The 121,045-nt window shown below is 46.3% G+C and overlaps 1 protein-coding gene and 1 non-coding gene across 3 annotated transcripts; both read left to right on the top strand.

The window, feature by feature from the left end:
• The first annotated feature begins 215 nt into the window (after positions 1 to 215).
• TNFRSF11A (TNF receptor superfamily member 11a) lies at positions 216 to 58,637 on the top strand. Of its 2 annotated transcripts, none has more exons than XM_066352947.1 (10): positions 216 to 375; positions 23,580 to 23,661; positions 25,906 to 26,031; positions 29,827 to 29,970; positions 34,052 to 34,145; positions 35,745 to 35,836; positions 37,312 to 37,425; positions 40,944 to 40,996; positions 42,309 to 43,077; positions 55,724 to 58,637. In XM_066352947.1, exons 1-10 carry the CDS (start codon positions 295 to 297, stop codon positions 56,029 to 56,031), a joined length of 1,863 nt encoding a protein of 620 aa, XP_066209044.1. In that variant the 5' UTR covers positions 216 to 294; the 3' UTR covers positions 56,032 to 58,637. The 2 variants fall into 2 exon arrangements, with proteins under 2 accessions (XP_066209044.1, XP_066209043.1); XM_066352946.1 differs by having other exon boundaries at positions 42,306 to 43,077.
• Positions 58,638 to 111,880: 53,243 nt separating this feature from the next.
• On the top strand, positions 111,881 to 111,956 carry TRNAA-CGC (transfer RNA alanine (anticodon CGC)). Its single transcript has one exon. It is a non-coding gene; the product is annotated as a tRNA-Ala (tRNA).
• The last annotated feature ends 9,089 nt before the right edge of the window (positions 111,957 to 121,045 follow it).

Raw genomic sequence — 121,045 nt, 5'->3', positions numbered from 1 at the left:
AGGGAGGGTGCGCCCGGGCTAAGCGCCGCGCCCACGGCCCTCACCCCCGGCCCCGGGTCTCCGCTCGCCCCGGCAGCAGATGTCGCGCGGGCGGCCCCCCGCGCTCCGCGCTCGGGCACCACCTGGCGGGCGCAGCGGGCCCCGCCGAGCGGGGCGGGCGGGGACAGGTGCCGGGGGCGGGGCGGGGCGCCGGGGGCGGAGCCGGGCGGGCAGACCCGGGTCCCCAGACGGCCGGCCACGCCACCCGGTCCGCAGAGGCCGCAGAGCGCGGCGCCCAGCCCGCCCGTCCGCGCCATGGCCCCGCGCGCCCGGCGGCGCCGCCCGCTGCCCTCGCTGCTCGCGCTCTGCGCGCTGCTCGGCCTCGGCCCGCTGCAGGTAGGGGGGCCGCCCGCGCTCCGCGCCTTCTCGGGAGCTGGGGGGCGCGCGGGCACGCGGGCGCGGGTGCTGGGGGACGTCGCGACCGCTGGACCGACAAGCAAGAGCAGAGGATTTGGGGGCAGAGACGTGGGATCGTGGGGAGGCGGTTATGCGAGTCGGACGGTGACGAGAGGGCAAGGGCAAGTGGGCGGGTATTGGGGGGCCGCGGGTCCCCGGCACCTGAGTACACGAGGCAGAACTCCGAGGCGCAGACATGCGCGCGTTCGGGAGCCATCCCTAAATACCAGTTCTCAGGTCACGTGGCGTCCCCCGGGAGCTCTAGGTCGATCCCTCTACTTGGGCGTCGCACCGGCTCCTAACCTCTGTGTCCCCGGTCATCAGAAGGCTGAAGCACCGCTCGCCTCGCGGGGATTCCTGGAGCATGCGGTGAAACCGAATTGGGCAGTTTCTGCAGCAATGCTGACCCCCCTTTCCATCTGTCCCTTGTCTCCCTCCTACCCCCAACTTCTCCCACAGGCAGTTTAAGGCCCACTAGTTCAGGTTCTGGCCCTGGATGACCGTAGAATCACTTGTGCCGAGAAAACCTTTGATGGTGTTAGGACATGCTGTTTGCAAAGGGAGAAACCGAGGTTCTCGCGGCGCTTCAAGCCCGAGGGGAACCAGAAACAGCTCTGCTGCCCTCGAGCTCCGCCGGCTGGGGCGGGACGGCAAGCGCTGCCCTTCCGTCCCCACCCCCACCCCACACAGACACAGTATCCCGTGGCTGGTGAGGGGCTTCAGCGTGAAAAGTGCTAGGGGTGCCCTCAGTGAGCGTCCTCGGAGATCCCAGTCCTCGGCGAGGAGTTGTCTCTGTCCGATCACTCAGCTCAGTTGCAGTTACACAAAGCCAGTTACCGCTTTCCTGTCCTCTGGGAGGGAATCTAAGGGCAACTCTAGCGCCGCAAATACTGTGAAAACCTTGTCGGCTTGGAAGTTCCTCGGAAGGAAGGGTAAGTGGGGGTGGTTTCCTCGGTTTCAGCAGTTTCATATTTCCCTTCTCTGATACAATTGGCTAGGCTGTCGTTCCCCGCGTGCGCGATTATGGCCCAGAGCCCCCGTGCAGACCGGGAGAGGCATTTGCAGAACTGCCTGCGTTTGAGTGAGAAGAGGGGAAGAGCTACCCTGGGAGAGACGCCTTGACAAAAATATCAATCTGCCAGAGGCTGGCGCAGAAAATGCTGGTGGAGATGCCTTCCCTGTCCTTCCTCTTTGTGCGGGTCCCTTTGCGCGCTGGAGGGACAAGAAAGCCAGACACCTAATGGAATTTTTCATTTTAAGCACTTGAGGTGTTGCTTAATTAGACGTTCAACAGGTTTGGCAGGGCACTAGCTACCTTATTTGAACCAAAGGACAGGGGATCCCATGAACAGCTAGCCATAAGAGAAAAAGCTTCCAGCTGAACAGTTTGAAGAAGCCTCTCGCATGTTGTTGGGAAAACTATCCGTATGTGTGTAAAACGAAGTAGGTTGTCATATTAACAGCAAATGTCTTCAAAATCAATTTGTTTTTCAGCGAGACCTTTCAACTGGTGCTATTTCCCCTCTCTTTTCCCTTTGGCCACTTGAATTATGTGTATTTTGAAATCATATCTAGACAAAACAATCAAATGATGCTGATGTTCTAATCAAATGATATAGTTTAAGCCCAGTCCTGCCAGTGGAAATCCACTAACTGTGAAAGTGGAAATGCAGCATTATTCCCTACAAACACTGTGGTGACAGGCTTCACCATGACTGCTTCCTTAGCAAACGGATTCGCTTTTTAAAAAGGAATTCCTTTCGCTACAGGTTCAAGGTAGTAATCACATGCTGGGCGAGTCTTGGCAAGCTCATTTGTATGGTTGGGGGTAGTGGTTTTGTAAAATCATTGGCAAAACAGCTTCTAGAAAGTGCTTTATCTGCAAGTATTGTACTTTGTTTCATTTACATTAATTAAATAGATTGGCACTTACCTGGAAGGCTGTAGGTTTTGCCTTTTAAAACATTTCTGTGTTTATATCTCTGTCTGCCTGTCTTTGGGAGGGAATTTGTTTTCAGACATAAGGGCATTTGCCTACCGATGAAAACAGTTTCATGTCGCTAGTTCTGCTGTTTACTCCAAGTGAGGAACTATAGAAGCATGCCGTTTTCATTAAGGTAACTGGTGATGCACAGATTCATTCCTACTCAAGACCATCAAACATTTATGGGGATGTAAAACACTGCGTTTGTGAGAAACAAAGCGGAGATAGCTGGGTCTCCATGGGTCACAGTCCAGAGGAGAGGACAAGACGGGCGGGCAAAGGTGCATTGAGAATAGAGCAGCTGTGACAGGGGACATGTGGCGTGTGGTGGAGAGTAGTGGGAGTGAGTATAGCTGGAGGAATCAGGGAGGGCTTTGGGAGGAAGGGGTTTCTGAAGCGGCTTTAGAGGGTGGGTAGGAAAGCAAGAGAAGGAGTAGGTTCCAAGAAACAGTTGAGGAAGAACATTTTTTAGTTGAGAGGATGGCGTGAGTAGTTTAGGCTCAAAGGAATATTGCCCAAAAAAAACAACCCCTCATATTTTTATGACTTTATAGATAGTACAAAGCTCTTAATTCAGGAAACCTCACCAACAGACAGGGTGGTGAACATTTACAGTTTTTGAGATAACTCTTGTATGGCCCTTATTGAGGTGATGAGGACACTAATCAGAAACAGATTGGCCTCAGGGCCCTGGAAGACCTGTGGGGAGACCCTGTAGAGGAAATTCCCCAGGGTGGAGTTCTATCTGGGCTATAGGATCGGCGGGTGCTGGGCACCTCCATGGGCTGTCTCCCTGCCTCCCATCTCATTGTGAAGGGGAAGCTTGGTGCATGTTCATGTCTCGTTTAAAGAGCCACAGACACACAGATTGGTGGCCTTCTAGTTCATTTTGTCAGTAAAAATTATTTCAAATGCCTCTCCCATTATTTCCTTCCAACTGGTTACCCTTTTCCCCCAAAATGGCAAATCTGTAATATGAAAGCATTCTCAGCGTTGATAAGGAAATATGAGCTTGCTTTTTGCAGTTATCTACCAGAAATTCTCACACCAGGAAGACTGAAACAATAAAGGTGAATCTTTGAAGGTCGTCAGTAAATCAGTGTTTTATGAGGCCGTGAAAAGGGGAGTTCCGAGCCAGGGCCTCCTTTGCAGAGAGTGTTGTTTTAAGAAGGTGCTGCAGGAACTTTATCTGCCGTGTCAGTATCACATTTTCCCCACTGTATTTTTCTATTTTTGAAGTGCATGGAAAAAAGTATTAGTGTTTTTCCCACATGCCGTGTCCAGTGGACTAGGAATGCTGTCTGGCCCATTCTTTTTGCCAAAGTGAGCTTGCGTCCGTGTGATGGCCATCAGCTCTACAAGTGACCCACTCCCTGGGGCATCAACCCTCTGGCCAGGTGGCACCCAGGAGAGCCACTGGCTTGTCTCCCTGCAGGGTCCTGACCCCGCCCACAAGGGCAGCATGCCTACTGCCCAGAGCACAGCTCCTGACCCTGCTTCATGCGTCCAGGGCTGGCCTGGGTGGGGTTCAGCCTGCAGGTGACTTTCTCTAAGCACCTTTAGGTTTTCCACCCACGCTCCCCTTGTCTGTGTCTCCTGTGGTTGCCAAGTGTGGGCTTCCTATAGGGTCCACTGCTAGGAAGACAGTTTAAGCTCACTTCATCCTTTCTGCCCCAAAGAACTGAGCCTGAAGAAACCAAGGGCGAAACAGGGGGCTTCCGCGAAACAGACGGCTCGCCCTTCTGAAGTTCTTAGTGCGCTTTTGAGGTTGAAGGCTGAGTGGGCGGAGAGCGAGATTACACAGCGTCCCATATCTCTGTCCCCATTCTGAGATCCGCTGTCAGTCCGCTTCCTGCCGGTGCGCCCCGCCCGCCCAGCAGGCTTCCCCTCTGTCCGGCTCGGTGGGTCGGCCGGTCGTTGTCCAGGGCTGGCTGGCGCTGCTGTTCTCACGGCAGCACCCCCGAGGGGCGAAGCCCTTGCTTTCCGGCCTTGCGCTGGTCACTTGATATCTGTCTGTTTCAGTCGCTGGTTTCTGGGGGCTACCCCATTCAGGGCATGGCGCCCATAGTGAGAAATAAGTTGGAATTTGTGTTCAGTATATTTGTTTATTTCAGCAAAGTGAGCGCCTGCTGCATGTGGGACAGTCTGCACCGGGCCTAGGGCGGGCGGGGGCGGGGGCGGGGGTCCGTCTAGACTCGTGCAGACACTTGAACGCAGTGTGACCAGGTGTGTTTGCAAAGTGGTGGACGCCCAGGCCAAGAAGTGCTTTAACCTGCCTTGAAAGTGGCTGGAGAAATACCGCGTTCTGCCTTACCATGTGGTCTTGCGTGCCTGCAGCACACAAAGAGAGGAGAGAGCAGCATGTGGGTCGGGGCTCCACGTGTGCTCTGTCCCGTGGGGAAACCAGCAGGGGCCTGGCGGTGTCTTCAGGAATCAACAAGAACAGCGTTCTGGACCCTGAGGGCCTGTGTGCAAGTAAAGGAGTTTCAGATTTTTATCTGGACGGGTTGTGGGCTGGGGAGAAACGTGATCAGATTTGTGCGCTACGGGGAATTGTCCGGGGTGGGGCCAGGGGGCAGAAAGGAGGCCGCTGCCCCTCCCAGAGCCTACTAAAGCCTTGAGTGAGGTCAGCGCTGCGGTGAAAGGGAAAGGCAAGTGCAGGAGCCATTCGGAGCCAGAGCGGCCGCGCCGGCTGACAATACAAGGCCGGGATGTGGGCTGGTTGGACGTACTGTTTTAAAAAAAGAAAGAAGATGTGGTTGATGTCAGAACAAATAGCTGACTATTTGGATTGTCTTTTTCACAGTTTATTGAGGAAATTTCTGTCTTTGTCCCAATCAAAATATTGTTCCGGTTCAAGTAAAGAGTCCTTTTTTTTTTTCTTCTAACCAAGTAATAATGAAAGATGAAGTTTAGACTATTGAACTCCAGTTGCTTGGGATTATATTATTGTGGGGCAGACCAAGGTCCTTAAATTTTATAGAGGTAAACAAGCTAAAAAGCGGTGAGATCTTCAGGAAGTTGGTGTGCATTGGAATTTAGAGCCATTTCCTGACCTAAAGGTGTCTGGACTCAGAAGTTCAGGATGTAGGCAGAGCCCTGAAACTCAGGACTACAGAGAGATAAGCAGCCAGTGACCCCCAGGGGGTCCAGCATTAGAGCAGGTGTGATCTGACCTATGGTCCTTCCATGTGGGCCTCAGATAGGTCACCTGCCCACAGCAGAAGCAGTATTTACCTTGGACCCATAGCTTGGCAAAAAGTTTCACTTGCACAAACCATATTTTTTCCTGGTGGATTGCGAGGGCCTAAGATGAGTGTTTCCCTTCCTCTCAGCCTGGCACCCTCATGCTGGCCCAACTCCAAAAATCCTAGCCTTGCCGATGACACAGAGGCCCATCTGGCTCGAATGTAGTCACAGCTGCCCAGTTCCAAGGGGCAGGAAGAGCCCGACTGCAAAAAGGAGCCTTTCAGCTCATCGGAGTAATAATAACATTACATTTCCTGTTCAGTGTTGAAAAGACAAGAGCCACTTCCTCCAGCTACCAGAAATTTGAAGACTTCCCATTAAAAATGAGGAAGAAAAACTTGAACGTTTTTGCAGATATGACGGTTAACCCTGGCTAATGGGAAGAGAGGATGGGTGGTGTTGCATAAATCTCATCAGCACCGCAGTGCTGGCTGGTCTGGGTTCTCCTTATATCCCCCAAGCGGGAAAGGAAGGCTTCCCTAAAGTGTCAATTGTTTAAAAACATTTGTTACTCTTTGTAATATAGTTGGCAGCTAACTTAAATATGTATCCTTAAGTATCGCAAACAGCTGCCAATTGCATCTCCAGTTAAAAGAAACCTGCAAAGGGCCCTTCCCTCCTCTCAGCTTTGTACCCAAGGTATAAAAGCAGTGTACAAAAAAAAAAAAAGAGCAAGGCGCCCTGGCTGGTTGGTTCAGTGGATAGAGCATCGGCCCCGTGTATGGACATCCCAGGTTCTATCCCCGGTCAGGGCACACATGAGAAGTGACCCTCTGCCTCTCTTTCCTTCCCTTTCCCGCTTCTCTCTCTCATCCCCTCCCACAGCCAGTGGCTCAGTTGGTGACTGGTTCAAGCGTCCGCCCTGGGCACTGAGGATAGCTCTGTTGGTCCCAGTGCGTTGGGCTCAGGTGCTGAGGATAGCTCTGTTGATTTGATTATTGGCACCAGAGGGGGTTGCCAAGTGGTTCCTGGTCAGGGCGCATGCCAGAGTCAGTCTCACTGCCCCCCCCCCCAAAAAAAAAAAAGCACGATGTAAAACCTCTGAAACTTTCATGGTAATTGAGATCATCTGTCCATTTTTCTGGAATGGGGCAGGGAGAGAGAGGAACATCAAGCTGCTCCTGTATGTGCCCTGACCGGGGAATTGCCAGCAGCCGCCACGCTCCGGGACTACGTTCTAACCAACTGAGCTATCTGGCCAGGGCTTAATTTTTTAGTTTTTTATTTTTATTTTTTAGATACAGAGATAGAGACAAGGGAGGTGGAAGGGAAGCATTCATTTGTGTTCTGTTCGTTCACGCATGGTTTCTTCTCTGTGTGCCCTGACCGGCGATCAAACTCACAACCTTGTCATTTCAGAATGACGCTCTTAACCAACTGAGCTAACTGGCCAGGGCCCTTTGTTAAAGTTTAGTCAAGATTCCTCTCATGTGCCCTGCTACCCCTGAGAGATCACTCAATACTCCTCAGTTTCAGGAATTTCCCCAGAGCAGACTTAAACCTTGTCACAATTTGACCTTGTTTCCTCAAATCCGTTCTTTCATAGGGTGAAGATCACTTGGTCGATGTCATCTTGATTTTAATGGTTCTACTATTGAAGATTGTTAGCCCACAACTTCCGCTTGCCCAGGGTTATTCATTCTAGTTCCTAACCCTCTCTGGCAGCTTTTGTTCCTTTCCATTCAATGGATTCTTATTTGCATTTACTAGTAAAAAACAAAAACAAACAAAAGCCCCTAAGAGGTGATGGAACACCTTGGACTTGAGCTGCCCAGCCTCTGACCCTGGGAGGCTCCCTGTCCGCAAGGGACGACCAGATATTGCAGCCTTCATTTCCTGCAGTTCCCTGGGTCTGACCCCCACTGCAGAAGAACAAACAAGATGCCCTGGAGAAGCAGCAGGACAGGGTTGATGTGGAGGACGGGGCAGGGGGTGCTTGCTCTGGTACTGGACAGACGGGACAGGGCCAAGGTGGGACATGCAGAGCATGCAAGACAAAATTGTGTCCCATTTGGACGTCTGGAGCCCAGGGCCTGCGAGGGGGACCAGGGAAGGATCAGGCCAGCTGGGGGCACTGGGTCTGAGTCATGCGGGGCTGTGTGAACAAACCTCAGGAGCGAGGACCCTGTCCGGTGGAGAGTGTGGTCCCTGGACCCAGCATCTAAAGCACCAGGGAACTTGTTAGAAATGCAGATTCTTGGGCTTCACCCTGTGCCCACTGAATCAGAAACTCTAGGACGAGGCCCTGAGGTCTGGTTTAACAACCAGGTGTTTTTGACACACACTTCAGTTTGAGAATTTCTGTTATTGACCACTATGGGATTCCATCAGAAGGTTCTGAACGCTGCTCTCGGTTATTTGTGTGTGGTTAGCATAGATTGAAAGTACCTGCCGTTTGTTGAATCCCCCCTGCATGCCAGTCACGTGCTGGATGCTTTACAGAGACGGTCTCTAATCCTCACCCCACCTTAGCCAGAAGACGTGAAAACTGAGGCACAGAGAGGCTAAGGAACTTAACCATGTTTGCACAGCTCCTAAGTAGCAGACCTGGAATTCCTCCCAGCTGTCTGCTCCAGTGGCATGGTCTTGACCCCCTCCGGGAATCTTCTTATAATAGTGTGGGGAGCAGAGAGAGAGAGAGAGAGAGAGAGAGAGAGAGATCTCCAGGCATGATGGGACAGAGTGAGTTTCTGAGCATTTGGGGCATACTGTGACCAGTCTGTCTTGGCGGAGGTCTGCCTGAGGATGTCCACTCACCGAGGGCTCTCACTGTTATCAGGCAGAAAGGAAAATGCTGTGACTTTTAGACTAATTGAGTTTGAAGAGGCTCCCTGGGCACTGTCCGTACAGGGTCCGTGTGCCAGTGAGCTGATCCCTGACTCAGGGGGAAGCAGTGTGACACGCTGAGTCATCTCTGCCGTTTCTCCAGTCCTCTGTGCGCCCCACACTCACCGGCCCTGCGGCCCTGCCGCTGCTCCAGTCCAGACAGCAGACGGTCCTGTGCTTATGTCACTGTTGTCAGCAGGCTCTGTGCTGGGTGGTTAGGAAGTAGGGGTGGCGGGGACACAGGGAGAAAGGAGGAGAGACAAGGCCTGCAGCCCCGGAGCTCTGTCCAGTGAGCAGGAAAGTGTAGTTCTATGATGCGTTTACAGGTCTTGTCTTGGTATTACTGTAATTACAGTGAACTTGGGGACTCCTCTCTTGGCCCAAATGACTGGGGCTCCTATTTTGATGTGTTTACCATGGCACAAATCTAAATCATTTCTACTAGGACATATTTTCAGAACCTTCAAAGGAACTGCCCTACGTAGCAGGAGAAGACTAAGAGGGTCAGAACACAGTTAGCTTCTGGGTCACTGCCAGGTCTCAAGCTTTTCTCTGGAGCTAGGAAGCCCCCAGAGGAGTTTGGAAGGAGGATAAGAATGTGTCACTAATGCTCAACAGCAGGAAATGTAGACACAGGCCCCAGCCCCATGACAATGGGCTGTACCATATAGGGGCGACTAACTTCAGTGGGAACACAACTGGAATCTTGCTCCTAAACTTTAACTGTTAATATCTGATGGTCACAAAGTTTCAAAATTTGAACAATAAAACCATAAATAATTGTTCCCTTCTGATGGGCTAGGGTTTTCCTTGTCTCACTTGGGGCCCCGTAACCAGGTCATTGAGGTCTGATTGGTATATAATATTACAAGTGACCAAAGCACTGTCGTGCACAACCCGCTGGTTGTCATCCCAGCTGTGCAGAGCAGTCCTCACAGGTGAGGGGATGCAGAGGTGATGGGCACCAGAGCGTGAGTCTAAAGTAGCCTCATGAAAGGGCCCGCACCCAGTGGAACAGGCACCCTGTTCCCGGGTGGGAATGACAGGCAGAAGAGGATGGAGCAATTGTGTTGCATGTTAGGGAGGCAGACCCGTATTCTGCCTGGTTAGAAAACAGACTTGGAGCCTAGGAAGAGAGCTCTCATCTGGGTTTTGCAGCCCCTGCCCCCTGGGTAGCTCTAATTTTACACAAAATTGGTGGAGTCTTTCCAAGTCCGTGCTTGAGAGTGTGGATCTGATTCAGGACTAGTCGGAAACTATTACAGTTTTCGGTAAAAGGAAGTTCTGCGATCAACATCGTCCTTCAGGAAAAATGATTCATTGATTGAACAAGAGTTTCAGCGTTCGCTGCATGCCCAGCACTGTGCAGTCTGCTCCTCACTAAGCATCTGAGCATTGGTGAGGGTGCCGGGCATCAGGGAAGGCGGGTCTGCAGCCTAGGTCCTGGGGGCACACAGTAGGCATTTTGTAAGGCCCGTCCTCTCTTCACTCTTGCCCAAGACCAATGGCATCTGTGTCCAGTGGGCGGAGTGCTGAGTCCCTCTGTGTAGTGTTCGCAGATGTGAGGAAGTTCTGGCTCCGGTCTTCAATGTCATCTCTGACCCTGCCATTCAAGACCATCAACATCCCCTGGTGGCTTGTTAAAAAATGCAGGATCTCGGACCCCGCCCCAGACCTCCGGAACCAGAACCTGCCTTTGCATGGGGCTTCCAGGCGATGCTGCACATGCCTGTGAACATGGGCGTGGAGGAGGAGCCTTGGCTTCCCACACCTGGCTCAGTGATTACTTACAGGTACCAGGTGCCAAACAAACACCGGTGGATTTTAGTCAGCCATGCCTAAGACAAAAGAAGATAAAGAACCAATGTGTTGATCAAAGAAAAAAAAAAAGCAGTATGAGGAGACTAGTTCAAAGGGGTCAAGGGCAGCACTGGATGTGGGGTGTAAGGCCCCGAAAAGCACGATGGCTAGAGAGTGCCCAGTGTGGTAATGACCACGGCAGAGGAGAGGGCTGTGGCATACTGTCCCCGCTCCGACCCCAGCCTGGCAACTGTGAGGCTCCTGTCCCATTCTCTGCCCAGGTCCAGTGACTCAGTTCATCAGGGAATCTGGAAGGTAGGCAGCATTCTCTTACAGAAGCTTCTCGTCTGGTAGAAGTTCCTGGAGGTGGCCCCATGAGGACATTGGGAGATACTAAGATATGGAACAGATGACATGCCTCATAAGAAGTCAGGAAGTATAGAAGGCTTTGTGGGCCATGGTCCCCAGGCAAGGTTCCTCGGGGGAGAGCGGACTATGCCACACCGGGAAGGAGGGCTGGCATCGGGTTGGTGATGAAGACAGCGTACAGAGCTCAAGGCCAGTGGAGTGGGTGTGGGTGCATGAGCAGTGGGTGATCAGCGGGCATGGGTAACCCAGAACCGGGCTATGGGGCTTCGTGAGCAGGTAACTGAGGATTCGGGCGGGGGGGACCCTGAGAACATGGTAGGGACATCTGATGACAAGTTTGGGGGACAGGTGACTTGGGGAAGTGTGCTGAAGGCCTCATTGCAAGCGTTATAACAGTCTATCAGAGAGAACAAACAAGCGAAAAAGAATCAGAGAGGATCGAAGGGTCAGGGACAGGAGAAAGTCCAGGTGGTCTGGGACTGGCCAGCCTGAGGTCCCCACTGGTCTTTGTAAGAGGGGGAGGTCAGGTGAAAGCCAAGTGGCTAATGTCACCGGTTCCACTGGTAGCCTAAGAGTTTCACAGCCTTCGGGTCGAGTAGGACCACGCGAGGTGGCTGGCAGAAGTGGGGGCCCGTGCGGGTTCTAGGCCAAGGGCCAGGGCTTCCAAGGAAAGGGCAAGAGACGTGGGTGGAGGCGGCTGTGAGCAGGCAGTGTCCGGGAGCCTCGCTGCGAAGAAGGCGCGTCTCAGTCTGTCGGGGACGTGGCCTCTGTCCTTGCTGCTCCCAGACCAGCCGTCGCTGGGAGCTTGTTAGGAAGGCCGCATCTCAGGCCGCATCCCAGACCTGAACCAGAGTGTGCATTTTAACAGGACTTCTGAGTGACTCCATGCATGTTCCAGAAGCCCTGGACTTGACTCTGAGGGACAGGGATAGTCTTTCCCTGGACACTTTGCGGGGGCACTCATGGCCATATTAGTTTGGTGCCACCCCAGAATGAAGGGTCCTTGGCCTGCAGTAGACCGGGGTGCTCTTGGGACACAGCATTCATTGCCATTTACTACAGGAAGGAAGAGGAAGCAGGTCTTCTCTCGATTGAATACAAGTTTAAAAAAAGAAATCTAAGGATGGAGGGGGAAAGTCTCACACGCTGGGAGAACAAAGGGGCACTCACTGCATGCTAGAGAGAGATGGTGTTGAGTCCCAGTACGGGACAAGTCACAGCCATCCCAATTGCTGTGTTTAGGAAACAACCTACCTTCACCTTCGTTTCAGATCGCCCACAGCTGCAAACTTTAAAAAGTTGCAGCTCTTTAACTCTGTGGAAGACAAATAAACTTGCAATGAAAGTTTTGAAATGCAAAGTTGTTTCTTCATTTCACCGAGGGCCATACGTTTTCTTTTCATGGAGCAGAGATAATAAGTGCATTGTGAGGAGAGTGAGAAAGGGTTGAGTGCAGAGAGACCTGTGAGGTGAGCACCCCGTCTGAGATCAGCCTCTTCTCCTTTAAGGAGCATGTTCAGAATCACGGTGACCAGGGAAAAAATGCTGACGTTTCCAGAAAAAATCCACTTTCAAGACAGGCAATCATTTCATGTTTGCTAAAGCAAAAGCAGTGACCCTATCTGGACGTCTGAGTGGCCACGGTTACTCCATATTTTTAAGGGTTATTTTTGTTTTTAATCAACCCTGACCTAAGTCCCATTTTTTTTCCTGTGCATAATATCTATTCTAAATATACCTGTGGCAAAATAGTAGCAATAGTCAATTTCATATTATGCATATTCTTATCATGATTAAAAATTTAAAAATAATCTATGGTAAATGTAATTCCTGCCTGGTAATGGAAATAGCATGAAGGGGCTTATTGTTTAAACTTGTATGGAGTAACAGGAATGCCCGTGTGAACCTGAGTCAGTGCCAAACAACCCTGGTGCCGCAGGGGGTGTGTTCACTGAGGATTTGGATAAATTTTGTAATTAGTTTGTCACCCTCCCCTCACTGCTCCAGCCTCACGGGCCTTCCCGCTGTTCCTGATCACGTCACGCACGCTTCCTCCCAGGTCCTTTGCACGTGCTTCTTCCGTCCACTTGCAATGCTCCTCATCCGACCTTGCTATACATTTGAGTTGTTCCCTCACTTCATGCAGACCTCCACTGACTGTTGTCTTTTCAGGACCCTCCTCATCGTAATCCCACCACCTTACTTACCCTGTTTTATTTTTCCCACAACAATTATTACACCCAGATTTCATGGTCTGTTTGTTTATTGTCCCTCTTTTCCTGTGGATTATACACAAGGACCCTCTCTGTCTAGTGTCCATCTCCTGTACCCACGGAACCTAACATTGTCTCTGGCACATAGTGTGTGTTCAGCTAGTATTTGAGGAATAAAGACTGTAGGTTCAGCCTGTCCCATGTGTAGGCTGTAATCTCGCTGACCATGTTTTACCTCAGTGCTGAACCTCCCAGATTACTTTCTGGAGGACCGTGCAGTGATGCTGCTCAGAGTGAGAACATTTTTCTAAAATGGGAAAACCAAGGATGTCTTTCAAAAGGGTGAAAAGGAACCAAAGAGTCCTACAGCCCTCTGATACCATTCCTGTCCCATATATTCAGTTCTGTTAGCAGCTAAATTGAGTTGTGTGAACAGATGCAGACAAAATTAAATTACCCCATAAAAATTTGGCGAAGGACTTGAGTAGACATTTCTCCAGAGAAGATACCCAACTAGCCAACATCATGAATCATTCAGGAAATGCAATCAGACCCACATTGAGAGACCACTTCACACCCATTAAGATGGCTATTACCCAAAACCCAGAAAATAACAAGTGTTGACAGGGACATGGAGAAACTGGAACTCTCTTGCATTGCGGGTGGGATTGTATTAACCAGGTGTAGGCACTACAGAACACAGTTTGGTGGTTCCTCAAAAAGCTAAACATAGAATCACCCTATAACTCAGGCACAGACTCCACAGAATTGAAAACGGGAACTCACACATGCATACGTGCATGCTGATGTTTATGGCAGGACTACTCACAATATCTCAATGTAGAAACAAGCCAAGTGCCCGGTAGGAGATGAATAGATAAACAGAATGTGGTAAATGCCCACCCTGGAATATCATTCTTCCATCAAAAGGAATGGAGTCTGACACATGCTACAACATAATGAACCCTAAAGATATCATGCCAAGTGAAATGAACCAGACACACAGGACACATACTGTATGATCCCCCGTATAAGGGGGACCCAGAGTAGTCAAATTCATGGAGACAGAAAGTAGCGTAGAGGTTGCCGGGGGCTAGATGCAGGGGATAATTGGGAGTTATGGATTAATGGTTAAAGGTTTCTGTTTGGGGTGATGAAAATATTCTGGAAGAGACTGGTGATGGTCATTCACACTGTGAATATAATTAATACCACTGAATTGTACACTAAAAAATGGTTAAAAGGGCAAAATTTGATATGTATATTTTATCACAATAAAAAGGTTTGTAAAGTACCCCAAAGTTAAAGATGGGGCAGTCAAAGGACAGATGAAAGAGCCAAATCCAGTCCTGGCCAAGTAGCTCAGTTGGTTAGAGCGTCATCCCGATAGGCCAAGGTTGCAGGTTCGATCCCTGGTCAGGGTACATACACATCAGCCAACGAATGCAGAAGTAAGTGGAACAACAGATTGATGTTTTTCTCTTTCATTCTCTCCCTTCCTCTCTCTAAATCTATTTTAAAAATTAAACAGAAAAAAAAGATAGGAAAAGCCAAATCCGATTTTTCATCCCTGAGATCAGCTTTCTTTCCCTCCTGCACATGTAGCTCAACATCCAGACTCACTGCTTTGTTGTAATAATCTATTTTATCTATCATTCCTCTCTCTCTCTGTGTGTCTGTGATCCTATGCTAAGGGCTTTGAGAGGTCTGGGACTGGCTAATTTCTTTAGCCCTGCAATAAGGTAGTCCATTGTACAACTCTGTATTAGAGCCCAGTAAAGATGTCACCAAAGGTCCAAAGGTATGAACATAGCAGAAGTTTGTTTGTTTGTTGTTTTTAGTTAGAAGGGAGATAGTGAGACAGACTCCAGCATGCATCCTGCTGGGATCTACCAGGCAACCCTGTCTTGGGCTGATCCTTGAGTACCAAGCTACTTTTAGTGCCTGAGGCTTATGCACTCCAACAGAGCTATCCTCAGTGCCCAGGGCCATACTCAAACCAATCAAGCCATGGCTTCAAGAGAAGTAGAAGGAAAATAGGGGGAAAAGAGGGGGGGAAGCAGATGGTCTTTTCTCCTGTTTGCCCTGACCAGGAATTGAGCCCAGAACATCCATACACCAGGCCAAAGCTCTATCCACTGAGCAACTGGCCAGGGCCAATAGTTTTTAAGAGATTGATGTTTTCTATTGTTAAACCCTAGACAAGATAAAATTCTATCTTTGTTCGTAATTAAGTGAAAGGTCATTTTACAAGATGAAGGTGAATGACTCAGGCAAAGAAATGACCAACCTCCCTCGATTATTCTATCAATTCACACCCCCGTATAGGGGAAGAAGTTGGTTCTTATTTGTGATTTTCGATGAGGCCAGTAAGACTTGACCAGCTATGATGAATACCTTTGAGCTGGAGTTTTGAATACTCATTTTCCAGTGGAAACACATTCATAAAATGCATGGCAGAATGCCCCAAACCCTTTAGTAGCAAGTCAATTATAATACTGTTTGTGACAGTCATTATTCTCTTCACAGTCTTCTCAAAACTAGTCACATTTTTTTTATATTGTACCAAGTCACAGAATACTTGAACCTCACTTTCTGGTAACAGAATATATATTTTTTTCAAGAGCTGTATGTAAAATATATTTCTGTGAAGTGAATTATATTTTAAACAGAGCATTTTCTGTTTAAACCCTTCTGATTCTCTGTATCCATTTTTGTTATGACTTAAACCAAGGACCTGGCTGGTATAACTTGGGCTCTTCCAATTTTTAATGTGTTCCATAGGTCAGTGCATCCCCAGGTGGGGTGAACACACCCCAGCGAGGGTACCAGTGATCTGCTGGGGTGCCCTGGAGATCCCCAAAGCTACCCCTTATTTATAAGATACTATCTTTCATTCTAAGATGCTATCTTTTATACATGTCCATGTACTATTCTAAAGCATGAAATGCGAAGCTTTGGTTTGTAGAAAAGAAAATTGAGTCTGATTATTTTCTCTGTAAGTCTGGAAGCTTAAAGCTCTGTCTACCAAGTTATGTAAAGTGAAAATGTCTAGAAGGGCATTCACTCATAACTCAGTTATGTCCCAGTTAACAGGTCCCTGACAGATAGGATCTCGCAGCTGCTTTTATCAGCAGACACCCTGAGTAAGCTGTCTCTGTCCCCACCCAAGGACAGTTTATGTCACTGACTGAAACTGCAGACAGAAAGCCACTGAAATGACTCGGCCCGCTTGTCATGACTGCAGTCCCATGAGAAAGCACTTCTTGATGTGAAACCAACCATGCTTTTCCAAACATAAGCCTCTCTGATGAAAACATACCCCCCACCTCCAGCTGACAGCTGAGGAGTCAGAGAAGGCAGAGGGTGTGGCAGGAGAATTGTCAGGCCTTTGGGATTTTTCTGCGGGTCCCCTTCCTGTTTTTTCTGCCCTCTTTCTCTTTCCTCCTGACACTCCTTTCTGTTCACGCCCTCAGGAAGTGATGGATGCTTCCTACCTCTGCTCAGGTGTGCTCATTCGCATCCCTCCTTCTCTGACTGCCCGCCAGGTGTGCGCCTCTGTGCTGAGCGATTAATGCGATTATTTCATTCCTCAGACAGCCTCCTAGGAAGGTCTTTGGCTTCCAAGGAAGAAAGAAGCAAGCCTAATATTTTATTGAGTGTTGCTGCTTGCCAATGCTATGTCGTTGGTGCAAATTACCGTGTCTGATCTTCAGCGCCGTGGGGTGGGCATAGTTTATGAGGCCCATCTTACAGGTGAGAAGACTGAGGCTTAGAATTGGCTTTTTTTTTTTCTTGCCCTCTAATTGTAGAAATATAGACAGTTTTGGTAAAAAAAAAAAAAAAATGTCAAACAACAAAAGAAAGGAGAGGAAGAAACAATGTCGGGCATTCTTCTGTCCATGCCAAACTGGAAGCTCTATTCTGAGAGTTGCCCTGGGTAGAAAAGATCTCCTTGCTGTGCCACCCTGGCGGGTGGGGGGCACCGGGCCCCTCCCCGCCTGCTCCCCAGCACGCTGCCTGCCCGCCCCCCTCACCCGCTCTCCCAGCCCCTAGGGCTGCCCGGCTAAATCCCCACATTCCGGCCCGTCAGACTTGACTTGAGTTAGCATTTTTCTCTTTTTCTGTGAAAATCGGCCTTATCTGACTTCCGAGCACACGACCCCTAGCTGGTTATGAACTTTTCACCGAGAAGCCTGGTGGCGCGATGCGGTTCTCCCCGTTGCCGGGCACGTGACAGTGCCAGGGCCAAGACTAGAAGCGAGATGAAAGAGCGAGGGGCGCTCTGGAGGCGTTTGGAGAAAAGGCGCCACGAAAGGGCAAAACCGAAAAGCCCCCCGCCCCACAGCACATCAGTCTTTAAAGGGTCGGCGTTCTGATTCAGACCTGAAACGTTTGTGAGGTCGAGAAACTCATTCATACCTCTCCCCCTGCCCTGTCCGCCCAGCGAGCTGGGAGCCGACATTCAGAGCAAGGGACAAGAAGTGACCACGTTTCTTTGTGGGTTACTCTGGTCTATTGATTTACATTGTATCTGTTTCTAAAAATAAAAAGGCTGCAAAGAGAAACAACTTTCTGGGTGAGACCAGCAGAGTGAAGAGGCTGTTGGCATTCCTGAGACTTACCGGGAGTTTAATTCAACTCTCTTCTGAGTAGGAGTGGTTTCCGCGTGACTTTCATTCAGGATATTTTTCCCTCAAGGGCAACGGGGCTCACAAGGGACGTGTTATTTTCACATTTGATAGTTTTTCTCTTAACAAAAAACCCACGTTTCAGTTCCACTGTAACATTCAAACAATTGATACCATCTTTTACTAAAATGATAGCCGAATTCTCAAATACAGTCACAGATGATATTTTACAAAAGAAAAACCTATGGAAAATCCTGCATTTATTGTCCCCTGTCGGGTCCTTTCCCCCTCCCTTGGGCGCCTCTTTCTGCTCTGTCCCACGTCAGCATGAGGGTTCGGTAGAACCAGGAAGTAATGGTGGCGTCCAGGATTACATTTGCCGCACTTGGGTTGATGAACAGCCCCCTAAAAAGAAGTATTTCAGTCTGCCTTCCCTCCAGGGTCCTGAGCACAGACCTCCTCTCGCCTCCCAGAAATGGGAGGTTTCTTCAGCGTGGGGCTTTTCAGAGTGAGACCCGCCCTGGCTCTGTGTCAGGAAATAAATCCACATCACTTTGTAAAGAGAATTTTCAATTATGATCTATATATTATCTCCCTTTTCCCCCCACCCCAGCCCCAAAGCCTTGCATAGGCTGCGGATATGCTTTATTCTAGGAGAGCTTGTCAGCCGTTACCATAAACACCAGCCTATATGCCCCGAAACTAATATACACAGAACCCACAGGACAGCAAGGCCGCAGGAGGAATTAAAGATGTCTCGCACCTTTAACTCTTTTAGTTTAATTTTAATTTTTTTTATTTATTGATTTTAGCGAGAGAAGAAAAGAGAGGGAGAGACTGGAACAGAGATTTGTTTCTGTGTGTGCCCAGACCTGGGATCAAATCGACAACTTCTGCGCTTTGGGACGATGCTCTACCGAGCTATCTGGCCAGGGCCACTTTAACTCCTTAAAAAAAAAAAGAAGAAGAAGACTTTCTGGCCCTGGCCGGATGGCTCAGTGGTAGAGCGTTGGCCTGGCATGCAGGAGTCCCGGGTTCGATTCCTGGCCAGGGCACACAGGAGAAGCGCCCATCTGCTTCCCCACCCCTATCCCTCTCCTTCCTCTCTGTCTCTCTCTTCCCCTCCCGCAGCCAAGGCTCCACTGGAGCAAAGTTGGCCCGGGCGCTGAGGATGGCTCTATGGCCTCTGCCCCAGGTGCTAGAGTGGCTCTGGTTGTAGCAGAGCGACGCCCCAGATGGGCGGGCAGAGCATCTTCCCCTGGTGGGCATGCCGGGTGGATCCTGGTCAGGCGCATGCGGGAGTCTGTCTGACTGCCTCCCCATTTCCAACTTCAGAAAAATACCAAAAAAAAAAAAAAAAGAAGGCTTTCTGAGGAATTCATATGGAAAGAGGGGGAGTAAAGGGTATTTGCTATAAACAGAAGCTAGTGTTCCTTATTCATTCAAGGTCGGTCTATTAGAAAACAAGGGTTACTTAACATAAACCCCGTGGGCCAAACATTTTTGTAGTTTATTGATTACAAACCATAGAAGGGCCATGCCAATCCATGGCTGTTTTTTACATGACTTCCAAGTACCATAAATCAAACTGTATTCCCCAACACAAACATGCTGCAAACAAACCTATCCCAGCTGACCTCCAAGGGGGACATAATAGTCCCCCAGATGGGTCACAGAGAAGTTCTTCTTTCTACCTGCAGATGGGTGCTCAAGAAATGCTGACACTGGTTGCCTGTGTGGAAGGCTGCCTGGGAGGGAGACTCCTTGAGAGCCTGTTGTACCTTCTACAGGCTGCATCATGCAACTGTATACTCTCTTCAATAAATAAAAAAATGTTCAGTGATTCTGCCTTATTTGCTGAATAAAAACAATGGTTTGAAAGCTCTATTGTTGACATTATCTGCTTCTCCATCCCTCTCCCTTCTCTCTCTCTCTCTCTCTTTTTCTCTCTTCACCTCCCACAGCTATGGCTCAATTGGTTTGAGCAAACTGGCCTCGGGTGCTGAGGATGGCTCCATGGCCACCATGTCAGACACTAAAAAATGGCACTGTTGCTGAGCAATGGAGCAATGGCCCCAGATGGGCAGAGCATTGCCCCCTAGTGGGCTTGCCAGGTGGATCCTGGTTGGGCCACATGCAGGAGTCTGTCTCTCTACCTCCTTTCTTCTCACTAAAAAACAAACAAAAAAGCTCTATTGTTTTAGAAGGAAACAAATCAGTCATAAAGGCAAACTAGAAAAAAATCTAGATAACTAAACATCAGACATCTCAACATACCAAAGGCCTTCCATAGCTGCATTCTGGGCAAAGAGAAGAGGGTGGCTGACAAAATCACCCCATTAACTGAAAGTCTGCAGATGTGTGCTGATGTCCCTTGTTGCCTGGAAGATTACTTCCATCCCTCTTACGCAGGAACATGCTTTCATCAAATTATGGCCTTCCTGGGATTGCTATCAATAACAAGAGTCACCACCTCGCAACCATTGGGAGCTTGGTCTTGGAGAATGGAGCCAGGTCCAAATTCTGAGCCATTAGAAGGGAAGGACCAGAGGATTAGGAGAAGGCTTGAATGGCTTGGGGACTCTCCCTAGTGGCTGGTGAGATGGTAGATATTGAACAGGAATTTCTGAGGGGAAATGAGGGGACAAGCTGTCAGGCACTGAAAGGCATTTGTTCATTCATGCACAAAAAAGTGCCATTCAGAGAGTACCCGTAGCAGGCCAGCCAGGGAGACTGGCGTGGAGTAGAGGATAACCGGCACGAACTAACAGGAAACCAAGCCCAAGCTGGTGGGACTCATGGACTTGGAACCTGGGAGTCCGGCCGCAGAGCCAGTCTGGGCTGCGGTATCAAGAGGCAAGTGTCCTGCACGGTCCTCTAACAGAGGCTCCCTCCCAGAGCTGGCTCTGCACATGCAGGGAGGGGACACTGGGAGCGGGCAGCCAGGACCCAGGGGGGGACAGGACAATAAAGACACGTTCTCCTGAATGTGCACCTTCAGAGAACTTTCCAGCTTCTCTCTGTGTACCCTACTTCCTTAAATATATCCATGTAAGTATGTTGTCTTTTAAGTTGAATATTTATTGCCATCTTGAAGATTGAAGGTGTACTGCAAAGAATAGAAGGTCACTAGAGGACAAAGTCGGATTCTGTCTAAGCTGTACCTCCAATAGATTCACGCCATGCTCTTCTGCCTCTAACAGCACGTTTTCCCAGGAGGAGACTGCTGCTGCTCGTCTGAGGCCTGTCGTCCTAACGGTCTGCCAAGTAGACACGTCAGCTTGGGGTTCAGGATGTGTTCTAGAACTAGATAGCGCGGTCATTGCACAACGACCACAGAATGTGTTAAAAACCACTGAGTTGTGCCCTTTGAAAGAGTGAATTTTATGGCGTGTGAGTTAGATCTCAAATTTAAGAAAGAAGAAATGTCCAGGTGTAAAGTCACAGTAAGCTTAGCTGGTAGAAATGCCTTCTAAGGAATGAAAATCGGGTTATGCACTAGGACCTCTGGTCACTTCTGGAATCAGGGAGGTCTCCATTTTTGCCAGGAAGTAGAAGCCTGCATTAGACCACCGATTTTCCACTGGTGTGCCACAAAGAGAGACACACCAGTGTGCCGCAGGAGTTTTTAAAGCATGCAATACCTATTGAGCTACGGGCACTGACCGCTTTTCCCTTAGATTATCAAGTAGAAAAATAACAGCTAACACAACACGAGTCCAGTGCGAATGTATCAAAATCATATCTTTCATTTATTAATTTTATTTTGTCACAGATTGGCAAAATATACATTTTCTGGTGCGCTGCAGAATTTCAGTAACACATTTACATGTGCCGTGAGAGGAAAAAGGTTGAAAATCGCTGGGTTAGATGGCAGATGGGTTGGACAAGTCACAACCGCACTCCTAAATGTGTACACAAACTGTCCCCATGTCCCACAGGAGCCAGGATCGGGAGCCCGGGGAGCGGCCAGTAGCAACTGCTCCTGGGGTAGCCCTGCTCCAAACTCCCCTGTTAGAGCCCTTTAGTATATGTCATGCAGCGTGCGCTTACCTCACTGAGCCTGCTGCAGCTCTCTCAGGTCAGAAGCCACCGAGGGCTCTCCTCCTGTGAAATATGGCCTGAGCACAGAGTTACTTCCTTGGCCTCAGTCATCAGCATTGCAGCCTGGCCCAGCATTAGGCACGGGGAACCCTGCTCAGCAGACGTGCGCGGACCTCACTCGGCTTGACCATTGTGCCTCTGCTCCTTGGCCCTCCGTGTGCAGACCTGACTGTGCTGGACACGGGACGGGGTGGGGGGGGCAGGGGGGCATGTGGCAGGCAACCTACCAGGAAATGGATTCCTCCAAGAGCAAAGAGTAAGAGAGACCAGAAAGGAGCAGTGGCGAGATTTCTGTCTCATCATTCTTCCTGCTTTCCTCTGGGCTCACGATGCTGTCCTTGGGCCACTCTCGCTCGATGAATTCACATTACCTGGTGTCCATGGGGGTGTTGGTTGGGTCTAGGAAGTGAGTCCAGATATCACCTTCCTGGCCCACGTGGTTCCAGGAACGCCTCTGACTTCCCATTCCCCCACCACCACCACACACTCATGTAGCCCAGGGTTTTCTGGGCACGGTGCTCTCATCATGAAACGTCCTCCCACATCAGAGGTATTTTGAGGCTGCATGGCTTCTTCACAGCCTTGTTATTTCGACACCCTTCCTCCACGTGCAGATGAAGGCTGCTCCCCAGTCTGCCTATGGGCTCCATCACCACCCCTCTCCCCGCCCCATGTGCCCTTTCTGACCGACCAACCTGACTGGACCGCGGTGCCTCAAAGCAATCTTCCCTCCCTCCACTGCGGGCTCCCTTTTCCTCCTCTGCCCCTGAACCATTTGTCCCGTAAGACTGAGCTCACTCGTCCAGTCCTGCCCTGTAGGAAACCAGCCCCAGCCTTCCGCAGGGAGGTCAGGCCCATCAGCCTCCATCATAGCAGCCAGGTGTGTCATCCCTGGGGAGCAAGGTTCATCACTCTGGATCCCTGGGAGCCCGCGGGAGCCTGCCCCTTGGTACCCCATGATTTGATGCCTGTTCCACTAAACCCAGTTATTCAGTTTCACTGTTCGATTTCTGCATGACTGCCTGTCAGCAAGGGCTTTTTCTTTTTCTTTTCTTCTTTTCTCACACTGAGAAAGCTGAGGAGGAAAAGAGGTTGTCTGTGGCACGCTGATAAGGATCTCTGAGTGAACGTAGGGGACTCGGCTCCTTGTCTTGTTCCATGTAGACGGGCAGACTGGGAAGTGAGTATTGGTGTTAGAATCATACAGAAAGGACACAGAAAGCAGCCCGGCCCGGGTCCATCAGCAAGCGGCTGTCAGGACTCCTTGCACCAAATTTACATGGCTCCTGTCACAGCTTGCTGTGCCTCCTTTTAAAATTCTCTCCATGTTTAAACAAAATTTTAAGGTGAGCAGTGTTAAATGTCTTTCAGAAATCAGAGATGGCTTTTAAGACCAAATTTGACATTCCCTGGTAATAACACACAGAGCAGGGCAAACGTGGGCGTACAGTGGTGAGCACGTGACGCAGTTTACTTTTGCCTTATTTACTTGTCCACACGAACAACTGTAGGCCTGCGTTTGCCCACCCGTACACGTTAAAGGCCCCTTGTGCTCTCCCGTGGTGATGACCAAGGCTGACTGAGCCTGTTATCCACCACGGGACCCACAGAAGTGGGACCGACTTGATGTGTAGCTTGTATATAGCAGTTTTCAAACTTCTGCATCCAGTGTGTAAATTTTCCTTTGCTTCATGGTATCACCATGGACAAAACCAAAATATTTTCAAATGTGCAAGTGGGTTTTCGTTGTCAGGATCAGTTGGTTGTATCCCTTTTTAGGGGGAAATGGGCTAGAACAGGAAAGTGACATTTGGGGGGCGGGGATAATATTACCAAGAGCAGTTTCAGGACTGTTTATGATGTTTTCTTATACTTTTCCAAACTGTAATTTGTTGACTCTTTTTTGTTGTTGTTGTTATTCAGAACGAACTTGTGCATAATCTCCGCCTGGTGTCCCTTTTCTTTCAGGTGACTTTTCAGCTCACCCTGCCGTGTGCCAGCGAGAGGCAGTACCATCGTTTCGGACAGTGCTGTAACAAGTGTGAACCAGGTCTGTGCTTCCGACCCACCTCTCGGTGTCCCTAAAAGTGGGTGGAGCTTTTTTTTTTTAAATCTGAAGAATGTTTTCTATCTGCCTGATGAAGAAAGAACTTGGATGGACGTTTTGTGGTAGCAGCAGGGGCTAATGTCTGCCACTCTGAAGACAAACACCTTTCTTCTCTCCATAGATAAAATCACGTAGAAATCAAAGGCAGTTTCATAAACTGGTATTTAATTCATGCTGGAATGCCTCTTTCCAAAAACACTATTTCTTGAGAAGGCAAGAAGGTTTTTTTGTTTGTTTTTCTTTTTATTAATTGTAATGGGGTAACATTGATAAATCAGGGTACATATGTTCAGAGAAAATATCTCCAGGTTATTTTGACATTTGATTATGTTGCATACCCCTCACCCAAAGTCAAATTGTCCTCTGTCACCTTCTATCTGGTTTTCTTTGTGCCCTTCCCCTCCCCCACTCCTCCCTCTTCTCCCCCCCACCCCCGCCCTGTAACCATCACACTCTTGTCCATGTCTCTGAGTCTCGTTTTTATGTCGCATCTATGTATGGAATCATATAGTTCTTAGTTTTTTCTGATTTACTTATTTCACTCAGTATAATGTTATCAAGGTCCATCTATGTTGTTGTAAATGATCCGATGTCATCATTTCTTATGGCTGAGTAGTATTCCATAGTATACGAGTGGCACAGTGGATAGAGTGTCGGACTGGGATGCGGAAGACCCAGGTTTGAGACCCCGAGGTCTCCAGCTTGAGCGCGGGTTCATCTGGTTTGAGCAAAAGCTCACCAGCTTGGACCCAAGGTCGCTGGCTCGAGCAAGGGGTTACTCAGTCTGCTGAAGGCCCACGGTCAAGGCACATGTGAGAAAGCAATCAATGAACAACAAAGGTGTTGCAACGAAAAACTGATGATTGTCACTTCTCATCTCTCTTTGTTCCTGTCTGTGTATCCCTACCTATCTCTCTCTCTGACTCTCTCTCTGTGGCAAGAAGGTTTTTAAAAGTATGCGTTAGCATTTTGTGATTCAAACTCTCAAAATATGCAGTTAAATTCTTATTGAAAAATATTATCACAGAAAAATTGGGGTTGAGGGGATAACCATACTGGAATTGTTGCTACCAAAATTGCCTAGACCCTGTTAACTTTCTCCCTACAAACATAGCTGCCGTGTCTGGAAGGTGGGCTGGTGACGATTTCCCCAAAATTGTTCCCCTATGACCACACATTTCTACGGCCCCAGCGAACTCCCAAGTCCATAGGGTCCGCATTTACTCATTGCTCTGGGGAGGGGAGCGTATCTTTGAGGAAAAGGTGGTTACTTTATAACAGGGGTTGGGAAGCTTTTTGGCTGAGAGAGCCATGAACACCACATATTTTAAAATGTAATTCTGTGAGAGCCATACAACGACCCGTGTATGTTAGGCATTAATTATCCAATAAAAATTTGGTGTTGTCCTGGAGGACAGCTGTGATTGGCTCCAGCCACCCGCAACCATGAACATGAGCAGTAGGAAATGAATGGATTGTAATACATGAGAATGTTTTATATTTTTAACATTATTTTTTTAATTAAAGATTTGTCTGCAAGCCAGATGCAGCCATCAAAAGAGCCACATCTGGCTTGCGAGCCATAGGTTCCCGGCCCCTGGCTTATAACAAGCCTCTCTACATATTTCAGCTCCAAATCTTTCTTGGATGTGCAGAATCAAGATCCATTGCATGTGCATGTGCATGTGTGCATGTGCGTGTGTGTGTGTGTGTGTGTGCGCGCGCGCGCAGGACTCTCTGATCAAACTACATGAACCAGGAGCTCACAGTGTATGTAGGACAGAAGAGGGTAACTATCCAGATTGATGGTGGGGGGATTGGAGATAGGAGTAGAGGGGAAGCATAGCTCTCTTGCTTAGCCTGCAGGGAACCCCTTGAGTTCTGCAGGCACCAGTTTGAAAACTATTGAGCTTTATAACTTAGTCATCAGAGCTTTGGGGTGGGAAGGGTGATCTGTCACATTGAAGACGTAAGAGCCTGCTGTGACCCGAGAAGTTATATTTTAAGCCAGCCTGGAGTCCTACGGAGCCCTCCACTGCGAGGTGCGGCCTTATCTCGTGTATCCTACTGTCTTTGGGGCACTTTCTGGGATCACGGTCATGTAAATGGTCCAGTAGACTGGCGCCTTTTGTTATTTTGGTTTTTGGGATATTTTTGATTAGTGTACCTTTCCTTTTCTAATCTAAGGAACATATATGTCTTCCAAATGCACTACTACCTCGGACAGTGTGTGCCTGCCCTGTGGCCGGGATGAATACCTATCCACCTGGAATGAAGAAGATAAATGCTTGCTGCATAAAGTCTGCGATACAGGTGAGTCAGTCATGTCGGTGGGAAGATGGGTAAACGACAGTTTTAGATCTAGCTGTGCTGTGTCTTTGGCGGGGCGTAGGACGTAGTTGGTATAATGTTATGTCAGGAACCACACAAGAGCTGATTTCCTCTCTCTGGTATCAGCAGCTATTGACGATCACAGCCAGATCAGTTTTCCTTAGGTGATGTTCCATTTCTATCAATCCTTCTCCATTTCTCAGCTGGCATACTTGATCAAAAGAAATTTCCCTTGCCAGCTGTGTGCTGTTACCCTGAAATGCAGTACATACAGGAAGGGCAGAAGGAATGCTTATGCCTTTGTTTACCACGTTCCAAAATAATGACTTGATCACCAAGCTTTCTCCAAAGGATTTCACAAGACTATGAGGAACTCGTGAACTTAGAGTTAAGGTGTTTCAGTCTATTGCAGTGGCTGGTTTCAGGGCTGCTCAGACTGCCCCACCTCCTACAGGTGACCCCATCTTTCATATGACCCCGGGCGTCTTTAAGAGCTCCCTTGCTTCCTGGCTCATCTTGGACATCTGCCCTGTACCTGGAAGCAGACATTTCTCCAAGGATTCCTGATCGTATTTGGAGAAACATCTTCTTTAGCAACCTTCTTCTGGGTGCTAGGGAGACTCATTGCTTCTGATTGATCCTTATTTATATGGTTTTTCTTTCCCAGTGGAAAAAAATACTGAGAAATGTATATGTTTTAAAACCATAATTTTTCTAACATGTTGGGGACAGCTGGCAGGTTTGGGTTGGAGAAGATAACACAGAAACTCCACTGAGCAGAAGCATCTGATCAAGTCTTTTTTCTTCCCTCTGCTTAGTAATGACCTTGACTCACTGCTGACCTTGACTCATTGCTGTCTCTCGGAAATAAGGACTCATTCTGTCTACTGCCCAAATTGATTAGAGTGCAAAGCCTGGTTCACGAAGATATGTAAGAATACATCAGGCTTGCATTCAGTTGCAGTGAGTGGGATACTGTGCACGTTTATACACACCGGCCTCAGACAGGGGGCACAGAAGGGAATGGAGATTTCTCCCGGTTCACTGTGCTTGGGCCTGAAGGGGATGAGGATAAGAAATGCCCCACCCTCCCTGCTGGCTGCCACTGGAGCGAGTAAAGGAGGGTGCAGGTTTCATTTGTATATTTCTCTTTCCCTTGGAACTGTGCTCTAGTCAGTGCAGGCTGCTATCACAGAAATCCATCCACAGACTGAGGGGATTAAGTAACAAAAATTGACATCTCACAGTTCTGGAGGTTGGACGTCTGCAATCAGGGTACCAGCACGGCCAGGTTCTTGGTGAGGGCCCTCTTCTTGGTCTCAGGACAGCGGCTTTTTTGTTGTGTCCTCTCTGGCAGAGAGCAGAGAGGAGCAAGCTCTCTGCTGTGTTTTTTGTTTGTTTATTTGTTTTTTGTGTGTGTTTTTCCGAAGTTAGAAATGGGGAGGCAGTCAGACAGACTCCCGCATGTGCCCTACCAGTATCCACCTGGCATGCCCACCAGGGGGCAAAGCTCTGCCCATCTGGGGCATTGCTCCATTGCAACCAGAGCCATTCTAGCATCTGAGGCAGAGGCCATGGAGCCATCCTCAATGCCCAGGCCAACTTTGCTCCAATGGATCCTTGGCTGTGGGAGGGGAAGAGAGAGATAGAGAGGAAGGAAAAGGGGAAGGCTGTAGAAGTAGGTGCTTCTCCTGTGTGCCCTGGTCAGGAATCAAACCTGGGACTTCCACACACTGGGCCAATGTTCTACCATTGAGCCAACTGGCCTGGGCCTTCTGCTGTGTTTTTTATAAGGGCACTAATCCCATTCATGAGGGCTCCACCCTCCTGACCTAATCACTTCTCAAAGGCCCCACCTCCTAATACCATCACATTGAGGGTTAGGAGTTCAATATAGGAATTTTGAGGAGACACAAACATCAATCCATAAAAATCTGTAATTTTTCAGGAACATAAGTACAAGGGCCTTTTGGAATCCAGGTGAGATGGGAGTAGAAGGTCTGTTTTAAATAATGTTACTGTGCTGTATTGTGTGTGTGTGGTGTGTGTGTGTGTGCAGTTGATCCTCATTATTCAGCATGGTTATGTTCTATACCAGGGGTCCCCAAACTACGGCCTGCGGGCCGCATGCGGCCCCCTGAGGCCATTTATTGGCCCCCATAGTGCACTTTCGGAAGGAGCACCTCTTTCATTGGTGGTCAATTGGCAGCGTTGCTCACATACAGTACTACTTCCGGTGACACGGGATACACGTGTCACGGCTCCGGAAGTGCATCATATCACTTGTTACAGCTAGCAGTGACAAATATGGAACCGGACATTGATCGTCTTATTAGCCAAAAGCAGGCCCATAGTTCCCATTGAAATACTGGTCAGTTTGTTGATTTAAATTTACTTGTTATTTATTTTAAATATTGTATTTGTTCCCATTTTGTTTTTTTTACTTTAAAATAAGATATGTGCAGTGTGCATAGGGATTTGTTCATAGTTTTTTTTTATAGTCCGGCCCTCCAATGGTCTGAAGGACAGTGAACTGGCCCCCTCTGTAAAAAGTTCGGGGACCCCTGTTCTATACAATCACCACAAACACTGAACTAGCAAATACTGAACTTCTGTTCCTAAGAGAAACACAGGTTCCTGCAAGCTTCTGGTCCCAGCGGTTTTGCCATCCGATCAACACACCACCACCTTGTTTTAAGTGTGTTTCTGTTTAAGGACACCTTATTTAATAAGTACTTGATTCATTAACACTGGACTCACAACCCACAGCACTGTAACTCATGCCTGAACTAAGTTTATCTAATACACATTTTTTTCTCCCTAAGACATGCTGCTGCCTCCTTGGGCTTAGAAGCACTGGACAGCACATATGCCCTGTGCTTGGGGGCTGTTTTAAACAGTGAACTCACCAACAGCAAGTGCATACAAACGCCAAACATAGGACACTAAACAGACCACAAAAAGGACACTTGTTTCCAGAATGAGAGCTGAACCAATAAGGCAGAACCTTGTTCACTCTTACCTGGAACATGCAGGTCCAGTGTGTGGCTGAACATTGTCACCACCCTGCAGAAGTGCCAGTGGCATTGATTTGGGGGCTACAGTGACATTTTAGCCAGTGGGTGAAACTGCTGACATGAATCAGTGGATAGGAAGGACCAACTGGGTGTGAGCATTCACCTGTCCTCCACAAAAACTGCCCAGGGTAACAGGAGAGCACTTCGCAATGCGCTGTGAGAAAAGACATGTTATCCCCAGTGAGTGGGGACAGAAGAATTCCCCAGCGTGGCTTCGGGCCCAGCCTCTGCACTCCTCCACTTACTTACCTGCAAGGGGACCCCAGGTTTCCAACTGAATAACTGTGGCCCCGCAGGCTCTCAGAAGGAATCTCCAATCTCCAGAAACCTCGTTCTCTTAGGTCCTGTCTGGCATTTGTGTTGATACTGTTCATCACATTTGAATTTACTTAAAATCGGGAGACTATGAAGTCCCTTTTGCATTAGCCAAAGTCAGTGGTGACTGCAAACTCTCCAGCCCATAATCTTCCCACTAACGTAAAGAGTGCTTTTTACAAAGCCACATGACTCTTGATTATTGAGAGAGGGAAAACCCCACTGGGGTGTTGGAGTGCCAGGAGCAGGAACTGGGAGGGAACTTGTAGTTCCTGAAAGTGTCCGTGCCCCGGAGGAGGCCTGGCACTGCATTCCGGGGAGTGGCACAGTGCGGTGGCAGGTGGGTGCCTGCCGTGCCACGCTACCCTGTCTCTGTTGCCCGCAGGCAAGGCCCTGGTGGCGGTGGAGCCCGGCAACCAGACGGCCCCGCGGCGCTGCGCCTGCACGGCCGGCTACCACTGGAGCGAGGACTGCGACTGCTGCCGCCGCAATGCCGAGTGCGCGCCGGGCTTCGGCGTCCGGCTCCCCGGTACGGGCTCGCTCTCTCTTTCGGTACTCATGCAATCCCCCCTCCCCCCCGCCCCAAGGCCGAGGCCGGCTCCCAGAGGGCTCCCTGCGGCGTGAACTCCCCGGGGAGCCGGGGAGCATCAGAGGAGCAGGAGGGTACCCTGGGAACGGAGCCCACGTTCTGGTCCAACAGGAGCGCGTGAGTGCTTGGCCCACGTGCCTGGCTCCAGGCTTCTCCATCTGCGAAGACTCAGGCTGGCCCCACCCCTTAGGAGGGAACCCGATAACGCAAGGGTCCACCAAGATTAAAAAAAAGTGTGTCCCCTCTTAGCAGAATTGAAAAAAAAAATCATGCACCATTAGCATATATTTAAGTTGACAGCTCAAATTTTTTTATTACAAATTTAGAGTTGCTAAGGGCTTCGTTTTCAGGGAATGATAGCAATAGTAACACTTTATAAAGTATTCAATGGAGTGTCAGCACCATAGCAATTTTATACCCGTCATCATGTATTGAAAAGTGCACTCATTGCCTGAACTGTAGGAAATGTTATGCAGTTCTTTTCCCTGCTTTGATTTGTGTTGATGTCACCTTCCCCACAGAATTGTATCCTAATGTATTTTTGTGCTTGGAAGGCTTTTACTAATCACCTTTCGTATCCAAAAACACACACCTATTTGAAATCTTAATTAAAAAAAAAAAAAGGTTCTAAGGGTTAAAAACACTCCTTCTAGACTAAGTTGTTACTACAGTTTTTACACAATAGGTCAGAAACAAATATATTATCTTTTGCTATATTTTAATATGAAAAGTGAAGGTTTTATGAACTTCCTATTGAATGGAGTTGTTTCCAGTTAGTTCATATCTTCATGGTTGCATACAACTTACTGTTAAAATGCAACAGGATTCAACATTAATTCTATTTCCACTGAGTGCTGGGTAAGTTGTTCACGTAAATAACTAGATGTCTAAGGCAGGACTTCTGTGACAGGAGTGTCTCCATCTGTCAGCACCTCCTGTTTACGTGTCTAGGATCACACAGAGATGTGACCTCTCAGCTGTGTCTAATGACTGCTCAGTTGAGTACTCAACTCTGTGCTTCAATTTTGTTGAAAGTAAAGAAATAGAAATCTTTTTGACTCGGAAAAGTGTTTCTGAGAGTCACTTACTTCTCGGCTCCTAGGTACACTAAAGCAGTCTCTTCAGGGTATAACAAAGGATTTACACCTGTTAGTCTTTCCCGTAGAGGCATTTTGTTTTAACCCAGACTGCTTGGACAGGGTTAGGAGAATTAAAATATTACTCATTTCAGTTCATATTGAGAAAAAATGTCCATGACAGAATTTCACTGTTATAGTCAGTCCTGATCATCAAATGTATCAACTAAACCAGACAAGCTTTCTCTTAGAAAAAGCCTAATTTGATTTTTTTAAAATAATTAAGATCTTGTTCAATTACATTTGACATACAACAACATTAGTTTCAGGTGTACAACTTAGTGATCGGACACTTATATACCTTACAAAGTGATTATCCCGAGATTGACTTGATGTTTCAATTTTTTAAAATAAATCTCCCGTCTGGCCTGTGGTGGCGCAGTGGATAAAAGCCTCGGCCTCACTTGCTGAGGTTGCCGGTTTGAAACCCTGAGTTTGCCTGGTCGGGACACATGGGAGTTGATGCTTCCAGCTCTTCCCCCTTCTCTCTCTCTCTTCCTCTCCCTCTCTCTAAAAATGAATAAATAAATAAAAGAGAAAAGGTCTTTAAAAAATAAAATAAATCTCCCTGTGTCAGCTGGCTGGCTCCCTGCTGAATTCTGATTCTCAGGTAGACAAGGAAGGCCCAGAGCCTTTTTGCAAATTTGTCACCTACATTAAAAAAAAAGGTTCTGTCACCTTTTCTGCTTTTTTTTTCTGATCGAAGTTCTCTCTGACTGGATCCTATGGGAGTGGTTCGTTCTTGGCAGTAGGTGGAGGGTAGAGGGAAGGACATGCTGATTAAAGATGTCACTCCTGCCCTACCTTGCACTTGGCACTTGATCCTTGAACGACGTGGGTTTGAACTGCACAGGTCTGCTTATATGCAGATTTTTTTTTATAAACTTACAGTATTGATCAATACTGTGCAGTATAATCTCTTTGGTTATTCTTCAGAACATTTTATTTTCTCTAGCTTACTTTACTGTAAGAATACAGTATATAATACATATACCTTATACAATATGTGCTAATTGTTTATGTTATCAATAAGGCTTCTAGTCAACAGGAGGCTATATTAGTAAAGCTTTTGGGGAGTTAAAAGTCGTATGTGGATTTTTGACTGCATGGGGGGCCGAAACCCCTAAACTCCATATGGCTCAAGGGTCCCCTGTATTGGAATTCAGAGCGACTGAACCTGGTCCCAGTTACTCTGTTCCTGTTGTCACAGTTTTGCCTCTACAAGACAGGGGAGCCAGATGTGGCACGGTGCTCTGAGTGTGGGAGCCCGGCCGTCACCAGTGTTCCCACTGGCTGTTGGTGGGCATCTCAGAGGTCTGGCACCAGAGTGGGATTTGGAGTGGGTGAGAAGTATGCCTTCCTTTGCCGAGTGGGAGAAGTGTGGTTACGAAAGGGAAAGGGGACAGGAGCACCTGCAGGAAGTCCCCGGCAGGTCCGTTACAAAGAGCAGACGGGTATGGAAGCCCCACGTAGGGAAATCAATGCACTTAAGTTCTACTGCTTTGTAGCCCCTTGGGAAGTCTCTTTGTTTTTAAGGTGTTTTTTTTTTAATTTATTGCTTTTAGAGAGAGAGAGAGAGGCATCAATTTGTTGTTCCACTTATTTACGCATGCATTGGTTGACTCTTGTATGTAGCGTAATGGGGGATCGAACCCACAACCTCAGCATGTTAGGATGATGCTCTAACCAACTGAGCCATCCAGCCAAGACTCACTGTGTTTATGTTTTTAAAAACTGTTTGAATTTATGTGAATGACTGATGTCAACTGGTCTTTTAGCAAATCAGATAAGTTAAGAGGGGAGGTACCCTCTTTATTAAGGCAATTGCAGAAATCAAGAATATACTTCCCACTTGACTCAGGACAAAGAATATATCATTCCTTATTTCAGTATTTTATTCATGAAGCTAAAGCACAGAAGCACTACTAATTTCAAGAGTAATTTGTGGTTTTGATGCAAGTCAGTTGCCTGATCATGGTGCTGCCTGGTCACCAGAGGGTCGGCTGACCAAAGGGTTAGCACACATCAGCAGCAGTGAAGGTGACAGACATAGGAGACCGGAGGCATTTCCTCTTTTGATAGCATAGTTGATGAGGTGTGTGAGAGAGTTGAAGAAAGCTGACTAAGCTGGACCAGTTCCTGCTTTCTGTGCTGTGGCTAGAGGCAGGGGTCCAGCACCCCGCCCACCACTCCACCACTTGTGATTGTGCAAACAGTCTTCTTGGAACATGGCCACACCCACTGGGATGGATTTCCTGCTGCAAAGGTTTGCAGCAGGGACCAGAAGGCCTGCAAAGGATGTCTTCCGGATGGCCCTATACAGAACATGTTTGCTACAATCCTTGGTTTAAGAGAAAAAGAGACCTGTAGGAGTTTGTTTGTTTGAGAAAACTGTTGTCAGTCCCAGCCCTGGACTGGTGAGATTAAGCTAGTCAGAGGAGGTCCGGTCAAGATGTTTCCCTTACAAGCAGTAAACATCCATTCTCTGTGGATGAAGGTTGATGTAAGCCCAAAAGGCTGGAAGGGGAGATCAGACAGGTGCTTGGTTACAGCAAGTCAGACAGCAGACTCCCCAGCTAGGGCACAGTATTGGTGACCAGGACATTGGCTCTGAACAGCGCAGGGGCAGGGCCTAACCCCGATACTGGCAGTAGGGACCTGACCCTGAGCCAGTCCCTTCCTGAACGTGATAACTGCATGCCTACCACTGGGATCGGGCACCCCTAAAGCTGGTGGGGGTGGAAGCAGTGAACCACCGGGGGGGGGCAGTGAGAGGCAGAAGGGCAGCTCCTGATGTCTGTCCTCCGGACCACCATCCAGGCTGATCTCTAAGTGTCCTTGTTTGGTTTTTGTTTGTTCTGTTTGTCCGTTTGTTATTTTGACAGTGCAGCTCAACAGAGACACGGTGTGTGAGCCCTGCCTGGTAGGCTTTTTCTCCGATGCCCTGTCTTCCACAGAAAAATGCAAGCCCTGGACCAAGTAAGTGACCACAAAGGAGCCCGGAGAGTCTGTTGATTCTAAACAACTCGGCCTCCATCGTCCTCTCTGGGCTGAAAACAGGCTGAGTTGTTGAGGCTTCCTCGCGAAGAAGCCTTGTTCCACGTGGGAAAAGTGTAAAATTCAGTGTGGGTGAAATAAACCCATCCAGCCAACCAACACTTCAACCTGATGTGACAGATACTGTGTGTCACATTTTAGGTTCAGTTTGCCTCAATCTTTGACTTAGAGTCGCAGCTTCTTTTCTCCTTTTTCTAACCTTATTTAGTTTAAAACGTTTGGTAACATTTATCATTCACTTATCACCTCCACTTCTCCCAGCTTCCCAACACACTGGTTAATTTGTCCAGAGATCTGTATGTGTGTGTATGTGTGTGCATGTGTGCATGAAGCAGCCTCCCGTTTACGTAAATGTTTGCATACTGTAAACACCGTGGGTTTTTACCCACATAATGTATCTTGAAGGACGGTCATTCCATATTGGTTCACTTAGACTTTCACGGCTTTTTATAGGTATGTAATATTTCAGTGTAGAGGTGTGTGGTAATATAGTTAATAACTTTCCTATTAATAGTTAGGTGGTTTCCAGTTTTGTGCAGTAATTAATCATTTTGAATGAATCAACTCACATAGAGTGTTTCACACTTATGTTAGTGTATCTATAGTGGAACCTGGATCCTTTCCTTGACTGCTTGTTGCTATATATTAATACTCAGTACAATAATTCTTTCAGTTCCCAATGTATTCATTCCCATTAAATATTTATTTTCCGATCCACTTATCCAAGTTTTATGTTGAAGAGATTTTCTGTCTTTTCAGCTTCAAGACAGCATTCATCAAAAGTGTATCACTGAGGAAGTGAAGCCTTTAAGTCTTCCTTACCAAAGACACCAGTCTCCTGTCTTTCAGGCCACTCTGCCAGAGTGGTTCCTGGAGAGCTCGGGCATGTGCACTTCTATTCATTCATTGGTCCACCTGTGTGATGTGTGGACAGGCAGTGGGGATCCAAACGTCTAGGAAGGCCAGGTTTCCTCTCCTGAAGGAGTTAGCAATCCAGTGGAGTACAGCCTTTTGTACCTTTTTGTTGGGGACCAAATAAGCCAACAGGGTATTTTGCAGTTTGGATGTCTAGGGGACAGAGGTGTAGGACCCAACCCCCCACCTCACCTGCCTGATTGAGTTGCAGGAGGCTGTGCTTGATTCTCATTCTGCCCACTTTTGTTCCCTGGAAGAACTAGTAGCGTGTTTCTTCTTGGTGTAAAGTTAGATTGACTAGTATGGTGGGGGCTGTCTTTGAGTTGCCTTGGAAACTTAATTGATTTGCTAATGGCCCACTCAGCCCTCTATATTAAAGGAACATGTGCTCTCTGGGACGGCCATCTTTCCTGCTAAAGAAGATAGCAGAGAACTAGGGAGCCCTTCTGAGCCCATCTTATATATCTTATTTCTTGATGTCAATTTTCATCAATTCTGCACTGTTTCTACTCGTGACCCTGAAATATACATGTCGTGCGGGTTGCGACACCTTTTAAGGTATATATATATATATAACTGAAATACTTACCTCCTTTCCCCCCATAGCTGTACCACTCTTGGGAAGACGGAAGCACGTCATGGGACTGATAAATCAGACGTGGTTTGTAGTTCTCTGCAATCAGCAATACGACCGAGTGGTATGTTTCAATGGAGTGGGTTGGGTGGTAGATGTGCCCCCGTCTGGTCAGCTCATCTAGATCCCCCCAAATTTCATGGCATATGTGGAGGGCTCATCTCTCCTTTTCCGTCTCATCCCATTTGCAGTCAGTGTAATATTTCATTTCTGTCCATATTTTAATTCCAGATATGTTGTTTACTTGATCATCTTCTACTCTGGAATGGATAACTAATGGATTTATATGTATGAAAAAGAAAAGAAAATTGAGCTACACACATAAATTGAAATGCCCAAATAGGGTAGGGCGGTGATGGTCACAGTGAGTGTCAATGGGAAAATCTGGTCACCAACCAGAGTTCGCCACTTGTTGGAATATAGCTGTCATCATTTATGAAACATTTTGTAGATCCAATTAGTCTTAAGTACAGCATCAAAGGCTGACGGAGGGTTGCCTGTGAGCGGCAGTGGCCGGGTATCCAGGTGGGTGAGAGAGCGGTGGTGGCCCCAGGTGTCACAGCACTTGGGATGGCATTGGTATCCAGAAGCCCTTGCCGATGAGGCAGGAGATGCCAGGCCGCAGAATCCCAGTGTTAATGACGTTGGACTAAGAAAGTCAGGGCTTTCCAGCTGGCACTTTGGGAGACAGGAGGATATTGAAGGTGCTTGGCATGGAGTTACACAGTCAGAGCAACATTTAAAAACAAACAAACACCATTTTGAAGATAATGTTAAAAGTAACCAAGAGAATAAAACATTTTAAAATAGAGAGGAGAAGAAAGGCAGAGTCCCGAATAACCCAGGTCACGCCAACCAAGAGTTTATAATACAGGTCGGGCAAAAGTAGGTTTACAATCGTGAGTACGTGAAACACAGAGTCTATGCTCGTCTTATTACTTATTAATCATTGTATTCCTTTCATGTGAACAACTGCAGACCTCCTTTTGCCCCTCCCTATATGAAGGCTCTAGCACTGGCATGATCAAAGGGGAATGAAAAAACAATAGTTGGGTCTACATCGTGCTGTAGATGAAATGCCTGAGACGCTTTGAAAGACAGCTGTGGTCTCTCCTCACAACCAGCAAAACCCTAGTGCCAGGTTGTTATTTGGAAAGAGATATGAGAGGGACTTCTTTTTGCCTCAGTGGCTGGTCACCTGGAGAGATTGAGGTGTCTGCAGGTAAGCAAAGGTGGAACTGGACGGCGTGGTACACGTGATTTGAATGGTTCTAAAGTAGAGCCATTCCCAGGTGGTCCTGGGCAGTCCTCGCTGAGGTGGTGCTAGGCTGTGGGCCTGGGCCATTTTGGTGACTGTGCCCTTTGGAATGTGAGCGCTCTGTGACGAGCCTCCAGCCAGAGTCTGGACCTTCCTACTCCTCTTATTCCAGACCAGCATCCTTGATTCTGGGGCTTGATAGAAAGGGTTTTGTTTACAGGCTTAGAGATGAACAACCAGTTGCCTTTAATACTTGGTTTTCTCCTCCTCTTCTAACCCAGAGCCTCAGACTTACCTGCCCAGCCTGATTATCCTGCTGCTCTTCATATCTGTGGCCGTGGTCGCTGCCATCATCCTTGGTGTTTACTATAGGAAGAAAGGGAAAGCACTAACAGGTAGGTGTCTGTGCGGTTTTTGTAATGAATCTTAAAAAAGAAATAGATATGTCTCTAAGTCTATGCTTTGGAAGGCGTGTATATTGCCCACTGAATATATCTGGTGATCTGCTTAAAATGGGTGCCTTGAGGTGGTTGCCCTTAAACTAAGTGAAATACCCTTCTTTCTCCCTAATTCATTGTTCTTTGGCAAAACCAGCAAAACCCATTGTGCCTCTTTATGTCTCAACAAACAAAAATATGCTGGGGCCAGGAAACTGATGACTCTTCAACCATTTGTTTGTATTGTATCGGTTACATGGTGTCAGATACACAGGGGTTGCACTTACCCTAGAATACAAATATTTTTAATGCACCCAGTTAAAAACAGGGACAAAATGTTCAGGTCAATGGTGGATGGAAGGTTCTGACTGGGGCATTGCTTTGCAATATGAATCTGAAATTATGAAAACGAGTTACCTTACGATTGGTAAAATTTTGGTACTTGTGTTGAGAATAAACAGTCAGTGTTGTCTTATTTACTGTGAATAATTTTTGGACCAAAATTATTCTGTTTGACAGCATCTTTTTATATCGCATCATGTTTGACTTTTATACTAGAAAGCAAAAAAGTGTGATTTTTAAGAAAGGATTTGAGGCTTCAGTCAGTTTCCTGAAGATATCTCTTCATGCTTAGATAGTCACTTCATTCTGTTTTCATTTTTTTTTTTTTTTTCATTTTTCTGAAGCTGGAAACAGGGAGAGACAGTCAGACAGACTCCCGCATGCGCCAGACGGGGATCCACCCGGCACGCCCACCAGGGGTGACGCTCTGCCCACCAGGGGGCGATGCTCTGCCCATCCTGGGCGTCGCCATGTTGCGACCAGAGCCACTCTAGCGCCTGAGGCAGAGGCCACAGAGCCATCCCCAGCGCCTGGGCCATCTTTGCTCCAATGGAGCCTTGGCTGCGGGAGGGGAAGAGAGAGACAGAGAGGAAAGCGCGGCGGAGGGGTGGAGAAGCAAATGGGCGCTTCTCCTGTGTGCCCTGGCCGGGAATCGAACCCAGGTCCTCCGCACGCTAGGCCGACGCTCTACCGCTGAGCCAACCGGCCAGGGCCATTCTGTTTTGAAGCAGCATTGTCTCACCGTCCTTTCCCATTTTCAGTTGCTCACTTGTTTATCGTCCCCATGTCTGCTTTGCTCTGTTTGGTCAGTTCTCCCACATCACCTCCATGGGCTTCTGGAGAGCCTGCATATCTTGCTGTTTCCATGAACATTGTCTTACCAGATGGCACCTTGGGCGATCAAAGGATTGATGAAAGAGGGAAGAGGGTGACTGAAGAGGCCAGTGTAAAGCAGAGAGCAATGTTAATCCATCTGTAAAAGCCTGTTTACTATCACGTATCTTTATTTAACACTATTTCACTTCCCTAACAACACCGTAACTGGGATTTGAATTACACGTGTTCAGATGCTGCGGACCACTCTTGTCGTCATGTTTCTGGGAGATAAACAGACTTCTGCTGCTTGTCCTTTAGTTTTTGCCTCCCTGATAATCTCCTACTGTCATCTCACCGATGAGAGGGACCATGGGCCCGGTAGTTACTTCATCAGGATTTATGACCGTTGCTTTTTCTGCATCCTTTCATCACATGCTGATGGCCCACCAGGGACGGGCTGGGCACTGGGGTCTCAATCCCAGGCAACACAGAGGCAGTGAGTGCTCTCATGGAGGAGGTGTCCTGGTGGACAAGGCAAGCCTGGGGCCACAGAGCGAGGCTGCATGTGGAAAGGGGAGGTGCAGAGAGAGTCCCAGGTGATCAGGGGACACAGGGGTCAGTCAGGGCCTCCCAGATGAGGAGACAGGGCAGCAGGTCTAAAAGACACAGTGAAGTTAACTGAAGGGGGTGGGGGAATTTATAGCTTTCCACCTGGACAGAATTTCATGATGGAGGGAGCAGGGCAGGTTGGGGGATTGAGAGAAGGTTGGTGTAGCTGGCGCAGAAGGTCCGAGCCACGTGAGACGACACTGAGGATGGACACATGGCCAGAGGATGCTGCCCGGCAGACCTAGCGAAGGACTTTGCTCCTTCTCCTTAGCAAAGGGAAGCAAAAAACGGCCTCCTGGGTTAGCATAGGAAACAGATGTGGGCTGCAGTCAGAGCAGATGCAGACACGCAGGTAGGGGGTCCTTCACAGTCATCCAGGAGAAAGGTGATTATAGTAGTTACGACTATCACCTCTGCGTGCAAATATTATTTTTAGTACCATTTGTAATTGTCTAATACTGATCCCTACAACGAAAGAGCTATAGTTTTCCTTTTATTTGGAGTATCTTTATTTTTATGTAATTTTAAAGTTATAAAAAGGAAGCAAGACTACTAATGATGATGATAGCAATTTCTGACATGTATTGAGTATTTATCTGATAAATGCATACCGTGCTCTGTGCATTTTACATGTACTAACCAAATCCCCACACCAGCACTCTGAGGCTGGCACTATGTTTCCCTGGCTTCATAAGGAGGAGACTGAGGCTCAAAGGAGTTAAATAAAGGGACAAGAACACATCATAGGTATCATTAGCTATTATTATGACCTAATTATCTTCCAATGGAGAACTGACAACTGAATTCAACAGTAAAATTCAGCAGAGGTGGGATAAAGTTTTATCTTTGTATTACATAATTTTATAGACTTTTTTTTGAATTTATAGATTTGACTAAGTTTTGTCACTTCTATTTTTATAAGTTGATGGAGATAGTATTTGTAGATGCCACAGAATGTATTCTATTTTTTCCTGAGAAGCAACAAGGTATAGCAGAGAAGGATTTGGGACTTGCTGGAATGCCGTGGGGTCTGCCTCAGCCTCCCGGCATGCACTTGACTTTTATTGTGCATATAGCTGAGGTAGTTCACTGGACAGGCAGCCTCAGCCTCCCGGCATGCACTGGACTTTTATTGTGCGTATAGCTGAGGTAGTTCACTGGACAGGCAGCCTCAGCCTCCCGGCATGCACTGGACTTTTATTGTGCATATAGCTGAGGTAGTTCACTGGACAGGCAGCCTCAGCCTCCCGGCATGCACTGGACTTTTATTGTGCGTATAGCTGAGGTAGTTCACTGGACAGGCAGCCTCCTAGACCCACGTCGTCTTCGTTCCCCTGCAGTGCCCAGCCTAGACCCTTGTACTCAAAGAAAAATTGCTAAGGGACTGAGGATGTCTGTTGTCATCTAACAGTGGCTCAAACACCCTCAATTGTGCCCATGGGCATTCAGTGAAACGCTAGTGGGTCATTTTTTGCATCACAGGGATCAGGAAGTTCTGTTTTCAATGAGAGGAGGAGGAGTATGATGACTTTATAGTTTTTAAATTGGTTGATTTTCTTCTGAATGTTACTACTCTCTGAAACGATCCCTGAAAGACATGCAGAGGGTTGTACTTAAAGATAATATTGGAATGACATAGTGGTCAGGGATCTTGCACTAGAAACAGGAAATAATAATATGAAGACCTTATCCTTGCTTTGTTTTTCTAGCTAATTTGTGGCGCTGGGTCAATGAGGCATGCGGCCACCTCGGTGGAGATAAGGTAAATTTGAGAATCTCAAGTGCCTCTTTGAAGTACTTTCAACAATTAGGCTGAGATAGTTATTAGTAAAATATTGAGCTCCCATTGGGAAAGGAGTACTTTCTTTGAGGGGAGGGGACCCCAGATCCCAGGGCTGATCCACCCAGAATAAACCAAAGCCCAGGTAAGTAGCTCATCCTGAACGCTGCTTTCTTTGTATTGCATTCCATTTCGGTCACCTCTGTGTCCAGATATTAATTCTATTATTTTTTCAGTGCCAGTCTTGATTGTCTAGCATAGAGTCCTAGAAGGAAAGAGCTTCCATTTTTTTTTTCTGTGTTGTTATTTTGGTAACTGTTAATTTTGATATAATTTCCAAATTATAAAAAAGCAGTGAGAATTGTTACAAAGAATGTCCACATGCCCTGTTCCCGGGTCTGCCAATTGTTCACACTTTGTCACGTTGCTTTATTATTCACTCTTTCTCATTATGTGTGTATATCTTTTTGTCTTGAGCCATTTGAGAGAGAACGGCGGACATTGAGCTCCAATCCCCTTACATTTAGACGTCATTGTGCATGTCTTAAGAGCACGGACATTCTCTTATATAAGCAAGAGTTCCTTTATCGAAATCAAGACATTGGATAGTGGAACAATGCTATTATCAAGTCCACATCTGATGTTAAACTTTCCGTAGTTATCCCACGATGTCCTTTCAATCTGTTTTCTGAGGCATGAAAACATACACGTTTCCAACCACAAGCTCCTACTGATTTCTCCGGATCATGTCCGAGCAGCACATTCTAACCCTTTCTTGTTGCTCTGCCTCGTCTTTTCTCCTGCAGTAGGAAACCTGACTCCTGCTGTTCCCAGGATTGTTACTCATGTGCCCAATTCCAGATACATAGAGAGTACAATAGTTTCAGAATTACTAAACCCTGCCACAGCAAGAGAACAAAGCTACCAACCAGAGTTCAGTATTTGTTTAGAGATGTGGTTTTTTTCCACATAGAGTTTGAGCATGTGGTGTGTGTAGTCCAAGCTCTGGGTGCTGACGTTGCTGGGTTGGCTGGCTCTTGGCCTTGCTTCCATGAGAACGTGCCCCGCGTGTGAACATGCAGTTAGTTTCCTTCGGTTCTGGCTGTCTTTGGTGTCAGGGTTCTTCCCCGCTCTGTAATTTTTAAATAACGCAACATGCTATATAGGGAGTGTTCCATCTGTTCTTGTTATGGTGGAAGTAATTACTATAAACACCGTTTTCGGCTGTGTTTAGCAGAGCCACGTTCTAATAACTGGGGATTAATGCTTCTGCCTTCTGAATTTCAATCAGCAGGAGTCCCCCGGCAGCAATTTTAGCAGCCCGCCCGCGGCAGTCTCCAATCAGCGCAAACTTGGCAACGGGCTCTTACTGCTGACGCTGGAAGAGAAGTTGTTTTCCGAAGACACGTGCTGTCCAGACAGAGGCGGTGTCTGCGGGGGCGCATGCACAGGCGGTGGTTCCTGCGCACCCGTGGGGGATGTCAGGATGCTCACCTTGGTCAGCGAGGTGGAGGGGGACCCCTTCAAGCAGATGCCCATGGAAGACGAGTACGTGGACAGGGCCCCCCAGACCCCAGACTCTTTGCTGTTCCTTACTCAACCGGGAAGCAAATCCACACCCCCTTTCTCCGAGCCCCTGGAGGTGGGGGAGAATGACAGTTTGAGCCAGTGCTTCACTGGGACGGAGAGTCTGACGGATTCAGAAAGCTGCACCTTGGCCGAGCCCCCCCGCGGGACGGATTGGATCCCCGTGTCCTCTGAAAAGTACTTGCAGAGAGAAGTGGAGGGGGGCCAATGTCCCTACTGGGCAGCCTCCCCCTCAGTGGATGACTGTGCAGGCTGCGGGAACCCTCCTGGGGAGGACCGGGAGCCCCTTCTGGCTTCCCCCCAAAGTGGACCTTTGCCCCAGAGCGCCTACGGCATGGGCCTTCCTCCGGAAGCAGCAGGTGACAGGGCAGAGGGCGGAGGCCAGCCGGGGGATGGTGCGGACACTGGGACTCCCAGCTCCAGCAAGGGTGGTCCTGGGTCTGGAAGCCCCTCCGGTGACCAGCCGCCTGCATCTGGTAAGTGCCTCTTGTGGTCTCTCCCATCTGAGCAGAAAGGCCTGTTTGTGGTGCAGGGTTTGGGGGCAAGCATCACAGACCATTTGGGGGAAACAAAGCTCACTTGGGAAAAATTCAACTCAAGCATTTTCTCCTGCTAAGCCTCTACAGAACAGGGTCCGTTCAGGCCACATATTGACTGGGTTTGTGAATCTCGTCCACTGTCCTGTGACTTTCTCCTCTACCCCTGGGGCTGTCTCTTTTTTTTTGTACGTGTCTCTTTTGTGCACAGACCTCTCATGATGGGATTAGATCTCAAAGCCCTGCATTGACCCCCAAATACAAAGCTAACATTGATCACAAGACTGGCCAACTTCTAGGCATTCCCTCAGATTTCTAGTTTTGTTGTTGTTGTTTTAAAGCAACCTAGTCCTCAAATCACCCCCCTTCCCAAAGCTCTTATAAATCTCAGGAGAACAAACAAAATTATGTAGTGAGTCCTTCATTCATTCATATTTATCACGAGTAGTTTATTCGTTCTATACCAAGTCAAGGATGCAGTTAAGTGTCCCTGGATGCTTCATGTGTAAAGCCCCTTCTGTTACCACTGCATGGGATGTATTTATGGCACCTGGAGGATAATGTTACAATTTAAAATTATTATGGAGATTTATCCCTGCATCACTGTTTGAGCATGAATAGCCCACCAATTACCATATTAAAACTTATTTTTCAGGACACTAAAGCACCCCGTTTTATTACATAGTGACAAGGAACCATGCTGCTGGTAGAGCAGGCTTCCTCTGGCTCACCTGGTATAAGAGAGCCTGATGAGTGGGGTCAGGGACTTCTCTGAGAATCTTTTAGAAGTTATAGACACTCTCCATAAAAATGAATATATGAATATATACTACTTAAGGGGCTCCACAGAATCCTCTAACACTCTCTCCATCCCTCCCAAAAAAGCCCATCCATGGACCACCTTTACCCTGGGACATTTTTCTTTTTTTTTCTTGCTCTTTTATTTACCCCAAGTGGTCTTTGAATTATTTCATAACCCTGGGTTGCTTGACCCCTGCCCTCAATGAAGAGATGGTTGCCTCTTGCTGACAATGGCCCCTGGCTCATTTGGCAGAACAAATGTACTTTAACCTGCTTTCTAGCTTTGTGGTTTTGCTACAACTACACACATTCACTGATTCTATAATGTCAATTCTCAGTCAGAGCCAAAGAAAGAGATAAATTTGGGGCAATTTTTCAAAGAACTGATGTGTTTTTCCTTCAGAACACCTCAACATTTCTTTTTTTTTTTTTTTTTTTTCCCTGAAGCTGGAAACAGAGAGAGACAGTTAGACAGACTCCTGCATGTGCCCGACCAGGATCCACCCAGCACGCCCACCAGGGGCGACGCTCTGCCCCTCCGGGGCGTCGCTCTGCCGCAACCAGAGCCACTCTAGCGCCTGGGGCAGAGGCCAAGGAGCCATCCCCAGCGCCCGGGCCATCTCTGCTCCAATGGAGCCTTGGCTGCGGGAGGGGAAGAGAGAGACAGAGAGGAAGGAGGGGGGTGGGGATGGAGAAGCAAATGGGTGCTTCTCCTATGTGCCCTGGCCGGGAATCAAACCCGGGTTCCCCGCACGCCAGGCCGACGCTCTACCGCTGAGACAACCGGCCAGGGCCACCTCAACATTTCTTAAAGCTCTTCAGGGATTTCCATTTCTAAAAGTGTGGCTCTGTTGTTTTGTCTTTTTAGCCGTGACTTTTCTCCCCGTTGGCCATACAAACATGCAGAACTCTAGTTTTGGGGCTGAGGATTGTGGGGAGGCACAATCTGAGTGGCAGAGGCCACATCTTAGTGACACTGCCGGGGCCAACTGGTTTTTCCATTGGTGACACCAAGAAGGTGACATCAGCCACTGTGCGCAGATCATTGGCAGTTCTTGGAAGAACAGTGTTGGTTGGCCATGTTTAAGGAGATTTTTTTTTTTCTTAGTGTCATGAAACCAGAAGCCAGATCTGTCCTCTTCCTTTTTGGAAAGAGTTAAAACAGGGCCCTTGTCTGCTTTCATGATCTTTTATATCTCCAGCTCTAAGCATCTAGGCATGGAGGAACAGGAAAGAAAAGTGTGTCATCAATGAAGTGGTGCTAATTTGCAAAGAGTTGACATTGCTTTCTCTGTCCTGTCTGGCGCTTAGCTGTGCAAAACATCGTAGTGCTTCCGCCTGCCGATGCCAGCAGGCGGACCAGGTTCACTGTCGCCTGAGCAGCAGCAGCAGCAGCTGGATTGATTTCTGAAGCTGTTCCTCCATAATTACTGCTACGTGAACTGGCTTTCTGGCTTCTCGTCAAAATAGCACTTTCTCATCATTGCTTTTTTTCTTTAAATGCCATAATTTATGTTCTATAAATGTGTGAAAGAGGGCACAATTGGGTACAAGATAAGGAGTGGGGGCTAATCCTCCTATTAGATCTTCCAAAGCCACTGTGCTCTCCAGACTTGACCTGGAGTTTTTCATTGGGTGTTGGATTCTGATGTGTGGGTGTTTGAAACACAACCAAATGCAGTGGTTTCCAGAGAAATGACAGCCATTTCCTCAGCAGGGAAGAGTATCTCCTTGGCACCCAGCATTCTTTTGAGGAGAACGGTGGTTCTTCAAAGAGCTCTACAAGTCTACCTTTGAAAAATAATACCCAATGTCAAAGCTATTTGAGCAATGGTCATAACTCTTATTAAAGACCAGTGAGAATTATTAGCAAAGACCAGCGAAGGGGGAAAACATACTTTTGGTTATGTCTTACATAACTATGTCTTAAATTTTACATCTTACATTGTTATCCTTTTGACATGATGGTGGTTACCTTAGTTATAAGCCCTTTCGCCTGGAGTTTCAATAATTCTCACTATAGCTAGAAAATTATTGCACCTCCAAAGAAAAGAAACAACTGCTTGTAATTAATGTGTCTAGCATTGGCCAGCGGCTTACGGGTTCTGAAATCACTTAGAGGGTTCAGCCCCTTCAAAGCTGCAGGGAGTTATTTCCAAGGGCCACAATGATTCTTAATGAACACCAGCTACATAGTTGTTTTTCTACTGGCTCTTTAGCGAGGGTCTGCTGTGCCATGGAGACTTGGAAAAGCTTGGGAAACAAGCAGGGACTGAGGTCGGGGAGTGGACAAAACAAGAGGAACCAACGCTTTGAGAAGACAAAGCCTTCCCTGAGCCGCCTCTCCCTACCTGCTGCTCTGTTAGTCCGCATCCTCCACTCACCCCCCTAAGTGCCGTTCAGTGTCTGCCCCTTCAGTCAGGAGCACCTCGCCCTGTCTCCACACTGTCCCCTTTTCTGGAGCGCGCAGTTCCTCCTGTCCTTCCAGTCCCAGCTCAGACGCTACTTGCTGAACCAGGGATGGCAGGCACGCCGCTGTGTGGCTGCTCTCTCCTGCCGTGCCCTTGGCAGCCCATCACGATTCATCCGGAGTCTTTCTCGCTGAGCCTGGCACGCTCACACCCCATCTCTTGGTAGCCACACACACTCCTAGGAATTGCCATGACCTCCACCACTCCCGAGTTTTCTCATCTCTCCCAAGGGGGCCTGGTCACTGTACGTTTAGTGTTTATAAGCACATTCATTCATTCATTCACTCACTAGTGAATAACTAGGGAAACAGAAACCAGAGCGTGCTGTTGTTCCCACATTCACTTTCAGCTTCCCGCCTCTTCAGTCTGTTCTGGGGAGTGAGGGTACCAGGTAGGGGACGGAAGGACTGGCTGTCCCAGACAGACCTAGGTATCGGGGGTGGGGGACACACAGGCTGCTGCCTGGGAGCCAAAGGCCGTGGAGGATAGTGGCACACACTTCCCCTGTCCATAGTCTCCCATCCCTAGGTCCCCACCCTCTCTTAAAGTGACTGTTCTTGACCATCTGTTTTCATCCTCCAAGGGCAGATAAAGATTGTCCTGCCCCAGTTCTCTTCTCGTTTCTTCCCCTCCCGCAAGTGACCGACAGTCCACTGTCTCATTCTTTTTTCTCCTGTTGGAACGCCATCCACTAGCTTGTGTTGCACTCTTAGCTAAGTACTGTAAGGGCACAGTGATTCTGTAAGTTCAAAATAGTTTGTAATTTGGTTATTTGGTGATAATAGCATTCATTGAGGCTGAAAGTCAATGCACTATTTCAAAATATATGAAAAATTAGCTCACTGTATACTTTGTTTTGTTAGTCCTGTTTGCCCTTTCTCTGTTCTCATGGGGCTCACTTTGGAAGGGTTTCATTCATAAGCCATTGTAAGTAATCATCAAGCATGATTCTGAATGGAACTATTAAATACTGCTTCCCTTTCCTTATCATCATACACCCAGTTTCTCCCAAATGCTAAAAAAGAACTTGCATTTCCATAAAAAGGAAAAAAACACAGCAGAAGCCAATGGATTAAATACAAAACCAGTTTTTAATAAATTCCAAAAGCACCCAGGGTAGACTGGGTAGTTGGAGCGTAATTGTGTATATTTTTAGTTCTCTCCCTTGGAAGAGTATCTAAATGACAGTTGGATGGTCTTATTTGCGGCAGTTCTTGTGATTTAATATTCATACATTATGCATTTTGAACAACATAATAAGCTTTTGAGAAGACAAGTGTGCATTCCTTTGCTTAAAAATGTAAATTCTGTCAGGGATTGAATTCTGAAAATGAAGATGTTTCTCTCTGCCTGAGAAAAATTCCATGGAGCCTCTCTGTGAAGACAGGGCTGCTTGCTTTCTTTTAAAAAAAAATTTTTTTAAAATTTATTTTTACTGGTTTTAGAGAGAAAGGAAGGGAGAGACATCGCTTTGTTGTTCCACTTGTTTATGTACTCATTGGTTGATTCTTGCATGTGCCCTGACTGGGGATCAAACCCACAACCTTGGTGTATGAGGACAACATTCTAACTGGCTGAGTTAACTGGCAAGGGCTAAAGACTCTGCTTTCTGATCATGAGGGGAAGGGAGTCACTTTATTTGTTCATTGTTTCTGTTGAACTAAATGCTATTTTTAACTTTCTCAGGTTACCTGAAAATTCTTCTAGTTAAATCACATGAAATATTCATGTTAAGCCAACTAACCCATCTTGTATGTTAGAAACTCTTCAAAATTCCTAATGTACTAAATACCCTCATGTCCTTCCAGCTCCCCAGTCAAACTTTTGGGTTGCCTTCGGATACAACTGAACCACTTGACTCGAGACTGCTTTGACATCCTGCTTGTCTGACTGCGGAGCCCGTACCTGTACTGTCCCCCTTAGCTGGCGGCCAGGGGATCTTCATTTGTTCACTGTGTGTTCAGTGTGCCATAGAGTGAGGGCAGACACTGGCCTGGGGGAGCTGGCTACCTGCTGACTGTGGGGCAGTGCCCAGGCCAAGCCCAGAAGGTTCCACGGGACAGGGCCCCAGGGTCTGTGTGGTAGATGACGCTACTCTGGCCTGAGTCACTTCTCCTCTGCCACTTGTCCCAGAAAGTTACTGCTTTTTCTCTCACAGAGTCTTTGGTAATGAAAGCTCTTCATTCACATGCCTCCAAACTCATCTTCCTTTTGCAAACGAAAGTGGAGATACACGGCTTGTAGGGGAAAGCTGTTGGAAGGCCGCTGAGGAAAGTAAGGAAGAGGGTGTGAAGAGCCCTTGCTTTGCTTGTATTCTTTTTTTTTTTTTTTTTTTTTTTTTGGCAGAGACAGAGAGAGAGGGACAGATAGGGACAGACAGACAGGAAGGGAGAGAGATGAGAAACATCAGTTATTCATTGCGGTTCCTTAGTTGTTCATTGATTGATTTCTTGTATGTGCCTTGACTGAGGGGCTACAGCAGACTAAGTGACCCCTTGCTCGAGCCAGTGACCTTGGGCTCAAGCTGGTGAGCTTTTGCTCAAACCAGATGAGCCAGCGCTCAAGCTGGCAACCTTGGGGTCTCAACCTGGGTCTTCCGCATCCCAGTCTGACGCTCTATCCACTACGCCACCGCCTGGTCAGGCGATTTGCTTGTATTCTTGAGGCTCCGTGGACTGAATGTGCTGGGCATCAGTTCAGGCATCTTGGCTAAGCCTCATTCGCACCATCCTTCCCTGTTTTTTGTTTGTTTGTTTTTTGTATTTTTTCTGAAGTTGGAAACGGGGAGGCAGTCAGACTCCCGCATGCGCCCGACTGGGATCCACCCGGCATGCCCACCAGGGGGCAATGCTCTGCCCATCTGGAGTGTCGCTCTGTTGCAATCAGAGCCATTCTAGCTCCTGAGGCAGAGGCCAGGAGTGCCTGGGCCAACTTTGCTCCAATGGAGCCTTGGCTGCAGGAGGGAAAGAGAGAGACAGAGAGGAAGGAGAGGGGGAGGGGTGGAGAAGCAGATGGGCGCCTCTCCTGTGTGCCCTGGCTGGGAATCGAACCCGGGACTCCTGCATACCAGGCTGACGCTCTACCACTGAGCCAACCGGCCAGGGACCATCCTTCCCTGTTTATACTCCTCCCTTACCAGCTACCAACAGGGAGGAGTCCCTTCTAACGGTAGAATATCCTGGGCTTCCTTGGCACTCAGTGGAAAGAGTTACCCCTTTGGGGGCATGTAGCAACTGCAGAAATCATGGCAACCACGCTGCACCGGAGGCCCTGCCGCACCCACCTGGTCACGCAGCTTGCTGGCACGTCCTGATTGGCCATCCAGGACGTCCTGGCCATCTCAGTCAGCCTGTATAACCCCATCAAACCTTCCTGTTCTGAAAGGTAGAAGCACATTTTAAGGAAACATTGCTTTTATGCAAAGGACAGTTCAGGACTGAGGCATACCACAGGGTCCGGATATTACCGTCATGCTGAACCGTGACCCATCGAGTACTGCATTCAACGCGCAGCCGACTTGCATGACAAGAAAGGAAACCGTGGGGTTTGGTGTAGATTTATACAGATGAGCATTCAAACCAGAGAGTCAGAATGATGGATTTTTTTTTTTCACAAAGAAAACAGAAGTTGATTAGCTTTCTAGAGGAAAGTGCCCTTTCTGCCTTCAAGATGTATTGAGATCCCCCAAGAAGCGGTGGGAAGACGGCATCCCTGCTCAGTACCTTTCCCAAATCCTGTTCCCTGGGGAGTTCTAGAGCACTACACCACCTTCTGGGACTAGTAATGCCAGCACTGCCCCTGTGACTAAGTCCTTGCTGCTTCCCAAGCATGTTCAAACCCTTCGTCACCTCTGACCCTCACGCTGTCCAGCTGGGTGTTCACGCAGTCAGTTATTTGTCTGTTTAATAGTTATCGGGTGCCCCTCGTGCAGCGGCACGCTGCCGGGCTAGCAGGGCTCGAAGACTGGTGCTCACTTCCTAAGTGGGCAGACTGAGGTCTGGGTAGCTGTTAGGTGGTTTGTCCCACATTCCACGGCTGGTGGGTGCCGAGCCAGGGCAAGACCATAGTGCTCTCAGACCCCTGCACCCTCCTCTGCCCCGCCCCCTTTACCACCTCCCCCCCCAGCCTGCCAGCCACTGAAAACTCCATCCCTCATGTCACCAGTGACGCACCTTCTGCTCTTCAGAGACTGAGACTTCAGGGTGACATTGATGTCCTTAGATCACTTGCACAAGAGTCGGCATTAGGATAAGTCATGAAAAAGAAAAAATGTCAGTCACAAGAGGGGAAAAGGTAGCCAACCTGAATGTTCACATGCAAAGTACCTGCAAGCTGGTGTCTGCAATGCATCTGCCTGGCCTGGAGGGAGCAGTCAGCTCTGGCTCGGTGGTGCTGTTTCTATTACTGTTCGTACTGTAATGGCAGCTCTCTGTATCTCCATCGCCCATAGACGGGCCCACACTGTCCTTTCCCGCTGCACAGTCAGCTGACTGAGGCCTCTAGCACACTGACCACTCACAGCGAAGGGTTCACTCCGGCACAGCCAGGTCCTCTGCTCCCGCCTGGCGAGCGGCCATGCTTACTAAACCCGTCCCGAGAGCACAAGACGGTCCTGTAATAGAAAACATTACTGTTACATTCACTGGAAAAAAAAATGACAAGCATGAAAATTGTTTCTGTGAAAACTGTTAAATACTGCAGGACAATTAAAAAAAGGAGTCACTAAAAACGTTTGCTCTTGAGGTTGAGGAGCATGAGACAACAATGAAAGATTTGAGGGAGTGAACGTCCCTGAGGATTCTGCACTTAGACTGCTTGGCAAGTGACTCCATTCTCATTCCACTTGAAAAAGACAAAACTGGAGACTGCAGGCAAAACATTAAACGTATAATCGATACAGTGAGCAGACCTTCTCTCAGAAGGACAGGCCTCAGTTCTACATCGGAAACTTGGTGTTGAAAGTTTTACAGCAAGGGGTAGGTAGCTTGAACATCAGCAACCCATCTCAGAGGGTCTGTATTTCTGGGACCAGGTGGGTAGCCTCTGCACCTCAGTGTTTTACTGAAGACTTCTTTATCAGCAGAGAAAATGAGCTTGGCACACACTTCTGCAGTATTGAAACATGTCCATGTTATGTCACCTCCAGAAAGAGTGATACTAACTTAAAGCATCACTGGGGGTGACACCCAGAGCAAGGCTCCTAAGAGCCTCCTGCCACTCACCACAGGCTTTGCAATTTCCAGAGCCCCATGCAAAATGAAAATATGAGGCTGCTTGTGCAAGAATTAATAAGAATTTCAAGATGGTGACAGCAGAGTATTAAAGCAAGTGTGGGGCCCTGCTGTGTCCAGGGCCCTTCTCGCGCATGAAGATGGCTCTGCTGCCACTTGTTACTAGCATGTCAGAGCTTTTCAAAGAAGTCTAGTCTGTACTAGGTTACTACTCTCACAGAAGTCGGCATGCATGGAACGGACTTGGACTTACTTGATCAGAGGTTTTGTCATTAATAGTACCTTCGATAAAGAAACGTGAAGAATATAATTGTTTGAGAAGCTTATACTCTTTCTTGGTAACTTATCTTTGCATCCTAATCATCAGGAATTTGGAGGCCTTGTTTTTGTTCTTTCCCCACTGTGCCTGCCTCCAAGAATGATATTCTTGATCCAATCCATGAATCAGTTTAAATATATCTCTTGGGCAAAGGGCTGAGTTCCATTTGGGGGGAAAAAGTAGAAAATAAGAATATAGATCTTATAGACTATATCAAAAATGTTATTTGCCATGACGCAATGGCATGGCGTGACATTCTTAAGGCGAAAAATATAACCCAAAATCTTGATGCACAAGACAGTGGTAAAAACATGGGTTGTTACCTGGGCTCAAACTGAAGATGCTGACAAGGAAAGTCAACAACAGTGGCTTCATGATGATGCTCAGTTGGAAAGTTTTAAATGGATGGAGAGATCACATGTACCATAACATAAACAGACAAACCTCAGGAGAAAGAGGACAAAGAAGAGGTGAGATCAAATTAAAATCCGCACATGAATCACACAGTGGCCAGGGTGGCTTCTGTGTAATCTTACACTAGACTGCAGAACAGCAGAAGCAGCACTTAAAGATCTTGTAATAATTAAAAACTAGAGGGACCATGCTGAGAAAACCACACATTTAAGCAACCGAAATTGGTTTTATTACATACACGATACATTTTAAATGAGAATAAAATGTTTATGGTATATGCATGTTTTCAGTTTCTCACTTTGACCTTTTCTGTTAACTAACTAGTAGTCCCTCAACTGGGGGTGGGAGAACTTCTGTGTTACCACGCCCACTTGTTCTGCTGCTGCTACACTGGGAACCTTGGTATCGGCCCTGCTCAGGAGTTGCTAAGTTACTTGAAAAGTCGTTTACAAGGTCGTATCTTAAACATCTTTTTTTAACTTAAAATGTATAACATTCTTATATGTATTGGCTGATTATATTTTCCTGAGCCTTCACTGGCATTAACTACACCATCTTAACTCCCAGTTTCTCTTTCTGAAGTATGGAAAGAACATAAAGACATTTGCAAAACAAATGTGAGTGTGATGTCCTTCTGGACTTTTAATGTTTTTTGTTTGGTTGGTTTTTCCTTTTTTCAACAGTTGCCTTGCCCACACCATCACACCAGTTAAGCAGTTTGTTGATGTATGCTTTTCTTTGCATTAAGCAACACACTTTTCTTTGGGTTTCCTTGAGTTCAACTGGTAAAAAACATATGGGAGAACTAACTTAATAACTGGTGGGAGCAGAAAGGCATTGACACCCTAGAGAGCAAAGCCCTAGCTCACTGTATGTTCACCGGATGTTACAAGCACCTGTCAATATGTTTTAAAGGGAATGGAGAATGTGGGTCAGTCTGGTTAGTTGGCAAATGGAAATACTAGCTGGCCATCCCCAAGGTGTTTGAGGGGTTATTAGGCAAATTAATCCTCCCACTACCCAGCTTGGCATATACCCCGTACAATTGCCTAAGGCAGAAACAGCATGAGTCACAAATCTTCCCACGTGACTTTCGATTTTTGCTCACGTTGAAATCCTTGTTTCCATAAGCCATTGTGCCTTAGTCCTGGATTCTCTGCAAGTATCCTGAAGGGAAGGTATGTCGTTGGTATTTTAGACTATCTAAAGCAGTGGTAGTCAACCTGGTCCCTACCGTCCACTAGTGGGCGTTCCAGCTTTTATGGTGGGCAGTAGTGGAGCAACCAAAGTATACAGTGTGTCTGTAAAGTCATGGTCACTTTTGACCGGTCACAGGAAAGCAACAAAAGATAATAGAAATGTGAAATCTGCACCAAATAAAAGGAAAGCCCTCCCAGTTTCTGTAGGATGATGTGGCAGCATGTGCGCATGCGCAGATGATGATGTAACACCGTGTATACAGCGGAGCAGCCCACGGCCATGCCAGTGGAGATGTGGACAGTACAGAGGAAAGTTCAGTGTGTTCTGTGGCTCACTAAATTCGAATCCGTGACCAAAGAGCAACGTGAATATTGGCGCATTTATAACGAAGCGCCACCACATAGGAATAACTTTACTTGGTGAGATAAGCAATTGAAGGAAACCGGCAGTTTGGTGGAGAAACCAGAACGGTTGTGGTAGGCCATCAGTCAGTGATGAGAATGTAGAAGCTATACGGGATAGCTACCTAAGGAGCCCTAAAAAATCTGTGCGTAAGCCCACATCGAACTGCACTGAATAGGTATAAAACTGGGAGTTTTCCTTTTATTTGGTGCAGATTTCACATTTCTATCATCTTTTGTTGCTTTCCTGTGACCGGTCAAAAGTGCACCATGACTTTATGGACACACTGTATAAATAAAAAGATAGATTAAACTATAGTAAGTTGTTTTATAAAGATTTATTCTGCCAAACAATGAAAATATGACATAAAGTACTTGGTAAGTAATTATTATTATATGCTTTAACTTGCTGTAACTCTGCTTTATAAATTTTATAAAGTAAAGTTACTTCCCTACTTTATAAATCACCATTACTGTGGAACTGGTGGGTGGTTAGAAAATTTTACTACTAACAGAGATACAAAAGTGGGTGGTAGGTATAAAAAGGTTGACTACCCCTGATCTAAACCATGCCTTCCAAACTTGGCAAGGATCTCTTCATGTAGAGTGGTGACAGAAACAATTTTATTTGTGTAACGTGTTACTAAGCTTTGTCACAACAGAGGAAAACAAAGATGAAGACATTCGTAGTAAGGAACCACTTTCAGACAAAGGTTCTGTTGTGACGCTGGGTGTTGGTGGCACTTCTATATCTGCTTGGTGTGTGGCATTTATTTTCAGTTCTCACTGGGGACATTTCTAGAGCATCAGTCTTTAACATAGAAGAATAAGAGGTAACAGGTTTCCTAGCATTTGTTACACTTCCTATTTGTTTTCCAAAAGGCCCATTAATGAAAGACTAGCTAAATCTAGCAACCCACAAAGAAGTGATAGTAGAACCCCATGGGGACACAACACTCCCCAGGGTTCCTAAGGAAAGAGAAATATATAGGATTGATTCCCCACCCCACCCCCATTTGAATCTTCTGAATCTCCTTTTCCTTTTTTTTTTTTTTTTTACCCCAGGAGTAAAAAAGTGTTAAGGACATTTATTAACTTCTGCTAAATTCTGAGCCCAGGTGGCCCCCTGGTCCTCTGGGGCTGAGCTATTAGGGACGTCCAGGGACAGTGGGAGGCGTAAAGGCGCCCAGAGTGACAGCGGTCTGCGATGGGAGACTGGTCAGAGAGCAGGCTGGGCTGAGGTGGGCTCTGGGGCCCTAACAGGGGACAGCCCTCCCTCCAGCCTTTGTTTCCCTTCCTGATACATGGGACCATAGCAGGGCCATTGGCCATTTACTGCACATGGATCACACATGGACCGCACAAGCACCCTTTTATAGCATATGAATCTTGTCTGGCACACTCCTGCTGTACTTCCAGAGTCTTGTGTGACAAATGACAAACCGTGAGCATGGCCCATCGTCTGGCTCATCTTCCCTTGTCTTCTCCCTTCTCTTCTCTAGTTCTTTTGTCTTATTTCTTTGCCACCCTCCCTCCTGGGCCTCCCTCAGGCCTGGTAAGAGGACAGACTGCGGAAGTTCTGGGTGTGCCAGATGCATTTAGGAGCCCTGTCAGTGAGAAGGGGCCACCATCACCCATCACACACACACACACCCCCATTCATTAGGAAACTTCCCTCTCACAAGATCAAGTTCTCACCACGAATCGATGACTCACCCTCTGCGTGTTCTGTCTTCCTCTCCCCTGCAGGAAATGTGACTGGAAACAGTAACTCCACATTTATTTCCAGTGGGCAGGTGATGAATTTTAAGGGCGACATCATCGTGGTCTACGTCAGTCAGAACTCCCAGGAGGGCCCTGCGGGGCCCGGCGGTGGAGGCGCTGGAGAGCCGGTGGGCCACCCAGTACAGGAGGAGAGCCCACCGTGCTGCGACTCGTTCGCGGGCCTCGGGCCGCGCTTCCCGGACACGTGCGGTGACCCCGAGCCCAACAAGGCCTCGCGGCCAGTGCAGGAGCAGGGGAAGGCTGAGGCCCATGAGCCCAGGGCGCAGCGCTGAACACCCAGGGACCCGCTGTGGCCTTCGGATCCAGGATGCCACCAGACCGGCTGCAGCTTCCCTCCACGCCCGCACCAGGGGCTACGCACCTCGCACCTACCTGGGGGTGCGGTGCACGTGGGCCGCAAGCACCTGTTCCCGGGCGGGGCGGGGCGGGGCGCAGCCCGCAGCTGCGCGCTTCGCAGCTCCATTCGGTACACCTGCGTCCTCTTCCCACCGTGCTCTTCATAGAATCCGGGACTAAGAACCTAAATGTTATCACCACTCACTGACATGCAGTCACGTATCAACTAATGACTCAGGTACACGTTGCTCTGTTTGGTCGCTCCACTTTTTACTCCCTTTTATGGTTTTTTCCCCCCGTTATCGTTTCATCAGTGGTTTGCCCCGTTATGACATTTGTTTTTATGGCAGCCCTGTTCTGTTTGGGCCTGTGTTGTTGTGGTTGTTTCTTTCCTCCTGTATTTGTATTTCACTTTTTCTCAGAACATTTTCCTTGATGCGATCACTCCTCCCCCTCCTCCCTGCACACACCTTTTTACTATTTAAGGGTTTTTCTTGAATTCTCCCAAAGGTGATGTCTTGACATATGTATTATTTGTTGCCTCCCTTCTCACAAGCAGGTGCCTGTGTTTTGGTAATGGCCGGGGGTGGGGAGGTGTCTATATCTGTACTAAGCACTTTTGGGAAAAGGCTGGAAATGTGAAGGCTGGAGGGAGCTCAGGGAACATGTGTGTGTGGGGGGCTTTTAGTTGTTGAAAACATTTCTGTGTCCCGTTTTTCTAAAAGAAGGGAAAAGGAAACCCGTTTCTCCCTCTTAGTGTGTTTACATTTTTGACGGTCGTTAGAACGAAGTCGCATTGTGTGTCCCTCTCCCCTGCACTGTTTCTGAATGCTCACCCCTGGGGGAAGTGGACTTGCCCATTGCAGCAGAGGCAGTCAGCTACTTCGGCAGATAAATCTCTAAATATGTGGGCTTGCTGCAGCTTGGCATGCTTGTTCTTGATGTCTGTCTGGAAAGAGATGTGGAAAATGCATAGGGCTCAGGGACAGCACCGCACACAGAGTGAACAGAAGATGCTAGGAAGTTCACGAGAGAAAGAATAAAGTTGAGGTGTTGCGATGCATTTTCTTTCTTTAGATAAGAGTGGCATACATGTACTTAGGCAATAGGCCCTATTTCCTTCCTCAATAATGGTGCATCTGTAATTTAGCCTCATAGAAGTGGAAAACATGCCTACCATCACCAGTGCACTTAAGTTAAAAATCAGTTTCTCCTACTGTGAATTAAAGAGGATATATCTCATACAGGAGCTTTATCTTAGCATCCGTCCTTTTGTGAGGAAACATATGGTGTGAGTCAGATTGAAAGGTGTTACCTGGTTTGTTCCGTCTATTGTGGTCAGTGAGCATTTGTTCTCCTCGAATACTAGAGACAAGTTAAAATACCTGGGATTAATTTTGCAGGTCTGGTAGACTTTCAGAGTGCTAACAGTGGTCACTGTCCACAGTCTAATGGCCACAAATGTCCAGCTGAAGTAAGTGACCATTGTTCACAGGTTTCTCCCTACCAGTTATAGTTCTTTTGGAAATGCTACAATAGTAGCAGTCAATTATGATTTTTAAAATTATTTTAGAGAGAAAAAAACATCAATCTGTTGTTCCATGAGTGATGGTTGCAAACAATGTAATCATTGGTTGACTCTTGTATGTGCTCTGACTGGGGATTAAACCAGCAACCCTGGCATATCGGGACAACACTCCAACCTACTGAACTACCTTACCAGGGCTCGATTATGATTTTTAACAGAGAAGTGAAGGTGACATTATAATTTATGGGAATCCTTAGCTGACATAAAAATAATTTTCAAGAAATACCTGCACTGACAGGATGATCACTAGGTGGGAATTCACCATCTGTTCTGCCCTTTTAGTTAACATTCATCGGAAGGGATGTTATAAAGATGGGAGGAACCATTATACCCTTGATGGAATATATTAAACACAGTGTAGTTCACAAAGTAGAATGCTGAGCTGAAAACGCAAGTTTCTACGGTGCTGGTCATCACCTTGCTGATATTACTTTACTTTTCTGTGCTTTTATTTATTTTCCTATGAAAAGTCACTAATGATAACTTTAGACACTCTCCCTACCCAGAGATAACAAAAAAGATGCTACAGAGAATGTTAAGGCATATAGAGCTCCTTATGAAAAGGGTGCTAAAGCAATAAGAATCTACTTTCAGAAAAAGATAGCATTCTTATTCTTTCCCACACTGATGCCTACTAATTCTATATTGATCCAAAGATGATTAATGATAAGACATGTATAGCCATTATAGGTTGGCGTCTATGTATTATAGAGATGTATGTGACAAATGTAAACAGAATGAAATGAAGACAATAATGAAAACTTGTTTGGGGAGGATGCAACAAAGAGATTATTAAATGTATATTTGACCATAAGAGATTTTTTTTCCCATGATTTGCTTAAAACAAGGCTCCTTGTAAAATAATGACGTCTTATTTCTGATCTCTGTGATGTTAAATGTTGGTTATATTGTATCTTATTGGTGGGACCCTTGACAACAGAGTTGGGACAGAACATAACTTGCTTGCTTTGATGATATATCTGCTGTTGATCTCATAAGAAAATGATTTAAAGCACAGAGTTGAAAGGAAATGGAGTCTAATAGTTCCTACCCATATTGAACTCAACTATCAGAAGAAGGAAAAAAAATCAATTTTTCTTTCTACGAGTAAGCGCAAAGAGCACTTTGAACTGGAACCCTCAGATGGTGAGGGAGAGAGGGGCTCTTGCTGTGAAGCAAATCACCCAAAACTGAGTGACTTAAAACACTACAGTTTATTTAGTTCACAAGTCTGAATTGGCTCAGCACGGTTGGTTCTTCGGGTTTGGGGCAGCCCAGCCGCTCCCACGTGCAGTCTGCAGGTTCGCTGGGGGTTGGTGGCCAGACGGGGCCCTTTCCACACGGACCCTCATGCTTCCAGCAGGCTGGCCTGGCCTTGTGCTGATGGTGGTGGCAGACTTCCAAGAGAGCATGCAGAAACATGCCAGAGGTTTTGAGACCTAGGCTCAAACTGGCACGCTGCCACCCTGCCTCATTCTGTCGGCCCAAGCAAGACCCAGGGGCAGCCCAGACTCAAGGAGTGGAGAAAGAGAGCCCCACCTCTTGATAGAAAGAGTTGCACAGTGACAATGGGAGAGGGGTGGACACAAGGAGGGGAAGAACGGGGTCCTTTTTGCCATCTGTCTATCACGGGTGCATTGTTCAGAAGAAAACGGTGCAGGGAAGAGGTGTGCACCTGGGAGCAGGAGAGGAGCCTCTCATAAGAGGTCCCTTCCCTGGTGATGCCCAGCACGGCGGATTCCTACAACTGAGAGACTCCACATCATGTTTAAGTATTGAAGTTCCTTCCAAAGGCAAGCGTACATGGTTGGGGAACTGGGTCTACTACTGTACTGCTGTATTCCATTGGCGATCATTAAAAAGCGACTGCATTTGTAAAATAGAGGGAACCGATGAGATAGTTGGGGCCAAGGAGCCTGTTGCATAAATAAAAGATGCTGTTATACCGTTTGTGCTGATTCAGCAAACAAGCCCTGTATTGTCAGATGCTGGGCAAAGGGGTGAGCTTGAGCAAAGGTGTGGCAGGGGCAAGATTTTGAAATGTTTGCTTCATGACAGACACTGACGGCACGTGACTCCCATTGGCCATCTGCTCTGGGGGGCTGTGGGGTGCTCTGGGAAGGAGTTGCACAGCCCCCTTTGGGAGAAGAGAGTAAAGCATTCCAAAGCCCGAACATTCGGTTGTTGAGTCGTCATTTTTACTAATACTTATTTGATTTGATACTTATGATATTGCTACTTATTTATTTGGTACTTGGACCCTGAGATAGAGAGTCCGTGGGGTCTAGAGATGTCCCAGAGAACTAAGAAAGACCGTGGGCATGGGTTGGCTCCAGGGCACCTGGCAGGACTGCTTGGAAGGGGTTATCTGTGCAATTCCTGACACCCCCAAAGGCTGTTCTTTGAACAGACTACCTTGCAAATACTAAAGCCTTGTCAAAAAGCAGAGGGGACAGGAACCTGGGTTGTGGTGGGGCTGGCAGCAAACACAAGCATGCCACATCACTGAAGATAAGCCCACAGTGCAGCAGGGTGGGCAGGACACAGTATGGCATCCCGCTGTCCACATGCTTTGGGATCTGTGTCGGGTTGTACAGTGATGACAGCACATGTTATAAATAATGAATTGGCCACCATGACACGGTTGGGAGCTCTTCAGAGTCAAGCAGACAGATACAAACCCAGCAGTTTCCTGACACATTGTGTCCAGGCACGCATGGATGGTATGGGCAGTGAACAAGGGACATTTTCCAGGAGGGACACATGGTGGCCACTGCTCTCCAGGAGCTCTACAGTCAGTCGTGCGCCATGTCAACCGAGTGCACTCGTCTCCTGCCCAGAGAGGAGGGCACCTGGAGTACCTGGGCTGGTCTTCTGAAGAGCAGCCCACCTGCCACCTTCCTGCACTTGTTTGCACCAAGAATGTTAATGGAAGTTTATTCAACATCACACGATGCTCAGAAACCCACAAAATGATAGGTATTTAATCAGTTTTGTTGTGTCGGTTCCATTTACATGCAGTGCAGCTCACCATTTGTAGGTCTGCTGTTCTATGAGCTCTAATGCACGGAGCCAGGTAGCCACCACCGTAGTCAGGACAGAGACTGTTTCCATCGGTGCAACAGAGTCCTCCCGTCCATCACAGTCATTCCCCCCAACCCCCAGTTAAACATGTGTGGTTGCTACGATTGCACAGAATTTGTTTTATTTTCTAAAAGCACGGTATCTATAAGGCTTTAGATCTGGCCAAAGAAGTTACTGATGCTATAAAATATTCTTCTGGGTAATTGCACTCTTAAATTATGGCTTTTTTCCTCTTACTATTTAATTAAAACTTTTACAACCAACATCCTTGAAAGCCAAGGTATAGGTAGGATAGCATTTGATCCTATGCTCAGCAGGTATTTTTAAAATATTAAAATGAGGTGGTATTTTCTTTAAAAGGAGGTTCTCAACTTCCTAAATGCTGTTTTGAAAAGTACATGATTCTTGCCTGCTGGGGAAAACCGAAACCATAATTAGAACAATAGCAACCTTGGACTGTTCTCATTTCTCTTGCAGGAAATGGCCTTTTTTTTCCTTCATGTTAACCATCTATAGGTAAACACAGATTATCTACTTCCAGAATATGCATAACCAGTTTAGAAGACTGGGTTGCTCCAATTTGCCCCTAATACCCTCCCCTACTTAAGCCAGCTGATCCCACCCCCCACCCCCAGGCCTTCCAGCCATGCTACAAACCAGTGCTAAATAATTATCATTAGTTCAGATGGAACATAAATAGAGAACTACATCATCAAAGTAATTGTATAAACCAGTAATTGTAATTGGTGAACACTTGCCGCTTGAAGTGTTCACCATCTTTGGTGTGTGGGACCCAGGAATCTTCTTCACCAGCCTGGGAAATTGAGAATAAAATGGAGGCGTGTGAGCTGCGGGGTGACAGGGAGAGACACACAGAGGGGACCCACCTGGGTAGGACTCAGCTTCCCTCCCTGGCCTGGCTCCAGCCGCCGTTCACGAGACGAGGGAACAGTATTTATAAAATCAGCCTTTTACAGATAAAACAGAGAGGCTTCAGTGGAGATGTTAGCCAGTAGTCCCAGAAAGACTTGTTGAGTGTTTGAATTCCTAGGTAGGCAGGGCACTGGGGTAGTTCCGCTGGAATGGCTTCTGCAGGTGTCTCGTGAGGTCTTTGGGTCAATTGTCAGTCAGGTCCTAACGCTGAGCTACAAACAACACATACATTTGTCATATTTGTATGTCCCAAGTATTGCATGGGACGTGCAGATACTAAACATTATTTCTTGTTTATCTGAAATGCAAATTTAACTGGACATCTTATATTTTTATTTGCTAAACTAAACAATGCTGGTCCTCATGAATGCTTTCTGGGCACACGATGGAGATGACAGGATCCTGACATTTAGTCTTATTAGATCACTGCAGAAAGATTTCTTCTCGAGTGTTTTGGGTGGTGGAGGGAGGAGGAAGGGCTCAAGGGGAAACTCCACGTGAGAACAATATGTGTAGGAAAATAACAAGCATGTTCCTCTTTAGGGTTCAGTGCCCTGTGACCAGGGCTGGAAAGGGCCAGGCTGACCGGGTCAATTTCCATGGGGCTCATGTGTTAGCTTAGAGCTTTCCAAAGTGTGTTACTGTAGAGAACCTCGCGCCTGAGCTATCTCGTGGACAGACAGCTTTGGGAACTGCTACAGACGGCACCCCCTTGGAGAGTCTGTGGGCACGTTAGATCATGGAAGGTCTGGAGAATGCCCATAAGAAACGCTGCCATTGGTGTTCTGAGACAAGGACGTCAGTCTCTCTGAAGACGAGTTGGAGCCCCTGTCTCTGGAATGACTAGAAACCCAGTTCTTCCTCAGTTTCTTTTTTGAGACACTTTCTAAGTTCCGCAAGCCCTGTTTACATATTCGCTTTGATTCTGGGGGCCTCAGGTAGAATGGAGCCACAGTACTCTGTGGCTAGCACCGAGCTTACATGGGCCAGAAATTTGTGGAGGAGTCGGCTCTCTGGGCTGGATGGCACTCCATCTACATGTCCCCTCTTGTCACTTCATCACCTGCTTGCCTAGACTGCGGAGCTCTCCTGTATTGCTCTGCCCACACATAGACACTACCTTGCTCCTTAACTCCCCTTTTCCAGGACAGACAAGACAGAGTCATTTTCCCCGCTCCCTGTCCATGGCATGCTGGCAGATGTTGAACAGCTGGCTGAAGGGAGCTGATTCCCGAGTGCGGGCACTGCCCATGGTGTAAATACTCCCACTGTGGCTGACTTCGAGCTGCCAACCATGACGACGTTTAATGGGAACTGGGCAGAGGTGTACAGTAGCACACGCTCTGCAATATTTCCACCAGCCAACATGTTAGACCTCAAGAAGATAATAATGTAGCAATATAATTACGAAGTGATGAGCTTTAGTATTTATTAACTTTGTGTTTAATATGATGCATTTAATTGCAGGTTTACATTATTTAATCTTTAATGATGGCTGTGTTAATCAACCAGTTTGCAAACTTGCTGAGAGTTTTCACAGTCCTCTGTTGGAAGTCTGTACACCAGCGCCCGCTTCAGGGCACCTTCTCCTCCACCTGCAGCCTGGAGCTGAGGGTACTACCCGTGACCTCCGACCCCCAGCCCCTCCCCAGCAAAGCCATGCACTCGAAACCACTTGGTCCCACCTAAATCCCACATCCCACTGCTTCCAGAAACACTCTGCAGATTAATAAAGACAGATTTTTATATTTTTATGGAAATGCCTTTATCTTGAGCCACCTCATTTCAGAACAGGATATTTGCTTGGCTCTGTATAAACAACAGGACAATCAGTGTATTTTCCCTGAAGGAAAAGACTCGTCGGCTCCCAAAGGTGATTTATATCCTCCAACAGGAGGTCACCACAGTGCAGAACTATTGAAGCTTTGGAATTTGGGGTCACTCCCCCCCCGAATTTCAAGGACTTCAGGACCATACCTTGGGCTCCGTCTCTCAGACACTCTTTTCCCCTCAGTCACTATTGATGGGAGTCTTCTCCCAGTCCCGTGGCCTGTGGGAGGTGCTGTGGGTAGAATCGCTTCCCTCCAAAATAGGTTGAACTGCTAACCCCAGGCACCTATAAAAGTCACCCTGGTTTGGTGTACTGTGGACTGGACCCACTCCAAAGAACCTAGAAGCTTCACAGGAGCAAACTGCTCCCTCTACATAACTACCTCCGATGGTTCCCTCCCGATCCTGTCTGATCCCAGATTTCTCTGCACCCCATGCAAACGAGAATCCACATCTATGCCAGAGGTTTGTCTGCAGCCGCAGCAACCCTCCCTCTCAAATAAATCACTACCCGACTGGGGCCTGGGAGTTCCAAAAGTCTCAGGAATTGACGAGTTTTACCTCAGAAGTTCTTAATTCAGTTGATTTTTTTTGGTCTCACAGCACATTTTTTTTTTATTTTAATGGGGTGACATTGATAAATCAGGGTACATATGTTCAGAGAAAACATCTCTAGGTTATTTTGACATTTGATTATGCTGCATTCCCATCACCCAAAGTCCAATTGTCTTCTGTCACCTTCTATCTGGTTTTCTTTGTGCCCCTCCCTCCCCCAACCCCCTCCCTCTCCTCCCCCCCACCCCGTAACTTCCACACTCTTGTCCACGTCTCTGAGTCTCATTTTTATGTCCCACCTCTGTATGGAATCATACAGTTCTTAGTTTTTTCTGATTTACTTATTTCACTCAATATAATGTTATCAAGGTCCATCCATGCTGTCGTAAATGATCCAATGTCATCATTTCTTATTGCTGAGTAGTATTCCATAGTATATATGTACCAAAGCTTTTTAGTTCACTCGTCCACTGACGGACACTTGGGCTGTTTCCAGATCTTTGCTATTGTGAACAATACAGCAGATGTTTTATAAATACTTGATGACTGACAAAACCCTCAGTCTGCATACAAAATTTACACCATGTTAGAAGGGATGAGTGGAGCAATGGTATAATTACTGCCAACTAATTTAACTGATCGCACAAGCATGGCTCCGTCGGCGAGGGGAGGGAGAGGCCCGTTCCATCCATAGGGGATACTGCTTTGGCTGGCGTGTGGACAGGACAGCTGCCATTCACACTCTCAGGCTACAAGGACAGGACAGGGACAGGTAAGCACTCCACTGAGTTGGGAGAAATCTACGCCCCATATCCATTCCGTCCATTAGGCTTTGTTCTGCCTTCCCGGGGTCATGTTTTCTATTTTCTAAGGAATATGAAAAACATCCTCTACTTTTCTCATAAAAACTTTGGGCAAAATTTTAAAATTTTGAAATAAAATTAATAATTTTGAAGAAAACTTCAGGTGGTCCCCTGGTTAAAGGCAAGGGCCTCCGTTTTCCATGGCTGATGCAACACATGAGCACAAACGCAGCAGCTTGGCGCACAGCTGGATTCTCTGTGTGGACAGGGAGGAACCTTCAGTGGGCCTCCCGGGCTGGAACGGAGGTGTCGGCAGTTCCTCGCGGGGACACAGCTCTGCCCTTTTCAGTTTCTGGAGGCTGCCGCGTCTCCTTGGCTCGTGGCCCTTCATCTCCTCACTCCTGCCTCCGCCTCCATGGACACATCTCTGACTAGCCTGCTGCCCACTGTCAGGTCTAAGGACAGTTTGTGATGACATTGAGCTCACCTGGACTGTCCGGGGTGCTCTCCCCACCTCCAGATCCTTAACTTATACCTGCGAAGTCCTTCCTGCCGTGTGAGGTGATCTAGCTCCGTTCCAGGGATTAGGACTTAGAGAAGGACACTCACTCTGGCCCAGAGTTTGCCTTTGCTGCCGAAGTCAGCCAGCACAGCACCGACACCTGCTTGCTTCTCTCTCCCGTCTCTCCTTTTTGGCCAGACATTGGCCTCTCAATATACTGAGAAGTGCATTTGACTTCGAGAACCACCTGTCTTCCCCTTTGGAATGCTGGGAACTGTGAGATTCTGAGAGTGTCGCGTTGGAAGGTTATTTCATGATTGATGTTCCAGGCACCTCAGTATATTTTCTCAACTGTAATTGTTGGGGATCCACCATGGCTTCTGCCTGAATCTCTTCACTGCTACACCGGTCATATTGCTGAATGTTAATTTAAATTCATGAAGCATGCTGGCCCTTTCTTGCAGAGATGATATGTAATCACTTGCTCAGCCCGGCGAGCACGTGCTGTAATGCCAAACCCACCCCGGGAGTATTCAGCTGTGATCTTTTAGGAAATTCTAGGTATCTGAGCAAAACTTTTGAAGAGTTTCCACTCAGAGAAAAATAACTCCCGGGAATATCCTCCATGGGGCTCCTCTGAGAGTTGCCTGGGTACTAGCAATGCCTTTAGTTCACCAAACAAAATATATTTCAAGGGAAATTTAACTGAATAGTCAAAAGTTGTGACGTAGGGGAGGAGGGTTTATCCCCCTCCCCTGAAAATCACCCAGAGAAGGTAATTTCTAAAGTCAGGGGTGTTTTATTAGGAGCCCTCTGGCATAGATAGAAACGGGGGGAAAAAGGTCCTCACCGTGAGCACCTTCGACACAGACTAGAGATTCTCCATTCTGAAACCTTAAATGGGCACGGATTCATCAACTACCAATTTATTTGACTATCAGCTACGGAGACATTGAAATCAGTAGTGTCTGTAGTGATTGAAGGATGTCAAGTCAACTCCGGAATAGCATGCTTTCTTGTGACCCTGGCTGCCACAATCTCTTTATTTGAAGAGACGTCCTCATTAATAACTCCTACCCAGGTCTACCTGGTTGCCAGCCAGCTGCAGTCACCTCCCTCAGCACCCACACTTCAGCTAATGCATCTCTCTTATAGCTCTCCTTAGTTTTCCTACATTTTTCTCCAAACTCTGGCAATTTTTCATTCGTCACTGACCAAGAGAAGGAAATGTGACATCTGAAAGGTAAAATTGGCAAAAACGTAAAGCCACCACTTAAAAAACGAAGCTTTGGGGGTGAGAGGTGCATGGTGCAGTAGGCATATTATTGAGTTGCATACATGAATCTCTTCCCCAACAAATTCAATTTAAAAAACTGAAGCTTGATATTCCATATGGTGTTGACAATGTTAACAGTAGGTTCAACCATCTGACAAGACTAGATGCAGAGATAGTTTGTATGTTGTCAACATGATTTCAATTCTAAAGGACCAAGAAGGAGGTCAGCCCTGCTAGAATACCTTTGAAAAATGAAAAATGCTATTACAGTAGGAGGTGCAACTTTCTGAATTAGAATTGTTCTACAGACTTTTCTGAGAAGATGGAAAAGTCCACGTCAATGATTTTTAAAATACTTTTAAAGAACTGTGCAATCATTTTTAGAACATACTCATCACCCCAAAAAGGAAACCCAATATCCATTAATAGTCACAACTCACTTTCCTGCAACCCACTCCCCAGCCCTAGGCAACCACTAAATCTTTACAAACGTACCACTTTTGGACAGTTTTTACAGGGAAATGAAAATGAAATGATAGAATATGTAGTCTTTTGTGACTGTCTTCCTCCACTTAGTGCAATGTCTTCAAGGTTCATTAATGTTGTAGTGTTATCAATATACTTCATTTTTTGGCAAATAATATGGCATTGTAGGGATATGTTATTTTTTGTCATTCACCATCCTTTTATTTAGATGACATTTGTATATAATGAAATGTACAGATACTTAGTATTGCTCGACCACGTTTTGTTATCCACTTATCAGTTGATGGACATTTGGGTAGTTCCCACTTTTGGGCACATTGTTATGCGTGTTCATGTGCAAGTATGTGAGTGAACGCTGAATGGGATCCCTGGATTTAGGGAAGAAATGCATCTTTGTATCCTCAGTACCAAGTGCAGGCACCCCATCCAGCTTTTGTGCTTTGGAATTGGGAGGGACTTCTGCTGTCAGCTGGCCATGCTCTTGCTCAGGTGATCATCCATCAGCTTGTGGTCACGATGTGATACTATCCAACTCACATTTCCCCGTCCTGTTTACATAGTGCCACGAGACCTTTGCCAAAGTCCACGTCTGCGAGCTCTCTGGACTCCCCCTGATCTGCTAATCTAATAGTGACCCCACCACATGGGAAAACATGGTTAGTCTGGCGCCACATTGGTTCTTAGTGCTCATGCCCAGGGCTGTAAATGATGGCTGAATGATTGATTCTGCTCTTTAGCCAGGACTTGACCCTTGTCTATACTTCCCGGATCCCCTTTTCCCTTTCTTCTTAAGGACTCCCCATTTGTGTGTGTGTGTGGGGGGGGGGTTGTCATTTCTCTCTCATTGCTCTGGCTCTTCAGACCCCACCCCCGCAGTAGCTCCCAGCCCTCCCATGTGCTCAGGACGTTAAAGCCATGGGGCTCCTCCCACTCTGGGTTTCATATCTCTAAGCTTATTTTTATTTTACACTTCTGAGTAGAAAGATCTTTTTCCGTGATACAGAAACAAAAGCCCTATTGAGTAGTTCTGAGTACGCCTGAGTCATTCTGAATAGTCCTGGAGTCCTTCCTGCTGGTATTTACACTATACTCTCCCTCGGGCCTGTGCCTGTGCAGTGCCTTCCTGGTCCCTTGGCTCCCATGGATCAACAAGAAAGCCCCTGGGTCGCCTACAGCCATTTTTCACCAGCCCTGATCACTGTGGTTCTAAGAACTTCCTGACACTAGTCTTAAAGGTCCAGGTTTCTCTTGGGTTGGCTATAGAAAAGTCATTCAAGGAACATATGCCTGGGAACTGTCTTAGGATGATCTGTGCTTGGTGGGGATGCACTGGTTTCTCCTTTCAGTGGGCCCTAGGGGTTGGCTGGCTGCCATCTCAGCTGCTGGCTGCTTCCCCGCTGGGCTTCTTTCTCCCCCTGGGTCATTGCAAGAAGGAACCCAATGGTGCATCCTTCCTGTTCCCCTTCGACTCTAAACAAGGTTAGAGATACTGTTGAAGTCATCCGAGGCAATTTAATGCTGGGAAGGGCCAAAAACAGCCAGAGGAGAGTGTTAAAAAATGACAGCAGGCCCTGGCTGCTGGCTCAAAGGAGAGAGTGTTAGCCCAGGGTACAGACGCCCCAGGTTCTAACTCCAGTTGGCACACGGGAGAAGCGGTCATCTGCTTCTATTCCCCTCCCTCTCCCCCTTCTCTCTCTCTTCTTCTCCCCTCCTGCAGCCAGTGGCTCTATTGGTTCAAACATCAGCCCCAGCTGGGGTTTGCTGGGTGGATACCGGCCAGGGCGCATGCGGGAGTCTGTCTCACTATCTCACCTCCCCTCACTTAAAAACAACAACAAATAAAAAAAAAGTAAGAAAATGTTCACATCTGTAATAGTCATCCCTGGAGCCTATTGCAACAGTTAAATCTAGACCTGCTCTTTCTCAATAACCTCATGGGATGAGCAAGTCAGATCTCCCCAGCTGCCCTATCCCCGTTTCAATTATAGGGACAGTCGAGTTTTTTTGTCTTCCCTCTTTCTTCTCCATACCTTCCTGCCTTAAATGAAAGATGCAAAGATCAGGCTATTTGGTCTACAAATTAGAAGTCCTCTCCAAACCCAACAACTTTTAGTTTCACCTGGTGTAGTTACCTTCAAACATGTGTTCCTCCTCCCCAGGTGCACGTGACTCGCTGAGCAGCTGTACTGGTTTTGTAGACACCACTCCTCGTTAGAATCGTGTGCAATTCTACCGATACTTCATGTTACTGTGTGTGTGTATATGTGTGTGTGTGTGTGTGTGCGTGCATGTGTGTGTGTGTGTAGTCCTGTTTTGCACAGTAGTTATGGTCTACACCAGTGGTCCCCAACCCCCAGGCCGCAGACCGGTACTGGTCCGTGGGCCATTTGGTACCGGTCTGCAGAGAAAGAATAAATAACTTACATTATTTCCGTTTTATTTATATTTAAGTCTGAACGATGTTTTATTTTTAAAAATGACCAGATTCCCTCTGTTACATCCGTCTAAGACTCACTCTTGACACTTGTCTCGGTCACGTGATACATTTATCCGTCCCACCCTAAAGGCCGGTCCGTGAAAATATTTTCTGACATTAAACCGGTCTGTGGCCCAAAAAAGGTTGGGGACCACTGGTCTACACCATTACTATGAACTGGTGAATCCTGAAACATTGCTTCTAGGAAAAGTACAGAGTGAGTGTCCTTCAAGCTTCTTGGGTCACATTTTCTTTCATCAACTGGTCAAGACACAACCTTGCTGTGTGTGCGTTTCTGTTTAAAGACACCCGGTTCAATACATACTGTTAACTAGTTATGTTGAGCTCAGGACAGCAGCAACGTAGCTCATGCCTGAAGGGCGCTGATCTAACCGGGCATTCTTGGTGGGACTCCCGCACATTGCGGCCCCCCTGAGCTTAGGAACGCTGGACAGCACTTCTGCACGGTGCTCAGGGGCAATTTTAAATGGGTGGCAACACAAAGCCCAGATATGCAGCAAGGTGAAACTAACTAGATGGTGAACAGGACAGGGGCCTACAGTGTGAGAGCTGAAGCAGGAAGACAGCCCTGCCTGGTCCGCCCTCAGCCGGGAATGTGCCATGTCAAGGGAGCCAGATTTCTGACTACTCCATGAATCTCAGCAAATGGCCACAAGAGCCCCACCAGTCTTGGTTTAGGGGATACTGATAGGTTTTAGCTGGAGAATTCGCAAATACGCAATCCATGAATAATGAGGATCAGCTCTATAGGCACGTGCTCACACATATATACACACCTATATGTGCACACTCACATATACACAAACACATATACCTTGCACAGGGCCCGGCATGTTGTCCAATAAGGTCAATCACACACTCACAGAGAGACTAAACCCCGTTTACCACCTCCGCCAGGTACATAGTCTCTGAAGATTAGATGTAATTTTTAGGGTTATTACATTGATGTAATTCTTTCTGGATCAAAAACACATTCATGTAGTTTCTAAGTCTACAATATCTATAGTATCTAGATAAGTAGATAGTTGATTCAACCATCATCTGGAACCACTATAGAGTTTGTTTGTTTTTTGTTTTTAATAAAGACTTTGAGAACCACTGTAGTGAACAAGCTAGTCCATAGGCTCAGTTCTGTGTGTTTTGACTCCTCAGTAATCTGGTTCTTTTTCTATAGCCATTGGATTTTCAGGCCTAAAGAGTGGAGATGTGTTGTTCACTATGCATTTGGTAAGCATTCAAGATCTTCTGGAGATAAAATCAGCATGTCTCCACTTAGTGGTCAAAAGTAAAATGTGGGGACGTTGAAATGGGTTTGAATGCACGAAAACCTGGTTTTTTTCCTGGGAGTCCAAGGTTGGGGAGACAAAAAAGAACCAGATTAGTCAAGGAAAATCCACCAAGATGACTATGGAGAATGTTATAAAGCTAGTCCAGTGTGAGGTTTGGAATCATAAACTCGCATCTAAATTCCAGCTCCACCAATAAAGAGCCATATGATTTGGGACAAGATACTTAGGTATCCACACCTAAGCTTCTTCAACTGTAAAATGGGAACAGTAATTGCAGCATGCTTATTTAATAATTAAGAAAAGCATGCCGATGAACCGTGTATCACAGTGTGTGGCAGGCAGAAGGCAGTCGGTGACAGGTATCATTATTATTTCACAGGACAGCCTGACCTGTGGTGGCGCATTGGGTAAGGCATTGACCTGGAATGCTGAGGTCGCCAGTTCAAAACCTGGGCTTGTCCGGTCAAGGCACATATGAGAAGCAACTACTATGAGTTGATGCTTCCTGCTCTTCTCCCCACCCCACCCCCTCTGCCTCTTTTTGTCTGTCTCTCCACTCTCTAAAAATCAATAAGTAAAATCTTTTTTAAAGGGCTTATAAAAAAAGGAAAGAAAAAGATAAAAGGGACAAAGTATGTTCTATAAGGGCAGCACTTAAGACTTACATATATGCATGTGTTATCAGTGACGAGGCAGCCTGGATTGTAAAAAGTATAAGAAATGAAAGTGTGATACACATTGTGCAATAGGAACTATTAAGTTATTTATCAAATAAATAAATAAGGAATCCTAGATAATGTGGCTGAGAGTTTCTGCATCTTTCACGTTGAGTCCCTATTACAGTGGAAATGCACAGATAGTGTTAAACAGGTCAGATTTATTTCTCCTCCACCCTCTAAAACTAAAGGGCAGTATGTTAGTGACAAATATAAACTAAAAGATGTTCCAAATAACTAATGAGCCTTTCTAAGGAAACAGCAGGTCTTTAAAATTATATTTCTAACCCTCTCAAAACACTGGTCAGTGCGTGACCTCATGGTCTTGTCTGGTGTTGCCCACCTAGCCGCATAGACCAGGGGTCTGGATGGACGAGGATGTGGGAACTCCGGACAGTGACCCACGGCACCATAGAGTTCCTGCTTCTGCATCCTCTCCCGCACCTGTGACCGGCTGGTCTTGTGGGCTTCTTTCTGCCTGAATCCCTGACATCTTGTGGGTTGCATGTGTCCCCATAAGACATGTTGAACTCCTAACCCCCAGGCCCTGTGAATGTGACCAATCCAGAAATAGGTCTTTGCAGGTGTCATCACAATGTCAGTCAGAGGAGGGCATACTGAAGGCAGGCGGACCCTCATCCAGCCTGCTGAGGGCTGCTATGAGAAGGGCTGCAGAGACACTGAGTGCCCACGGGAAGACCCAGGTATGCATGGTGGGAAGACAACGGGAAGGCACAGCAAGAGCCTCGTGGGATGCTGGCGGGAGACACCCAAGTGCTGTGTCCACAGGCTCAGGAACGCCAGGCCTGGCCGGCAGGGCCAGGCTCTGGCAGGATGGCACGCCCAATCCCCGGGTGCCTGCAGAGAGACCTGGCCCCACCAACGTCTTGATCTTGGACCTCTAGCCTCCGGAACTGGGAGAGGACACATTTCTGTTGCTTTAAGCCAGCACTCTGGGGTAGTCTAGTCTACGTCACTGTTCCTAGCAAAGAACTTCCAGGGTAGCTGGGTGGTGGGTGTTTGTTCATCTGGGCAGTTTTTATTGTAGTTCTCTGACTCTCTAACCTTATAAGATTGTGGCAAGCTGCCTCTAAACAAAAGGGATGGAAGGGTTGAAATCGTGTGTGTTCAGGCCACACTGAGCAGCAGGTGATGTGGGAAGGACAGGAACACATAGGATCTGTGTACGGTGCCAGCCTACCTGGGCGGGGCAGAGACGGGAGTTTTCCTCTTGGTGGCTGAGAGCCAGCTCCTGAAGCCTCTGTTTCCGGTCACCTGCCTGCCTCTGTGTTCCTGAGGATGACGTCCGTTTAATCTGCCCATGCCTGATGGCCGACGGCAATTTCCAGGACATTTGCCTTGTTCTCTCCTCTCCTTCCCTGCTGCCAGGACTGTGTCCCGGTGGGGATAACAGATGCATCTGCTCTCTCCAGTCGGGAGCAAATGGAATCCCAGCTATGAGGCTTGGAGATGTCCTCGCTCCATTAATATGCGCCCTGTTTAAGTCCATGATGTGTTAACTCGGCTTATTTGGATTAAGGAAATGCCCAATCATCCTGTTGACACAGCACCTAAAATAAGAAGCAAATGCCAGGCCCCTGACGCAGAGGGACGACCTTGGCAGCATCTTGCTTGTATTTGAAGACAATTCCACTAGAGGGAGCCCCAGTGAAGGCTGGGGCCAGGATCCTTGCATTTCCCTTTGAGTCTGGGCATCTGAAAATGAATGAGGATCTCAGGAAGGCAGACCTAAATTGCTCTGGCATTCCTTATTCTTAACGTTTGCCTTCATCTTCAGATTAGACAGAACTTCCGGCTGCTTGCCTCCCAACAGCCTCATCTGTCATCAAGTTCTCCCTCCCACCCTCCCTCCCTCCCAGGGCTCAGGGTCAACACACAACCAAACCATAGAGTCAGACGGAGGCCAATGAAGGCAGGCTCTCAGAGCTCCAGGATTAACATGGGAGGAGGCACCTGTATGAGAGAGCTGGCGCCCAGCCTGGAGGTGGTTGGGGTGGACAGGGAAGACGCTGTCAGCCTCTCGTCAGTGGGTGCCACCTGGTCCCGGTAAGACTAAGCAAAGGGCCACGGGAAATGACCACTTTGTGCCCAAGACCACCTTCTGGAGTATGCAGAGAGTGACCAGCTGAGAAAGACAAGATGACTTGATATGACAGTCGGACAGAAGGCAGGACCTGAGCCAACGTCTCCCATCAGGATGGCTGTCAGCTATTGGAATTTGGGAGTACAGACAGACATCAGGCTGGAAACAAAAGGGACAGAAGAGCAATGACATTCTGAGTAGAGCTCTTCGGTCACCACATGGTGTACCCCTTTGTATGGGTTATAGAAGAGTTTGTTTTTTCTAAATGGCAAAGGTCTTATTCAACACCAGCTTCATGACATCCTCCTGAGCTTCAATTTCCTCCGCTGCGAGTTGGGAAAAAATAGATCTTTCCTCACGGCGCTGTGCTGAGGCTTGGGAAGAAGCCAGGAAGCATCCGAGCAAAGGGCTCGGACCCAGCAGGTCCTCCATCAACAACTCCTCCTCTTCCTGCTGCTCTCCTGAGAACTTTGGAGGAAACAGACTTATAAACACAAGAGATAAGACTTAATTATTGCACATGAATCACCAAAGCTAAGCTGCTAAACACCCAGGTGCAGCTTTCCACTGTATGTATGGCTGGTAAAAACCCTGCCGTCCCCACAGTCCCGTTTCAGTGTTGGTCACTGGTTTATGAATGGCCCTGAGCAAGGACCCAAACAGGCAAGTCCGGGTGTGCTGCTGCCCCCAACCCCGCCCCCCATAAACCTGGTGCTGCAGCCTCAGGGGCGGGCTGCATGCTGTGAGTCATCCCACTGCCACTGGGCAATAGACAAATCTGATCCTGGGTCCCTTCAACTGCTTCTTCTATAAGCCTTTCTTTCCTCTCTCATCAGAGTGGCAGGCTCCCAATTTCTTCACCATTCTCCTTCGTCAAAACTTGACCTCAGGGAAAAAAATTGGTTTTCAGTCACTCTTAAGTTAACAGACATCTGTGCACAACTCTCTCTCTAGACAGCATTTACCCTCACTGACCACCAAGAAGTTGGCAGGAGTGTTTTTGGAAAACAAGGGTCTCCTAGTATCCCTGAGATCTCCCCAAAGGACACCTCAGCCCCGTGTCCTGTCTAAGCTGATGGAAGCGCTAATAATGCATCTCAGAAGCCTCTCCTCAGACACAGACGGAGGTCTGGAATAGCTGGGTAGTTGCTACTGGAATCCCTGAAAAAAATAAAAAGCAGCAAATGCCCATGAATAAACGTTAGAAATAAAACACGAACACTTGGCATTTAACATAATGTTAAAGCACTGTTTACCAATTCCTCCCCTCTTTACCAACTATTAGTGTTGCCAGGCAGCACTTTAAGATTTGGCCTGGCCTCACCTCTCAGGTTATAACCCTGGCTCGGGGAAAGCATGATTTGAATTCAAACAAGCCCAATGTGTATTTACACAGGGGTTACTAATCGGGCCTCAGTGTTCAGTCTCAGGGAGCAAGGACAAAGGCTCGTGGTCCTTCCGGTGCAACTATTTGAGAGTGGGCACTGAGATAAAACCAATCAGACTTTCATGTGGGTCCCTAGTGGGAAGGGCCAAGGCCATCCACTGGTAGTTCCAGTCTTTAAGACAGTACAGAGCAGGTCTTCCAAAAGAAACAACTGATTACCCCTAAAATTCCTCCCAACCTCACTGTTGGCTAATACCTCAAATTCTGCCATTCTCACAGCCACCCCTGGAGTCCAGAGCCTCAGTGCCTACAGGGGAGTCACAGTACTAAGTCCTCCAAACATGTGTGCTCACTTAACTTTCCTAATCTGCCATTATCCCCGGAGAACGGGCTGCCCAAGGTCATCATGCATCCAGTAGGTGGCAGAGCCAGGATTATCAAAACGAGGTCCACTTTACCCCAAGCCCCTCGATTCCTGCTCTGTATCCCACAGACGTCTGAGGGTGAGAATTCGAGAAGCAGTCCAGGGACCAGAGAGTGTGGGAGGCAGGGGAATTCAATTCCCGAAAGAGGAGGGAGCAGAAGGAAGTCTGCAGGGCCACAGATAATCACCCACGTGGTCCAGTCCTGCCTCTGCTGGTCATGGGTTGAAATATGGAAACCAGAGAGTGGAAGCTGACATTTCCCAAGTCAGGATGCATTCAACAAGCTCCAGCTCTCTCCCTTGGGTCAGCCATGAGGAGAAGCACTGTGATAAAGGTAACCACAGGAATGGAAGCATCAGCGTCGGTGCCTCTGTTGCTGTAAAATTATACGTCCTTATTCTTCTCTCCATGCAGGGAAGGGCAGGAGCTCCTAGAATGCTCCGCCTGCTCAGGTATTTCACACCTGGAGCGGATTCTTTTCAAGAGCTCTCCTACCATCCAACAAAGTTAGCAGTAGCAGTAATCATGAAGTTGAAGAAATAACAGCAGGGCAAGACATGCAAACAATGCAATGTTTCTTTAGTTAAACTTCAACTCTATAATCATGGCAGTTAGCTCAATAAGTGAATAAATAAGTCAATAAACAGGTCATGGCCAATAAAAAGGGGGGGAAAGTAAATATTTTTAAATTAAGTCCTTTTATTTTAAGAAAAGGGGAACACCTTTTGCCTACATGTTGGTTACAAATAGAACACGACAGTTTTGTTTTTGAGCCTTCTGCAAGTGTGTAGATTTCATCAAAAGTGATCTTCCTAGAATAGTCACACGCAATAGGCAGCGTATCCTTTTTCGATCTATCTCACAGTTGATTGAGGAATATTTTCCATCCACTTTGATTTCTAAAGTTTTCTTTCATCTGCAACAAGAGACATAAGTAGTTAAGCAGAGTCTTATGCGTGAAACTAAATTTGGCAGAGACCCATGTGAATCTCGTGTCCCCAACTTCCAGAGACAGCAATACAACCCACATTCTTTGTTTCTTCGGAATCAATTTTCGCAGCTTTCCAACGTCCCTCCAGTTGAAATATTTTTCACCAAAAAAATCCCCCCCCAAAACCAACAAACAAACCCATCACAAATAGAAACTAATCACAAATTTCTACTGCATTTAGGTCTCAAGTTCTCCTTCTGCAAAAATCAGAGAATGGGTTGAATAACATCACATAGGACTTATTCAGCCCATTGCATTCTTGTCCAGGTCCTGGTGAAAGTGGCTCAGGCTTCGGACACAGTTCTTTTCATTTCACCTGACAATGTGAGACCAGCACCTTTGGTCAACATTTCTTCTTTACATTTGATTCTCTTTTCTATGTAACTGTCCATTGCCTGATTATTTATTTATTTATTTTTGCAGAAGTAACAGCCCTCTCCACAATTTCTCTCACTGATCTTCAAGGAAAAGATCAGTACCTTGTTCAAGGCGGATTCTGACAGTTGGCAAATGCTTTCGTGTGGTCACGTAGAACAACGGGCTTGAAGTCACTCGAGTTCATGGCTCTGTCTCCGATGGCTCCCACTGCTTACCTCTCACACACTGTTTGGAAACAAAAGCACATAGCTGAGTCCTTGCGAGCTGATGGCTACATTGATTTCTACCGAGATTACAATATTTATTAAAGGAGAGACAATAAGAATGTGCTAGTTTAGGTTCAAGTGTTTAAGATGAAACTCAACAGTAACCCCAGCTGGTTCGGACTTAGACCGACAGGATTATTCAGGGAGGAATATTATATCACTGAGTTAGAACTGCCAAAGCAGGATGAAAACAAAAGGCACACCAACTCCTAGGTGGTTTTAAGTGTTTTTAAATTCTCTAAGGGCAATACCTCCCTCCCCTTATTCCTGCACAAGTCAGACTGCTCCCACCACCCACTTTTATTGTGTGACAGAGACAGAGAGGGACAGACAGGGAGGGAGAGAGATGAGAAGCATCAATTCTTCATTGTGGCATCTTAGTTGTTCATTGATTGCTCTCTCATATGTGCCTTGACCGGGGGGCTACAGCAGACCGAGTGACCCCTTGCTTAAGCCAGTGACCTTGGGCTCAAGCTGGTGAGCCTTGCTCAAACCAGATGAGCTCGTGCTCAAGCTGGTGACCTTGGGGCTTCGGACTTGGGTCCTCTGCGTCCCAGTCCAACGCTCTATCCACTGCGCCTCCACCTGGTCAGGCTCCTTCCTGTTTTTTGAGAGTTCCTGGATGCCACCCATATTTTATCGGCCAGGAGAAAGAGATTCAGGTCATGCCTTTTCTTTAATTTACAATTATTACTGGAAATAATAGGAAAGCCTTAGCCACCTATGCTGTATGCTTTCATAAACTTAAATAAAAGACCAGCCAATAGTCCTTTATCCCCTTTGCAAAAGAAAAATACTTTATCCAGCAAAGAAGTGTCCTCGTAATGATGACTTCAATCTCCGCGGCATTGTTTACTCCTCTTTGGGGGGGTGGGAGAGGAGCCATTTTCAGAGCCCTGATAGTTTCTAGACAGAACAGTTGCCTGGCCCCTTCTGCTCCCATTGGCCCTGGTAGGTGTCTATAAAACTAGGGCTGGAAGGGTCAGCAGGAGCAAACGGGAAGGGGGACAGACAGGCCACAGCGTCTTTGTGTCCCTGGGGTATGCTGCGTTTCCCCCCCTTCTTCCCTTGGACGAAGCCCCCTGTGCCCTACTCACCCACCTCTTTGCTCCGAGTGTGTCCCTAAGGCTGGCTCAGGGGCCCTCCTGCAGGCTGGCAGGGCAGCCCATCCCTCCTTGGAGCAATGAGGTGCAGCCAGAGGAAGGCCGTGGGAGCGACAACAGGAGCAGAGGCCCCTGGCTCCAGGCTGCCAGGAATGGCAGCGGTTTCTGTCACACCGGTGGCCCGAAGAGCCAGTGGCCCAGATGGCGTGAACCCTGGGACTGCTTACGTCTCCCCGCCGGGAGGCCCACTGCCCACCTCACCCGGGATGGGGTTACACGGGAGCAGGGAACATGGCTGAACTGCTGCCACCTGCTAACAGGGCCTCCCCGGGGGCCCTTTCCTCCAGGAGTCCTCCTTCTCTGCCGCTTCTCTCTGTGGCTTCAGTGACACCCTGTGTCAACTGCAGCCTGAAAATGTTAAGTAGAAAATTCCAGAAATAAGCAATTCGTAAGTTTTAAATTGGAGGCCATTCTGAGAAGAGGCAGGAAGTCTGGTGTGGTCTGCTGTATCTAGCCTGGGGTGTGACTCATCCATCTGCCCGTGTCTCCACTTAGTAACCCTCTCAGTGAGCAGGTCGGCTGTTTGGTATCACAGTGCCCTGTTCAAGTCACCCCTATTTACTTAACAATGGCCCTATTTACTTAACAGGGCAGACACCCCACCCAGGAGTAGTAAACTGCTCTCTTTACATAAAAAAGGGAAAGTTCTGGACTTCATGAAGAAGAGGGGAAAACATGTGCTAAGCAGGTGCTAAGAACGCCGGTAGGAATGGAACTTCCAGCTGTGAAACTGTGGAGAAGGTACAAGAAATTCCTGCTCGTCTTGCTGTCGCTCCTCAAACTGCATAAGTTGTGGGCGCAGCACGTGGTAAGTGCTTAGTTAAGATGGAAGAGGCATGGAATTTGTGGGTGGAGGACCGAACAAAAAGCATGTTCCGCTCCAGCGCAACGGTTGCACCGGAAAGCCTTGAGCCTGGAAAAAGGCTTCAGCAAAGGATGCCCAGAAAAGAGTGACAGCAGGCCACTGACTGCAAGGGAGGGATGGTTACAACAGTGGTAGTCAACCTGGTCCCTACCGCCCACTAGTGGGCATTCCAGCTTTCATGGTGGGCGGTAGTGGAGCAACCAAAGTATAAATAAAAAGATAGATTTAACTATAGTGAGTTGTTTTATAAAGATCTATTCTGCCAAACTTAGCGAAAATCCAACATAAAGTACTTGGTAAGTAATTATTATTATATGCTTTAACTTGCTGTAACTCTGCTTTATAAATTTTATAAAGTAAAGTTACTTACCTACTTTATAAATCACCATTACTGTGGAACCGGTGGGCGGTTAGAAAATTTTACTAACAGAGATACAAAGTGGGCGATAGGTATAAGAAAGTTGACTACCCCTGGGTTACAAGAATCAGGACTGGGTTTGCCATTTTTTGCATCTCACGTCATCACAAGAAGAAACAGGGTGAGTAGCGTACAGTAAGATGTTTTGAGAAAGACCACATTCCTGTAACTCATTGCACTATATTGTTGTAATTGTTCCATTTTATTATTGGTTATTGTTGTCAACCTCATCCTGTGCCTAAATGCTAACGTAAATGTCACGTTAGGCATGTATATATAGGAAGAATAGAGCATCTGTATGTAGGGTTCTGCACTATCTGCAGTGTCAGGCATCCACTAGGGGTCTCGGAAGGTATCCTTGTAGATAAGGGAAGAACACTGTATTTTCAAGATGTGCACCAAATGTATGCTTTATTTTCATGAATGCTGAACCATATTTTGGTAAAGTGGAGTGATTAATGGGATATATTTTAAATAGAGATCCACTTTTCCACCCACCTGGGCATCACCTGTCCCAGGATGCTGTGTAAAAACTCAATCACTCCAGAAGGGCAGTATCTTCCAGAAGTCAGAAGAGACTCACAGAGCTGCCTGGAAACCTGCCATGATGTGCGTGGTGTGTGGAGGGGACGGGTCAGGAGCCCCAGGGGGCAGGGACCGCGACCGGTCTGGATCTAGCTCTTTACTAACTAGCTCTCACTACTAACTAGCTCTCACTACTAACTAGCTCTCACTACTAACTAGCTCTCACTACTAACTAGCTCTCACTACTAACTAGCTCTCAGGTGTGGAATTGTCCCCCTCTTGGTCTCTGGGGAGCTCACCTGCAGGGTGGGCAGGTGGTGCTCTATGATGAACCAGGTCCCATCTACTCCCAGTGTTTCCTGGGCTTGGAACTTGCTGAGCATCCAGGTTATCCTCAGACTACTGGACAAATGCCCAGTGGTCTTCTCGGATGGTTCAAAACTCTTCCTACCCCCCCAAAAGCTTGTAACTGAAACGGAAGAGGAAGACAGCTGGCTGCTGGTCTCCCTTCCCGAACAGTAAGCTCGGAGAACAGCCCCCTTCCTGGAGGCATGGAGAAAATGGGTCGCTTAGAAATAAAGGGGTGACAGTTCAGGACAGGAGAGAATGTACAAGGGGCACCTCCAGGAGCGCTGTTAAATAAAAAGAGGGCTGCAGACTCCCTTTCCCTAAATTGTCACGGAACTAGAGGAGCAAACCGGTCATCATGCTGTTCGCTAAGTGACTATGTGAGCAGCAGCTGGGTAGAGGCGGGGAGAGAAAAATGCTACCCCAGCTCCCAGTTATGCTATGATAACTGTTTAAATTTTATTGAATAAATAATTATCTCTGTGGGTTTATAAAAATAAAAAAAAAAGAAAAGCAAAACACAGCGTGACACCCATGAGTCATCTGTCTGAGGCAGGGCTTAACTATATATTGAACATTCGTGTTTTTTAATTCAGCGCCCTGATTCAGAGCAAAGCCTGAGCTAGTCATACCTCCAGGGCCTAAACGACTAGTTCTTTTGGTAAATTAGGTTTTTGTTTTCATCTCTTGTTAGAAGTTGTGTTTTTGGTTTTTCGTTAATTGGGAGCCAAAGGTAAGAACAGAGCGGACTAGGCAGGTTTCTGGCCATGACTTTTGTGGGGGTTGGGTGTGTGCTGTAGGAGGTACTGCTAATCCAGGGGTGTGACCGCTGGTCCAGTTCCCAAGGAACCAAGAGGCACAGGAGTGTGCGGGACAAGAAGGGAGGTGGACAGCAGAGCTTCGGATACACTGATTTGTCTTTCAAAGGGCAGCTAGCCAGCCCTCTTTTGTAATGTCTGCACTGGACTGAACACAAAGGGCAAGAAGAGCAGGTGCAATATTGAGATAAAATAGAGGGGTGACTTCTGACGATAAGACGTCAAATCAAACAAAGCTTTATGTGTCGAATCAGGGGACAGTTCTCTAGTTAACCGGATGAGAACTGGGTCGTCTTCTGGGGTACTTAGTCTCTGAGGTCTGGTTTCCCCTCTGGAGTCCTTCTTGGTCACGATTTACATCTAGATGTTCTTGTTCACACCATACAGATTGAGGGGGTTGAAATTGTCTTGGGAATGGGGGTGATTACGGGGACTCGAGGCTGAGTGGCAAAGCTCTGTCCTCACACAGTGGAAGGCTGTGACACTCCTGCGGAGAGGTGCCAGGGAACTCAGAGTGGGACCCCTTGGCGAATATGGCACGTCTATATAGTGTCATGTTTTGGACAAGTTTAGATAAGGCTGAGCCTTCTGGTAGAACTTAATGAAAAATTTTGTGTTACATATGGATTTCTCCACCACCAGGCACCACTTCCTGAAGAATCCTTTTATCTTGGTTTGCTACTAAGCCTTGGTTTCCTCATGGGGAAAGAGAAAAATATAGAAAAGTTTTGTGTTTGCTTCCTCTTTGTTGACTAAGCCATCTTGTTCTAGCTGGAATCTCCTGGAAGCATTATCTGGTTGCTCTGGGTACCCACCCAGGTGCTCTTTACCTGGCCAGCACACCTGTTCCCCAGTTGCTTAGAGCCAATTCCCTGGAGGGTTGGCCTGGCACATAGGAACCACCTTGCTCGTGGCTGGCTGGCCACTAGTGTACAATAATGGGTACAAAAGGCTGGTCCCCTTACATCATGGGACATTTCTGCCATGCAGTTAGTGTTTCAGAGCTTTCTTCAAGTGGAGTGACCTTAGGTCCCCATAACTCCTTGGAGAGTTTTGTGTAGGGGATCATGGTGGCCTGGATAAAACATCAGAGCCTTCTGGGTGGAATCCTGCAGTCAGGAGTGGTGGCCCGGTTCTCCCCTTGGTCAGAGAGGTACTGAGGACTTACTCAAGCTGAAGGTGGCATCTGCCCTTCATAACCAGCTCATCCCGACGTACAGCTATGTAGGAGAATGGTGCCGGGAGCCGATGGAGGCAGCTGACACCAGGCAGACAGCATGGTCTCAGGAAAGGACATGCTACCAAAGCCAGAGCTCATGGCAGTAATAACAACTTTGACGTAAACCAAGAACTATTCACACATAATATTGATTGCACATTGAGCAGTGGGCTTAAATGAAAGGCAAACCAAATCTGATCACAGCGCCAAAAGTATCTTATTGCCAACAGTCACCATTTAGCTTTTTCCTGCAATAACCTGGTAGGATTTATAAAACTAGTTCAATGTACTGAGCATTGTGTTCAATGGCTGTGGCTCATTTCTGTCCGTAAGGAGGTCCAGGGTGAAGGCACAAAGCCGAAACCATGACACAATGTCAGTTCTGTAAGTAGAGAGTAAGACAAGAACACTAATGGGTAAAACAGTAAATTAGATATAATTGAAAAGACTATTTTATTTAAAGGGGTGGGTGGCATCATCCCTTGTTATCCCGTAAGACCCCTAGGACTTGCCCCCCTTACCTTTCCATCCACATGGCTTCTTTGCCAGGCAATCACATTTACCAAGTGTATTCTTTTCTCTGGGCCACTGTACTCTCTGTTCCCTTTGTCCAAAATGCTTTTTCCCCCCACTGTTTTCATGAGTTGCTTCATTTTCTTCAGATCTTTACTCAAATGTCATTTCAGTGAGGCCTTTTCTGTTCTTTCTACTTAAAATACAGCTCTGCTCACACCCCTTCCCTGATTTATAGTTTTTAAAACATGATGCTTTGTATTATATTACTTCTTATAATCTACTTTGTAACCTATGTGCCTGCCGGCAGGGGCTTTCGTCTGTTTTGTTCACTGCTATATTCCACCGGCCTAGAACAGTAGCTGACTTGTGGTAAATAGTTAATAAATATTTTTCCAAGGATTAAATAAAATAGTCTTTTCAACTATATCTAATTTACTGTTTTACCCATTCGTGAAGATACATTTTTTAACTTTTACAACTCTCTTTCATTTTTCAAATCTACTTTCCCTCAAAATCTTCCTTGTCATTTTTATAGACTGTTGTTTATTTTTGTGATTTTTTTTAAGTCTTTAAACATTAGGCACATTGTTATTTTATATATCTTTTTAGTCAGATCATTTCATTACCTGGTGGATGGGGGCTGAATTCTGTGGTTCTTAGATTTGTGTGATTCTCACTTATGGTGGCCTATTTGCTTATATTTTTTCATGTTCTTGGTTCTGAACTCATTGGTTGATCATAATTTCTGGGAATCCCGAGGGCCTAAGGATAGGGATGCTTTTATCCAAAGAGGACTTGATTTTGCTTTTCCTGAGGGCTGGGAGGCCTCATGCAAGAGTCCTCATTTCAAAAAAAAAATTTTAGTTCAATTTTTCCATTGATTTGAGGAGAGGGCGGGGAAGGAGAAAGAGAAGCATTAGCTTGTTGTTCCACTTAGTTGTGCACTCACTGACTGTTTCTCATATGTGCCCTAACCGGGGATTGAACCTGCAACCTCAGTGTGCCAGGACGAAGCTGTATATCCACTGAGCAACCTGGCCAGGCCAAGAGTCCTCATGCCTGCTCCCCAGCCGTTGGGCTGCGGCTGGCGGCTTAGCCTAGTCCTTTCAGTGCTGGCCGTTTGTGGCCAAGCTCAAGGCAGTGCTGTCACCCAGTTCACTCGCTCCTCAATCTTCCCACTCTGGGTTCATCTCACTTTTCCCCTCCTTATCTAAAACGAACCTAACAACGCAATAAAAAAGAAAGTCTATTGTATACAGGGTTAGTTGTGGGGTCGTATACAATACTGCCAGAGTAAATCTGTTTTCCTTCTGCTCCCGTGTATTCCCCTGTAGTTGAAGTTGTGTGTGTGTGGTGGGGGTTGGGGGGGCATTAGGACGGTCTCGTGGCTTTGTTATCGCTCAAGCCTAGTGCTTCGTAAATAGGAAGTGTCCCATACAGAACTCCTGACTTATTGTGTAATATTCAAACATCAGATCAGGCGAATTCACAGGCTTCCTAGCTGTGCCCCTGTAGGGCCAGCCCCCTTTGTCCGAGGTGTGGCCGTTGGTATCCACCGGGGCGCACATTGTTATCCAGCGCTTCCTGCCGCCACTCACAAGGATCAGCCCCGCTGTTGGTGCAGCTGCCCACCGCCACCTCCGAGCCCAGCCGAGACCTCTGGGAGGCCCCCTGGCTTGTCCTGGTAGTCACTGTGTCTTGGTTGCCCTCCCACCCGCTGCCCGTGCGGAGTTATTTATACCCAATCCCAGCAGCCTGGTGCGCTTCGCCGTGACCACTCATCCTCAGAAACCCTGCATCCCCAGGCCCTTCCCACGTGGTGGCCTCACAGGAAGCCCTTCCCCGCAGGGGGAGGGGCAGCTCCTGTTGCCTGGGGGTGAGGTGAGGGTGGGGGTGGGGGAGGCAGCTGCTCTGTCCATCTGTCCATCTGCTGGGGCTGATAGGCTGTCTGTATTCGGACTGGGAGCCCGGCCCACAGAACATGCCCTGGCTGGAGCAGGCCCAGAGGCCAGGGCAGCTGAGTCGCGGAGAACCACGTGGACGCTGCAGTCCCAGGGACAGGAGAGCGCCGCTCAGCCCAGTCCCTTGCTGGGTGCCGAAGCTTCCAGCAGCAGTGCAGCTGGCTAGAAGTCCCCCATCTTCCTGTGGCCACGCCTGCCCCTGAGCTCTGCAGCACCGTGACCCGTGTGCGCCCTCCTCGGCGTGACGGTCCTCAGTGTCACCTTCTGGCTGGAATTCATCAGCTCTCAGGTGTCTTTTTTGTTTGTTTGTTTTTTAATCAAGGTAACTTCATTACTTCCATCGTTTCCCAGGGACAGACCCAGGTTGGGACCGAAGGAAGGCCTTCTGATGTTCTGACGGTGCCCTAGCTCAATTAGCAAATTAACCTGAGTCTGTGAGGGCAGATCTCTAAAGAAATTAGATCACCTCTGAAAGGAGTGGGGTGTGGGGAGGGTCCCTGATCACGGTGAATGAGATTGGACAGCTCATTGACAGTCAAAGCCACACTCTCCGTGGCTCTGGGGAAGGGGCCGGTGAGAATGTTGGCAGCCTGGCGAAATTTTATGCCGAAGATGAATATTCATAGCAAGTTTATTTATAAATTGGCAGACTATCAAATCATTATGCAGGGAAGCTGTTACAGGAAGCCTGCTCCTCTGTCAGCCCTCTGGCCTCTGGGAAAGAGTTTCTGCCCGGGAATATCAACATTGCCCCAGCGAACCAATGTTGAAATTCAGCGGGTGCGGGGAGGTGGCGCGTGTAGGTGGTAAGTTTCAAAACACTCGCTTTGGAAACACCCACTGTGCCTGGCTGGCACCACAGGTCTGCGTCAGGCAGAGTCATGCTTGCTGTTTACACATCCACAGAGGTCACTGGGATTCTTGCATCCTAAGCAGGCCATTTCCAGTTCTGGAGGAGCAAAGCTGGCTGCTTCCGGCTGGGTCTCTATTTTTCCCCCTTAAATGCAGCGTGTGCCTCGGCATGTGGCCATCGGCTAACAGTGTCCCCTTTGCTCTAAAAGATTCCTTTTTCATTCCCTGAGGGTGAGTCAGAATAAATATTACCAGTTGGACTTCAAGCTTAGGACAAGCAGATGTTAACTGCTCTGTCACTTTCGTTTCTGGAGAAAGTGAAATGGATTCTGGTTTCTAGACCCGGGTGGTATTCTTAGAGAGACTGTTCGTGTAGATCAGTACTTTATTCCAAAGATAAAACAGTCGGAAATAAACCCTCCCACTGTTGTTCGTTAGGGAGCCTTTGAACGATTTTTAAAATTTGATTTGCAGCATAGAATATAAAAAATCAGGAATATTGGGGTGGGGACCTTTGAGTTTTGATTTAGGTTTGTCTGTTTCTCTCCATTCTCACACCTTCAACATCCTGTTCCCCCTTTTGATTACTGGCAATTGATTGTATTTCACCCAGAAAATGAAAGGAATTGGAAGAGGACTTCTGTGTCCCACCTCCTCCAATCTGCTGCCTCCCTGTGTCCATCCCCGTTAGCTTGAGCTCCACGCCATTACTCTGGTGACCTGTCCTCACACCCTCCCACATACCCCAAAGCAGCTCCTGGGACTAACCGTTCTCTCTCTGGCTCCAGCTCCTTCCCAGGAGCATACACACATGCTGTCATATTTCCCATCTTAAGAACCCCGCCTGACCCCATGTCCCTCCCAACCCACCCCTGCCCAAACTGCATGCAGTCCCATTTCTCTGTTCCCTTTATAGGGATTTCTTTAACTAGGGCTGGTTCCACCTCTTCTATTCTTGCCCGAATTCAGTTGAACAAACCTTTTGTTCCCTCTACAACAGCGAAACCACTCTTGTTGAAGTCAACCAACACCCAAGTCCAGTGTCTGGGTTGAGGGTGGCGTCTCCACCAGGCCACTTCTGTGAAATGCTCTGGGGCATCTTTCCTCTTTCAGAAACCCTTTGGCCAAGCCTGGTTCTCCAGCCCTCTTAATATTGTTGGCACCATTTCCTTTAATTCCATTTGGGTTTAAACTAGCTAGAGCTGGTTCCTAACACTTGTAGTCAAGTGCCCTGTACTTACTTATTGGGGGAGCTGGACCAATAAGTTTCTAAAGAGTCATTTCAAAACACAAGGATTTGGGAGATTTCCCTAGGCCATGCAGTGCCAGGAGGAGTGGGCAGCATTGTGGCTTCACTTGCTAATGGTTCAACAGTAGCCAGTCACCACCACCCAGGCCCGTCGTCCTTTCCTCCCAGGACTGCCCCTTGGAGATGGCTCTCCCCCTGTTGGGATTGACCATGATGCTCATTCTGTCCAGGTTTGTTCATTTAAAAATGAGGCAAAAAATATGAAGGGGTTCACAGAAGCAGCACCACTGGCCAACAAACACATGCAAACCTGCTAGAATTCACCAGCAATGAGGGGCATGCAAACCAAAGCCCAACAAATAAACACGACTTGAAGTCTGGTGCTCCTGAGTTAATGAGGCTCTAGAGCAATAGGAACTCAGAGGCACAGCTCTCTTGGACAGCGAAGGTGCAACGCCTAGAAAAGTTAGTGCTGTGCAGACCTTCTGACCGCAGCTGTCTAGAAACCCAAAGGAATTTGCACACGACTATGTACAAGAATCTATGTAGCGTCATTGTCTTCTGTAATGAAACCAGGAACCGCCTAAATATTTATCATTAAATTTTTGGAAAAACAAATGGTATATACACACTAAGGAGTATCAAACAGCAGCAACACTTGAGCTACCTATTCAGCATGAATAAGTTTCATGGACATTATGGGAAACAAGGCAAGTCGCAGAAAAAAGCATGCAGTGTCCTTATAAAGTTTAAAAATATATATATGTATATATACACACACACACACACACACACAGAGATATATATATATGGGAAGCAATGCTATGTTTTGTTTACTAATGTACACAAATGTAGCAAAGTATAAAGAAACACTTGGGAGTGATGACCACTAAATGGTGAATAGACATTATTTCTGGGCAGGGGGAGTGGAAGTAGGAAGAGGAGAATATAATAATGAATAAGCAAAATTCTACTTATAACATTGTAGTTGATAATCTGGGTTGCGGGTGGGTACGCCTTTCCACAAATCTAAGATATACTGTAGTAAAAATTTAATGAAACAAAGGGATGAGGAAAGAGAGTCAACCAAAGAGGTTTTCCCAGGTCATTCAGTGGCATCTGTGGATCCTGCAAACACTGATTTTTCTAGAAGTGGCCTCGGAAATCAATCCAGTCTCTGATCCAGACAATGTTTCCACCAACATCCTCTAGTTTCCTGGCTCATGAAGTAATGATTCTGTTGATACTAAATACCTGCCTCCTGACTTGGTCAGATAGCTCGATTGGTTAGAGCATCATCCTGAGGTGCATGAGGTTGCCGGTTTGAGCCCCGATCAGGGCATATACAGGAACAGGTCAATGTTCCCCCCCCCCCCCCTCTCTCCATCCCCCTCTCTCTAAAATCAACTTGAAAAATATTTTAAAATATGCAGCTCATATTACAAGACTTGTTGGGAGGAAATGTGAGCAGCTAACAATTAGTTTGGTTCATTTCATCTCCACCTTTCCTTCCCGTTGTATATAGATTGGGTTTATTGGGGGGGGGGGGGTAGGTAATTGATGCCTGGCAACGCTTCCTGCTCTCTGAGATCTTCTCGGTCTTGTGCTCACTAGCCTTCTCCAGCAGCAGTTGTAAAAACAATAAAGCATTTGAATAAAACAGGGGGGAAGCTGTTACTGTGGGCTTAGTGACACCATCGTACCATAGAAATGATGGGGAGGTTAGTTCATGTCCCCTGTGTGCCAGGACACTGGTTGTTGGGCTCTTACTCAACCAAGAACCATCTGCCCATATGTTGGGCACCTGCAATACAGATGTAAGTCAGCACTTAGATGTGGAAGAGACATAGGTGTAAACTTTCTGGAAATAAATTAGGATTTATCAAGATCCTTTCAAATGCTCATGCCCTTTAACCCAGAAATTCTACTTTTTGGACACCAACTAAAGAAAATAATCAAATTTTATCAAACATTTATGCTCCCTCCCATTACAAAACAAATCTAAAGTTCCTAAACAAGGGAACAGTTAATAAAATTCTAGCAAATCTCATCAGGTATGATTATGGTACCATTGCGTATGATATGTATAAAAATTTTAAGTGACATGGAAATAAATAATAGCACTTTAATTGGAACCAAGTAGGATATGAAATCTAAATGTATCTACTATCTATCAACTCAGATATATAGGAGAAATGAGAAACAAAATATACAGGAACATTCGCAGTAGTGATGTCTGGTTAAAGAAAGGGATTACAAAAAATTTTTAAATATATTTTCTGATGTTTCCCAAGTTTTATATAACGATGTGTTACTTTTAAAAATGAGAATAAAAGTTATGAAAAGAAAAAGCACTTTTGGATTGAGAAACAAGTATACTGAATGGATTAGCAAATGCTCTTCCACAGTTCTCTTCTGGGTCTCCTTGTCCCTGCTGTAAGTAGAAATAATATCTCTCCCTTGCCCAGGTAGGAAACCCTGAATGGGAATTGATCAATTGCTGGTGGCGCAGTGGGGGCAAGTCTGAGAGTTCAGCACTCCAGGGGGACCCTGTGAGCTTACCTCCAGGAGCTCAACCAGGTTCCCTCCGGAAATCCAGGGGAAAATCCCCTCCTGCTTCAGGCAGGAAGAGCTAGACTCTATCCCCTCAGGGGATGAAGTTAAGCCGAGTCTAAACTAACAGCCTGAGGGAAGAGAAACACTGGACTCCAGCCTCCTCTAACCATCTGGCCCACCTACGGAAGGAGATAGAAACTGAGAACCACCGCACCCCCACATTATAGCCATGCACTGAGTAACAGTCGGTCAGTGACAGGCCACACATATGGTGATGGTCCCATAAAATTATAATTACAATGGAGCTGAAGAATTTCTTTTGCCTAGTGATGTCATAGTTGTCTTAACATAGTATAATTATAATTACAATGGAGCTGAAGAATTTCTTTTGCCTAGTGATGTCATAGTTGTCTTAACATAGTATAATACACTATACAAATACTTACCATTGTGTTGCAATTGTCTACAGCGTTCAGAACAGCAGGTTTGTAGCCTAGGAGCTATAGGGGAATATTTGTGTCATCCAAAATCTGTCTCTTTGGCATAAAGATTATGTTAGACTGGTTAATTTTAAGAAACAGCAGGCATTGGAGAAGCTCTGAATACCAAGTAGAAGTTATCCTTTGTAAAAGGTGTTTCCATTGGTGAGGGTGTCTGCCTCCTTATACCAGGAAGAGGGGTTGACCTCATTTCTAGAAATTCTTACTGATGCAGAAGGCAAAGACTTAAATCTGCATAATAACCTTACACTTGTTTACTGTGCTTTTCCTGGTCCTGTCATAACTGACTCTCCCCTAACCCCAACATCTTCATTTGTCTTCAGCTGAAGATGGTGTTTAAGGTAGTGGCTTCAACCGTGTTGGTGAGTTACTCAGTTTTCCTGGGTCTCTTCCATGTAATCAGGAACTGTATGTATTGTTAAACTTTTGTTTATGATGTTTACACAATGATGAAATCACCTAGTGATGCATTTCTCAAAACATATCCCTGGTGTTAAGAGGCATATGAATCTTTTAAAGGCATATTTACACCAATTACTTTAACCTAGCACATCACATCTGGCTATCAAGAAAAAATAAAATTACAAGGCAAAAAACACAATTTAAAGACACAGAACAAGTATAGAACTAGACATAGCAGAGATATCTGACTAGGAAGCTTAAAGAACTATGATAAATAAGGGCTTTAGTGGTTAAAGCAGGCAAGAACAGATGGGCAGTGTAAGCAGAGAGATAGAAATCCTAAGGAACAAAACAAAACAAAACAAAACAAATGCTAGAGACCAAAGCAGAGACCTGTAGTAGACACGAAGAGCACCGTTGGTGGTCCTATCGGTCGAGTAGACATGGCTGAGCCAAGAAAATCTCTGAGCCACGGGACATATCAGTAGAGTCTTCTAAAACTTAAAAGTGAATAAAACAAAGACTGGAAAAACCACAGAACAGAATATTCAAGGACTGTGGGACAGCTACTGAAAGTATAACATGTATAATGGGACTATCGGAAGAAAGGGAAGCAAGGAAGGAATAGAAGAAATATTTAAAACAGTAATGACTAAGAATTTCCCCCAAATTATTGTTAGACACCAAACCACAGATCCAGGAAGCTGAGAGAACACCAACCAGGATAAATGCAAAAAAAGAAAAGAAAAGAAGGAAGGAAGGAAGGAAAGGAGGGAGAGAGGGAGGGAGCGAAGGAAGAAGGGAGGAAGGGAAGGAAGAAGGGAGGAAAAGGAAATTGAGAAATCACCTACACCCAGGCATATCATTTCAAATTATGAATAGTCAAAAATTAAGAAAACATCCCAACAGAAAGCAGAGGGCTGATAGCTGCAGTGTCTGAAGTGTCAAGGTCACCTGCAGAAGGGATTTGGACTAGGTGAGCTTGAGGTCTGACATGAAGACTCCATGATTGTGCGCTTTGCTCCTCTCGTGAGAATTAATTCCCGATCCTTTCTCAGAAGGAGATTTGGATAGAGGCTGCACCTACGCCTCTGTTATCTGAGGAAGGGGGAATGAAAACAAGGGGAAGCAAACCACATTTGGGGTTCCTCACCTTCGTTTCACACAAGTTGGCTCTCTCCTCTTCCAGGGGCGGGGCTGGGGTGGGAAAAGCAGGGGAGGCATTTGGTCTCAGGGTTTGACTTGAAGAAACTGACAGTCATGGCAATTTACTTGCTGCTCCGGGACGAAGAGCCTGCCAGGATGAAGAGCCTGCCACTGCAAGATGGGGAACAGGATGAAAGCTATGGGTTGAATTTTATCTCCCCAAAATTCATACACTAGAGGCCTAACTCCTGGAATATCACAATATGACCTTATTTAGAAATAGGGTCATTAAGGATGTCATTAGTTAGGATAGGGTCCTACTGGAATAGGGTGGGCCCTCATCTCATTAGCGTCCTTTTGAAAAGGGGACATTTGGAGACAGAAGGCAGAGCCCACGTGAAGACTGAATTTAGCCACCGTGAGCCAAGGGAGGACCAGACGCTGGAAGAGAGAGGTGGAGAGGTTTGTCCCTTGCGTCGGGAGGGAGAGCCCAGCCCCGCCAACATCTTCATTTCAGACTTCTGGCCTCCAGAGCTGTGTGAGAATCCACTTCTGTGTTCCGAGCCACCTCGTTCACGGTCATTTGTCACAGTGACCCTAGGAAACCGATACAGTGAGCCTGCAGGGATTCTGGCCTGGTGAGAGAGAGAGTCTCATCACGGGTCAGATGGGGTGCAGACTGGCTCCTTGGCTGTCTGCAGCCCCATGGGCACTGGCCTGAGTACATCAGAGCTCCGGGGCCCCTTTTCCAAAGGGAGCCCACCCCCCAGGGGATAGGAAGGGTCACCAGAACCCCCACCACACAGGAGCCCTGTCCTGGGGCATAGTTTATTTAACGGTCTATTCCATGGTTACTACCGATGACACAACAGCGTGTCAGTGACTCATAACACTGGATATAAAAGGGGGGCAGTATTGTTCTTAATACCTTTAATGTAATGTGCGAGAACTAATCATTTATCACAGCGGACGACAGAAAGCCACTCAGAAAAGGTTCTCTCCTTCTTGAAACTTGGCAGCGGAAAGTTCGCTCCCCATGGTTTTTTCAAAATCTTTGCACCATTTTTTTTTAAGCTTCTTCCATAAAGAAGGCCCTAAGAAGCAAACTGGAAACCGGGAATGCCACTCTGCAGACGTCAGCATGAAAAGAGAATAAACGACCGGCTAGCCACTCAGAAGAGAAGGCCCGGGTCTCATTCACTCACTACTCACACTCAGCAATTGCTCTCTCTTCTCTACTGAGGGCCCCTAAATGCTTTGCAAAGGGAACTGGAACTTCTTAGTGACCCATGGATAGACATAATTCAGCTAAATTTGCAACAAAGTAGGGTAAAGGAACATACATATGGAGACAGGGCCGATGGGGCCAGCTGGGCCACCCAGATTGGCCGGGTTCCTGGTCCAGTGACTGCCTGTGCCAGCTTGGCCCTGCAACCACCCAACCAACAGGCGCTCAGTGCAAGGACATCAGTATCCCTCCCCGGAGATGCTGTTTATCTCTTTAAGGCTCATCCCTGCCCCTGACAAAGCCCACACTGCTCCCTTCACTGCTCAGACTCAGCCCAGAGAGGCAGCCATCAAGAGCCGGATGTCACCAGCGACCACACTGCGGGGGCACAGCCAAGGTGGCATGGCAGCACGCGGCCCCCGGCTGCCAACACTGCTGCCATCGGTGTCATTTACAAGGCTCCTGCTGCTGTGGCATGCGCCAAGCTCACCAAGTGAGAGGAGATAGGACCATGCCAGGCAAACCTAAAACGCCCAAGACCAACACATACAACCACCACCGAAGGGAGTTGTTAAAGCTACTTAAAAAAAATTCTCTGGCCCTGTTCGTGTATTACAGATTCAAATGGCAAAGCACAGGAATGTTTCCAGCGTTTTTGATTCAAGGATAAATGGTGGTTCCAAGAATCGGGCCCTTTTGCTTCCAATAAGGAATGTAATAAACCGGCAGGTCACGCAGGACCAGAGGCCCTTTGGTGTTTTTGTGAGCTGCCTCCTGCCGCCTTTTGTCGACCAGGCTGGGAAGCCTGGCGAGAAGGCCCCACCCAGCGCAGGCGGCTTCACCTCCATCAGCTCGGGGGCCACTCACGTCTCCCTGGAGATGGCCTGTGAGCTGTGCCCTCCACAGGCTCCTGTGCCGCAGCCCATGGTCCCTCCCGCCTCCCTCTCTGGAAGGCCAGCTGCTCTGGAGGACACGGTCTGACCATTCCACAGGTGCCAGGCGTCCAATGTCATTTCTGCTCTGCATTCCATCTGCAATTTGTTGGGTGTCTACCCTGTGCCCAGTCCAAAGCACAATAAAAGACTTGGGTATGGTCCATTCTGGAAATGGCTTATGTCACCTAGACCCACGTATTTCATATAGGAGCATGCCTCGGTGTTCACATCCGTTCACTTCCTGAGTTTTGGAAAGTGATAGCAAGCCATCAGATAGCAAGGGGCGTTATTTGTCCAAAGAGCTCTACTTCAAAATTTTTATCTAAATGCTTCAGTTCCTGGGTAACAAGGAATAAGGACATAGCAGACGAAGGAGCAATTGATAAGATGCTTCCAGAAGAACAAACTGATGTTCTAAGACAACATGTATTTCCGACTTTTGAAAATGCTAATTTGACACAGTCCCTCCCAGGAATGGATTTTATTGTGTGTGTGTGTGTATGTGTTTTTTTAATTGCTTGAAATATTAGAACAAAAATAACAGAAATACTAAGTCTTTAAAAATAATGCGAAATTCTTCTGCACTAGCAAATGAACCATTTCATTTGGCATATTTCCTGCTGGTCTTTTTTTAAATGTAGACTTACTTTATACATAATTGCACAACCGATGGAAATTTATTGTCCTGTTTCCTTCATTTTGACCCCGAATCATAAGCATAGTCAGAAACCAATCTCCCATTTTGACCTTAAGTTATAAGCATCTTTCAAATTTCCATACTTATTCATGTTTACTGATTCAAGATATTCACGAATATCATGGACTTAAAAAATGTCTAGTAAACATGCCACAATTAACCTACAGTTATTTGCTGTTACAAATAGCTATAACAAAGATCTTCATGTATCTATTGTTTCATTCCTTTGATGGACACCATTTCCTTAGGAAAATTCCTAGGATTTGGATTATTTGTCTGAAGGGCCCCTTTATTTTATTTCACTGTTTTCAGTAAATTGCAATGTGTTTGGTTTGGAAAATTTCACAACAGTTTTTGAGGTCACAGGAGCGTGAAAGAGTTACAAAACCAAGGCTGGGGACCTTTGCGCCTGGCATCCCGTCTACTCTGTCTGCTCTGTCCCTGACACAAGGACACACCCGGACAACAACCTTCATGCCCAAAGGAGGGACTTGAAGGAAGAGAGAAGGAAAGACTGACATCTAGAACCGCACAGCCATTACATACAAATGGCTAGACGATAAAACGATCTTTTGCCTCCATTGATTTTCTTTTTTCTGCTGTTGTACTGCATGTTATGAAAGTGGAATGAGTGTCCAGTTTTCATTTATTTGTGACTCATCAGAAAATCTTTTCAGCGACATCCTGGGCCAGCTGTAAGCCTTGTCATAACAGGCACTCAACAAATATTTATGGAATTAAAATGAAGGGAACTAAAAATTTTTTATGACTTTATTCCATGTTTGCAGTGCAATGGACATACAGCATGTGCAAAAGAATAGGCCACTGTTGTTGTTAGCACAGCGAGTAGGGGCTTGTTTGTTACTCCGGCATAACCTATACTCTCTGTGCTGATGTACCACCTGCCAAGTGCTTTCTCTAAAAAATGGCTGAATGCACAAAGGTATTTATTGCAGCATTGTTTATACTTGTAAAAGAAAAGAGATTGGGAATTGAGAAGTAAATAATGCAATTTCATTCAATTTACTATGCAATCATTAAAATTAACATCTACAAAGACCTTGAAATTACATGGAAAATTCTCATACTGTATGGTTAATTTCAAAAGGAAGACAATGGTTTATGTACATTAAAAGTTATACATATGGAAAAAGGATGAAAATAATGTAGCATAACCATATAGCAATAGCTTTAAATTTCAGAGAACAAAATTGATTTTATTTCTTTTTAGTTTTCTTATTTGTCTAAGTGTTTTTTAAGAGTGCATATTGTTCTTATACATAACAAAAATGTTTTGCAAAGGGTGACTGCCCCTGGAGACCAGCTTTTTCTTATCTATTTATCTTACAGTCACTCATTCATTCAACAAATATTTATTATTGAGCATGTACTATATACTTCCTACGGTTCTATGTGCTGAGACACAGTCATGAACAAGACAGACAGTAATATTCCTGATCTCACAGTGCTTGCATTTCAGTGGAAATCTATAAGCAGAAAATTTCCATAATAATTAGTTACTTGAATTATTTTGAGACTTTCTGGGAGAAATGGAAGGAGAGTAGTATCTCAGTGGGAAATGTGATCTTTTTTTAACATCAGATGTTTAAGGATCTGGGTGATTTATTTTCCCCTTTAATGAATTTGTTAACACTTTTAAAAATCTGCAACCAGTTTTAGAATGGTGTCCATGGTATGCAGTTTTAGTTAATATTAATAATTGTTATTAAAATTTAGAAAAGCAGTCCCCATAGAATACTGGTAGATATCACCCAGTGTTCTCATAAAGATGGTGACTGTGGACATAAACAGTATGTGACAGGGACATGTTTTCCGGAACCCAAGTTTTATAGAAAAGCTCTGCTTGGTTCTCTGAGCTCAGAATCCAAAGCCAGACTCACGAAGTAGCAGAAAGGCCTTGTCCAACCGGGGCAGGAAGTGGGGGACCAGGGTTTCCTCTGTCACACTTAGACTCATTTTCCTCAGTTCTCCCAAGCTACTGAAGAAAATTGCTCTGATTAACAAGTTTGTTTGTTTTCCTGAAAAGGGTATACAACACTTCAAAATTAAAAACGAAGAAAAATCAATAGGACACACCATCTGGTTTTCTAATAACGTTTGTCATTTCACTGATTGTAAAAATGTTCTTTGTGGAAAATTAGAATAATCCCGAACATCAAGGAGATGATAAAACTCATCTGTAATCTGCCTCGTGAAGATGATGGCCGCTGTGGTGAGGATGGTGAACGTCTGCGCAGTCCTCCAGGGCGGGGCTTGGCACACCTCCTGGGCACAGGGCCAGATGGTAAATATTTCAGTCTCTGCAGGCCTTTCCTGTTGCAACGACCCACCTCTGGCACAGTGAGAGAGCAGCCACGCAGGATGCCTAAATGAATGAGCTTGGCTCTGTTCCCAAGGAATTGCATTCACCGAGACAGGCGGCAAGCCTGATTTGGTCCTATCCACAGTGTGCTGCGCCCTTGTGCCTGGGCCTTCTGTATGGAGAGGGGCAAGCGTGGGCCTCCACGCTGGTATTTCCTCTCCCCTCCTGATCATTCTCATTATCACCCCCCTCCCATGACCGGCAGGATGGTTCTCCACGCTCATGGGCCAGGGATTCTTCACGGAAAGCTTCCTACTGACGCACTAGACCAGGGGTCCCCAAACTACGGCCCCGCGGGCCACATGCGGCCCCCTGAGGCCATTTATCCGGCCCCCACCGCACTTCCGGAAGGGGCACCTCTTTCATTGGTGGTCAGTGAGAGGAGCATAGTTCCCATTGAAATACTGGTCAGTTTGTTGATTTAAATTTACTTGTTCTTTATTTTAAATGTTATATTTATTCCCATTTTGTTTTTTTACTTTAAAATAAGATATGTGCAGTGTGCATCGGGATTTGTTCATAGTTTTTTTTATAGTCCGGCCCTCCAACGGTCTGAGGGACAGTGAACTGGCCCCCTGTGTAAAAAGTTTGGGGACCCCTGCACTAGACCCTGGAGAGTGGTGAGGGAGCCACCCCCTCCATCTCTGCCCTCTTAGGGAAGCAGGCAGTAAGAAAACCATTACAAATATGGACAAGTAATGGCAAGTGCGCCCAGGGGAACGGGAGTGTGTAACTGGAGGGCGTAGCCCCACTGAAGCTGCAGTTGGAATGATGGGCAGGGGTTGCCTGGGCTCCTTGCTGAGAGGAGCTTGCCAGGGAGAGGAACCCGGCTGCCATGGGGGTAGCCCGACTGCCCAGGGGCCGAGGGAGGCCCCTGTGGTCAGAGCATGGAGTTACCACACGGCTGGCCGGTGAGAAGAGAAGGCAGGGCTTTTATGCCTCCAAACGCAGTTTGGACTCGATCCTGGGGGCAGTGGGAAGCCTCTCTAAGAGTTTTAAGCGGGGGCCTCATGAGACCAGCATTATTCGATGGATCCTGAACTGGGCGCCCACACCCCCAGCCGTGGGAGATCTCCCTGCCCATCCCGTCTGCGCATGTCCGCAGAGTCAGTGCCGGACAGTCTTCCCCTGCCGCGGCTCTGCCTGGACAGCCTCACCAGCACCCTCCACGTGAATTAAAATCCAGATGCCTACGTCTGGGTTTACAGCTGCACAATGACCCGACACTGCTTTTACTTTTTCTTCTCTTTAAACCAAGGCATTTGCTTTTCCCTGTATAGACCCCCTGGGCTTTGGTTCAAGCTATGTTCTCCATATAGAACGTCCTTACTCTGAATTGCATGACTGAGGCCCACTCCTAAGGTAGCTCCCTGTGTCCCTTGTTCCTGTTCAGGAATTGCAGGAATACTTGGTGACCCTCTGTCCTGAGACTTCTGTAACAGTACTTTCCCTCCCTCTTTCCACCCACATCTTCATTTTCCTTGTATTAGGTCATTTGTGCGTTAACCTTATCCTCTTGATGGTATGAAAGAAGGGGACCATGTCACTTTACTAACAATAACCAGAACTGCTCTTTGTGGAGAACTTGAACCTATGGCAGGTGCTGGGCTAAGTAGTTTACATGTTTTATTTCATGTTTATGACAACGTGGAAAGTTTGTGATAGTGGTACCACTATTTTACAAATAACATTGAGTTATTTGCCTAAGGCCATCAAGTAAATAAAACAGATGCAAGGATTTGAACCGAGGTACACCCAACTCCAAAGACTGTGTGCTCTTCTCTCTGGAAGCCTCCACCACTGCTTACTATGTACTGGAAGTTCCGGTTGGCAAACAGAGCAATAAGAAAGAACCATTAGAAAGGCCTGCGGCCTGACAAGGAGTGGTGCAGAGGATAGAGCATCGGACTGGGATGTGGAGAACCCAGGTTAGAATCAAGACACCTATGCAAAAGCAATCAATGAACAACTAAGTGCCACAACCAAGAATTTATGCTTCTCATCTCTCTCCCTTCCTGCCTGTCTGTCCCTATCTGTCCCTCTCCCTGTCTCTGTCTCTGTCACACACACACACACAAACAAAAACAAAAACAAAAAGAAAAAAGAAAATATAAAAGAAAGGCCTGCAGAACAGTTCCACCTAAAGCTTGACTTTCCTTGCACAGCCCTCTCTGAATTCCACCCCAACAGCGGTGGTGGACCTCTCTCTGCGGTGCAGACAGTGACCCACGAGAAAAGACCCATCACTGTTGTAGTTGCTAGGTTTAGCAAATAAAAATGCAGAATGCCCAGTTAAATGTGAAATTCAGATAAACAACAAAAACTTTCTCATTGAACCAAAGACCAGGACTATGGGAAGGGAAAGGAGGAGGAACTGCAGCCCATCAAGAGTGTGGAGAAGCGGAAAAAATGAGGGAGAAACACAGGGAAGGAGAAGCTTCAGTCCGTTCAAGCGTGGGCTTGATTGTTTGTCTATAACCTGCTTGGGGCAAAAGGAAACTGAAGTAGAAACAGAAGAAGAGAGAACCCTGTTAGGTGACAGTGAAGTTGCCGAGCTCAAGTCCTGGGAGCCCATGTACAGAGGGCTCGAGTGAAGTCTTCTTTGTTTTTAAATATTTTTAGTGGAAGCATAACCTGTGGAAAGGCACATTGATGAATTTTGACAAAGTAAACATGCTAGTGGAACCACTACCCAGAACAGGAAATAGGACATTCTTAGCACCCCAAACCTTCCAATCCATTCCCTGCTCTCCCAGCAATGACCCCTCTGAAGATAACCACTATCCTGACTTCTACGTAATGGATTAGTTTTGCTCGTGTATCCTCAAACCATATATAAACATTTAGATATAAATGAAGTGAGATGATATACTATATGTACTCTTTGAGATCTGCTTCTTTTGCTTAATATTATGCTTGTGATATATGTCAGTATTGCTGTGAGTGGCCATATGTCATTTTCATGGTTATCAAGTTTTCCTTTGCATTAAGTATTCAACAATTCATTTATCCCTCTGACTTGAATAGACCTTTCTCCAACGAAGATACATAAATAGCCAAGAGGCACATAAAAAGATGCTAAGCATCATTAGTCATTACAAAAACGTGAATCAAAACCATGAGGAGATACCACTTCATCCCAACGAGGATGGCTTAATAAGAAACAAATACAAAACAAAACAAAAATCGAAAATGACAAGTGCTGGCGAGGATGTGGAGACACACACTCATAACATTGCTGAAATGTAAACTTAGTTACTGTGGGGGAAAGTGTGGCAGATTCTCAAAAAGGTAAGCACAGAATTCTATGTGATCCATAAATGTCACTCCTAGGTCTATACTCAAAAGAACTAGAAAAGATATTCAAGCAAATATTTGTACGGGGATGTTCATAGCAGCATCCATAATAGGCAGAGACAACTCAAATCTCTGCCAGTCAGTGAATAGATAAACAAAATGTGGTATATCTATACCCAGGACTATATTCATCCATAAAAAGAGTTGCAGTTGCACAAGTCTGTGAATGTACTAAAAGCATGAAATTATACATTTAAAAAACTTAAGACTGGGACCAAAACTGAAGCTCATTCACTAACTTCCAAGTGATCAGTCTACAGCTTACGTGTGTTGTACTGTTATCTCTGGGAGAGTGTGAATGAAAAAGTCATGTAGAGGGAGGGTGCGTTTTAACAGGGAGTGCAGCCCTAAATTGAAGTCCCAAAGCTCTGAGTACATTTCCTGCAGAGAATCGTATGTCCGAAGTGAGGGTTGGGGTCTCCTAAAATAGCATCCAGCCGTCCCTCAGAGAAGAAGTCTCATTAGCTTTGCTTAACACCATTATAATTTGCTTTCAAACCTATTTGACTTCAGTTAAGGAAAGTCTTGCTGTAAACACGCCTGACTGTGAGCCATGTATATGCCCTAATACAGCCTTTACACTTCTGCTAAGATATGTGGATCATGTCAGGACCGGCTCAGGGCAGCACTGCGTCATCAGGATCATGACGGAATGAATACATATAAGGTTTTTCTCATCGCATCCTCAACATCCCTTTTAAAGTAACCATTCCTCCGTGGCATTCTTTCCTACTTTCCCCTTCCCTCTGGTCCACAGCATTTGTGCTTAATTCTTCCCCCCCACACACACACACACCACCCCTGCCTCTAGCCCAAGATCATTCCAATGTGTCTACGAGATCTCACGCTTTTAGAAGAGCGATTCTTGGAATGCCATCTGGATAACCCTGAGATGTGTCCAGACAGACACGTTGCACATTATTACCAGGAAGGAAGAAAAATAGGAGAGAGACTCAGAACTATTTATACAATCATACTGCCTGGAAAAGAAGAAACTAGGTCTTTAAGGTTTTTGATTGCATTTCTTCTTTCCTGTATTTCATGAAGTTTAAATTATAACCATCTGTTTCAGAAGATATAAAAATCCTGAGTTCCATCTTCTTCAGCATTAACGGGGCACTCACCATTTGAGGTGCTCAGGAATGATGATACTAAAAGTCACAGTGTAAAACAAGGACCAGGTAGTATCTCATTACCTGTCTCCCTCATTTGCCTCTTGACTTCAGTGAGGATGCATCTTCTAATGCGGGGTGCTTGCCCGTGGACTGATAACTGACGTTTCACTTTCTGCTTGTTTAATGAAGGTGTTGAGGATGATGGTGATGATGACAAAAAGCTCTCTTTCCTCTGCTTCCTACTAGAGACCCTTAAATGACCTTGGGCTTATTCTTGTGTTCATCTTTAGTTCCCAAAATATCCCCCAACCATTCCTGGTGGATTCAAAAGCATTTCACACTTGATTAATTTAATTTGCTTTTATTCGTATAGCCTAGAAGCTATCGGGCTGTGAAAAACACTCTAAAAGTCACTATCTGCGATGAGTCTAGTCCCATTCCCCACGTCGCCCCCCCCCCCAACTCAGAAGGTAATCCTCGGTACCTTTCCAATTAGCTGGGGTTGGGGGTACAAAAACATGACATTACGGCTGCATAGAAAGCCTTTTCTATGGTGACAGACAACCACCGAGTTCCTTTTAGTCGATGTGGTAGACTGCAGTTTTCTCTCTCAGTGGGCTTTCTCCCGTGTTCTCTCAGAAACACTTACTTGCCTTCTTCCCATTAATAAACCTTTATTGAACATCCACTGTTTTCTAAGCCCCATGCTGGGTACTGCAGATGCTGAGATAAACAAAACCTGGCTCTTATCCCCGAAAAACTGAAATTCAATGAGGAACAAGCCATGTAAATAAATGCCGACACCACCATGAAACAAGAGCTTTAAGAGAGAAGAATTGAGCAGTGCAGAGGAGGAATGATTCATCAACTCTAAAATCTTATTCTTTTTTTTTCTTCTGCCACGCACGATTTCCTAGTATTTAGTGGTGAATTTATTTTTTATTATATCTTTGAATTCTCTGTGTTCTCTAGACTTATGTTTTTCATCGCTTTTATTAAAACACTCTACCTTATGTGGGTCTCAGGTACATATAACCTTTTATTGCATCACTTGGGTTTTTACTTAGGATCTAGAAATCACATAAAGAGAAAGACTTGAAGTGCGTGGGGACACCTTGTTGGTAAAAGAAATCTTGCGGGCATTGCTGAGGGCTGAGACAGAATGTGAAGCGTGTGTGCCACACCCTGGTTGACATGTATCTCAGGAGGAAGGCACAGCACCATGAGTGAGAGGCCTGAGGAGAGGAAGTTTCCCCATCTCACTGAGGAGAGGGAGGAGAAAGCCTGGGAGGCTGGGAAGGGTTCCCTCGTTGTCTTTCGAGAGAATAACAGAACACATGCCTGCACAATTCAACAACTGCCCAACCATGTGTCTGCCAAGGTGAAGCATTTTTATGGTTGTTTTCTTTCTTTCTTTCTTTTTTTGTATTTTTCCGAGGTGAGAATTGGGGAGGCAGAGAGACAGACTCCCGCATGTGCCCTACCAGGATTCAGCTGACATGCCCACTAGGGGGCGATGCTCTGCCCATCTGGAGCATTGCTCCCTTGTAAGCAGAGCCATTCTAGGGCCTGAGGCAGAGGCCATGGAGCCATCCTCAGAGCCCGGGCCAACTTTGCTCCAATGGAGCCTTGGCTGTGGGAGGGTAAGAGAGAGATAGAGAGAAAGGAGAGGAGGAAGGGTGGAGAAGCAGATAGGCACTTTACCTGTGTGCCCTGGTCAGAAATTGAACCCGGGACTTCCACGCACTGGGCCAATGTTCTACTATTGAGCCAACCGGCCAGGGCAATTTTTAAAAGTAAAACTAAAAGCAGGTGAGACCTACTCAGTGCATTGTTTCTAATTGTCAGGGTCCTAAACCCAGGAGGAGGCTAGAACAAGCTTCATAGAACTAAAAGTAAACACTTAAAAAAAACCACAATTTTATTTATTGATTTTACAGAGGTAGAGGGAGTATCAACTCATCGTTGCTTCACTTTAGTTGATCATTGATTCCTTGTTGTAAGGTGTCTTGACCGGTCAATCCAGGGTTTCGAACCAGCGACCTCAGCATTACAGGCTGATGCTCTGTCCACTGCCTCACCACAAGCCAAACAAATTTTTTTTTTGACACTCTTTCTGATAAAAGGCAGTGTCTTTTTTTTTTTTAATTCATTTTTTTTAGAGAGGAAAGAGAGAGGGAGAGAAGGGAGGAGGAGCTGGAAGCATCAACTCCCATATATACCTTGACCAGGCAAGCCCAGGGTTTCGAACCGGCGACCTCAGCATTTCCAGGTCGACGCTTTATCCCCTGTGCCACCACAGGTCAGGCAAGCCAAACAATTTTTTAAGCAGCTGTCTGAGAGCTGAGAGAATAGAGAAGTAAGTATATTACTGTGGAAGATCAGAGAACACAATATCTCTTTTTATCTTGAAAAGGTAATTGTGTTTTGCATAAGAAGAGCAGCTTACTGTGGAAGGAAACAGAAGGAAAGGAAAATTAGAATATTTTGGAAAGCTTTTTAGGCCTTGACTGAACTAAACACAAGATCCACCCTTGGGGTCATGTAGAGTTCTGGTCAACTGCCCTCCTGTACCTGAGGGGCTTTGGCTTGAGGAGGCTTCTTTGCACTGATGGGTAAGTCTGAACACAGCCACTGACAGTGGCTCGGGGCCAAGTACCAGTGTGCTACTGTGATGATCTGAAGCGTGGTCCCACAACTGGCGGCAAAGCAGCCAACTGGGGATGCTCTCTAGGGACTGGACAGGACAGAGGTCCTTTGCCTATATCACTGGGGGCTCATGAGCAATGGGCTATGTGCCCAGCCCTGCCTGGGGCACTGTGCAGGGGTGAGGCCCTGTGGGATCAGAGGACACGGAGCCAGCAGGCTTTGGGAAGTCTCGTTCTGTGACTAAAACAAGATACCGAGGTAAGGATGCCACTGTGTCGGTGGGGTTGGGATTGGAAGGTGGGGAGGTCCAGCAAGTTTAAGGAGTTTCCAAGCAGTAGAAACAGCAGGGCAGGTCCGTCCCCGCAAAGCCGGTGACTTGGAGTGAAGCATCAGGCAGTCCTTCAGTGGGACAGGCCCTGAGACCCGACAGCAGGGCTCCCGCGGAGGGAATTCCCACAGGTCCTCACCCGAGGCAGCGCCAGGCCCTGGGGCGGGTCAGCAGGTGACCTGCTGCTCCTGTCCAGCGGCCACGGGATTTTATCTAGCCTGTTTTATTCATTGTATTAAATCTCGACCTTTGGAATGTTCCGTGGGATGAAACAGAAGTACGGACACAACACCTGTGCTGCCACCATGGCGACCCCTGGGGAGAGCCCCCCGTACAGTCGTTGGCGGTGTGAGTGGAAGGGACTATTTTTTTTTCTTTACGGGACACCTTTTTACTTGAAAGAACCACTGGCAACTGCGGTTGCTCAGACTTGACAGCTTGGCAGCCATTTTCTTGAAAATGAACCAACTGAGTGTGTCACACCAAGGAAAAACAACCGCGAGTATTTGCTTCTTTTGAGCTTTGAAGCAAAAATTAGATTAAAAAAAAAAAAATCTCGAATCAGGCCTCATCAGCTTGGCTGCTTCCCAAAACTTAAAGGCTTTGCAGAAGAGATGGGTACTGATATGAATGAATGTGGTTTTGTGGTACTGGGTAATGAAATGGGTCAACGTTGATCTCCACCCCTCAGTACACCAGTCTTTTCCAAAGAGTCAGTGTGTGATGTGATAGGATTATGTGTGGGCACAGGCGGAAGATCCGTTCCAAGAGGGCGATAGAGCAATGGATTAATGCAAACAAATAGGCAAATTTCACTGATCCAGTTTCAGATTCCATATTGCAACTAAGTGTAAGAAACTGCTACTTGTCTACTTTTGGTGAAGTTTCAAAGAAGAATATCCACAACTATATGAAAATGTTTCTCTTTTCTGAATATGTATCTATCTGTATAAGGCCACACTTCTTTCCTCCATACACTTAAACTGAAACATTACAGCAGAGTGAATGCAGACATGGATGGGAGAACCCAGTCAGCTGGCTAAATTAAAGAGATTTTAAGGCCTACAGTAAAGAGATTTGTCAAAATGTATAACAACCCCACATTTCTCACTAAATGTTTTTGATTTTGGAAAATGTAGCTATTCTTCACAAAAAATAAGGAATTTATGTTAAAAAAATAATGGATTTATTGTTGCTTTTAAATGATTTAATAACCTTTAAAAATTTTATAATAGAGGAAATAAGTATAGCACCATTACTCACAAACCAAAGCCCTTTGGAGAAGTTCCAATAATTTTTAAGAGTATAAAGAGCTCTTAAGGCTTGGCGCTGGCTGTGTAACTCAGTTGGTTAGAGAATCGTCCTGATATGCCAAGGTTGTAGGTTTGATCCCCGGTCAGGGCACAGACAAGAATCAACCAATGAATAAATAAATAAATGGAACAACAAATCTGTGTTTCTCTGTCTCTCCCTTTCTTTCTCTTGAAAATCAATTTTTTTAAAAAAGGAGATCTTAAACACAAAAGTGAAGGTAACGACTTCTATCAGTAAGGTGTAAAGATGGTGGCAGAGAGTGAACTGAAATGACAAGCTCTTTAATTGAGCAGAGGCATCAACTAGGCAGCCACAGGGAACAGCTGCCCTCTGATCTGGCTCACTAACCATGGACCTTGATGCATGGGCCTGTTCAAATGTGTTTGCACAATTTTAAAGCAACAGAAACTCAATAAATAGACTTGATAGAATATGTTACATAACCTCAGAATACTCTGCATTTCACAAATGAGTGAGACTCAGTGATCTTGAACGGGCACTCAAGGAGGGCAGGGAACTAGGTGTGTCTTGTTCACTGATGTCTTGTCCTCTTGCCTAGGACAATGCCTGCCTCATATGTGTGCTCAGTAAACATTTATGGAATGAACAAATGAATGCATGCCTGGCATGTTAACTTTTATACAATGTGATTAACAATCAGTCAACCATCAAGTATTTATTATGCAGCTCTTATGTGACCAAAACTGACCTAGGAACTATAAAACACCTATGCTATAGACTGAACATTTGTGTCCTCCCCTCCAAAAGAAATGTACAGGGTGAAGCCTAATTCCCAAATTGTATTTGGAGGTGGGGCCTTTGGGAGGTGACTTGGAAGGTGCTCCTGCCCTCAAGAATGGGAGTGGTGTCTGTACTAAGGAGACCCGGAAGAGCTCCCTCTGCCCTTCCACCAAGTGCAGACACACGGACAGTCTGCCTGCTATGGACCAGGCTCGCATCCGGCACAGAATCTGCCGATGCCTTGACCTTGGACTTCCCAGACTCCAGAGCTATGAGAAATAAATTTCTGTCGCTTATAAGCTACCTAGTGTATGTATTTTTATTAGAACAGCCCAAATGGATTAAGGCAATATGTTCAAGTCATAGGGCATGATCTCTGTTATCGAGCTGTTTAAGTTGGGAACAGACGATGGCATGCAAAGAGTAACCCTTATTAAGACAGGCTCTCCCCCACATGCTGAAGTAATTCAGAGCTGAGCTGCGATCTGGGATGAGAAAAAGAAAACCAAGAGAGGTCCCCCCAAATCTACAGAGTGAAGACTAGAAGATATTTTTGATTAGAGAGAATAGGATGAAACTGTGAAAGCCCTTAAAAATTAGGTGATTGAACCAATAATAATAATAATAATAATAATTGAGCTGGAAGAGAACTTAATACGATCCAGTCTCATCTCACCATTGTAGACAGGAGGGAAGTCAGGCCCAGGAGTCAGGCGAGTTGCCCAACGACACATGTCAATTTGCAGTCAATGGGACTGGATTCTCAGAGAAGGTAATCTTTCCTGTATTCCTGTATCTCACTGCTGAGATCACATGGGACCTATTACCATGAGTACCAGAAGCCATGGTGGCCCCTGGGTCAGGAAAGGGACATTTAGTCCACATCCATTGACTGTTGAGCAAACGAGGAAAGCATTGTTCCCTGGAAGAGGAATGCAGGAAGACCTTTGAGCCAGGTGTCCCAGTCCGCTCCCACTACTATAAACAGGGTGATTTATAAACAACAGAAATTTATTTTTTAAAGTTCTGGGGGCTGGAAGTCCAAAATCAAGGTACTTGGTAGATACAGTGTCAGATGACAGCCTGGTTCATTCAGGGAGGTCACTTCACTGTGTCCTCAAATGACAGAAGGTAAGTGAGGGAGGTTGGTAAGGTTTCTTTTTTAAGAGAGCTCCACTCATGACCTCGGCGTCTCCCAGAGGTCCCTACCTTCCTGTATTATCATATGGGGGTTAGGATTTCAACATGAGTAGGGGGCACACACTCAGTCTACGGCACATGGTTAGACAGTATCTGTATTCAAGCTTGCAGCCCTCTGCTCTGGCGGGCGCCGTGGGATTGGAGAGGAAAACTCACCTCTGAAATACAGGAAAGAGTGACAACTTGCAAACTGAGATAGAGCATCCAGAGCACACAAGGATGACCTCCAAGGCTTCTAGACTCCCAAGAGGGACATTGGACGAGACTTGTTGGAAGGTAGTGATGGGAAAACAGCTGTTTTTGAAGTGCACCTCAATTAACACCTGGTTCTTGTTACTCATTATTCTTAATAAACCTAAAAAATTGTTTTATTTGGTTTAACTCTACAAAGATGTATATTTTTGCATTTTCCCTGTTTTTGCTTTTCTCTTAAATGGTTTTCTGTTCTTTGACCGACAGGAACATCTGTACCACTAGGAGAGGCCACAGGACAGTGCGACATCACTACGATGAAGGACTACAGTGAGTACTCAGCTGATTTACTGGAGAACAGCTGAGTGAATGTGGCTCTCCTGAATGGGCTGCCTTGGTTCTGTATTCAATTAAAGCCTCGGTCCTGTTCTCTGCTTTCTAGGGAGCACCATGGGATTGTTCAGCAAAAGCAAACAAACAAAGCCCTCCATTGATGACTAATATGATCCAAGCAGGGCCAGGGGGCATGTGACTTGCCCAAGTATTGCATGATAGTCCATGTAATAATAAAAAAGGCACTCAAGAACAAAAATAATTCTTTTGACTGCATGCACTACACAGATCACATTGCTTTTATAAACCTTGTTTTGGACACAGATCAATCTGTGGAATGTCTAAAGCATCGACCTAGAGATGCTGAGGTTGCCGGTTCAAAACCCTGGGCTTGCCTGGTCAAGGCACATATGGGAGTTGATGCTTCCAGCTCCTCCCCCTTCTCTCTGTCTCTCCTCTCTCTCTCTGTCTGTCCCTCTTCTCTCTAAAATGAATAAATCTGTGGAATGTCTGGAGTGTGGCAGGACTATTGGAGATTAGCGGTAAAGAAATTTTTAAAAGTCTGTGCAAGATACTCTGCTGTCACGCATACTGGTGTCCTGGGTTGACCTCCATCTCCTTCTCTCAGTACTAAACTCAATCTAGGTGGCAGGAGTGGTCTCAGGCTTATATACAGTATCTTTGTAAATACCCAGTGTTTACCTAGTCACAGGCACTAAGAAGTTTGATCTTGACCTGCACTATCTGATGTAGAGCCACCAACCATAGGTTGCTATTTACATTAATGAGCCTAAAACAAAAATTCAGCTCCTTGTTCTTGACTAGCCCCACGTCAAGTGTACAGTACTTCACACGGCTACTGGCTGCTGTATTGGAGAGTGCGGTGGAGAGTATTTCTCTTGTCCCAGAAAGCTCTATTGAACAGTGATTCTCTAGGACATGATCAGTAGCTTTCACTTCTTAAAGCTATATAAAGATCCTGCCTAATTCTTAATGTTTGTACCTCAAAAAGGTTTTTTTAAAATTTATTTTTTATTTAGTTTAAAGAGGGGAGGCAGAGACAGATTCCTGCATGCACCCCACTGGGATCCACCTGGCAAGCCCTGTAGGGGGCGATGCACTGCCCATCTGGGGCGCTGCTCCATTGCTCAGCAACCGAGCTCTTCTCAGTGCCTGAGGCAGAGGCCATGGAGCTATCCTCAGCACCCAGGGCCAATTCCCTCCAATAGAGCCTTGGCTGCGGGAGGGGAGGGGAAGAGAAAGAAGTGAAGGGAGGAGAGGTAGAGAAGCAGATGGTCGCTTCTCCTGTGTGCCCTGACCAGGAATTGAACCCAAGACATCCACACACTGGGATGACATTTTACCACTGAGCCAACCAGCCAGGGCCAAAAATGTTACTATATATTTTAAAAAGACTGAATGTTTGTTTTGGAATTCTGGTCACAAACCCATGTTTCTAAAGTAATTAAAATGAATACAGGAAAAGCATGTATTTGCAAAGCAGCTTTCTTCCAAGTTGCATAGTTTACTCTGCCAACATTCTTTTTTTTTTTTACTCAGAAAATATTTACTGGGTGACTTCTGCGTGCCAGGTACTCGTTTGGACCCCAGAGCCAAATAAATTCAATTCCTGGCCTCATGGAGCTTACATTGTAAGCAGGGGGGTGAGAAACACATGGTTCTGTCTTCAGGGCCAGATAGGAAGCTACTATGCGCCAAAGCAGGGAAAAAACGGGAGTGTTCCAATATATACGTTGTTGCTCACTGAGAGTTACCGAAAGAGGCAAATAGTAGGACTATGACTGTGCGTTTTCAGACACATCCTTACCATCAAAAACCAAAACAGCCTTGCAAAGAATTTAAAAATATTATTTCTGAAAGGCTCTCTATGCCTGGCAATGTGTGTCAAGAACTTACGCACATTTTCCAATGTCACCATCCTCCTTTGTGGCATCAGAGCATCTCCAGTTGGAAGTGGCTTTGGCCTCTTCCATTCCAGCCTTCTCCCACGACATCCATCCAGCCCAGTAACCTTTCTGTCTGTAGCTGAGCATGCCAAAGTAATAAACAGCACATTTTCATCAGTACTAACTTTCATTATGTTATTATTATTATTATTTTATTTTTATTTTTTTACAGGGACAGAGAGAGAGTCAGAGAGAGGGATAGGGACAGACAGACAGGAACAGAGAGAGATGAGAAGCATCAATCATCAGTTTTTCATTGCGACACCTTAGTTGTTCATTGATTGCTTTCTCATATGTGCCTTGACCATGGGCCTTCAGCAGACGGAGTAACCCCTTGCTCGAGCCAGCGACCTTGGGTCCAAGCTGATGAGCTTTTTTTTTTATTTTTTGCTCAAGCCAGATGAGCCCGCAATCAAGCTGGCGACCTCGGGGTCTCGAACCTGGGTCCTCTGCATCCCAGTCTGACACTCTATCCACTGCGCCACCACCTGGTCAGGCTCTTTTATTATTATTATTATTACTATTATTAATACTGTGTAGTATTACATATCCATAGTTAAAAGTTTAACTATAACATATAAAAATAAAAACGTTAAATCTGTTGTATTATCGCTAAACAGAGTGGTAACCACCATTAGCGTTTTGATATATATTCTTTTTTTTTTTTGACAGAGACATTGAGAGAGACAGAGAGAGGGACAGATAGACAGGAAGAGAGATAGATGAGAAGCGTCAATTCTTCATTGCGGCACCTTAGTTGTTCATAGATTGCTTTCTCATATGTGCCTTGACCGGGGGCTACAGCAGACCGAGTAACCCCTTGCTCGAGCCAGCGACCTTGAGCTCAGGCTGGTGAGCTGTGCTCAAACCTGATGAGCCCGCACTCAAGCCAGTGAGCTCGGGGTTTTGAATCTGTGTCCTCTGCACCCCAGTCCAACTGCACCACTGCCTGGTCAGGCTTGATATATATTCTTCAATAATTTCTGTCTCTGTCTTTCTCTTGCTATCTCTTCCTCTGTGTCTCTCTCCATCTATCTATATCTATTTTTACCTATCTGTATCTAGATTTATATTTATATCTATATCTATCTATATCATCTATATCTGTATTTCTGTTAAAGTGGTATGATTTATATCCTGCTTTTTTCTACTTAACCATGTAGTACAAACATATTTTCATTCAAAAACTATAACTCTACATCACCATTTTAATAGCTGCATAATATTGCATTTAATGACTATATCATGATTTCCTTAAGCCCTTATTGTCAAAAGTTTATGTAGCTCTAAATATTCACTGTTTATAACCAATACGGTGTCGAACATGTTCATACATGTATCTCAATGAGGCTGATTAAATGTCAGCAGCCAAAATCTAGAAGAGCAATTCTAGGGTCAAAGCTTCTGCACATATTTAAGACTTTTCATCCATATTACCAAATCTGTCCTAGAAAAATATTGACCTTTACCCTATTCCAGCAGTTGGGAGAATGCCCTTCCCCCACACCCTCACCCATGATACTCTTTTGGGTAGAACGTTACCTTTTCTCTGGGTTTTTTTTTTTCACTCATTGGTTCCCAGCTTGGCCCCGGGACAACCTTTCTAGTGTTTACACAGAACTGTCATGTCCCAGCAAAGTCTCCTCCTCCTCTTTAGATGGAACATCCCTCCAGTACGGATTAAAAATTATTGTCCGGGCCCTGGCCGGTTGGCTCAGCGGTAGAGCGTCGGCCTCGCGTGCGGGGGACCCGGGTTCGATTCCCGGCCAGGGCACATAGGAGAAGCGCGCATTTGCTTCTCCACCCCCCCCCCCCTTCCTCTCTGTCTCTCTCTTCCCCTCCCGCAGCCAAGGCTCCATTGGAGCAAAGATGGCCTGGGCACTGGGGATGGCTCCTTGGCCTCTGCCCCAGGCGCTAGAGTGGCTCTGGTAGTGGCAGAGCATCGCCCCCTGGTGGGCAGAGCGTCGCCCCTGGTGGGTGTGCCGGGTGGATCCCGGTCGGGCGCATGCGGGAGTCTGTCTGACTGTCTCTCCCCGTTTCCAGCTTCAGAAAAATACAAAAAAAAAAATTATTGTCCGCCTGGGACCTGGAGGACCAAGGTTCCATCCTTGATCTTTCACTGCTCGGCGTTCTAGGAGGTGACATGGAGGAAGCCGTGGGAAGCAGGTTTGTGGGTTCTGCTCCATGTTTGTTCAGGGCCCACCAGACGCCGGGCATGATGCCTTGTTCTTAGAACATCAGTACAAAAGAGTCTGCTTCCTGGCCCCGGGAGAGCTCTGGGCACTCTCTCCAGAGCGAGAGGTGATTTCCAACATGGCTCAAATAGGGAGCAATAACATCTGTGACCAAGGGCGGCAACTGCCCTGTCGCTTTCCCGGGCACAACTCGCTGGTAGGAGATTCTACTCTCTTCAACAACTATTTAGGGCGCCCCGTCTGTGTGCCCGCCTGTTCTTCAGAACGGTCCTCTGAGAATGACTGTCTGCAGTGTTATGCCTGTTCCCCCAGTATGGCCACCAGCAAAAGCAGGTTTCCACTACAGCTGGACCCAGGCATCCTCTTGATTACACCTCTCCCTCCTCAATGATTTATTTCCTCTGAAAAGTTCCCAGGGGAATTCTGGGCTCACTAATATAAAGGCAAATGCATTTTGAAGACTTTTAGGACCCAAACACATTAACTTTAAAGGGAGATCCAGCTGCTTTTAAACCCTTTTGGAAGGAAAACTAGGCAGTGCATAAATACCTAAAATGCTAATTCTGGAAGTCCACTGTGATATATAAATTAGGCTGTGATAGAAAAAGAACTCCAAACTCTAACACATGCAGCACTTTGTGACTGACAGATGATTTTGTTACAAATATTAAATATCCAGACATTTCTTCTAAACCCTACTCTGAGATCAGCCCTTTCCTACATCCTGTTTCCTCCTGGGGCCATAACCGCCACACATCCTAGGTTACCTTCATCCTCAGAGAAGGGGGCTGTTACACGTGCCAGGAAACCCTTGTGTCTGAAGGGCCTGACACAACAAGCAGCCTCTCTAGCAGGTGGGCCTCCTGGTCAGATGTCCTAGCAGCACCAGAAGGACCTGCAAGAGGCTACAGTCCTTTGAACTCTTGGGGGTCGGATGCCAAAAATCAACAGCCCTTCTTTGCACAGAGTACAATCAGCTCATGTGTTGAAGTCTGAAAGCATGAGACATGCCTGGTTCTATTTCAGATTTCTGTGCTTTAGTTGTTGGACGGGTGCCTGACGTTTTGTTGGCTGTCACAGTCCTCTGTGGTTGATTGGAGCAGAACCGGTTGACCTTTGCCTCTTGCGTGTTTTATGAAGCAAGGTCCACTCACTAGAGTTCAGGGTGTGTATTATGGGCTGGCTCTGCCTTCCTCTCTCTCTCTCCTTCCCAGAATTTTATGGCAGAAAGGGAGAGATACAATGTGTCTGTTCCCCTCCTGCACCAGGTCACAGCCATGGGGAGTTACCATCAGTCTAAGTCTTCATTTTCCAAGTCGAGCTCTGTTCATATTCCACCGCTTGGCCTGCCCTGGGCCTAGCGGAGCACAGAGCACCAGCGCCAGGAGATGACTCAGGAGGATAGCGAGGAGGAGGATGGCAAGGGGAAAGGGCGGACGGGCCCTGGAAGTGGGCTGAGCTCTCTCTCTCTGCAGGGCATTCCCAGGCCCTGGTTTGGAGCTAGTTCTAGATAAGCCCTCTAGCCTGTGGGCTCCTTGTCCTGCGGGCGAGGCGGGGCTGCAGGTGGCCATAGGGGCTTTGTCTAAAGCAGGCAGCCAGCATGGGGCACCCTGAATGCAGGTCAGTGGGCCGCACTGCACACACACGTGCATGCACACACACCGACTCTCTCTCTCTTCATTCCTCCCTCTCCTTCTTTTTATTTTATTGAGATGGTTCTCAATTCCAATGCAGTTGTAAGAAACGATACAAAACCTGGACATGGTGACCGGAGCATCCACGTGTATGTGGAAGGTCCTTCCTGGAGTAGGACGAGAAGAGTGATGGGCAGGCCACGGGCAGGGGTAGGGAACTCCAAATTGGGACCTGCTTTCCATGTCATTATGAAGTTATATTTGTCAAGGCGGAAGGATATAAATGTTGTTGAACAGTCTGTTAGCTTGATTTATAACTTGATTTATAGATATGTGGCATTCAGGTCTCCATTTGTACCATTGCCCATGACCCCGCAGAGATTGGGGGTGGGTCTAGGGTTTTGGGGGTGTTACCCCCGAATTAGTTACCCCAAGAGAGAGTCTGAAGATTCTGAAATCTACCTGGACCAGTCTATTAGCTCCCAGAAAAGGGATGATTCGTCCCTTGCAGAGCCCCTGAGAGTCTGGCAGCCAATGGAGGGAATGTACTAGCAGGCCTGAGGGTGGTGAGGACCACGGGGTTTGGGGGTAGATGCTCTTGGTAAGACTGACATGAAGAACTCTTCTTTCCTCGGGATAGATGGGACTGCCCTGTCTGACCTTGTGCCCAGGTGTGTGTGCTCACCCAGTGTTTGTTGAATGAGTGAACAAATGTCTTCATCTAGCACGGGACACAGAGCACACACTCAACAAATCATAGAGTTAAAGAATTACTCTTAAGCATTTTAGTTAATGATTAATAATTATAATGAATAATTAATACTTTAAATGTTATACTATAGTATAAGTATATAAATAACATAAGCATATTAATAATATAATTAATAGTAAATTAATAGTTTAGTTAAAATTTAAATAGTATATAATAAAGTATTTACATAGGCCATTTGATTGAATTTATTTGAACTAAACTTAGTCCCAGCTAGTTTGATCACTTTGTCAAAGAGAGAAAAGCAAATTGTTATGTTACCAAACTGAAAATAGGGGGATGGATAAAGAAAAAATGAAAACAGGGGGATAATGTGAAATAGCTTCAGGCAAATGCATCGTAATTTCTTCCTGGTTTTACCTACTGAGCACCATGTCCTGAATTGTTTGCGTGATCCTCAAGCGATCTGCCCTCACTGTTCGCACATATTTGTAGAACAGTTCAGCCAATAGGATGAGGGCCTTTGCTCCTAGTGCCAGTCTGCCAGGTACCTGCTCAGGTTTTCTATATATTTATTTCACATTCTTGACAGGGTTCCTAATTTGTTGTCTCAGCATATGTGTTTCTAGAATTCGTGCTTACTAGTAACAGCTCTACTCTTTTATCAAACATACCAAGCGCTATGTATCTGATGTTCGGCCAGAATGTGTTGATAGGTGACCATGACTCTGGGCAAGGCGGGCTGCAGCCCATTCTGACACATTCTGTCCACACGGATTAAGAATAATAAGACATACAGATCAGTCTAGATGTAAACCCATGTATCCATAGCTAATTGACAAGGGTGCCAAGACAATAGACCGGGGAGAGAACAGCTTTTCACCGAATGGAACTGGGACAGCTGGATAGCTACAAGCCAGAGAATGATGCTGGAAATCTATTTTACAGCATAAACAAAAAAGTTAACTCAGAGTGGACCAAAGACATAAATTTAGAAGCTATAAAACTCTTAGAAGAAAATAGAGGGGTACATCTTCCTGACTGCAGATTTGGCAATGGAGTCTTAGAAATGTCATAAAAATATAAGCAACAAAGGAAAAAACAAATTAGACTTCATAAAAATTAAAAGCTTTGGTGTATCCCGGGACTATCAAGAAAGTGAAAAGACAACCCACACAATAGAAAAAAAATATATAGTGTATTTGCAAAACATATATCAGATAAGGGGCTTGTTCCCCGAACGTATAAAGAACTCAACCAAAAGACAGATCACCAAATTTAATAATGAGAAAAAGACTTGAACAGACATTTTTCCAAAGGAGATACATGGTGTCCAATCAGCTCATGAAAAGATGCTCAAGGTCATTTGTCATTAAAGATATGCAAATCAAAGCCATAATGAGATATACTTCACACCCATGATGATGGCTACACTTAGGGAGAAAATGGAAATTAACAACTGTTGGTTAAGAAGTAGAGAAAATAGAAACCTTGTACCTTGCTGGTGGGAATGGAAAATGGTGCACCCCCTGTGGAGAACAGTGTGGTGGCTCCTCAAAGAGTTAGACACCGAGTTACCATATAATCCAGCATCCTAGGTGTGTACCCGGGAGAACTGACAAGACTCAAACAAATTCCTGCATGGGAATGTTCACTACAGCACTATTCACAGTAGCCTGAAGGTGTAAACAACCCCCTTATCCATCAATGGATGAATAAATAAACAAAATGTGGTATATCCATACAATGGAATGGAATGCAGCCATAATGCCACAATGCTAAATGCTATATTCTACAATGTGCATGAACATTAAGCTAAGAGAAAGGAGCCAGAAAAATAGGTCACTTAGTGCATGCTTCCATTTATATAGAACACGCAGAACAGGTAAATCCATACAGACCAAAAGCAAAGTAGTGGTTTCCGGAAGTTGAGGGGAGGAGGGAAGGGGGAGTGACCGTGTGATGGGGACAGGATTGCCCTGTGAGTGGATGAAAATGTTTTGGAACTGGCTAGAGGCAATGTTTGCACAACATGGTACGAGTATTAAATGCCACTGAATGTTATACTTTCAAATGGTTACTTTTACGTTATGAATTTTAACTCAACAAAATAGAAGGAAAAAATGACAAGCACCAGGCCCTTGCCCCTCTCCCAGATTTCACTGTGGAGCCAGCTCTGTGAGACTTGAGTCCTAGTCCCCACAAACTCTCCACGGCAGGAAGCGCAGGGCAGCCCTGTCCTGCCTTGTATTGGGGATTGGGGAGAAGTATCATGTGTCAGAGCTGTTCCTAATCTCCCTGGGTCCCCCTCCTCATTTTCCCATAGCCCACTGCTAACCAAGTCTTGGGTGTCATACCAGGACTAGCTACGTAACTTATGAAGCCTTGTGCAAATGAAATTGTGGGGCCTTCTTTTCAAAGCTCATGAAGAATTTCATGGTTGCAATAGCATTTAAACAACCACAGCACTCTTCTGAGCATGGCATCCTTTCTCCACAGGTGGTCCTGGCTGCATTGTTACTTATTTATTTTTTCTTAATTGAGAAATGGGGAGGCAGAGAGACAGACTCCTGAATGTGCCCCACTGGGGTCCACCTAGCAAGCCCCCTACCAGGCGATGCTCTGCCCGTCTGGGGCCACTGCTCTGTTGTTCAGCAACTAAGCTATTTTAGCACCTGAGGCGAGGCTATGGAGCCATCCTCAGTGCCTGCGGCCAACTTGCTTCAACCATTCAAGCCATGGCTGCAAGAGAAAAAGGGAAGAGAAAGAAGGGGGGGGGGAGGGATGGAGAAGGAGATGGTCGCTTCTCCTGTGTGCCCTGACTGGGAATTGAACCCGGGACTTCCACACACCAGGCTGACACTCTATCACTGAGCCAACCAGCTAGGTCCTCGTTGCCACATGCTCCCTCTGTGACAGTGATGAATGTTTGTGTCCTGCCCGAGCTGCCTTGGGCCGCTCAGCTGTCCCCCCAGAGCCATCTTCTGAAGCCAGGTCAGTGTATCGTCCTCCCCTCTCTCCCCCACCCTCACATGGCTTGGGACTCAGATTGCCTGAGCGCTCAGTGGGACTTGCAGAAATGCTAGCTGCCACAGGGGCTCACTATGTGAACAAGAGAGATGTGGCCCTGAGTGTGAGGGAACCGTGAGGAAACAAGGCAAGCACGCAGCCTATGCTGGTGGAGACAGTCGGACCTATGAGCTTCCCCTCAAGCCCTGAGATTCTACGTTAATACAGGCTGGTGTGTACAATTGCCCCTATTCTTTCTTTTTCTTTTTTAAAATGTATTGATTGATTTTTGAGGAGGGGAGGGGAGAGAGAGAGAGACAGAAACATCGATTTGTTTCTTTATGTGCCCTGACCGGGGACCAAAGTGGCAACCTTTGAGTATCTGGACAATGCTCCAACCAACTGAGCTATCCAGCCAGGGCAGATTACCCCTGTTTTTCACAGATGAGTAAACTGAATCTTAGAGAGGCGAAGTGACTTCAGTGAGGTCACATTTTTTTATTTGGAGTACAACTGTAACTTTGAAAAATTAAAGACTTTTTTTTTACTTTCTTTAATACTGGCTCATAAATAGTTATGAACTAGGACTCGGTTAAAATCAGGATTTTTTTTTAAATAGGTTTGCTGGCTAAGTTTCAGTTTCGTTTCGCTTTCTACCAGTGGAGTTTCAGTTCTGTTTCTCAGGATACTCTCTTTCCCTTTCTAGTGGTATTATCTGATCCTGTTTGCTATAATTGTTCCTTTGTGCCCTCACGATCTGATTAAAATACACCAGTTATTCTAAGGCAGGTATGCCTAAACAGGAAGTTTAAACAGATTTAAAGCTCAGTGCCATGCAAATTTAATCTAGCATTAAGCAAAGTGCATCCACTTTGTTGGTAGCCACGAAGGCTGCCTCAGTATCTCTGTGTCTGTGGCTTTACTTGCCCTCTTGTACATGTCTTGAGGTGCCGTGCAAAGTCTCTGACTCTGAACCCGCCTAACACAAGTGAACCAACTGTTTCTGTCTTTGCTGGGGAAAGGACTGATGAAGAAGTCTCTGAACCAGCTGGTATTCTGGGCGTACAGTGGAGGAAAGGAGGCCTGGAGGCTCTTTATTTGCTTTTCTTCTCTCCACTATCAAAATCCAAACAGCCCAAGGACTCCATGGGATACCAGGAACTGGGGAATTTGAGGAAAGGACTCAAAATAGTGACCAAGTTGTTAGATCGTTCTTCAGGCTTGACAATGCTCAGAGAGAGAAAAGATTGAACTTCTATGTAGACACCTACACATACTGCAGACACTAAGTCACTAAGATATTTAAAATCTAAAAATAATTCCTCTTGAAACTTAAATCCTTGATGTCCTCAGATTTGAAATTATATTGTCTTCTATTCCAAAATTAACACAAGCTCCATTTTGACAATTAGGAAAACAGAAGAAAATGTATAAAGAGAAAGAAAAAAATTTAAATTGCTATTCTGCCGTTAAAAGATAATTCCTCTTAGCATTTTGGTATACTGTCCTGTATTTGTCTTCTCTACTCATATCTTTGCATTTCGTTTTGACTGTGCTATACACCAGTGGTCCCCAACCCCCAGGCCGCAGACCGGTACCGGTCTGTGGGCCATTTGGTACTGGTCCACAGAGAAAGAATAAATGACTTACATTATTTTCGTTTTATTTATATTTAAGTCTGAACGATGTTTTTTATTTTTAAAAAATGACCAGATTCCCTCTGTTACATCTGTCTAAGACTCACTCTTGATGCTTGTCTCGGTCATTTATCCGTCCCACCCTAAAGGCCGGTTTGTGAAAATATTTTCTGACATTAAACTGGTCTGTGGCCCAAAAAAGTTTGGGGACCACTGCTATACACAAACTTTTATACCCTGATTGTTTTCACTTAACATTTTAACATTTCTCTATGTGGATACTAATTTTACACATACCCACACAACATTCTTACAGAGTCAGAGACTATAAGGGGAGGGAAACACTAGGTAGGAATGATTATGTAGATATAGGGAGGTGGACAGCTTCAAAGTTTAATTTCATGCCTATGTTAGGACATTTTGTGTGCAATGATTAATGATAACTATTGGAATTGTGTCTTGTGTACATAAGAATATTTAAAGAAAGTCTACAAATATAATCATCAGATTAATTAAATTTTTTCTTGGACCCTTACTAACAGAAGTCACCCTTTAAATTTTATAAGGAATGCAAGAAATGATAAGGTGAAAGGCTGTGGCCCCAGTCAACTCACAACTTAGCTGAGGGGATAAGACACAGGAACATAGCTACAAGTGGGAAACTATTGGCTACAGACAACTGTTAGTAAGTTCTGTTACCTAATTCATGTGTTACCAAGAGTGGGCCCTCAGTACACATTTCCTAAATGAATGAATGAAGGAGAAAAATGACCATATCTGGGTAGGTAAGCCATGGGAGAATGGAGATTTAAGTTTGGTCTTGAGTATGGTTAAGATTCAAAAGAATGAGAAGGAGATAAGAAACATTCCAGACAAGGAATAAAACAGAAGTCCAATGTGCCTATTCTTGGCAAGTTAGATAAACATGTTTATCTGATCGCTAAAAATTAACTTTCCCAAATAGATAAATGTGGTATAACCAGGCACGTGAACATACACATAGCATAAAATTAACGGTACATCTCTCCAAACGACAACTTTAGAGCAAGAGAAAAAATATATTCCAAAATATAGCTTTGAAAAGTAAATATTTGTCCTCCAAAAAGTAAACACAACTAAGCAAAAACCAAACCTTAAACACAATTTTCCCCAATCATACTACTATAAAGTAAAACAGTCAGGAATGGGAAAATACAATGATACCTCAGTTTTCGTGGATAATACAAACAATCCACGAAATCTGACACCAACGAAATCTGACACCGATGAAAACTGAGGCAATTATTTCCATATGAATCAACATAAATCCAATTAATTCATTCTATACACTCCAAAATACATACCAAAAACACATTTTATAGAGATAAATGTAGTGTTTAATACTAAAACAATAAGAAATTAATATAAAATGAGTATAAAAGACTAATGTAAAGAATAAATGGAAACTTTCTTTGGTCCCATGATGGAGCTAAAAGGAAAGGGTTATCTTATTAGTGAGGGAAACATTTAACAGGGACAATGAGATTTGAGCACATGTGATTTTATCTTACCGTGCGTTATGTACATTTTGAAACTGAAAAATGCAAAATAGACACATTACACCAAATACTGTATGTGCAGTAATCACTTACATGTAATTGTAGTATTAGCACTGGCAATCAATAAAAAAAAGCACAAAA

Source organism: Saccopteryx leptura, chromosome 11 (assembly GCF_036850995.1).
Source record: "Saccopteryx leptura isolate mSacLep1 chromosome 11, mSacLep1_pri_phased_curated, whole genome shotgun sequence".
NCBI classification, from domain to species: domain Eukaryota; kingdom Metazoa; phylum Chordata; class Mammalia; order Chiroptera; family Emballonuridae; genus Saccopteryx; species Saccopteryx leptura.
Note: the sequence above shows the minus strand (reverse complement) of the source record. Positions and strands in the feature narration are given on the sequence as shown.

Bases quoted from the DNA above. Each gene is read 5' to 3' on its own strand.
- TNFRSF11A (XM_066352946.1), top strand. From the start codon at position 295: ATGGCCCCGCGCGCCCGGCGGCGCCGCCCGCTGCCCTCGCTGCTCGCG. The intron at 23,662-25,905 runs GTCTGTGCTTCC...TTCTAATCTAAG, and splicing joins CTGTAACAAGTGTGAACCAG to GAACATATATGTCTTCCAAA. The intron at 26,032-29,826 runs GTGAGTCAGTCA...TGTTGCCCGCAG, and splicing joins GCATAAAGTCTGCGATACAG to GCAAGGCCCTGGTGGCGGTG.